This window comes from Acanthochromis polyacanthus, chromosome 8, assembly GCF_021347895.1.
Source record: "Acanthochromis polyacanthus isolate Apoly-LR-REF ecotype Palm Island chromosome 8, KAUST_Apoly_ChrSc, whole genome shotgun sequence".
Lineage (NCBI taxonomy): Eukaryota > Metazoa > Chordata > Actinopteri > Pomacentridae > Acanthochromis > Acanthochromis polyacanthus.
The window spans coordinates 38,374,478-38,518,656 of NC_067120.1; the positions used below are offsets into that span (position 1 = coordinate 38,374,478).

At 38.4% G+C, this 144,179-nt stretch overlaps 7 protein-coding genes and 1 long non-coding RNA gene across 25 annotated transcripts in view; 3 read left to right on the plus strand and 5 right to left on the minus strand.

The window, feature by feature from the left end:
- Nucleotides 1–1,565: 1,565 nt before the first annotated feature.
- prmt7 (protein arginine methyltransferase 7) lies at nt 1,566–13,818 on the minus strand. 2 transcript variants are annotated; one of them, XM_022220131.2, is made up of 17 exons: nt 13,545–13,816; nt 11,744–11,780; nt 10,855–11,004; nt 10,503–10,611; nt 9,604–9,716; nt 9,283–9,512; nt 8,381–8,561; nt 8,149–8,276; nt 6,911–7,049; nt 6,739–6,822; nt 6,609–6,656; nt 5,299–5,388; nt 4,874–5,035; nt 4,638–4,712; nt 3,601–3,761; nt 3,236–3,332; nt 1,566–2,309 (listed from the first exon to the last, which is right to left on the minus strand). In XM_022220131.2, the coding sequence occupies exons 1-17, from the start codon at nt 13,634–13,636 to the stop codon at nt 2,151–2,153; spliced, it is 2,055 nt and encodes a 684-aa protein (XP_022075823.1). In that variant the 5' UTR covers nt 13,637–13,816; the 3' UTR covers nt 1,566–2,150. The 2 variants fall into 2 exon arrangements, with proteins under 2 accessions (XP_022075823.1, XP_051807780.1); XM_051951820.1 differs by lacking the exons at nt 1,566–2,309; nt 3,236–3,332 and having other exon boundaries at nt 3,611–3,761; nt 4,625–4,712; nt 13,545–13,818.
- Nucleotides 13,819–16,731: 2,913 nt separating this feature from the next.
- exoc3l1 (exocyst complex component 3-like 1) lies at nt 16,732–47,079 on the minus strand. The gene is made up of 17 exons (XM_051951819.1): nt 45,592–47,079; nt 38,703–38,894; nt 36,150–36,236; nt 30,069–30,244; nt 28,652–28,871; nt 27,352–27,564; nt 25,529–25,722; nt 24,493–24,711; nt 24,213–24,283; nt 23,363–23,480; nt 23,066–23,191; nt 22,638–22,738; nt 22,037–22,153; nt 21,649–21,919; nt 20,058–20,213; nt 18,743–18,876; nt 16,732–17,537 (listed from the first exon to the last, which is right to left on the minus strand). Exons 3-17 carry the CDS (start codon nt 36,190–36,192, stop codon nt 17,351–17,353), a joined length of 2,346 nt encoding a protein of 781 aa, XP_051807779.1. The 5' UTR covers nt 36,193–36,236; nt 38,703–38,894; nt 45,592–47,079; the 3' UTR covers nt 16,732–17,350.
- A 116-nt stretch (nt 47,080–47,195) lies between these two features.
- Nucleotides 47,196–78,780, minus strand: si:dkey-30c15.10 (uncharacterized protein LOC559353 homolog). Its single transcript, XM_022219546.2, has 23 exons — nt 78,644–78,780; nt 77,084–77,183; nt 76,821–76,988; nt 75,979–76,071; nt 74,681–74,865; nt 72,828–72,920; nt 68,147–68,225; nt 63,529–63,860; nt 62,425–62,519; nt 60,488–60,617; nt 60,239–60,374; nt 58,414–58,602; nt 58,088–58,214; nt 57,379–57,427; nt 57,030–57,083; nt 56,415–56,447; nt 56,310–56,331; nt 56,089–56,192; nt 55,163–55,216; nt 54,558–54,644; nt 52,388–52,495; nt 50,915–51,057; nt 47,196–48,868 (listed from the first exon to the last, which is right to left on the minus strand). Exons 2-23 carry the CDS (start codon nt 77,175–77,177, stop codon nt 48,718–48,720), a joined length of 2,526 nt encoding a protein of 841 aa, XP_022075238.2. The 5' UTR covers nt 77,178–77,183; nt 78,644–78,780; the 3' UTR covers nt 47,196–48,717.
- An 18,292-nt stretch (nt 78,781–97,072) lies between these two features.
- LOC110946909 (C-C motif chemokine 3-like 1) lies at nt 97,073–99,249 on the plus strand. The gene is made up of 3 exons (XM_022188398.2): nt 97,073–97,546; nt 98,843–98,966; nt 99,051–99,249. The coding sequence occupies exons 1-3, from the start codon at nt 97,486–97,488 to the stop codon at nt 99,154–99,156; spliced, it is 291 nt and encodes a 96-aa protein (XP_022044090.1). The 5' UTR covers nt 97,073–97,485; the 3' UTR covers nt 99,157–99,249.
- Nucleotides 99,250–101,611: 2,362 nt separating this feature from the next.
- The window catches only part of LOC110951151 (carbohydrate sulfotransferase 8-like), a 118,365-nt gene continuing 75,797 nt past the window's right edge, over nt 101,612–144,179 (plus strand). For 2 of the 12 annotated variants that reach the window (XR_007943681.1, XR_007943676.1), the window contains exons 1-2: nt 101,615–102,321; nt 102,416–102,510. The gene's annotated coding sequence lies outside the window, so the exon portion shown is untranslated. Of the gene's footprint in view, nt 102,322–102,415; nt 102,511–102,603; nt 102,671–132,086; nt 133,025–144,179 lie in introns of those variants that run through there. The other 10 variants (XR_007943677.1, XR_007943678.1, XR_007943679.1 and 7 more) reach the window with 10 other exon arrangements.
- LOC110972391 (carbohydrate sulfotransferase 8-like) lies at nt 109,141–110,418 on the minus strand. Its single transcript, XM_022222775.2, has one exon. It carries the CDS (start codon nt 110,122–110,124, stop codon nt 109,141–109,143), a length of 984 nt encoding a protein of 327 aa, XP_022078467.2. The 5' UTR covers nt 110,125–110,418.
- LOC127535047 (uncharacterized) lies at nt 133,573–137,428 on the minus strand. Its single transcript, XR_007943689.1, has 3 exons — nt 137,080–137,428; nt 135,445–135,652; nt 133,573–133,863 (listed from the first exon to the last, which is right to left on the minus strand). It is a non-coding gene; the product is annotated as an uncharacterized LOC127535047 (long non-coding RNA).
- LOC127535044 (uncharacterized) overlaps nt 142,521–144,179 on the plus strand; it is an 11,495-nt gene continuing 9,836 nt past the window's right edge. For all 6 annotated transcript variants that reach the window (XM_051951802.1, XM_051951805.1, XM_051951806.1 and 3 more), the window contains exon 1: nt 142,521–142,698. The gene's annotated coding sequence lies outside the window, so the exon portion shown is untranslated. The remainder of the gene's footprint in view (nt 142,699–144,179) is intronic.

A 144,179-nucleotide genomic window follows, 5' to 3' on the forward strand; every position in this document is an offset into this window, starting at 1 on the left:
CGAGTTTATACTTTTTTTTATCTGATCTGTAGCTCAGTAAGTTAGGCATTTACTTATGGAACTGCAGGTTGATGGTTCAAGACCAGACCCTTCTTAAATTTTCTGAAAAACTTAGACAAAGAAAAAAAAATTCCAGTGGTGGGTCTTGATCCTGCTACCTTCCACTTGGTGGTCTCTCTTCTTACCCCCTGAGCTAAAGCTGGGGAACATAATCTGCACTCACTCAGATACTTATTCTTCTTTTTTTATTTTTGCACATTTATCATCTATTTCTGGTCATTTTCAAGTTTGTTTTTTTTAAACTTGAGTCTTGACTCGACCATTTTTCTCAGGAGGTTGGACTTCAGCCTTTGTGCTGGAGGGTTGAACCCTCAGTTCCAAGACTTTCCAAAGCCTCCAGACCTCCCAAGTCCTCAGGACCTGAGCTTTCACACAGTCTGAGGGCTGAAATGTTCTCAGTCTCACAGTAGATCTCTGTTAGTTTGAACCTTCAGACAGTTTGAGGGCTGAGGTTTTAAAAGTTTCTCAGTACTTCTGTGTTTGAACTTTGTGGTTAACAGAAGCCTTAAAACTTGTGACCATGAGTCTTGATTTCACATTTAGACCATCCATCTGAGTTCTTCTCAGACCTTCACCTGTGGGTTCTTTAGAAATCCTGAACAAACTTTGATTCTCTTCACTGAACAGTAAAGTTTGTGGAGATCAGAAGGTAACATTAGTTTGATCGATGCCTTCAACTACTAGTAGACTTTATCTGGAAAGCAGTTTTCTGAAATGAGCTCTGAGTAAATCTGTCCACAGTCAAACCAAGAACACAGAAAGAGGAAATGTTTGAAGAAACAACTTGATGTTTTCATTTCAGACTAGAAAACGCTTTAAGACCTTTCTCTGTTTTTGCTCTTTTTGATTATTTTATCGTCTCTTCTGTTTAATTTGATCTTCTAAAGTGTAACTGGTGTCTTTTCAAATGTTTTGTCTTTAGTTTGATTCTTCTTAAATGTTTAGTTTTGCTCTTTTCTCACCTTTTATTCTTTTCTAACGTCTGATTTGATTTTGAAATGTTTTGTCTTTTTAATGTTTGTTTTTTCAAATATTTTATCAGCTTGTTTGAAAAATTTCCTTTTCTTTCTCAATGTTGAATTTTTAAATTAAATCTTTAAGGTTTTTCTTTTTAAATGTTTCAATATTTAATATTCTTCTGTTTCATTGTATTTTTTCATCATTAATAATTATTTCATCTTTAATGTTTAAAAAGTATTTCATTTCATAATTACATGTTTTGTATCTCCTGTTTAATGATCTAATTAAATATTTTGTCTGTTTAATGTAATTTAATATTTATTCAATATTTAATTTTCTTTTTAAAAGTTTTATTGTATTAAATGCTTTTTTCCTTTGCTTTTTTTTTGTAGTTTATTTCTTTAATCTTTTTTTTCTGTCAAGATTTTAACTCCAACCTTAAAAATGAAACAAACCCTTAAATCACAATAAAAATATTTTTGTTGTTCCCACTAAAATGAATCTGGATTCGCCCCTGAATAATTACTCATTATTGTCATTTTGGATCATTTTTAATCATTTTAGAACATCTTTATTTCATTTTCAGACACAATACCAACTTGGTTTGGAAATTCAGCACTTTTTGTTTCATTTTCAGGAATGAATAAATAAAAAATGTGCGTCTCCTGGATCCATTCAATCGTTCTGTCTGTTTCCTCACCAAGCTTCTTGACCTTTAGAGTTTTATTTCTAGAGACTTTGAATCCTACATACGTCTTTCTAGGTAAAACATTTTTACTTAATTCACCAAACCAGGTCTGGAAACATTTGAAATCCTGAAAATTCAACAAAAATATTTCACAGAATTTAGGTTTTAGGTCCCAAATATGTGAACAAAATCTGAGAACTTATTTCCTGAATTCTCCATCTCAAGGTTTTAGTAACTTCTCTGCCTTCATTGTACAGATTAAAGGAGCCAAAACACTGTGTATTAAAGCAAAACCTGCAATTTCCCTTCAGTTTTCACCCCAAAAACAACAGATTTCACATGAATAATGTTCAGTCTGATGACAGCGTCAGCTCCGTTCTGGAGGTTCATTTCTGTAAATCCGTTCAGTATAAAAGCTAAAAGGTGAAACTCAGCCGTCAGATCACTGAGGCGTGACCTTAAAGTCCATCTTAATGTCTCCTAAACCGGGTTCGAAGGTGAAGCTGTAAGAAACCGCAGATCTGCCGTCATCTGAACTCTCCACCGGCGTCCTGAGGAAATAAACTCCCTGTTTCCTGTGTCGGCTCCAGACACAGTCGCCCTGCAGGAGGATGGAGAACAAGCACAGGTTGAAGATTTCACCCTGTAGTTCAGCTGGAGGTGCTAATCGTGTTCATCTATAAGCTCAATAACGTCATAAAACAATGATTCTCAGCGTATTAGCCCCACGGAAAACACCGATTTATATTTCAGAACTTGTTTACTGTTCTGTGAATCATCCTACGACCCCTCAGATTGATCTGCTGTCCCTTCAGAGGCCCCCAAACCACCGGTTGGGCACCACTAGACTAAAGTAGCTCCACCTCCAGCAGCTACTGAGCTTCTTACACATTTAAAAGTCTATTAATGAGCCAATAAAGGGCCTTTCAACCGGTCCTGACTTTAATTTTCTGCAGAATTCAGGTCTTTGACTTGTAATTTATCTTTTTTTCATTCTGGTGTTGGAAGTGTTTTCACTATGATGACATTTGAGGCATCATTTGTTTCTCTTCAGCTTATAAAATCTAAATATGTTTGGTTTAAGTCTAAAATCGCCAAAGCTCCCAATAAAGCCTGTTTTTGTCTGTTTTACGGGAATATTTCAGTGCTCTTCACTATTAGGTGACAGGAACGGATTTATCTTTCCCAAAATACCATCTAGATGGATTTACAACCAGAAAACTGAAAAAAAATATAGAATTTCTAGAAAAAGTGGCTGAGTCAAAGATAAAGAATGCCAATAAATAAATCTTGGTTTTGAAGAGACTTGTCATAAACTTGTGTCGTTTTTTATGAATGATCACTGCACTAGATCATTAAGATGACATCAGTGTACTAAACACTCTGCTGGGATTTGTTTCTAGTTTATATTAAGTCAAAATTCTAAAAAATATCCTTATAAATATTTGCAGTTTATGATTTAAAAAAGTTTTAAGTAAATCAGAGGCAGCTGAGTGATCAGGATGGAATAAACCAAAGAGGACTGACCTGCTCACTGATTGGTCCAGTCAGACCGGCACTGACGGTGATGTCATCAGTCAGGTGGTACTCCATCCACAAGGCGACGCCATGGCAACGACCAGCCCTGAAACACACTGCTGTTACTGACCCGACAACTGAATGTAAAAACCTCTGAAGACACAAACAGCCTCTACCTGAAAACTGTTTATTATCAATCACCATCTACAGACTGCTGATTGGAGATCAATAATGGAAGATATTGGAAAAACTTCACACATAAAAGAGCTGGTTTCTCTTCTACTTTTGTCTGATCCTTTAAATTGTCCACACCAGTGGTTCTTACAGGAGATAAAACACAGATTAAATGGTGATTATTGATTAACTGTCTCCACCTGATGAATGGTAGCGATCCCTGGCTGCTGATTGGCTGCTGAGGGACGCTCTGGGTGAAGTCGAAGGTCATGACTGATTCGGACTGAGTCAAGGCCCGGCAGGGATACTCCCACAGAGGATGAGGTTCCGCCTCACGGGACTCACGGAAATCCAGAGACTTCTGCGGAGACACCGGAGATCGATGATCAATAAACCAATAATCAGAGTTTTATGGATGATTTGCTCTTATACAATATTTTATAATGCACAAACTAGCGATGGTATGGATTAATTGACTGATTGCCATTGATAAATAACCGATTAACCAATTTGTCAGAAGAAGAAGAAGGTCACGCATGTTAGATATCGTATCATAGATCAGATGTAGTTCCTGGTTGTTCCACCAGGTGGAGCCTCTTCCTGTTTAATACTGTAGAGACCAGAGGCGGCGTCACCCAGACTACAGTTCATGTTAAAGCAGAGAGCATTGTGGGAGTTTAGCAGCAACGGGCACCATGACGAAGACTTCTGTGGAGGTTAATGACCTCCGACCAGAACTAACTTTCACGAGGACGGCATTACTACAGCCAATTAGCTAATAATACAACTGAGCCGAACTTGTGGAAACGTGCTAATGTCACACAAATGAGGCTGAAAATAGTTCAATCCACATCTGGATCCAAGGCTACTGAATTGATCCAGTGAAGGGATGCAAAATATGCACAAAATGACTCAAAATGACCAAATTTTGATGCAAAATTAACACAAAAAGATGCAAAACAACCAAAACTGTTAAACAAAATGACCAAAAAGTGGCGAAAATTACAACAAAATGATTACAACAATCCAAATGAACAAAAGTGATTAAACATGTTTAACTTGTTTAATCCATTGCGAGGGTCATAAGAGACTCGTAGATGTTACACTAAGAGATGTCCATTTTTGATCATGAATTTTAATTGTCTCCATGATTAAAATATGACAAAGCAGGCGTCATTGGGTGTACAAACTGACCCATGACAAAACCACAAATGATTTTCAAACCTTTGAGTTTTACCTGGACCATTTCGTCCATGGGAGTGACGTCGAAGCCTTCACAGGTTCCACACGGAGCTCTGATCCTCCACAAATCCTGACAAACACCAAAAAAAAAAAAACACACAAAAACAACACAGGTTCATTTTTAAGGTTTTTTCTGAGCAAAATCTGGCAAAAGAAATTTCTCTGGGCTTTATCTGGTCCTATTCTAGATGTCACGGAGGCAGGTAAAGCTCGTCTAGAACATTTTTTCACCTGGAACTCCACGGCCACCACGTGCAGGGAGGCAGATCCAGGCAGGATGGAGGCGTCGGGTCGCAGGAGTCCGGACAGAGCAGAGCGACAGAACCAGAAGAAGAGGGAATGCCACGGCAACAGACTGGTGCTGAAGTAGGGTTCTCCGACCAGAACCGAGATCTGGAGTTACACGTTAGTTAAGTTTGGTTAGAAGACGCACAAAAAGACGAGAATGGATCCAGCAGAGGATAGACTTTAAATCACTGGGGCTTCAAAATGGGAAAAAAAAGGTGCAAAATGTTCAATCCAGACTGGTGTTATGTCTCCATAAAGTCCCTGTAAGCTGGAGCTTCATTTCTGGAGATACTACAGGATTAATTTAGTCATATATTAAAATCATAGAGCTTGTATCAAAGCGTTTGGCTAAACTTTAGCAGACCAACCTGTTGTCCTCCCAGATCACTGCTGGTCAGCTGGTCAGGTCTGATCTCCAGCAGCTCCACTCCTCCTTTTATCGAGTTCACGTCCAACACCTGAACACAAACAGGATTCATCAGAGTTCAGCATTCCTCTGCTCATATACAGAAATACTCGAGTTTAGATGTTGTATTCTTACACAGAAACACTCTTTGAGGACCAAAGAAACTAGTGGGTTAGAAAGGCATAGCTTGGAAAATCCAAACTGAATCTCCATGTAATCTCCTATCTCCATGTTAGGAGATACAGGAGAATCAGTTTGGCATTGTGCGAATTGAATCGCGTTTCCCTCCCGGGAAAGTTTGGCACGGGAGGCGGGAGTGAATGCTGCGTCATCTTCAGCGCCTGGATTACCCATAAAACACCTGCGCACCTCCCGTAACCAAACACAAACATTCAAGATGGCGACCGCAACACATCGATCTTTTACCATCGCTCTTTCTTCTGTTTTGAATGAGCTGGATTTGACCTTAAAACCACAGCAAGAAGTAGCCGCTAATCGTTCAGAAGGAGTCTTTCGTTCCGTAGCCTTTTCAAAAATAAGTGTTGTACTTGAGAGTACCCCATGTATTCGCAGATTTTTGTGACAAAAACAGCAGTAATCATTCACTGTGACGCTTTCTCGGCTGCATGCCATTGTTGTTTGGACTACATGGACTTCAAGGTCGATTTGTTTGTGCGTCACATCCGTGTTACGCTGATTGGTTCTTTCTCGTTCAAGCTGCATTTGTTAGCCCCTCCTTTTTGAAATCGTCTCCTATCATCACAATGCCAGACTGCCTTTACTTGTATTTATATTAATACATAAATAAAGTCAGTCTGGATTTTCCAGGCAAGGAAAGGCAGGTTATCTTTTAAAGAAACTACTAAAATTACACCATTTATCAGAGCTAGAAACTGTGAAAACAAAAGAAAGTGTCAAATGTGTAACTTTGTGGTGGTTTTCTACTAAAATACAGTCTTTGGTCGACATTTCACCAACTTTTGAGGCTCGAACATCAGTAGAATCTGACCAGACAAGGTTCCAGTTTTTTACTATTTTGACACAAAATCGTCCAAAATTACTCAATCTTTTTCTTAAATATGATTAAAAAAAACGTCCAAATTAACTCAATGTTGTCCAAAATAACAACAGCAATGAATAATTACTGGACCTGAAAAATGGAAACAAAAAGTTTTAGCACTTCAAACTTTTCCACAGAGCTGCATCTAAAACTGCAAAAACACCACAGAGCGTCTAAACAACGAGGTGAAGCATCGAGTGTTTGTACTTTACCTGTTCGATCACCTGTCTGGACATCCTGGAGTTTTCTAAAGAGAACACCTGAGCAGAAACAAACGTCCAGTCAGTAAATCAGAGTTTATTCAGGAAGCTCCAGTTCATCATCATCATCATGTTTAATCACCTTTTTAGCTCCCAGCATGTGGGCCAAAACAGGAAGTATGCTTCCATCACTGACAGACAGGCAGACGCTGTCGTCTCTCAGCACCTGGATCCACACATTATACCGCATTTACTACTACGTTTATATTTATACTACAATATCTTTTACTACACTCTTATTTAAACACACTTACTCTCTTCAGAGCGCTGACGTAGCTCTCTGTCCTCCGTCTGTCGTTCAGTTCTCCAAATCGAGGTCGAGTCCAGACCAGGTGAGCCTGACAGGTGCAGGAGGGCCGAGGGGGCGGAGCTTCAGTCTGAGGGATCTGCTGGCTGGAAACAGAAAAGATTATTAAACAGAAAATCTATGAAATCTGACAGAATCTCCACAGAATCAGACGACCCTGAATCTAAAGACACACATGTGGGAACATTTCCAGTAATTTTGGACAATTTTCATGCCATTATAAACTATTTTTTGACTAGTTTTGAACAGTTTCTGAGTAATTTCCAACAATTTTAAAATATTCTTGGACAACTTTAACGTTATTGTCAAATCAAAGTCATTTTTGTTCCATTTGGAACAATTTTTAAAGTAATTTTGGACAAACATTGAAAAAATTTGGATGATTTTTGCATAATTTTGAACATTTTTCATAACATTTTGAGCAGTTTCTGATGAATAAAAACATTTAAACTCAATCACAGCAGATTATTTTTATAACTAAAGACAAAAATCTGCACATTTTGTGTCATTCTAAATTTTTTGGTCATTTTGTACACTTTTCTCAGTAATTTCAAACTTTTTAAAATGATGTTATTGTCAAATCACAGTAATTCTGGATAATTTTGTGTAATTTTTGACAACTTTTGTGAACAATTTTTAAGTCATTTTGACAAATATTGAAAAACCTGGGATACTTTTTGTGTAATTTTTGACATTTTGATCAGTTTCTTGTCATTATATACAACTTTTTTCTGAATCCTTTCCAACAATTTTTAAATAATTTTGGACAACTGTGATGTTCTTGTCAAATCAAAGTAATTTGGGACCCGTTCTGTATAATTTCTGACAACTTTTGCGCCACTTTGACATTTGTCAGTTTGGTAAGTTCTGAAAAATACTGGACAATTTGAGTCATTTTGACCATTTTTTGTGTCACTCTGAACCGTTTTTAGTCATTCTGAACTATTTCTGAACAAATTAAGACCATTTTTTTCTCTAGAACCAACTGTGAGCATCAGTATTATGGGATGTATCGTAGCTTGACTTCTAGTTCAAAACATTTCAGGCAAATTAGAGACGGTTGAGCTGAAATTTGTCTGAAGATTTGATGATTTCAGAGTCCAGCTGCTGTTCTTCCTGAAGCTCCTCAGATTAAAGTGATGCCTGGGTTCTGTTGCGTGTTGACTTTTACACGCGTGTTTGTACCCGAGCGGCTGCAGACTGAACCACAGACTGTAGTCGTCGTGACAGACGGTCAGTCGCAGCTGGTCGCCTTCGTTCACGCTGCTCTCAGCCGGCAGGAAGTAGACGCTCTGCATCCAGTGATCCCTCCACTAAACAGGAAACATCATCAGAACCTTCAGAAGCTCCGCCTGCTTTGTATTCAGAGTGAAACTAAACATGATCTGGATGTTCCTCCGGTCTCTGAGGATCTCACCGGAGCCGTCTTGGGTTCTGGGTACGTCCAGCTGGGAGCCATGCTGCACACGATGCTTCCTGCAGGATCCATGTCCAGATCCCACCAGGACAGAACCACCTGAGCCCGACCCCCGGACCGAGCAGAGAACTGGGAGGAGTGGGACTGGAAGGAGCTGCTGACGGCTCTGCTGAAGTCCACGCTGAGGAGGAGGAACAAGAAAAAGAAGATGGATGTTAGAACAGACAGAACCAGGACCAGAACCAGAACCTACCTGAACATGGACTAAAGTGGACCCTAAAACCTGAACATGGACTAAACTGGACCCTAAAACCTGAACATGGACTAAAGTGGACCCTAAAACCTGAACATGGACTAAACTGGACCCTAAAACCTGAACATGGACTAAAGTGGCCCCCCCTCCTACCTGAACATGGACTAAACTGGACCCTAAAACCTGAACATGGACTAAAGTGGCCCCCCCTCCTACCTGAACATGGACTAAACTGGACCCTAAAACCTGAACATGGACTAAACTGGACCCTAAAACCTGAACATGGACTAAAGTGGACCCTAAAACCTGAACATGGACTAAAGTGGCCCCCCCTCCTACCTGAACATGGACTAAAGTGGACCCTAAAACCTGAACATGGACTAAAGTGGCCCCCCCTCCTACCTGAACATGGACTAAACTGGACCCTAAAACCTGAACATGGACTAAAGTGGACCCTAAAACCTGAACATGGACTAAAGTGGACCCTAAAACCTGAACATGGACTAAACTGGACCCTAAAACCTGAACATGGACTAAAGTGGACCCTAAAACCTGAACATGGACTAAAGTGGCCCCCCCTCCTACCTGAACATGGACTAAACTGGACCCTAAAACCTGAACATGGACTACAGTGGGCCCCCCCTCCTACCTGAACATGTGCAGAACGGGTCCCAGCGGGGTGAAGCTGCTCGGGTCCACCTGGCTCAGCTGGATGTCGCAGACAGAATGAGCTCCGGCGCATCGACCCACGGCCGGCGGCGCCGCCAGCACAGACCCGTCCACCTCCAGAGGCTGCAGCTGAGACCAGCTCCACAGCAGCTCCGACTCCACCAGCTGGGCGAAGACCGAGGCCCGGTGAGGAACCGCCTCACAGCCCTCCTGGACCAGAACGTTCAGCAGCGATCATCAGTCAGTCAGAAGGATGCGGGTGAATTTAACGTCTCTGCAGGACTAAAGTCTAAACTCTGACCTGGACCAGGTTCTGGTGGGCGTGTTCATAGCTGGGTAAAGCTCCTTCACCGATCAGCTCCGTGTCAAACAGCTCCGTGATCAAGATGTTGGCCTTCTCCTGCATGTCTCCGTCTGCAGCACAAAACAGAAACAGAATAACATCCATCATATGTTCACCGCTTAACCCTCATCAAGGTCACGGGGGGTGGAGTCTGTCCCAGCTGACTGAGGGTGAAGGAAGGGACACCTGGACAGGTAACAGTCTGTCACACAGACAGACATTCACACCTACAGACACTTTAGAATCACCAGTTAACCTCAGCATGTTTATGGACTGTGGGAGGAAGCTGGAGAACCTGGAGAAAAGCCACGTATGTACAGAAGAACACGTGAACTCCATGCAGAAAGATCCCAGGAAGGGCGGGACAAGAACCACGGATCTTCTAGCTGCAAGGAGACAGAACTATCCACCACTTCACCGTGCAGCCCAACAGAACAAAATAACAATGAAAAACTCTAAAATAAAAGCTGAAAAATTTAGGAGCAAAAACCAAATTAGTTTCTGAAATTTAAGTGAAAAAAATCAAACATTTAAGAGCAAAAAACATGAAGTTGGAAATTTACCTGAAAAACACAAATATGAGATTAAAATAGAAAATTTCTCAAGCAAAAGTTACAAATCAAAGATTAAAAAATATATTGAATAATTTATGAGACCTTAGTGAGTCAGAATTCTAAATAAATTCTTCATTTATTTGTTCACATTAAACACGCTGAGACTCAGTCGATCTGAGGGACTTTAAGTTTGTAAATGTGGTCAGAGAAAAAAGTTTACATTTATTTAGTTCAGAGATTTGTAAAGTAAAACAGACAAAAATGCTCCTCATCTTTTTGAGAGCAACAGTTTTATTCTCTGACCTGGACCAACGGTGACGTCCGTCGAATGTTTGTTGATGATTTTAATTTTATCAGAAAATCCGTTTTTCTTCACGATGCTCTGAGCAGCTTCAGCCATCGGACGGAAAACCTGCAAAACACAGAATAAAGGAAGTAAACCGGGTCTTTAGCACGACAGAATAAACTTTGTTCAAATGTGTATCAATCAAACTTTATTTATATAAACTTTGCATACAATTAAAATGTGACACAAAGGGCTTTACAACAAATAAAAACATTAAAGTAAAAACAAGAAAAACCCTCCCACCCTTCATATGTACATAAACACACACTGACTGTACTTCAGTGGAATAAACTTTATTTAAATCTGCACCTCGACAGCGTAGCAGAAATCGGCCCCGGCGGTGGCGGCCATCATGGACAGAAGTCCGGTTCCTGTTCCGATGTCGAGGACGACGACTTTCTGACCTCGAGCTTTAACTCTGCTGACGGCGGAACGGATTCCTTCGTAATATTTCTGATTCTAGAAGAGGAAAAAACATCTGTTTGCATCTAACAAACACTCAGTCATTAACAGCTTTATCAGTCAATTTGTATCTCAGAATTTGAACCAAAAATTTCAACTGTGTTTTATATTTGTGACTTGGAAAGTCAAAGTTTGGACTTTTTAGTCCATAATTTAGACTTCAAAGCTCATTATTTTGATGTTTTAAGTCTAAATTCTGACATCGTCTCATAATTCTCACTCAGAAAGTCAAAGTTCTGACTTAAAGACGTCATTTTGACGTGTTAAGTTTTTGCTGCGTTTTCTAACTTCCACTTAAAAAGTCAAAGTCGTGCCTTTTTTCTCTTAACTTATTTATCTCCTAATTCTGACCTAAAAAAGTCAAAAATTTAAATGTGTTTTATAGTTAAAAACTTAGTCAAAGATTTGAATTTTAAAATTGTGATTTCCAGAGTCAAAGTTTAGCTCAGATGTTTCACTCTTCAGGCCATCATTCTGACATATTAGGTTAAACTTTTGACTTTGTTTTATAACTTTCATTTATTAATTTAAAGTTTTGACATATTTTATTACAAAAATTTGACTTTGTAATCAGAATTTTCACTTTTGTTTGCTTAATTTAAAAAGCTAGTCGTGTAGGATGCAGGAACATCACGATCTTCATTTTCTTTCCTCTCAAACTGAACATATATGTGATACTGATCGATTATTATCAAGAACAGAAATAATTCCAAGTCCAGAGTGAAGAAGTTCTCACCCTGTCGTGGTCATGCAGCATGTCGGCGTAACAGGACCTGAAACACAAACACATGAAGAAATACGTGAATGGGAGAGATTTGTTTGTTTGTTTCTACAGTTTAGTTGTAGCCCAGCCGCGCTAGACAACCCAATTCTCTGTCAGGGAGGGTCTAGTTACCCTCCATAAGGCTCGAGGCTGGATTCTCCTAAAACTGACCGGACCAATCACCATGAAGTGTAGAGTCAGAAGGCGGGCGTAACAAAGTGACAACAGAGGCGTGACGATTCTGACAGAAACAACCGGCGCACAATAAACAGTTATCTTTGGACTCGGCTTTGGCCACAGCCCTTAAAGATTTGAAGCTAAAATTCAACTTGAAAGATAAACAAAGGACGGCACTGAAGTGTTTCATTGAGAAGAAAGACGTATTTGGACTTATGCCGACGGGATATGGCAAATCCTTAATATACCAGTTGGCTCCGCTGGTTGGGAAGCTAATGGGACTTAGCCACAATCCGCCGGTGCTCTAGGAACTACGTCAGCCTATTCGTTGTGCTGATTGGTTGTATACCTACCCAATTGCTGCAGAGTGATTTGATAGACAACCTTTTAGCCCGCCTCCCTCCCTGTCGAGCGGTCCTAGACCCTTGTGCCTTCAGACCTGGGTCTAGCGCGGCTAGGCTAGTTTAGTTCAGGACTTTAACACAACACTGACTCACGGTAAAATCAAACACAACAACAGATTAAAACTACTAAAAACTAGAAAAGCACTCGGAAAGCGCATACCTCCACCATGCCGTGTGTCTGTTTGTTTGTCTGTCCGTGTGTGTGTGTGTGTGTGTGTGTGTGTGTGTGTGTGTGTGTGTGTGTGTGTGTGTGTTTGTGTGTGTGTGTGTCTGTTTGTCTGTTAACAGCATAACTCAAAAAGTCATGGACGGATTTTCACCAAATTTTTACAGGATGTCCGGAAGAGCACAAGTAACAATCGATTAGATTTTGGAGGTGATCCGGATCACCATCTGGATCCAGGATTTTTTTGAAGGTCTCTCAATTGGACAGAGGTAACTATCCAAAAAGACGCTTTAACACATAAATGACCAAAGAGAAATTAATGTCTGAAACCATTTTACACCTTCAACCGTCTCACACAGAAAAATCACAAATCCAACAAATAAAACATAATAATAATTTTAGTTCTTTTATCTCAGAATTTGGACTCATTGAGTCTAAATTCTGACTGTATCTGATGATGTCAACATCACCAGTAAAAACTTTTTACATTTAAAATTCTTTTTAATTGTGATTTTATCTCATAATTCTAACGCAGTAAGTTTGGAGCTCAGAATTTTTACTTTTTATGTGATAATTTATTAAATAACTTTACATCTTTACTAAATTTATTTTGGTCAGTGAAAGCTTTGACTGCACGTTTCACAATTTTGACTTTTTTTTCTGAAAACTTTGAAGCTCACAATTGTTACGTCTTGTGTCACTATTAAGAATTAATAAATCAAAATCTCACTATGAAACTGTTATCAATAATAATCAACTCTTCATGTTTATTTTTGGATAAATTGTCAGAAATGTGGAACATTCAGAAGAAAATTTCCTCAGAGTCTCTGTGATTCTAAACTTTTCTTCTTCCAAATCTGACAGCAGTTAAAAACACTGATTAGACTTAAATAAACCCCAAAGCAGCATCACTAATAAACCAGCATCATTACTAAACCCTCCTGGACCTACCTGACCATTTCCTGGAGGACCTACCCGGCTATCTATCTCCTGGAGGACCCACCCGGCTATCTCATGGAGGACCTACCTAGCTATCTCCTGGTGGAAGTCGTACTCTTCTTCCTCCACCCAGTCCAGAGATCCGGTGCTCGGATTCGCTCTGCCGCAGAATGTCCTCATCTCGGCTGCAGCCACAGCGACGCTCCGCTGAAGAGAACCGCAGAAAAAAAACTAAACAAAACCCGCTGCTTTTACCGGAAAAATAACAATATTCTCCCCAGAAACAGCGGACAAAAACAGCTTCACAGAAACAGCGTTGCTCCGAAGGAAGCCGCCATCTTGCCAGTGACGTCAAACTCACAAACTCCGGGTCACATGACCGGACTCGTGGTCGATTTCTATAAACTTTGTGTATTTTTGTCTTTATTAGATAAATAAATAAATAAATAAAATGGACATAAATTTAAAAAAGACATTAAACAGACAAGGGGGCATAAAAATGACTATAAAATAAAAAATGAAAAAAGTATAAATAATAAAAATAATGTCAATAAATAAGTGTTTGGGTATTTGGGGGAAAATGCCACAATAAACAAAATCTGACTTTTTTAGGATAACTTTTTAAATAAATACATATTATAAAATAAAAATGAATTTGTATTATATTAAGTTAAATTCAAACAATCAAAATATTATTCTAATACATATATATATATAAATTATTTAAATAACTACTAGTAGCAATAATATACATTTTTTTATTTATATTTAATAATGAATACATTAACTTATTTAATTAATGTATAAAATTTATATATAATATTTTTGTTTTTTTAAAGAATGTATTTATTTGACTCCATGAAAGTAGATTTTTAAAAATTATCAAGTTTTCTTATATCAACAATATAAAATTCTTTAAAAACTGACAAACACAATTTATCAAGTGAATGTTTCTGTTTCTTATTTCTAATTTATTTATTTAATTCATATTTAAAACCTTTCACGCTGTACAAAACATCTACCACATTAGGTTTTCTAATTATAACAGCAACTGTATAAAATGCGATAAAATCTGGAGTTTTTTCATAAAAAACAACACAAGTTTATTTCATAACGAATTTATTTCAGTATTTATGGAACAGAGTTTACGTTGTGCTTTAGAGGGCAAAACAAGAAAAAACATCATGTTAAAGGAAGAATCATAAATACAATAAATATATTTTAGAAAATCAAAAAAACATTCAGTATAAACAGCAAAATTAAAAAGAGGAAAACATTGAATAAAATAAGTGAAGATTTGAGATTTAAATGTTTTTGAGGAATGAATTAGCAGCCAAAGGTCTCCTGAATATTCACCGTCCAGAAGAACCTCAAAGAAAAAAAACCGTTTAGTTCAAAATGTTGTGAATCTGATTGAATCTGTTTATTGGAATTTAATATCACTTTTATTTTATTATGCCATTTTATTAACTTTTTTCAACACTCTGGGCTTCCTCGGACATCAGTTCAAAGATGTTATAGTTTTTCTTTTTTTTTAAATTTCCCTGTAGATAAACAATAACTCTGGGACTGTGTATAACATAAACATTGTATTATGGACACAAACTGATTTTTCTTTTTAAATCCAACTTTATTCGACACAGTTTTATCCATTTAGTCCACTAATTTATTATAAAATCTGTCAGAAAATCTAATTAGAGGTGGAAAACTCCCTTAAAAAAAAAACTGTAAAGGGGGTAAAAAGCTAGACAAAGCACATTAACTCTGATATATTTGGTCCATGCAGGTAGTTTATGGGTTATTTAGTGAAATTTTGAGATATTAGCCTCTAAAAACTCAGAGTTAAACAAAGAGTTCTTTAAATAAAAACAGAAAATTGACACTTTAAAGCGACATTATGTAGTTTCTAAACAGAAAAATAATTACTTCCTAAAAATGACCAAATAGTCTGTTTATTCGTCTTTTACTGCTGTTAAATTAAATTTCAGTCTTCATCATTAACAAAAATCCCATCACATTCACTGTACATAAGCTCATTTTAAAGCTGCATCACTCTGTTCGGTGATAAAAATATTAACTGAACTGGGGTGTGAAATTAAATTGGACATTCAGCTGGAAAAACCAAAACAAGAAGCAAATAAATATGAATAAACGTCAATAAATCTGTTCAGAAATTACAGGAAAAAAACAAAGTTGCCTGAGATTTATCACATTTTTAAGTTTTCTTCGTCACAAACAGGAGCTGCTGATAGATAATTCAGATGCTTTTATTGTGAAAAACTAGAGGCCAGAAATTGTTCTTAAAGGAGCAGCAGCGTTTATCTGGAGCTGACTTTAAAACTGAATATTTTCTTGGTGATTTTAATTAATATAAATGCTCCCAAACAGGCATCTGAGCCCTCTTTTAAATAAATTAAAAAAAATCAACAAAATAAAAACATTTATCAGAGCCAGAAACTATAAACGTGCTTTGTTTTTAGATTTTCAGCTTTTTGTGGGTCTTAGAATGATTCATGTGCGATGAACTGTTCTATCTGGAAAGACAATAAAATCTATTTAATTAAAATCACTTCATTCTACATGTTCTCATTCAAAAATTCACCAAAATTTAAGCGTTTACGCAAATCAGATTCAGTGAAAAACAAAAAATGTTCCTCCTCCTGATGCAACCGAGAAGTCAGGAATGACTCAGCTGTGACTAACAGCCACATGACAAAAAATCAGAGCGTTTTCAGGTTGCAGCATGGCTCAGAAACAGTGAACAGAGGAGCAAGTTGTTGAAGATACATTCAGCATGGTGAAACATCTTTCTACAGATGATGAAATGCAGCTTAAAACTCGTCCAAAATGATTTAAATTCACCTTAATTACTGAAATCTTGTTTCAAATGACAAATGTCCAGATATTTTCAGATACTTTAAAGTAAGTTGGGAGCATTTTTGAGTTATTTTTGAACAATTCGTGACTCATTTTGGACATTTTTTGCGACTTTGGACCAATTTTCACTCACTTTGTATAAGAACTAATAGTTTCAGACTAAAAATTAAAGCTACTGGATGAATAAAATAAAGTCAGCATGGCTCAGAAACAGTGAAGAGAGGAGCAAGTCGTTGAAGATACATTCAGCATGGAGAAACATCTTCCTACTGATAGTAGAAGCTGTAAAAATGTAAATAGTTGATTATCTACAGCATGTGGAGCCTCCATTTTCCCCCAAATAACACCGGTGGACCAAAGAAATTCAATATTTTAGTGTTTTTAACTTTATCATGCTGAAAAAAAACACATTTCTGAGTTCATTCTGTTTCCATAGAGCTGCAGGTCTTTAAATGATGAGAGAAAGGAACCTACAGTGAGTAAAAATGAGACAGAAACACCCAGAAACTGCAAGAAATGACAAAATTGACTAGAAAATGTGCTAATTTGTGATATTATCTTTTATAATCTGTTTGGAAATTGATTTAATTTTTTTACCCAGATGGTTAACAGAGTGTTTAAAGGCTTCAGAACAGCTGGAAGATAAAATACAAAAAAAGAAGATTAAATACCTGAAATGTGTCAAATTCACTTTTGAGGTGAGAGGGAAATACTTTCAGAAGCTCTAGAGGGGCTTAAATGTCCAAAATTAGGGGAAATGTGACAAAAATTAAACTTTTTGAGGTTTAAAGGGTTAAATAAAATCACTTTAGTTTTAGAGATGTGATGAATTTCTGTTTTTTTTTTGCTGTTTAAATCTGTTAAGATGGAGGAAAAAAATGATAATTTAAAGCAATAAAGAACCTCAGACCTGAACCAGCAAGTCACTGGCCTCTGGTGAACAGAGATCAATCAATAAACCTATCGATGGCTGGATCAATAACCTGAGCAGAAGCCTGACGTCTACAGTGAACGGCTCTAAGCACACTTGGCGGTGGGCAGGCAGAAGGCCATGGTGGACGGAGGAACCAGGATGTCGCTGAAGATGGGTCGGTACCCGGCCGGCAGAGGGGGGGCGCTCTGCTCCAGGAGGTCCAGGACCGACCCTCGGACGTCTCTGGAGACGTCTCCACGGACGTCCAGCAGGACCGAGACGTGTTCCTCACTGAGAAGACACATCAGTCATAAAACACCAAACACAAACACTCAGACTGTTAATCTGCAATAGTTTTCTGCTTTTAGGCTTTAATTTTTAGACATTATTCAGGTTTTTGTTCTTTTAAATTCTCCACTTATTATTTAGGATTTTTTTTTAAAACTTTAGTCTTAGTAAATATTCAAGTTTCTTACGTTTTCTCTGATTTTTTTTTTCTTTAATCACAGAGAATAATAAATGTGTTTTTGTTTTGCTCTTAAATTTTCTATTTTAGACATTTTTCACTTAAATCTCAGTAAATATTTATGTTTTTTTTGTTCTTATCAAATAATTAAATAAGATATTATATCCCATGTTTATACATTTTATATCAGAATGTCTGTTTTTGAAAATGCAGGGATTTTTTTTTTACATTATTTTCTTAAAATTAACATTTATTTTATTATTTTATTGTCTGGTTTTATATCATATTATTTGTATTTTTATTTTACACTACCACTGTTTCATTTCATGTTATTTCTACATCAGTTTTAATTTCAGTGGTTTTATTGAATAATTTCACTTTTATTTCATATTGTTTTTTTATTTTGACTTCATATGTTCACATTTATTTAATTATGCAGCTTTCTATTTCATAATGTCACTTTATTAATTCATAATGCCCCTTTACATTCCACATTCTTGTTTTTTATTTAGTTTTATTGTATATTACATTTATTTAATCATATACCTTTTGTTTCATAATGCCATTTATTTCATGTCACGTTTTACTTCATAACAGCATGTTGATATCTCAGTTTATTTCCTAATCTAACTAATGTAATTTTATCTGATAAAGCTCTTTAAAATGCCCCTTTAAGGACATTTTAGTTCATAGCATCACTTTTTATTTCACATCACTGACATGATAACTTGATTTAATTTAATAAAATCCCAGTTTATAATAATTTAATTTTAAAATTGACTATTTTAATTATTTTTATTGTGTTTTTAGAACATAATTCTAATTAAATGATGTGTATTAATTGCCTGAGACTCCAACAAACAGACGTCAGACCACGCTCATATTATCACGTTATTCTGCAGATGGAGCAGCCGCTTCTCCTGTTAGCTTAAACCAAACATGTCATGAGTGAACGGTGTTTTATTTTTACACACAGAACAGCCACTTGTGTTACATTAAACCACTAAAGGCAGCAAACAGGTGTGGTTACCTGATGTCAGGATATTTTGCTGCCAGTCCGGACACCTCCAGCGTCAACATGTTTGGGTCTTTGAGTCGGATGAAGTCGGCGATGACGGGAAGCAAAGCCAAAGGATTCACCTCAGGAACCGAACCTTCAGCTTCCTGTCAGACAGAAAACTGATTTTAAATCAGGCAGAAACCAGAAGTTCTGGCTGGAGCTGGGAGTTTATAGCCTAGACGCGCTAGACCCAGCTCTGAAGACACAAGGGTCTAGGAACTCTCAACAGGGAGGGAGGCGGGCTAAAAGGTTGTCTATCAAATCACTCTGCAGCAATTGGGTAGGTATACAACCAATCAGCACAACGAATAGGCTGACGTAGTTCCTAGAGCACCAGAAATCGGAAGATGCGGTAGTTCGGTGAAGCCTTATTTATACAGTCAATGGGTGAAGCTCAAGTATATTACAGACATGTTAACAGAAAGATTATTCAGAGTCGGTGCTAATGGAGCTCCACGACTGTTGTCGTTTTTGTTGTCGACCCTGGCAGAGAATTAAATTCGTTGCTGTGGGTTGTCTAGCGCGGCTAGGCTAGGGAGTTTATAGACTGTAGGAGAATTAGACACTCAGACTCTCCACTAAAAAACAAAACATACGGAAAATATTGTGGCGTAAAAACGTCAAATTATTTCCTAACGTACAATATAGAGTTTCACTTATGAAAATATTAAAGAAACTCCTGATATTTCGTGAAATGATTGAAGATAAAATAATTTAAATGAGATAATCTCATGCATTTAATGCCAGCTACTTTTATATTTCACTTTACTTCATAACAGATTATTTTTTAAAATATTCTATAAAACTGTTGTATTTTGTCACGTGATGATCTCAACATATATATAATTTATTTCTAATGCCATATTTTTTTACAATGCCACTTTATTATTTCTAATTGTCATTTTTTAAATTTAATACTAGAATTTTTATTCCATAATGCCACTTTTTAAATTGTATATATGCAATTTATATTTTTCTTCAAAACAAAATATTTTAAATTCTTTAATGTCACATTTTCATTTTTAAAAGCCACATTTTCAAAATTATGTCACATCATTATTTATAGTTTTCCTTTATTTTATAGTATTTTTATGTCTTCCTGTTACTTTTTTATGAAAAACTTTGAGGCTCTGTGGTTTTAAATTAGTTGAAATTTTACTGTAAAATCAGCTTTCAGAGCTTCGAACAGCAAAATCTGTAGGAAAACACCACGATACTATGAAGTGATTTAATGAACTTTAGTGGATGATTCCAGTTAACATTATTTTCTCCTCCACATCCTCACCAGACTGTGGAAGATTTCCCTGAACAGCTGGTCGTCCTGTAATATCTGCTGAGCCAGCTGCTTCCTCTCGTCGGCGCTGCGACACACCAACCTTTTCTGCATCAGAGCTCGAACGTATTCGACCACCGTGAGCCACTGAGCTTCTTCCTGCAGACGCTGGAGAGCAAAAAATACAAGAACGAAGCAAATCAACAATATTATAATTGACTATGGTTGAGTCAATACAGATTCTAATGATAGTTCCTGATTTTGAAGTTTTATTTTCAATGTGCGGCTGTTTTTGAAGTCACAGAGGCTGAAAACACTCAGATCACACATCACTGAATGGATTTGATCACGTTTGCTACGATAAAAAAAGCTGTCTTAGTTTGATTTAACCTTCTGGCCTGACGTCATTAGACGCCACAGAAGTCTTTGTCGTGGTGCCCCTTTACCAGCTAAACTCCCACAATGATCTCAGCTTACCAACATGAAACTGCACATTTTATCTGGTCTGTAGTCATAAACAGTAAGGGCTCCACCTGGTGGAACAAACACACACTACACTACACATTTGATCCAGGATGCCAGGGATACAGATCAGGAATTATTTTCTTAATTAATAGAATTGTCCATTAATTATCAATGAACTAATAACACAAATTCAACATTTGTCCTGTGTCAATATTGCTGTTTTTGTCAATAAACGCTTGATTTTGGCTGCAAATGTGGCAGTAATACATAAACTACTGGTCACTTCCATTTTGTTTTCAGTAATAATTACTGGTTGGAGGGCATTAAACGCAACAGAAGCCTTTGTCATGGTGCCCCTTTGATAGCTGAACTCCCACAATGCTCTCAGCTTACCAACATGAAACTGCCATTTAAATCTGGTCTTTACAGTATTAAATAGTAAGAGGCTCCACCTGGTGGACCAACTAGGAACTACAGCTGATCTACAATATAGCATTTACTGACATGCACGACCTTCTTCTTCGGCCTATTTGGTTAATATATTGGAGCAGATGTTCCTGATTAAATAAATTCAACCTACTAGGAATGTTGCATCTACTGTATTCTTTGTTTACATCTCGTATCACGCACGTGTCAGAATAAAATTGCTTAAGTTGCATCAGGACGCATCATTTAAAACATAATAATGTTGGCTGGAGGTCATTAACCTCCACAGAAGTCTTTGTCATGGTGCCTGTTGCTGCTAAACTCCCACAATGCTCTCTGCTTTAACATGAACTGTAGTCTGAGTGACGCCTCCTCTGGTCTCTACAGTATTACACAGGAAGCGGCTCCACCTGGTGGAACAACCAGGAACTACAGCTGATCATACATTATGGTTTATTATCTCAGACAATGGTTTCAGTTTAGAACTCAGTATAAATTAACTATTAAATAACTGAGATTCAACAGGGGAATCAAACAACTTGATGTCCCTAAAGATTAGCTGAACAATAATTTACATAGCTTTTAGATAAATATTCACTCTGAGAAATCTTCATATCTTTGCTGCCAACATTTACAAACTCTCACCAGGTTTCATCAACCACTGACTCGGTACAGAATGTCAGAACCTGGTCCTACAGAGCGATCCTGGTACCTGTCGACATGGCAGTCGGACTCTCCCGTACAGCTCCAGGTGATGCTCCAGAACCCGGCAGAGTTTGGGTGTTGGGTCTCCCTGGACCAGCCAGGGTCGGGTCAGCAGGCCGGGCAGGAAAGGCTGGAGCTCCAGCAGCAGCTGATCCATGACCAGGCGACAGGCCCGACGAACCGCCCGGTCCAGAGCCGCCAGAGGGTTGGGAGGAGTTCTGGAGAACCGACCGGCCGACCGGGACGACTGCTGCTGCTGGAGGCTCTCTGTGGACTTTCTGGACCAAAACAAGAGACACTGAGCTTCTGTAAACCTGCTAAATAAGCTGATCTCAGTCAGTGAGGAGTTAAACAGTCTGAATCCTTTAAAGAACCAGAACTCCTCCAGAACCTACTTGAGGATGATGCAGTTGCTGATGGAGGCCAGCAGATAGTGGAGGTAGAACTTGCTTTTGCTGTTGTTCGGATCCCTGCGATGCTCCTTCCCAAAGTCCACCAGAGCTTCCCGAAACCTGGAGGCCAAAGGAAGAAAATTATTATTTATTGAGCTTATTGTGCATACAAGTTCCTTGCTTGTGTTGTATCTACTCTCAGACGTACGTCGCTTTGGATAAAAGCGTCTGCCAAATGAAATTGCAGAATTGTTGCATTCTGGCTCAATAAAGCTTGACGTTTGTCATCTTATTCTTAAATGTATGAATCTTAAATGTTTTTCCCTTTAATCTCAGAGATTATTCATGTTTTCTGCTTTTAAATTTGTGAGGTTTTAATGCACATAAAGTCACAATATGGTAGTACGGCTGATTAAAAAGCGAGCGTGCAAAAGAAGAACAGAAGAGGACCCAGGATAGATCCTTGTGGAACTCTGCAGTTACAAAAAGTCGACAAAAACTGTAACTCAGCTTTCACTGGGCGGCTTTTCATGTCTGGATGTGGAGATAAACAGATGGTAAATCATGTGAGAATCCAGCAGAAACCCAGCAGGCAAACACTCACCTGTTCAGGAGGTTTTCCATCTCGTACAATCCCATCTGGATCGTCTGATCTCTCAGAGACGCGCCAATCATCAGGGCCACCCGGGCATTCTCCTCTAGCATCTAAAATAGACAGAAAATAAAACATTTTACTGCTGGAAAATCCACTGAAAGCAGGGAGTGTTTCATGCTGATGAAATTAAATAATGTCATTAAAACTGTGTTTCCGGGGAGTGAACAGGAGGATTACTGTGATTATATTCTAATTTAATGAGATTTGTGGCTTTTAGAATGAATCTACAGAATCTTTCATCCTGGCAGCTTTTATATTTACAGTATGACAAAACTTCTACCTTTTTAACAGGTTTCAGCTGCAATATTTGTCATTAAAGTTTGGAAAATCCACACACTGTTTGTGTATGTATTGTGTTACTTGTGCAGATTGTGGACCTGTGTGATGATGGTCGGCAGGCTGGTTTGGTAGAAACCTTCGTGGTCGGTATCCGGCTCCTGATCTCGCTGCCAGTCCTGCAGCTCCACCTGCAGAGCTTTATGCATCCATTCAGACACACTTTTCTGCAGCGGCAATGACAGAAACACAAATATTTTACACTTTTCTCCACAGTTTTAACTTGTACATGCAGAAATATTCTAATATCTTCTTTCTTTAGTTACAAAAGCTGCACACTAAAGCTGGAAAACTTCCCAAACTGTGCAGAATTTTTGTTAAATTTAGTGTTAACTCACCCGAACGCTCTGGACGTATTTGTTCTGCAGAAGCTCGAGTCCTTCGCTGGAGATTAAAGGTCCCAGATCTTCTCTCTCCATCTCAGCCACCAGCTCTGGGTGACCCATCATGTCTGGGCTGCAAAAACAACGTAGCTCTCAGATTTGTAGATATCTTCTCCTCAAAGTGACATTAAACCTTTATCTACACAGAGATTCAAACATCTGCTCGCTTTTAGCAACGTCAGGACGTTAAATCATCGCTGTAATGCAGCGTCTTTGACGTTTTCTGTGATTTCTGGTCAATAACAGCTTCTATCTTCTCAGATTATTTCATTTTAATGGATTTCAAAGGAAACAACAAAAGACAGAAAGTTTTATTTTTGCTTCTTATGATCCTCAGGAGTCCTTTCGCCCAAATCTGCAGCTTGTAGCTGAATTTTTGATAACAATTTTCTAACAAATAGTAAATGTTTCTCATTTGATGGTAATAAAGGTGAAAAAGTGGAAAATATTGGAGAGAAAATGTGCATTAAAGCTAATCAGCAGCTTTTAAAGTGAAACTAAAATGAGATTTCCCATTTTTTTTATTTAAAATGAAGAAAATTCATGTGCAAACACAAATCTGGAGTCATGCATTTATTCTGGTCAAAAAATGACATTAATCTCAATGCAAATGCAGCTTTACAATACAGAAATGGTTTAAAAAGACAAAAAAAAAGCATACATATTTTTAGAGATTGAAGCAGAAACTCACAGATTCAGGGGCAAAAACATGAATATTCTCTGAGTGAAAAGTGATTTAATGATTTATTTGCCTTTCTATCTAAAAAGAGTTTTCTAATCCAGACTCTGCAGGTGTGAAACTCACCTGTTGTAAATGTGCAGCACCCAGTTAAGAACAGCAAAGATTTCTCCACTTTCCAGATCCCAGCTGCTCACCTGGATCATAAATATCACTTAGACGTGAATAACGAGGCGGTTATCAGTTAAAAAAGTCGATTAAAATCTTAATTAATCTACAAACACCACTTGATGACCGATACAGAGCGAATGACTGCTGATTAAAACTCTTCAAACACCATATTTAGGGCAGATAGCTCTAAATACATGAGCAGAAAATGATATAATGAGCTCTAGTGTTTGTTTACCTGAGCCAGGTGTGTGTGCAGACAGCGGTGACTGGCCCTCAGGTAGGCTCCGGTCAGGTGATAATGTGGAGGAACACAGTGCTCCAGCAGGTGGCGCACCGTCGCCAGGTCGGCCATGATGCCGTGCTGCAGCGCCGACAGGTGACCGGCCAGACCTGGACCTCTGGTGTGAAGGTAGGAGACGCTCCGGAACCGAGCCGACACCGCCTCCTCCAGGACCTGAGGACCAGGAACGCTTTAACCCTTAAAAAGCCGGGACCGAGAATACTCGTTTCCGCTTACTTGTACACACAGCCGAACCCGAACATTCTCGGCTCAACACGTGTGACTTGTTATGATTGCTAATTAACATAAAATATGCACACACCGTCGACCAATGGTAAGATATAAACATTGACCCCAAATTTTCTTATTTCAAACGATAAAGCCGTATGAGCCGTTATAATGAAGCCGCAATTACGAAGCTTTTATCGGGGCCGTGGACCGTAATAACACGGCCGAAATTCACAATGGCGAACATCTACGACAATGCCACCTCGCAAGACTTGATCGATATTTTTATGGATTAGCTGGTTTTAGTCTATGTACTTCTCCAGAAATATGGCTGTACATGCAAATATATATAAAATAACATTGCCTTGTAAGGGTTAATCTCAGGAATCATTCAAGTTTTATGAAACTTTTGGTGGTATTTCTGTCAGACTGTAGTATTTTAAACTTCTAGATTTGTAGTTTCTAGCCCTTTTCATGTTGATAACATGATCTTTTTCAGTAAACCTAAAAAATTTCCTCCATTTATCCACAAAGAAAAGCCAATTTAAGCAGAGTTTAACCCTCTAAAAATCGATAAGATGTTGTTGTCCCCGCCCCTTTCAGGAAGAAAACTCTCTCTGGCTTTAACTGCAGATTGTCATCAGGATTTCGTATCATCAAAATATCCTTTGGTTTTATTTTACAGAATTTGAGATGGACTAACCAACTCTAGTTCTGTTCCTTCAGTACCATCTGTTGAATCTGTGCTTTCAGAGGTTCTGACCTGGAAGAAACTGGTCCTCCAGCATCGAGGCCGTCCAGGAGGCAGCGGCCGTCCGTTGGTTCCGGATCTCTCCTCCAGCAGAACTCGGTCCAGAGCTTCTTCTCGCTCCACGATCCTGACGGCCGAAACAAACGGCGTCGGGTTCTGACGGGCCAAAGCCAGAGAGCTGCTGACCACGGCCCACAGCTCCTTGGCTGCAGGGATGGAGGAGGATTAGAGGAGAAACGCTGGTTTATTTATTGGATATTTGTGGAAGCGTGTATTCACTTTAATTTCAGAGAGTGTTCATGTTTTTTCCTCTGAAATTTGTCAGTTCTTATCATAGACATTTTTTATGTTAATTTTAAGGAATATTAATTATTTTTGCTTTTAAATTGTTGCTTTTTTTCTTGGAGATTTTTCACTTTAATCTCAGTAAATGTTAATGGCTGTTGCTCATAAATTTTGGAGCTTTTACCTCAAATTTTCCATGACAATCTCTGATAATTTTCCATTTTTTTTGCCACATAAATTTGTGTGTGTGTGGGGGGGTTCCTTAGAAATTTTTCACTTTCTCAGTAAACATTCATGATTGTTGTTTTCCACTGTGTTAGCGGTTCCATCAGAAAATTAACCAAATCTAAGGTTAGAGTTGTGATATTTCATCAAAAACACTTTCAAAAGTTGGCCAAGAAAAATGAATCTTCAAAAATCAGATTCTCAGAGAATATTGACGTTTGTTGCTCCTAAATTTGTCAGTTTTTACTTTAATTGAACTCCATGTAAATATCAGAAAATATTCATGTTTTTTTTTCTCAGAAATTTTTCACTTTAATCTGAGTAAATATTCATGATTGCTGCTCATGAATTTGTGAGTTTTCCCCTCAGGTTTTTTTTACTTTATCTTAGGCATTACCCTAAATATTCATGATTTTTGATCTTAAATGTGTGAATTTGTAACTTGCTTTTATCTCAGAGAATATTCATGTAATTTTTCTTACATTTGTAAATTTTATTTTTGACATTTTTCACTTTAAGGATCATTAATTCCAAATTTTATGATTTTTTTCTCTCCAAATTTTTTTGCTCTAATCTCATATATTCTTTTTTTTGCCCTTTAATTTAATTATTTTAAAATAAACGTTCCATTTTATTCGCTACACATGTATGTTTTTGCTTGTAAATTTGTGTTTTTTGTTAGAAGCTTTGATCTCAGAGAATATTCATGTTTATTTGCTCTTAAATTTGTGAATTTTCTCACTTAAATCTCAATAAATATTTTTTTTCTTAATAATAATGGATTAGATTTATATAGTGCTTTTCAAGGCACTCAAAGCGCTTCACAATGGATCCATTATTCATTCACTCACACATTCTCACTCTGGTGGTGGTAAGCTACATTTGTAGCCACAGCTGCCCTGGGGCAGACTGATGGAAGCGGGGCTGCCTACGGCCCCTCCGACCACCACCAACATTCACACGCATTCATACACCAGTGTGAGAACAGCACTGGAGGCAAGGAGGGTAAAGTGTCTTGCCCAAGGACACAACAGCACATGACTAGGACAGAGCGGGAATCAAACCGCCAACCCTTCAATCATTAGACGACCCGCTCTACCACCTGAGCGACGGCCGCCCCATTGGTGAATTTATATCTGAGATATTTTCCATTTTAATCTCAGACAACATTCATGTTTGTTGCTTCCAAGTTTGTGTTTTTATCTCAAAATATTCACTTTAATCTTAGAGAACATTCATGTTTTTGCTCTTAAATTTGTCATTTAGAATTAAAAGTGTCTTAGTTAAACTGATATCACTGATTAAACCATAAAGTCCGTCCTCACCCAGAGCGTCCACCAGCTGTCCGACTCCAGAGAAGTATTTGTCGACCAGCTGCTGATCTTCTGGACTCAGTTTGCTTCCCGTGGAGCTGGCGGCTCCGTGAAGCTGCCACAGGATGTCGTCCTGCCAGTGCTCCAGGTCCATGAGGCGGGCGTGGGCCTCCAGCAGCCGCCGGGACTCCACCAGACGCTGCGTCTCCAGAACCAGGCTACGAACTGAGGAGGGAGTTTAATTACTGTTATGATAACTGTTTGAGGTTAAAGAGTTACAGAAGGAAGCTTCTACTTGAGTTTCCTGCAGATTTAAAAAGCCTTTTTCTTTCCAATTTTAGCAAATACTGAAAGTCTCACAGGTCTCTACAGTGTGTTCTCGGTTTTACAGCAAACATGTTTATTTTTTCCCCAACTGTTTTTCATGGGATTTTTGGGTCAAAAAAACAATGAGCTGCAACTGTCCCCGCCCCTTTCAGAAAGAAAACTACGTTTTTAACAAGACTGTTTTCAGGATATCACATCATCAAAATATCCTTATATTTTTTAATTTATCTATCTATCGAAAAAAGCCAAAATTAAAGCCACTTTAACCCTCTGAAAACCAATGAGCAGCTGTTGTCCTGCCCACTTCAGGAAGAAAACTCTCTCTGGTTTACACCACAGACTCTCACTGGGATAACTTATCATCAAAATATTGCTTTATTTTTAATTTACTCAAAAATATTATTCTTTAAAGCCACTTAAACCCTGTGAAAACCAATGAGTTGCAGCTGTCCCCGCCCACTTCAGGAAGAAAACTCTCTGTTTTTAACTACAGATCACAAACACGTTAATGCTTTTGACACCCAACAATAACTGCTTGTGTTTTTCCTTTTTACTATGGTGTGTGGTTTTAATTATTTTATCAGATTGTATCGTTTAATTCAGGTTTAATTTTAATATCTGAACAAAAACACTTGTTTTGATGAATTCATTAATATTTAAAGATTTGTAAGACCACTATCATCCAGGAAAAGACCTGAAATGAAAATAAATCATAATTAGTCTGATATTAAAGTTGCTAAAAAGCTCCATAACTCCAGTTCTACAACATAATTAAAGCAATGAAATCAAATTTTGTTCATAGCGATGAATTCAACCTCAGTCTAATTAATGAATTAATTGTAAAACATTGTCAACATGCGCACTTATGGTAGAACATAAGATGACGCTATGATCACAAAAAGAGGTTTTAAATACATTTTTCCCCATAAGAACCCATTTTAACCCTCAGAAGCTGCTGTAACTCCTTAAATAAAGGTAAACTGACCTGAGTAGAGTCTGGGCAGGTTGCTGACGGCGGCCACCAGCTGTCGGTGTTGGACTGAAACTTCCCTCAGCCTCTCCAGAGATTTCAGTCCCTCCAAGTTCTGGTCCGACTCCAGTCCTGCTTTCTTCAAGGCCTGAGAGACCTGGTTGAGTTCGGACCGAGCCTCCCGGAGCTGCTCCAGACCCCAGCCGACCCCCTCCAGGTAGGACTGGACCATGGACTGGAGGGAAACCATCACAGGACTGATCAGCACCACTTCATGAGCTGGTTTACTAAAAACTGACAAACCATTATCCCCATGTCTGTGTGTGATTTTACTTACTTTATGTTCTACATGAACCAAGTATTTTTACACCAGCTGAGAAAGCTTTAAAGCCAAAAAGTCTCTGTAGGATCTACAGTACGACTAAAACGTTGTTGATGCATCAAAATAACTGGATTTGATGCATTATTTTCATTTTCGATGAACCCGTTGATTGTTTTCTGGATTATTTTGTTAGTTCTTTGGTTTGTAAAATCTCAGAAAATGGTAGAAAAGCGTCGATCACAGTTTCTGAATATAACGTCCTCGTGTGTCTGGTTTGTCAACATCTCAAAAAGATGAAAGAAAACTACACAATACTAAGATTTAATGAGATGGAATCTGAGAATTTTTACTTTTTTTGCAACTGAAAAACCAAATTCTGAGACTTTTCAGCTGAACTGCAGGCAGTGTTTCCACAGAGCAGAGAGAAGACGAGCATAAAACTAAATAAAAATGTAGTAAAATAGCGGGAGAAGGTACCATCCTTTAGTAATTCTATAATAGTTCTGATCAACATGCTGATATGAAAGTTTACCCAGAATGCATGTTTTAAAGTTTTCTCCATCTTCAGATAGAATTATTCAAATACTGTTGACTGTTACTTAAAAACGTGTTCCAAATGACATAAAAGTGATCCAAAAATCACATTAAACCTGGCTCAATATCGTCTAAAACAACATGTAAATCATCCAAAATTACTTAAAAATGGTTAAAAATGACTAAAAAAAAATTGTCCAAGTCTGTAAAACCTTCTTCAAATTTTGCAAAATTATCCAAAATTACCCAAATGTGTACAAAAATAGTCAGTTTGTTCAAGTGGACTCAACGTATGTTCAAAATTGTCAGAAAATGAAAGACAAATTGTCTAAAATTATTTTAATTTTGCTGAAACGGTTCTGACCAACATGCTGATGTGAAAGTTTACCCAGAATGCACTTTTCCCAAGCTTCCTCTGATGAATTATTATAAAACAGAAACATTGTTGCTCTTTTGATTTCAGTAGATTTAGTTTTTTTATTCATTTCCGTTTGTTCTCCTGCACACTCCACTACTTTTCCTGTACTTGGATCTTTTCCACCGATCCTGGATAAGTTGTGATTCTGCCGTTTTCACCTTCAGTCTGGTGTGGATCGACGTCGTCCTCTGACTCTCCCTCTTCCGGTACTGGCTCAGCCTCTCCAGATGTTCGGGTCGACAGAAAACACCCGACGCCCACTTCAGGGCGGCGCCTCGGGCCAGACGCTCGGCTCGCTCCACCTCCGGCCAAACGTCCGCCGCCGGTACTGGACCTGAGAGGAAGAAAACATTCAATAAGAGGCAGAAAATCACCTCATTTCACTGTAAATAATAAAGAAATTTGACATAATGCTGCTGGTACTGGACCGGAGAGGAAGAAAACAATAAATAAGAGGCAGAAAATCAGCTTCTGAAGCAGAGGAAGAGGGAATCTGAAAGTTTTATCATCCAAATCAAGATGAAGCATTTTTTCCTGCATAGAAGAATTTTTCAGGAAGCATCAAAGAAAACTCACGGGGACCAAAATGAGACCAAAGAATTGAAAGTATTTAAAAAAAACAACAACCAGCTTTGTCATTTACTTGGGCACAACAGACTAACTTAGCCTAAAATGATCAGAAATAACAGGAAAATGCATTAAAACGCTGCAGTTTGGCATAAATTATTATTATTTATACTCACTTTTCTCTGTTAAACATTGCTTTAATTATTTGATCTTTTCTTACTTGTCCTATTTTTAATTTTAGGTTCCACATTAAATAAGGTCTAATGTCAATATTTAATTTTTCTTTCATCAGTACTGGAGTATTCTTTAAAGCCACTTTAACAATCGAAACCCCAAAAGCGACCAGCGGGTATGAAATCCATGTTCATTTTTGATTTATTTATTTTTTTAAATCATCAAAATTACAGCATTTATAAGTTGACGGCTCCCTGTGTGCAGATCAGTTTGTTGTGAGCAGGAAAACTTCTGTTAGGTTCATTAAAATCCAGTCAAAGTGACATTTTTCACCACATTTGTTTGTTTTTTTTGTTGTTGCTTTGGGTCATGCTTTTATTTTGAAAAATGCTGCAGCAGCTTCACGTTTATCAGAAAACTCGACGTTATTCTGAGTTTTATTTTAATCCTGATGAGACCAAACAAAACATGGAATAAAACTTTAAGTGGAAAACAGCAGCGGAGGTTCGTTAGATTAGATTTTGGAGGAATTTGTGTTCTACAACCAGCTCAGAAATGCTGCAATTATCCCAAATTTTCCACCAAATTAACTTTAACTTCATCAGGGGCGTCATTATTCCTGTCACCACAGCAGCTCAGACTCCCACAAACATTTATAGAAATAAAACCCAAAGATTGGTTCCCAGCTGGGAGGTTCAACTGTCAGGAATGATTCACGACTTCCATCTTAAATCTGGTTCTCATTTACGGGAAAAGTACATTCTCACTTATATTTTCCTGTAATTTTACACAGAAAAAGTGAAAAAAAAAACATTATATTTAGTCAAGATAAAAAAATGATGGAGAACTTTTCAGAAAATATGAAATAATTACAACATACTGAGCTCATAATTATGAGATAATTGGATAGGAATTGGCAGCAGAGCTTTAGCTCCTTGAGGATTTAATTTGATGGATAAATGTGATTTGAGAGGTTTGTTATAGTTTAAACTTGTAGCACCATTAGTGAACAACCTGGTCTTTATTTCAAATGTTTTCACACTATAAAGGAGGAGATTTCCAGCTTCAAAAACAACAGAAAATCTATTTTAGTGTCCAAACTGGAGTCAAAACTCCACTGCTTTGACTTAAACTCCCTGAAATTCTTATTATCTTTGACTTCTGCTCCAAATAAACTCTTATTCTGCTTCCTTAGAATCATAAATTTAAAAAATAATAAGAGAATGATCAGCTTTTTAGGTTATTTTCATTGCATCCAATGATCCACAGCAAAAAGGAAGCACTAACGGCTAATTCTGCACATTTACTTTTACAAAATGCAGGAAAATACGGATTGAAACGATGTCGTAGCTCGTAAAGTGGTCACTTAACAGATGTCAACAATATATTTCCTGTTTCTGGTCAACATCGAAGCACCAAAATGATAAAAGCTAAGGATTTATTTTTAAATATGTGTTTTTGGAACCAGCTTTGTTAACTAGGGTTCCACTTTCTCAAGAATAAAAGACAAATTGTTCATGAAAAGGTCAGAAATAACCAGAAAATTATAGATGTATTTCAAATAAGGTGACAGATTAATCGGTTAACGGGGATTGATCATGTTTGCCATTTACTGAAGGGGAGAAAAGAAGACAAAAAAATAAAATAAAATCATTTTAAGGCATGAGGTAAAGGTAGAAAAAACTAAAACTAAACTAAAATAAAATAAAATAAAATAATATTAGGGTATGAAGTGGGAGTGGCAATATATAAAAATGAAGTAAAATTAAAAAAATAAAATAAAATAAATAAAGAATATTACGGTATTAAGCCAAGGTAGAACAGATTTAAAAAATTAAAATAAAATTATGTTATAAAGTGAAGGTAGAATAAATAAAAATTAAATTTAAAAAAATTAAATATTAGGGCGTGAAGTGAAGGTAGAATAAAATAAAAAATAAAAATAAAATAATATTAGGGTATGAAGTGGGAGTGGCAAAATATAAAAATGAAATAAAATAAAAGAATATTAGGGTATAAAGCTAAGGAAGAATACATTTAAAAAATAAAATACAATAAAATAATATGTTATAAAGTAAAGGTAGAATAAATAAAACATTAAATTAATTAAAAATTAAATATTAGGGCATGAAGTGAAGGTAGAATAAAATAAAGCGAAATAAAACAAAATAAATAAATATATAATATAGAAAAAAAAATCTGCAGAATATCTGAGAGTTCAGTGTCCCGTTACACCGCTCCTTTTCACATCTGGATTCTTGACAAACTTCCAATTGTGTGATTTATATATAAACAAACATCTAAAGGTATCAATAAATCAGATGGAACTGAAGAAGCTTCTTGGATTAAAGTTAAAACTCTCTTAAAGAAGCAAAAACAAGTGGAGCCTCCTTTAACAGAAACATTTAGGATTAACTGAGGTGATGATGAACGACCACAACACACAACAAATCACAATTATGCAACACAGAAGTCATAAATTACAACATGAAACCTCTAAATTTCTAAACAGCAGCAGTACTGATTTAGCTGAACAAGTGTCTGCTGTCAGCAGGTAAAACAGGAAGTGATGTCATGTGTCGGTCAGCAGCCTCCGGCTGAATTAGGTCTTAATTGGGTTTAACTGGATAACGTTCTGGTCGGTGACTCAGCAGAAAGAAATGTGCTGCGTCAGGACGAGTTTAAAGCTCTGAGATCAGGATAGAGGACGGAGAGGACAGGAAAAGTTCAGTCTGGAGGTATTTCAGAATTTAAAAAAAAAACAGAGCAGCTTCTGTTTACCAGCAGGTCATAAGACCGACCGACCGTCAGCAGGACAACAAACACAACCCCCACTATACTGTCTGTGCACACTCAGTTTGTGTCTCTGTGTATTTTTGTGGTCATTTTGTGTATTTTTTTGGTCATTTTGTGTCTATGTATAGTCAATTTGTGTGTCTTTATGGCAATTTTGTGTATTTTTGTGGTCATTTCATGCATTTTTGCGGTCAATTTGTGTATTTTCAAAGTCAATTTGGGTTTTTTACAGTCAATTTGTGTCACTTTCTGGTCATTTTGTGTATTTTTGTGGTCATTTTGTGTCTCTTTATGGCAATTTTGTGTATTTTTTTGTGGTCGTTTTATGCATTTTTAGAGTCAATTTGTGTATTTTTACAGTCAATTTGTGTCTCTATGGTTATTTTATGCATTTTTGTGGTCATTTTATGTAATTTCACAGACAATTTGTTTTTTTTTTACAGTCATTTGTGTCACTTTTCTGGTCATTTTGTGTATTTTTGTGGTCATTTTATGCATTTTTGCGGTCATTTTATGCATTTTTGCAGTCAATTTGTGCATCTTTATGATCATTTTGTCTATTTTTATGATATTTTGTATATTCTTTTTATTAATTTGTATGTTTTAATAGTCATTTAGTGTATTTTCTGGTCATTTTGTGTCCCTTTTTAGTCAAATTGTGTCTCTATGGTCATTTTGTGTATTTCTGTGGTCATTTAGTCTATTTTTTATGGTAGCTGTGTGTATTTTAATAGTCGATTTGAGTATTTTGTTGTGTATTTAATATTTATTTTTAGATTTGCCTCTAAACATGAATAAAGTGAAACAAACGAATCAAGCGTCACGTCATCTCAAAGTCAAAAAATGATCGCTGTGACCCTTACGGGGCTCCGTAGTTTAAAGCAGCTGCAGTTTATTTATCAATTATTCTGCCGATTTTCTTGTAAATCGAACACAAATCTGCGGCAGTTCAAAGTAACTTCTTGAAACGACCCAAAACTCAAAGATATTTCACAAACTGTCAAAATAAATGATTAAAACGTTACAAATTCTCACAGCTGAGAAGCTAAAACCAGCAAATTCTTGACATTTTTGCTTGAAAACAACAAATAGCTGCATCTACTGTTAATACTGATTACATTTAATTATATTGTCATTGGTTGTAGAATCTCCAATCTGAAGTCAGAATATTTCAGCTCCTAACCTTCATGGAATTCTGAAACGCTGCTCTGGCCTCCAAAACAACAACACACTGATTTCTTCATTCTTCTCGGGGCAGAAACTATTTCAGATTGCTTATATTTAAAGTTTGCTGATCTCTTTGGGGAGCAGCGGTGGAGAAAATCCAACAACGAGGTCCTCTTTAAGTTACACAACGTGACATTCATCTGGTTATTTTTCCTAAATTTGATTCTTTAAGGGGTCAAATAATGGAAACGTGCACATTTATACATAACTGAAGCAAGTTTATAGGAGAAAATTTCCATTATTTTGGATCTTTCACTCCAAAATAATGGATATTTCTGCTGGAGCAAGCTGAAGTTTAGTATAAATGTGCAAATTTACCCAACTAGAGCGACCCAATCTGCTGATAAAGAGCATGAGGTTGGACCAAAAGCTCCAGAAAGGAAGCATTTTCTCATTTTTTTGACATTTTAAACCACCAGAGGACTTTAACTGATGGATTTTTCAGTGCTTTTCTGGTCTGATGTTCAAAGTCTGTTGCTCTTTTTGGTGAAAAAATCTCACCATGAGGTTCTTTGAGCAGCTGGAATGGAGCTTTTAGTTACACAACATGATCTTCATATGGGTATTTTTCCAAGATTTACCTCTTTAAAGGCTCACAATATAGGAATTTGGACATAACTCCATGGAGCTGCTCCAGTTAAGTACATATGTCCAAATATCAGCAAATGTCTGCAGTTTTTCTCCAATTTTCTATTGATTAAGAGGACAAGATTGAATCAAAAGCTCCAGGCTGCTAAACAGAAGCATTTTCTCATCTTTTGGCATCTGAGCTCACCAGAGGACTTTAACTGATGGATTTTGAAGTGTTTTTCTGCTCAAAAGGAGGATCCTTGTGCTGATATTCAAAGTGTGCTGCTCTGTTTGGTGAGAAAATGCCACCATGAGGTCCTTTAAGCAGCTGGACTGGAGCTTTTAGATACACAAAGCGATCCTCATGTTGGAATTTTTCCAAAGCTGACATCTCTAAAGGCTCAAATAATGCAAATTTGCACAGATAACTCCAAGGAGCTGCTCCAGTTAAGTACATATGTGCAAATATCTCCAAATTTTCTCCAATCTTCTGCTGATTAAGAGGACAAGATTGGATAAAAAGCTCCAGTAGAGCTACGAAATGGAAGGATTCTCTCATGTTTTGCCATCTGAGCCCACCAGAGGACTTTAACTAATGGATCTGAAGTGTTTTTCTGGTCATAGGGAGGATCCTCCATCATGCTGAGGGAGGATGAAGCCGCCTGACAGATGTTCGATATGTAATCAAAGGCTCCGGATCAATAACTCTGCCTTCACCTGGTTCCTTTCATTCATTTCAGAGCAGCTCCACGCTCGGCTTTTAAAGAGTTTGTAGGAGAAGAAGTGGGTGTCGGTTGTTCAGCAGAGTTGTCAACAGGCAGGCAGGCCGTGCACGTGTGTGTGCATGTGTGCATGTATGTGTGTGTGTGTGTGTGTGTGTGTGTGTGTGTGTGTGCGCGCATTACCTTCTGGTTTGTCACCACCATTCTTCTGATCCCCAGCTGACATTGAAGTTCAGGATTCGGCCCACGAGAGTCCTGTTCCCCGAGAGGCTGCTAAGGGAGTCCAGAGGAGAGGAGGGTGAGGAGAGGTGAGCCGGAGGTGAGGAAGAAGAAGAAGAAGGAGAAGAAAGGGTGGAGGAGAGAGGGCACAGATCCATTCTAGTGATCCCCCTTTCCCCTCACATACACTCTCTCTCCTGGACACATCCTCCACCGAGAGGCCGGCAGGAAAGGGAGGGAAGCTGGAGGGGGGAGGAGAGGCGAGAGGATAACGCTGGAGGAAGGGGGAGGAAGGGGGAGGGAGATGTGGTGCGTTCAGGAGCCGCCAGAGAGGATGGTAAATCTTGCTAGAGGCAGAAAATCAACAAAAACAACCGAAACGTAACATTCAGTTCGTCCAGAATTACTCAACTGAAATGAAAATGAAACGTGTTTGAAAGTGACTAAAAAGTGTCCACACTCACTTTAAAATTGTCCAAACTAACCCAGAAAGTTCCCAAAATACCTCCCACTTATGAAAATTGTCTTGAAAGCTTCACAAGACGAGAATTAATTTGCCGAAAATACTCAAAACTGATCCAAAATGGGGCTGCTCAGTGGCGTAGTGGTTAGCACTTTCGCCTTGCAGCAAGAAGATCCCTGGTTCGAATCCCGGGGTGGGCCTGGGATCTTTCTGCGTGGAGTTTGCATGTTCTCCCTGAGCATGCGTGGGTTTTCTCCGGGTACTCCGGCTTCCTCCCACAGTCCAAAAATATGCTGAGGTTAATTGGTTACTCTAAATTGCCCGTAGGTGAGAATGTGAGTGTGATTGTGTGTCTGTATATGTAGCCCTGCGACAGACTGGCGACCTGTCCTGGGTGTCCCCTGCCTTCGCCCGAGTCAGCTGGGATAGGCTCCAGCTCCCCCCGCGACCCTAATGAGGATAAAGCGGTGTATAGAGGATGGATGGATGGATGATCCAAAATGTCTCAAAATGGAAAAAAATGGTCCAAAAATGTGACTAAAAATAACATAAAACTATTCAAAAAACATCAAAAATGATCAGTCAAATTAAAAACCAGCACTGAGCATCAGTACTATGGGATGTATCCTAGTGTGAACAGTTTAATGTCAACGACACAGAGTCATAAAAACAATCATTACTACCCTGAATGTGTTTCTGTTTTCTGATAATTCACCAGAGAAAACTCCAAAAAAGTGCATTCTGGGTAAACTTTCATATCAGCATGTCGGTAGGTGGTTGATCAGATAAAGCTCTAGCAAAATAAAAACTCATTGTTGACTAATTTTATTTTGGAAGGATTTTTGTCTGATTTTGAACAAATGCTGGATCCACTTGGGTAATTTTAGGTAATTTTGTGTCATTTCAAGTAGTTTTTTTGGTTGTTTTTAAATACTTTTAAACAATTTTCTTTGATTCTGGATGGATTTTCATCTGATTTTGAACAAATGTTGAATCCACTTGAACAAAGTTTGACATTTGTAGAAAATTGGGTCATTTTGGATCATTTCAAGTTTTTAAAGGCTTTTGGACAGTTTTTTTTTTTTTACTTGTTTTTAACCATTTTTAAGTAATTTTGGACAGTTTGCACGATATTTTGGACAATATTGAGACATTCTGCACAAGTTTTAATGTGATTTTGGACAAGCTTCATGTCATTTGGAACAAGTGTTTAAGAAACTGTCAAGAGTTTTTGAATAATTCTGTCTAAAGACGGAGAGAGCTTTTAAAAAACTGTATTCTAGGTACATTTTCAAGGCTCTGTGTGGTAGGTGGTTGGTCAGAACAAGTTATAGCAAAATAAAAACAAATTTTAGACAAATTTTCTCTCATTTTGGACGGATTTTCCGATGATTTTGAACAAATGTTGAGTCCACTTGGACACATTTGGGTAATTTTGAACAGTTTTTAAGTCATTCTTGGCTTTTTAATACCATTTTCGATGCATTTCTGTAAAAAGTCCATTTCTCTTGTTTAAAATAATTTTTAAAATGGTTCAAAAAGACTCAGTTCGTCCAAAATAACTCAACGGAAATGAAAAAGACAAAAGCTTGACCTAAATGCATTTCAAAGTGTCTAACAAAAGCACGAGACATGAATTCACAAACAAGTAATACAGCAACAAAAATGAGACAAAATGACAAAAATAAGACACAAACCTAGAAAAAACAGATACAAAAGGACAAAAAGTAGACAAAAAACAACATAAATGAGACACAAAACATGCAAAAATGAGAAAATGACCAAAACAAGACACAAACCTAGACACAGACAGACAAAAAGCAGACACAAAGCAACAAAAACGACATGCAAAACATGCAAAAATGAGACAACACAACAAATGCCACACAAAACTAAGATGACAAGAAAGACCGAGCGGAAAGTCAAAGCTACTAATTAAAAAAAATAAACTTCTGTCATTATAACTGTGTCATAATGACTTCTTTCAGGGTTCAGGACTTGAGAAATGAGCCCACAGTGAAGAAAAAATGCTCAGAAACTGCTTAAACACTAACCTCAGTTTTTCTGTCTGGCACTTCCAGAACGTCCCGCAGGCCCTGAAGGCAGCATGGAGCCGGTACGAGGGGAGGGGACCAGGAAAGGAGTCCAGATAGTGGCATGAGGGGGTGAGGGAAGGGGAGTGGACCCGGTGTTCCCCCTTCAGACCTCCTGGGAGCCTCGGAGTGGCTCGTAGAGGAAACCAGTTACTGGAAGAAGCAATGCATAATGCATCAATGATTATCCAGCAGATAATGGAGTCCATCAGACCTGGAGGCTCTCTGCAGGTGTCTACAGGGTCTGAGTGCTTCTCATAACTTCACTGTTACTGTTGACGGTGAACTAAATGTGTTATAATGCTCCAGGTCATCTCTTTGTAGAGGTTTAGTGTCTGTTCAACATCGTTCTGTTTATCTCTTAATGCTTATAGTAAAAAACATCTTTGCTTTCATTCATCACATTAAAATGTTTGTGGTGGTTGTGTGTCTCTTTGGATCTGTTTGTATCTTTTTGTTGCCGTTTTGTGTGTCTTTGTAGTTGTTTTGGGTCGTTTTATTGATGTTTTGTGTGTCTATGTAGTAGTTTTGGGTCTTTTTATTGATGTTTTGTGTCTTTTTTGAGCTGTTTTGTGTCACTTTGTAGCCGTTTTGTGTCTTTTTGTAGTAGTTTTGGGTCTTTTTATTGATGTTTTGTGTCTGTAGTTGTTTTAGGGTCATTGTATTGATGTTTTGTGTCTTTTTGTAGATGTTTTGTGTCTCATTGTAGCCGTTTTGCGTCTCTTTGTAGCCGTTTTGCGTCTCTTTGTAGCTGTATTGTGTCTTTTTGTAGTAGTTTTGGGTCTTTTTATTGATGTTTTGTGTCTGTAGTTGTTTTGGGTCATTTTATTGATGTTTTGTGTCTCTTTGTAGCCGTTTTGTGTCTCTTTGTAGCCGGTTTGTGTCTCTTTGTAGTAGTTTTGGGTCTTTTTATTGATGTTTTGTGTCTTTTTGTAGCTGTTTTATCTCTTTGTAAGTGTTTTGTGTCTTTTTGTAGTAGTTTTGTATCTTGTAGTCAATCGGTATCTTTGTAGTTTTATCTCTATTTTTTTGTGTCTCTTTGTAGTAGTATTGTATCTTGCTGTAGCCAATATGTGTCTTTTTGTAGTAGTTTTGGGTCTTTTTATTGCTGTTTTGTTTCTTTTTGTAGTTGTTTTATCTCTTTGGAGCTGTTTTGTGTCTCTTTGTAGTTGTATTGTATCTTGCTGTAGCCAATCTGTGTCTGTTTGTAGTTGCTCTGGGTCTTTTTATTAATGTTTTTTCTCTTTGCAGTTGTTTTGTGTCTCTTTGTAGTTGTTCTGTCTGTAGTTGTAGCCAATATGTGTATCTTTGGAGCTGCTTTACATCTCTTTGTAGCCATTTTGTGTCTCTTTGTAGCCAATATGCATGTCTTTGTACTTTTTTTGACTTTTAACTGTCATTTGTGTCTCGTTGCAGCTGCCGTGTGTTTCTTGTTCAGCTTCTCTGTAGTAGCTTTGCAGTTATTCTGCATCATTTTGCATCTATTAGCCTTCAGCTAGTGGAGTCCATGATGTCCAGTCTTTCATTTGAAGTCTCCAGGTGTCTCAGATGATCCAAGTTCTTCTCATAACTTCACTCTTATTGTTGACGGTGAACAAATGTGTTAAAATGTTCCAGCGAAACAAACAACAGCGTGACGGTCTGCAGCTGTCCGAGCGACTACCACCGCTGGGGGAAGTTTGTTTATTTGTGGACCAGTCGAGTCCTCTGACCCCGCCGCCCTGTTTACGCCTCCGAGCTTCCCGAAACCTCTTCAAATCACAGCGAGCGGCGTGCCAAGCGTCCCTGCAGCCGGAGCCAGCACAAACACAGCGCAGGGAACAACGTGGGTCAGACGTCTTTTCAGATTTCCTCATGCAGTGTAGCGTTTCTGCGTGGGCGATCCGTGTGCCGAATAACAAACTGAGACACTTCCAGAGACAAAATGATGAAAGAGAAAAGTGGTGCAACTGCAAGGACGGATTATGAAACAACAGGCCTCAGCGCTGAAAGAGACGCATAACCAAAGCAAACCATGCAGCTGTACAGTTTGTAGATGTTCGGTGTTTCCAGTGGTGTCGTCTCTTTGTAGTTGTTCTGTGAATCTCCCCGGTTATGTTGCATCTTTTACCATGTACCTGTATTTATTTATCGCATCTGTTTGTTTTATAGTTGTCTTTTTGTAGTTGTTTGTGTCTGCAGTCATTTTTTGTCTCTTTGTGGTTGTTTTATCTGTTGTGGTTTTGTGTCTCTGTAGTTTTTTTGGGTCTCTTTGAAGTAATTTTGTGTCTCTGTACTTAATTTGTATCTCTGTAGCCGTTTTGTGTCTTTTTGCAGTTGCTTTCCGTCTCTTTGCAGTAATTTTGTGTCTCTTTGTAGTTGTTTTGTGTCTCTTTGTAGTAGCTTTGTCTTTTTGTACATCTTTGCAGCTATTCTGTGTTTGTCTCCAGTTGTTTTGTGTCTGTTTGTAGCAGTGTTGTTTCTTTGCAGTTGTTTTGCATGTCTTTGTAGCTGTGTATGTCTCTTTGGAGTTGTTTTTTGTGTTTTTTGTAGGTGTTTTATGTCTGTTTGCATTTGTTTTGTCGCTCTGCAGCTGTTCTGTTTCTCTGTAGTTTTGTCTCTTTGTAGTCATTGTGTGTCTCTTTGCAGGTGTACAGCACCTCGTTGAAGACAGTTCTTATATACTCGTATTCATTTCTCACCCCTTTAAAGTTATTTTACATCTATTTATAGTAGTTTTTGAATAAGTTTGCAGTTGTTTTATGTCTCTTTCTAACTGTTTTTGGGATTTATAATTTTAACTACTAAACTGAATGAAATCATTTATTGGTGATTTGTTACGAATCATTATGTTATCCCTATATGATTAATTCCTTATTAATACTTACATAACTCACTTCCTTTGATTGAGCACATTGACATACTTAAACATTAACCACTGTGAAATTAGTTTAACACAGACACACTGCACTGAATGCACTATAACAGAGTTGAATTGACCTCAGGATGGGTAAGAGGGTCGCAAACATTACGTCACACTATGTGAACTGTGGTAAAATTAAGTTGAACAGCTGGGTCAAACAGACGGCAAATGCATGCCAGCTTACACTCAAGACACATCTGAGGCACTGACATGCATTCCAGACACACACTCCATGACACGCTTGGTGCACATACATAGACCGGATGCTCACCGAAGGCCGCACTTGTTTCAAGAACATTATGTGGACAAACATGGAGTGAGAATAACTGGAGACGTGCATCACCTCCATTAATGAGAACATAATCATTAGATCCATCAAACCCATGACAAGTAAGTTCCTGCACATGACTATGCCTTATACAAGCATACCTATGGATCTGTCACAGTTGTAGGGAGGATATCCCCTCTTCCTACAGGGAGTCAGGAGTTGGTGATGATTGGAAGGATTGTTTGGTGGGGGAGGTGTACCAGGCTGTCAACCAACGAGAGAGCGCCAAGCCTAAACCCCAACACTTCTCCATCAGTTTTTGACCAATGAGATCGTTGCACATTCCGTAAATATGCACTGCAAACTGCATCCATTACTGGAAGACACCCTGGTCCTCTAATCAGTGATGGTCCTTGATCAAGCTGCTTGTTGCAGAATAAACAACTTAAACTGAGAGAAGTTGTTTGTCTTTGATCTCCAATAAACGAACACGCTTGACGTAGCAATTCGGTCTCTTTGTAGTTACCTGTGTCTTATTGCAGCGGCTATGAGTTTCTTTGTCGTCACTTTAAGCTTCTTCATCGTCAGTTTGAGTCTCTTTGTAGTCTGTCTGCATCATTATTTCAGTTTGCATCTAATTGTGGTTGTATTGTGTCATTCACTTTCTGTTTATGGTCATTGTGCGACTCGTTCTGTGTCTATTTCTGGTCATTTGTGTTCCTTTCAGTCTCTTTCTAGTCATTTACCGTCTCTTCATGATCGTTCTGTGACTAAGTTTGCGACTTCCTGTTTGGAGCCAATTTGTCTGTCCATGAATCTATGAACGGAGAAATTCCGTCACCTCTTGGAGGATGTTTTTGTGTCTCTTCACGGTCATTTTCTGACTCATTTCGTGTCTCCATGGTAACGCTTCCTGCTTGTACTTCCAGTCTTTTTGTGTCTGTGTATTAATATAGTGTCTCTTTGTAGCTGCTTTATTTATGGTTATCTTATTTTGTGTCTGTTTGTAGTCAGTATGTGTGTCTTTCTTATTTACTTGTGTCTCTATGCAGTTGCTTTGTGACGTTTGTGTGTCTCTCTATCGTTTAGTGTCTTTTTCAGTTTTCCTTTGCGTTAGCAACCAATTCATTTTTCACCTCACTGAGGATGTTCTGTGCCTCTCTGCACTCACTTTGTGCCTCTTTTGTTTGTCTTCCTTGCATTACCTTGGAGTTTTGGGTTCTTATGTGGTAATATTGGATTTCTTTGTAATCATTTTGCATCTCTTTTTGGCTGTTTAGCATCGAATCACGATTATTTTGTGTGTCTTGAGAGTATTTTCCTTCAGCAGCCGATTCACACACCCTTGTACTCATTTTTCATCTCTTTCAGGATGTTTTGTTTTTCTTCTGTGTCATTTATTGCAGTTTTTGTGTTTCTTACTGCAGATAAACTCCACTGCCCTCTCCTGAACCACTGAACCTGGACCCAGTAGGCCCGTACAGTAATCCATCAACGTGCAACCGATATAAGTGCTGAACAACAGGGAGCCACATTTTATGTCACAGCTATTTACTTTTTCTCAGGTTTCACCCTCCACTTACGCCCAGCATCTCAAAACATAATGAATTAGTGGTGATGTACACTAATTTAATCTGCAGTTTGTTTGGCATGGCATCTTTTCTCTGCAGCTTTCTTCCCCAGAACTGAGACTTTCCCATCATACAAGAAGATTACGCGAGTTGTGGCGGTAACTTTCTCCATGATGCATCTTTCTAAATGCCGATATACTCAGAAAAAAACAAAAGTGTTGCTCTCATTAACCTGGAATTCTGTTGATTTTATCAGCAGTGCAGCTTTGGAGGGACTTTTGGTTTACATGTAGAGTTAATGGGCCTTGATTAAATGAGTTTTTAATGTTCATTCAGCTGGAAAAACAAAGATTTGTAAATGAGAACAGCTGTATCATGGATTGTGCATTCAACGATTGAACAGACTGCAGCACTGGTAAGAGTAGAAGCTTTAATATTGGCTGGTTTAGCCTCTCAGGTCCTGGTAAATCACTCTGAATTTTACAGAATATTGGAGTTTTAAATCCGTTAAGCATTAGCAAAGCGGCCAGAGATGACGAGAGGAGCAGAACATCCAAGAAAAGTTTCTGATGCTCTGTTTATGAAACTAACTTCGAGTCTAAAACCAAAACAGCTGAAAACAAACCATTTTGTGGCTTGGATGAGAAAACCGAGGATGAACCAAAACATGCGCTGAAAGATGCTAAAGTGCTCCTTAGAGCTGAAAGAAACTGCTCTTGGTTGCTAACCGAGTATAGTATTTTGGCTTTTTTATCGACTGCAGGAACTTTCTGGCTGTTTCAGGGCAGTCCAAATGTTCTGCATGTTCTAACCATAAGAACCATCCGTTAGAACTTCCTTTGGGATTGTAGTCATGGCAGAAAAAAGTACCTACTCCAGGGTGGTTGCTTCTGAGGGAAAACCCAATTTTTCTCCTCTGTTGCATCGCCATCATCAACATGAAATTTAACAACAAATGCTCCTTTTTAAAAAAAAAAAAAAATCAGTTTTGTGTCATGTTTCAAGGCCTCTTAAAAGTTCCTTGAATGTACCGCCTGAGCTACAGTCCCTCTTCTAGGTGTTTTACGTCTTCTTGTGTGTGTCTCTGGTTTTGTTGTCTCTTTGATTGGATTGTAGTTTGTCTCTTTGTAGTTGTTTTATCTGGTTGCAGTTGTTTTGTTGTAGTTCTTTTTGTCTCTTTCCACTCATGTGTTTCTGTAGTTTTGTCTATGAGTTTTTTGCACCTCTTTGTAGTTGTTTTGTGTCTTCTAGGTGTTTTTTGTGCGTCTCTGTAATTGTTTTGTTGATCATTCTTTGGTGTCTCGTACCTTTTTACCCCCAATCTCTTTGAAGTTATTTTATAGCCTAGCCGCGCTAGACCCAGCTCTGAAGACGCAAGGGTCTAGTTACCCTTGGCAGGGAGGGAGGTGGGCTAAAAGGTTGTCTTTCAAACCATTCTGCAGCAATTGGGTAGGTATACAACCAATCAGCGCAACGAATAGGCTGACGTAGTTCCTAGAGCGCCGGAAAACAGAGGATGGGGTAGTTCGGTGAAGCCTTATTTATACAGTCAATGGGTGAAGCTCAAGTATATTACAGACATGTTAACAGAAATCTTTAAGGGCTGTGGCCAAAGCCGAGTTGAAAGATAACTGTTTATTGTGCGCAGCCATCTTCTTGTCTATCCTTGTTTCTATGGTTGTTTCTGGTTGTTTCTGTCAGAATCGTCGCGCCTCTGTCGTCAGTTACGCCCGCCTTCTGACTCTACACTTCATGGTGATTCGTCGGCCAGTTTTAGGAGCATCCAACCTCGAGGCTTACCGAGGGTAACTAGACCCACCCTGGCAGAGAATTAAATCCGTTGCCATGGGTTGTCTAGCGCGGCTAGTTATTTTGTGTATCTTTGTAGTTATTTTTGAATTTTGCTGTAGTTGTTTTGTGACTCTTTGCAGTCTATTATCTTTCTTTGTTACCGTTTTGTCTCCCATTGCAGTTGATTTGTATTCTACTGAAGGTTTTTTGTGACTCACTGCAGTTGTTTTGTGTACTTTACAGTTCTTTAACCTGTTAAAAACAATCTAACAAATGACATCCACACTCTTCATTCCCTCTATTCTCAGTCGTACTAACCGGCCGGTCTCCTCGGGTTCGCCTCTTGCTTGTTGCCAACAGGAGCAGCTTCCTCCTTGGCCATGTAGGGAGTCGGGTTTAAGGGAACCAGGATGTTGGTTGGAGTGTATTTCTGTCAGGGTGGAACCACATCGATAAGGACAACAAGGCCGCCGACCCGCTGGTCTTCAGTCTCGTCACTCTGACAGCCAGGACCACTGCAGTCGAGTGTTTCCTCCTCCGGCTGCTGCAGAGCTACAAACGTCAACTGCACTCACAAACGTCAACAACTTATAAAATAAAGACAAAAAGAAGACATAAATAGAGGATATTTCCTTCAGGTTTTGGTTTGAGCCATGGTGAGATTCTGCAGTTATCGATCCCAGTGCATGCTGTGATAACTCAGGTATCTGTTAATAAGAAATGATCCAGAGAATCGTCCTTCCTTCTGTACAGCTCCAAGCATTTTAAAATCCATCATCAGATCATCACTTGTGATCAACAACATGGGAGCAAATTAACTGCTTGAAGTTGTTGTTTTTCTGCCCAAACACTTCTACAATTCTAACACCAATTCCAGGTTTTTTTACAACTTTTGTCAGCAGTGTGACAGCCCTCCACTTGGACACCAGGTGAGCCTGTTCAGGAGCTGAGGGTCATTTGCTGATTGAGCCACACCTGGGATCAAGTGGCTCAGACTGCATAAAAGCTCCCTCACTTCTCGCATCTGGCCCTCTCTGACAGGAGCTGCTTCCTTCTGGAGCTCCAGCAGCCTGGTTCTGGTTCGGTTTATAGTCTTTAGTGCACCTTGTTGGCTTGGTTGCAGCTTTAGAGCCGAGTTGTAACAGCAGTAAAAAATCCACACAATCCTACTTTTGCTAGGATTTCACTTCTTTGACCAGAATCCGAAAAAAAAGTGACTTAGCTGGGACTTTAGGGCTGAACTGCAGGCAGTGTATAATCAAAGAAATTCTATTTTATTCCTCATTTATCTCTTTTTTTTAAAATTTCTGAGTTCTCTCTCCTTCAATCTGTTTCCATAGAGGTGCAGGATTTTATATTGCAATGAAAAATGAACCCACAAAGAAGGAAAAATAATGCGGCAGGAGCAGAAAACCGGCTTGGAATTCAGACGATTAATATCCACACATCTGCAGAAACCACCGGGTGTCCGTTTGCATTAACTTCACTATAACTAAAGCCTTGGTCGGTACCAGCGCCATCCAGCTGCTGACACAGCTGTGGGGGCGTCCCGACAGCAGAACCAAGCGCTCCCCAACCCTCCCCTCTCCTCGCCGTTGTCATCACCTTGAGCTCCGTAACACCCAGCAGCGCCTCCACCCAGCGGAGCTATGGGGACGATCAGGAAGTCTAATTCTAGACCATTTCCTGCATGACATTCCTGACCTGAGCTGCCTTCCTGTCGGACGCTCTCCGGCTCCGTACGTATAGAACGGCTCCGGCTGCATTCTTTCACCCACAGGAGATGAAATAAACAAGCATTTAAACCCATTAAACGGTCCCCTGACTCGTTTTTGTAACAGGAAGCAACTAGCGCCGTCAAATTAGACGCATTCTCACTTTGAATCTCCAAAATCCCCCCATCTCTGTTTGGTCCAATTGAGCCGTTTTTGAAGCATTTCTTTTATTGGTACCTTCCATTAAGTGCATAGAATGAGAGTTCACATCGACAACATTCAAAAAGCGACAGGACTGATAGGTGGAAGTACATGGAAAAGGACAGAACATCACACAGAACAAACCACATTCACTGTAGCAGCGCAACCACAACACTACAGTCCCTCCCATATTCCTTCCTCCACCGGTTCTCCCATTCAAAATGAAAAATACACACTTACATGTGTAAATATTTTAGATTATATCTGTGCAGTAGCAACAACCGTGTGCCTAAGAGGTTAAAGAGGGCTTCAACTAATCCTAATTTCTATCGCTGATAAGTCAAATGAACATTTTCTGGGTTAACAGATCAATTAGTTGGTGTGTAAAATGTCTTGTTTTGTCCAAATATATTCAGTTCAGCCGAAAATATTCACTTTTAAGAAGATTTTTTTTCCTTTTAACTACTCAAATGAATCTCCAGCTACTCTGATAATCAATTAATTGGTTTAAATTTGGCAATTAATCGATTTTTAGAAGCAAGAGGGCAAAAATCCAGACATTTAAGCTGCAGGTTTTCTCTTAAAGCACCAAGTGTCATCCTGTCACATTTTAAAGAAATTGATAAATATGTGGAATTTCAGTGCCGATAATATTAATTTTACAAATGCAAAAAAGACAATATCGATCTTTTTTTGACTGCTAATCTCATTTTTCTGAATAAACATCTCATATTTAGACAGACTTTGCCTTCTCTACAGTAAAAAATGCATTAATTTGTAAAATTATTCTATTATCAGATGTAATTTCAAGCTGAAACTCCATTATTGGAACAATAACAGCCTTTAAATTTGTTCTTTTAATAATCTATAACATATCTGCCACCTAACAGCCCAAAGATTTTGGTTTAATGCACCAAAATCTGCACAAACGTCCACCTAGAATGGCTCAAAAACGTAACATTTGACCAAACACAAGCAGATGCTGTAATCTCCCATTCAATCACCGGCTTCCACATTTTAATAATTCAGTGTTTCCTGTCGTTTCATATACGCTCCCGTCCTAGATTAGTTCATTAGAGTTAAAGACGTCCTTCGATATTTATTAGTGTTTCTCTATAAATGTGTTTATCCTTCCAGTTTTAAATGATATACAAAAATACAATCTACATATACGTGCGAATTATTTCACGCTACAACAGTAGTTTCCTGTTAGCTACTGAAAGTGACCAAAAATACGTTGCCTACGAAGGCAAAAGCAGCTGATTGCCAAAGAAAAAAAACAAAATAAAAACAGATTTTAACCAAAAAACAAACAAAAAACCCAAACATATTCAAATGGCAACTGGTAAATAAAAGAAAAAAAACAACAACACGGATTGGATTCAGGTTAAAATAAAAAGAGAAATCAAAATTCCCAGAAATAAACCAACGTGACGTGTTTGTCTGGCTGAATGTAGCTCTGAGATGAAGAACCTGAACCCTGATTTCAGCTCGTCCACCTCCAGGAGGCCTTCATGGTTCTAAGAAATCACAGAATGCTCTCCCTGAGGCTGCTGCTGCTGTTCAGCTGCTGACTTCCTGTTTGGGTTCGGTTCCACGTGTGAAAGTCCAGAAGAGACTGGTTCAGCTTCTCCATCCAGTCCAGCCTCTCCTGCTTGGTGTCGGCTGAAAACCAACACCTGAAACGAGAAACGGCCTAAATCAGGTTGAGTGCTATAAACAGAGAATAATCAACCTTTTTCGCAGTTTCATGACCTCATAAGTTTTTGTGAGTGATTACAATCGACTACAGCTGGTGACTGGTTTTACATCAACATGAGCTGAGAGGATCCATGAAGAAGGAATTTCTTCCTCTAGAAGCAGAACCTTAATCCTTTAAGCTTCAGTCAATTCCAGCCGTTTTCAGTACAAAAAAATCGCTAATATTCTATTTTTAAATAAATAAATTACGAAAAATACGGGGAATATTGGACGGGCATCGCGAGGTGCATTTCCTTGAAAATGACCAATTTGTGGATTTTATACCGACTTCAGGACATGTTTTGGACAAAATAGTTTACTGGCTTGTGTCGTCTGGATGTAAAAGGTTGGATTATGGCCGTTTTTTGTGGAATCTTTTTTTCTGTGTGTAATAATAAACCCGGAAATGTGAGTCGCGCTGTGTGCGTTGAAGCCGTGTATAGAGAACAGATGGATGGATATTCGTTTTTGTCGGACAAATGTGTTTTTCTCACCCGCTGTGGTAATCGTATCTGAAAGTGGTTTATACCGGCGGATTCATGAGAATCTAAGCTTTCCATCGGCGTATAGTGTTTGTATAATCGTGTTTGCAGCCGTCGGACATTCTTGAAATTCCTATGCAAATTAGTAGGTGTACCGCCGGCGGTACACTGAAGCTTAAGGGGTTAAAGCTCCACTCAAGTCTGCTGCTGATCACATGGACAAAGAAAATACTTTCTGGAGGAAATTTCTGTGGTCAGATGGAAGAAAAACTGAAGGTGAGGCCTTTAGCCCCAAGAACACCAAACCTACCATCAAGCATGGAGGTGGCAGTATCATGCTCTGGGGCTTTCTAGAAGAGCTTCTGGACTGGTTTCAGACTGTTTTGGGCAGGTCTTTGGTTTTACCTCAAGAACACCAAACCTACCATCAAGCATGGTGGTGGCAGTATCATGCTCTGTGGAACTGGAGCTTTACACAAAGTAAATGGAATAATGAAGGAGGAGGATCACCTCCACATTCTTCAGGAAAACCTAAAACCATCAGCAGAAGGTTGATCTGGGGCACAGTTAGATGTTTCAACCAGACAATGAGTCCAAACAGACATCAGACGTGGTAAAGAAATGGTTCCATCAGGCTGGAATGAAGGTTATAGTCTGGTCTCCCCAAAGTCCTGACTTAAACCATCAAGAACCCGAAGAAACAAGTTAAATTTAGACAAATTTAGTTGAACTGAACCAATTCTGCCCAGAGGACCAATAATAACTTTATAAAAGAACTTCATGATTGTTTTCTGTGACAGGTTTGTGTGTTCCAATGCTTCCGTCATAGAAAATTAAGACTTATAGGAGTCACTGGAAACTCAAGACTGACATTAAATACATGGACTTTACATGAGCATGTAGACTTTTGTTCACGACTTTATTGGGTGTGTTCCAAGGCAAACACTACTGTACCATCTAGTCTCCCAGATAAAGTTTTAGGGTGATTCCATCTTAAATCATCACATTTTACAAACACTTAGTGATGTCATGAGAGGCGTTTCCCACCAACTGTCACAACTGAAACTGTCACAACTGAAACTGTGACGTCACCGTTTGGGTGCAGCCCGAAGAGCAACACGCCTCATTCAGAGCGTGAACACAGAGACAGTTATATTTAAACAAGTCATCAAGATGAAGGAGTAAACTGGCATGAATGTGAAACAGACAGAGGTTTTTCACAGCAGAGAAGGTTTCATAACAGAGGCTCAGTTCTATTAAATGTTGTAAGCACAATACAAGCATCCTGGAAAACTAAATGGAATGCAGTTATTTTTAGTATTATCTATTAGTCAAGAGCTTTTTCTGCTCTGACAAACCAAGATATCTTTGCTGTGATGAAGATATGTGAATGACACATTAAAAACCAAACTGAAGCTCCCAGTTATAACTCAAAGACTTGTAGTCTTCTCGTCATCTACTCCCAAACTTCTCAGTTTTCAGGGAGTTTTCGGTTAAACTCACTTGGCCAGAGATTCCTGGTTGTCGTCCTGCTGCGTGACGCTGCTCACCAGCTCGAAGGTGAAAGGCCGAGCACAAGCATCTCTCTTTACCGGACGAATGCACCGACTGGGAGAACCGGACAAGGAGATGCTGCCTTCCGCTTCCTGGGAGTTTAAAACACAAGAAGATGAGGAAAAAAAAATCAAGGAAAATGTATTCATGCTGGAGCTGCAACTAACAAATATCGGTCTTGATTAATCAATTAATTGTTTGTAAGTCAGCGTTTCCCAAAGCCCAAGATGTCAAATGTTTCGTCGGCAACCCAAAGATATTCAGTTGTCTGTCACAGAGGGAAGAAAAAACTGAAAATTGTACATTCTACATGGCTGAATTTAGACCTTTAAACCCATTAATCTATTCTCACAACAGTTGGCGACTAATTTAATAGTTGATGACAAATTTAATTGATTCTCTGGCGCAGTTGATGGATTTTTGTTCTGAACACATTAAGGGTCCATTTGGCTGAATATCAGATACAGTTTTCAGCGTTTTATCGATTATTTGTAGGGCTTGACACTGCAAACAGAAAGGCTGTCAAAGCACCTTTATGTACAAGTAAAAATGTCTCGTGGTTGCTTTATTTTGCTGCAGGTTTAGAAGCTGCAATCTGAGAATTTTCTTGAAAACCACTGAAGATAAAATTCAACCCTCATGCAACCACATTTTGTCCTCTTCAGGTTTGATTTAGTTGATAATTTTGGTTGTGGATGTACGTAAACTACCGTTCAAAAGTTTGGGGTCACCTAGAAATGTCCTTATTTATGAACAAAAAGATAACATCACATTAAATGAATAAGTCCAGTGTAGACATAGTTAATGTAGTAAATGACTGTTCTAGCTGAAAACGGCTGATTTTTAATGGAATATCTCCATAGGGGTACAGAGGAACATTTCCAGCAACCATCACTCCTGTGTTCTAATGCTACATTGTGTTAGCTAATGGTGCTGAAAGACTCACTGATGATTAGAAAACCCTTGTGTGAATTGTCTGGGTGACCCTAAACTTTTGAACAGTAGTGTATTTTGGGTTGAATTCTGACATTTAATTTCTGCTCCCATATTGCATCAAATTTACACTGTGCACAAAAAACCAAAAGCTACTATCAGGACCTTAAAGGCAAAAATGTCCACACTGAAACCCATTAAAGCTACTAGCTGTGATCCCCTGTCCATGTAATTAGGCTTTAAGACAGATTGAAGCTACTTTTACCTGCAGTCTGAATGCAGCTTTAGGCTAATGATATGCTAATGGTAAAGCGTCAGTCGTGTCCGTGTTCGGTAAACATAGTCGCTGATCTTCTGTATGGAACTGAGTCCTGACAGATTAGAAAGTAATATACAGTAAAAGCAGCAATGGCCGTGTTGTTTTCAGATGTCCGTTTGTGCACCATTAAGGAAGTTCAATCAAGATTTCAGACTTCAATCCGTCCGAACCTTGGTTTCTCTGTCGTTGGGGTGGTTCCAGTAGAACATGCTGCAGCCCTCCAGGACAAAATACCGGCGATGCCAAACCCCGTATCCACTGATCAACTCAAACATCGTCTGGAAACAAAAACACAAAGAGAAGTGAATTTTATGGCACCAAAAACACACAAAACCCCCAGCTGTTTCACTCTATAAGCACTAAAGGCTATTTTAAAGGTAATACCTGTATTTCCAAGCTCTAATATTGGTCATTATCACCAGGCGTGCTGTATTTGGTTTATTTTTTCAGACCAGTCTATAAGCAATACTGATCTTCCACTCTTTGACGAGACGCATTCTTTATATTTGATGCCATATCATCGAATAAAAATATAAAATAAAATGCCGGAAGTGGAGATAAAGACAGAACTTTATTAATCCAAAAGGGAATTTTTTATCCCAGACATTGCTTAAAAACAAACTATATGAGAAGAAAATAAAAGAAAATAAGTAAGTCAGGGAAAATAAAATGTGAGGAGAGATCGTATGGATTCTGGTAATGTCCCCTTCATGATGTTGGGATACTGTAGGACTTTTAAATTGACCTCATATAGAAATAAATGCAATCATTTTATTTACTGAAGTGTTTAAAGCTTAAAGTTAAAGTTCTTGCAGATGTGATAAACCACCAGTGATGTGAATTCAGACACCAACTGGCTCCACGTGTTAATATCTGTTTCATTCATTTTTTATGTGTAGAATTTAAAAACAGGAGTCACAATTGTGTGTTATTTTAACCCTTGTGTCATCCTGCGGGTCCAAATTGATCCATTTTAAAGTTTGTAAAGGTGGGGGAAAAAAAAAAAAAATATATATATATAAATATATATATATATATATATATATATAAATTCCCCCCCACACACACACACACAGTGAAACTTCTGATGTTCACATTTTCGGGAAATTTTTAAACATTTTTTTTGTGTGGAAAAAAAGAAATGTTAAAAATGTTTCCAAATTTCTCTGGATTTTGGTTGATTTTTATGCGAATCTTCTTAAAGAAAATATTAGAAGTTTTACTGATATTTTTACTCATTTTTTGAAAATATTTACAATAATTTTCTTGCCAAATTTGAGGGATTTTTTTCAAAATAAAACTTTTGAGGAAACTTAAGGAATTATTGGAATTTTTTGATATTTTTTTCCAGACAAGGAAACAAGATTTTTTGCCGCCCATAAATGAAAACAGGAGGGTTTAGATACTGAGAATTTTCTGATGCCGATAAACACTATAAAAAAATACTACTGTGTTATCCGATCTCACATCATCAGAGGCGTTCTACTCAACCTTTTATGATTTGTTGTAACTTTGTGTATTTTAAACTGTAGATATCTGAAAGCTTAGACTGATATATCCAGTATTTTTTACGGTACTTTTTCGCTTTAAAAATGACGTCAATCCACACTGATGTTTACAAAGTTTTTCTGAAAATGACAAACGTGGCTAACTTTTAAAAAATATTGTTTAAATGAATAAATAAAACCACTAATCCACACAGAGTTCTACTTCAATTAGTCTATCCAGCAACATGTTTGTTTTTGTGGCACAACTTGTCATTCCAGTTCAATTAAAGTTCAATAAAAAGAACATTTTTAAAATTTTCTGACAAAGTATTTCACATTTAACAGTATTCTATGTTTAGCTTTATATTATTGTGACATGCAGCTGCATATGGTTCAGAAGTTTCAACTCAGCCAGAATCGCACATTATTTGATCTACTCGTCTAATATTACAGATTCTCAATCAATGATGAGAAAAAAAATGAAAATTTCTGGTTTTTATCTTTAATAGTTCCTGAGATATTGTTGTGGAAACAGACTCAAATATTTAATGTACAAAAATATCTGCTAAAAGTGGATCAATGGGCAATTTTCTAAAAATATCCCAGAAAGTATTTGATCTATGAAGCTAAAATGTCACAAATATCAATACTTTATGTTCAGATGATGATCGAGCAGAAAATGTTGTAAACATTTGACATTTTGGCCCCCAGAAAACGATCTTTTAGTGTGAAATCGACCAAACCATTTGGCAAATTCCAGTTCAGTAAGACTCTAAGTCACAGATCTGGTTAAGAATCTGTTTTCATGTAGGTGGAGAGTTGTGTAAACATTAAAAAAAGCAGCATCACTGACCAGGAAGCCTTGGTGCTGGACGTTAGAGTGGCTGCTGCTGTCCAGTTTCAGGTAGATGTTGCCCTCTAGAGGAGACAGAAAAGGCACCTGTAGCCAAAAAAGGAGGAGACGAAACGCTGTTAAACCAAAGCGATGGAGAAAAGACACGAAAAAGAAAAGCTCATTTAGTTTTTACAAGAATTTCACATTCCAAACATGCTCAGCTATGAAAAATCTACCCAAAGATTTTAAGTTTAATTTACATTTCTAACCATGGAGGTAAACACAGAAGATAGGAGTAAAAACACTTATATTTAGAGGTGAAATTAAGCTTATTTGCTGCTATTTTCCTCCTAGAAATCATGCAACCCACAACTTAATAATGCAAGAATGTAACAGAGAAACGTCAGAATTTGATCACACATCGACTAATGTGTAATTATCTCCTTTACTACTGGTTAATGGGTTTAAACTGATGAGATTAGATGAGAAAGAGGGAATTAATTCACTACAAAACAAACAGATTGAGCTGGTGTTTAATTTGAGGGACTGAAACGATGAGGCAGAGTTAGTGTTTTTGCAGAAAAGAAGGAAGAAACGCTGAGAGGTGGTGAAAACAGTGAAACCTTTTCCTGAAATTCATCTCCCAGCAGCCTCCTGATTTTGCCTTCAAGCTTCATCTGAGTGGAGGAAGCAGGACAAGGAAAGGGAGGGAGACAGACAGGTCATATCACCGGTGAGCCCAGAACATGTGATAGGATAAATAAAAAGTAGAAAAAGGATGAACAGTGGTGTCTGTACTGCAGATTCTTCTGTGGTCGCTCAGTGAAATGAACAAAAAAGATGCCAAACCCAGTGAAAGTGATAAAAAAAAAAAAAGACTTTGAGAATCTACATTCATGAGAGCAAACTGTATTTATGAAACATTACACTGTAGTTGCCAAAGAAATTAATTCTAAAGTAACACAAAAATCTAATTTTTGCAGCAAATTATATCATTGCAATCATGACTTTTTCTCCTTTTCTTTCAGTTTGAACAAAATGCAGCGACACGATTTTGCTGCACAATTCTCATTTTCCACAACAAATCAACAAAAAACAAAGCTTACTCTGATTTTAGGGAGCTCGGGATGATTGAAAATATTCCAAAAGTTACCAGAGAAACCGGGATTTTGACGTAGGAGACACATTTGTAGATTTTTTTTTAGAGCAGGAATGATGTTGGTTTTATCGTTTCTGCATCAACATCGGACTCTTTTTTAAAATTATTTCCCTTTTACCTGTTAAGTGTCTCATCTTTGTGTGCCCAGAAAAGTACTAAAAGAGTATTATTATCATTTTTCCATAGACAGGAGTAATTTGTGGTGTTTTATTGTGTGTCCAGCAGGTGGTTTTGTGTCCGTTTCCACTAAATCAGCAGCAGTTTGGTTCATTTTTCATTGGTTTTATTCTTCTTGAGGTTTATTTTGTGTCTCTTTTTTGTCCATCTTTGCTTGTGTTTTGTGGCTCTCTTGGTATTTGTTGGATTGCGATTCGATTTACCACGACTTACCTTATCCAGAGGGAACTTGCTGTGTCCCAGCGAGGCCAGAGTGATCTTATGGGAGCCGACCAGACAGAAGCTACTGGAACGACGAGTGTTGAGAGGATGAGCAGCTGCAGGACGAACAGACAGAATGAAAACTGATCAACATAAAATTATCAGTCATAAATACAGATGACCGTTGTGACAGATAAGCCCTCCTGGAGTCGTGGCTGAGTTGAGTAACTTACCTGTCAGAGTGTTACTGGATCTCTGAAACAAAAAACGTTTACAGACATGAGAAAAGCACAAACTACAGTAAAACACGTGTGCAGAAAATTAAAGTAGATACTCACAGTGATTGTACTCAGGAGCTTTCTTGGTGTGACCTGAACGTGTGAAGATACCACAAAATAATTAATATTAAAAAAAAAAAAGTATTTATATGGCAACTTTTAGAAAAGCAGAGTTTATGAAACACATCGACAGAAAAGCCAAAAACTGAGAATATTCAGCAAGAAATTAAAGCAACAGAAAACCAGTCAGGTTAAAACAGAAAGAAAACAAGATCAAAGGAGCAAAATGCAGGAAAAAAAAACGCAAAATACACAATTTCAATGAGTAAATTCACACAACAAAGGCAAATAATGCAAATGAAGAAACATAAAAGCACCAAAAATGCCAAAGCACATTAACGAAAAGAAAAAAATATGGACATGCACGACAAAAAAAGATGAAAAGAAAATAGTTGTAGACCGTCAAATTGAAGTGAGGCTATCGGTCAGAGCTCCTTCATTCATTTGACTGATTTTTGTTTCTTTTTAAAGGTTTTTACCTTTACAACAAACTGTCTTACTTTAAAACCCAACAACTCTATGACTTGTCTGTTGTATTCTGCCACCTTGTGAAGGACTTAGAAAAGTGTCCTTTAAAGAACTTATCATTATTTGTGAGAAAAATCCCCTACTTACCCTTGATTTGGTGGCAGCTCTGTCCATGGTGCAGTTGCTGCTTGAGGTGTGCGACTAGTCCGGACAAAAACAAGCTCAGAAAAATCATTAGACAACTTTTTGATCAATTGGTAAAACAAATAAAGTAAGAAAAGGGGCCAGGAGCATAAAATAAGCTGCTCAGCAGCAGAGTTTTAACCTTTAAACAGCAACCTCTTAATAAAGTGAGTTGTAGGTTGGACACAAATATCCAACTATTCAGTCGTTGTGTTAGTATCCGAATATTAATTGTAAGATCCAAATATCTGGAATATATACACACACACACACACACATATATATATATATATTTTTTTTTTTTTCCACTCACCAGACTGTAGACTTCCACATCAATCTCAAAGGATGCGTGAATATCCTTCCTGAAAAAGCAAAAAGATGAAGCAATGCATTAATATATTCTGCATATTCCCGCTTAAATAATCACTCAACCCTTGTGTCGTCCTGCCGGTCAAGACTGACCCACTTTAAAGTTTGAAAACATTGAAAAAAAAATTATTTTCACAGTGAAACTTTTTATGTCCACTTTTTCAACATTTTTTTGGAAATTTCTGAACATTTTTTGGTGGAAAAAAGAAACGTTAAAAATGTTTAAGAACATTCACATAAAAATCAATCAAAATCCAACAAATTTTGCTGGATTTTGGTCTAAAAGAAAATAGAAGTTATATTGATATATACTGTATGTGGAATCACTTTAGATATTTTTAGGATTTTTTTTTGAAGATTTACACTCATTTTTTGAAAATATTTACAAGAATTTTCTTGCCACATTTAGGGGATTTTTAACAAAAAAATTTTTAAAGGAATTATTTGAATTTTCTTCCTGAAGGTTTTGCAAATTTTCAGAAATTTGGAGATTTGTTTTGCTGAATTTTTGGATTTTTTTTCAGACAAGGAAACAGTATTTTTTGGTGCCTGTAAATGAGGACAACAGGAGGGTTAATACAGTCACTATCAGGGACAAAAATTCAGTTTAAGAGCCTCAACAAGAAACGTAAATCTGATGAAATGCAGCGTACAGAGTGACAGACGTCGGGAAGGAGATGGTGTCTCCGTTCTGAGCGTCGGCTGCTGTGGCCAGAGGTGTGGCGACGATGTTGCAGGGTCCGTAGCGAATCAGGACGAAGAAGTAGTGACTGGGACGACCTAAATGGAAAGAAACCAGTCCTTTTAGGGAATCAGAATCACCTTTACCGGCTTTAAAAGCTTCAAAGATTGAACACATACAAGTTATTTTACTCCAAACAAAAATGTCAGTGCATTTCAACGTGGGCAACATAAACATTTGTGCAAACAAATAGCTGAATTTTGAAATAAAACATTGTTCGAGTTGTGCAAATTCTACCTGCACGGCCGTGTGAGGAGCAGACAAATTCCACCTTAAGAGGCAGCTGGATGTTGGTGATGCTGACGGTTCCTCTGCAGGGCTGCTGGGTAACGTAGTCTTTGTCCTCTGCTGCCGTCTCTCCAGACTCTGAGCTCCTCTCCTCCCTCAGTCTGGTCACTTCTGCCAGCAAAGCAGAGCGTTTCTCACCTGAAACAGATGAATAAATTACAGAAGAAAGTCAAGAAAGATACTTTGAATACAACTATTAGGGTCTCAGTCTTCATATGTAATACAGTCGGGTAAAGTAGTATTTAATTAGGGATTGATCGCTGTCTGAAGTCACTCTGCGATGTCCCGCCTTCAGCTCTGATGTCACAAGTCACAGCCAATCACAGAAAGCGACTGTTTACACAGAGAGACAGAAGCACATATTAAGAGTGAGGCAGCTGTGTGAATTCATTTGTTGATGCAGCTTAAACTTACTTTGCTAACAGCGCTAGGCTACTGTATTACTAAAGGTTAGCTCTCTGCTGTAACTGCTGATTTTTTTAAACGTCCTGTATTAACAAATGATGATTTGATTTATTAAGGGTTTAGAGGAGTTGTGAGTCATGTCAGAGTCACAGGTTGTTCGTTTCTGGTTGCTTCTAGTCTAAAGAGGTCTAGATTTACTAAATATGAGGCGCCAGAAGACGTAAACAGAGGGCAGTGGCCAGGCTGGGTATAATATTTCATTTTTATCTCATATTCAGATGCAGAATTTCAGTTTCAGGTGTAATATTTCATTCTCATCTCATTTGAAGGGGAATATTTAATTTGCAATTTATTTTTAGGTTTAATATTTTATTTTCATCTAATTTTGAGGTGAAATATTTCATTTTCAGGTGTAATATTTCATTTTCATTAAATTTTTAAATGCAAAATTTCTTTTCCATCTAATTTTTTTTTAGGTACATTTCATTTTCATCTACTTTTCATGCACAATATTAATTTTTCATCTCATTTTTAGGTGAGGCATTTCATTTTTAGGAATAAAATTTAATTTTCATGTCCTTTTCAGGTACAACATTTCATTGTCGTGGTACAATATTTCATTTTCAGGTGCAATGTCTTATTTTAAGGTGGAATATTCCATGCTCCTCTTGTTTCAAGGGGAATATTTAATTTTCATCTCATTTTGAGGTGAAATAATTCATTTTTATCTATTTTTCAAATGCAGCATTTATTTTCTATCTCATTTCAGGTGCATTATTTCATCTCATCTCGTTTTTAGGTGAAATATTTCATCTTAATCTCAATTTAGGTGAAATATTTCGTTTTCATCTCATTTTTAGGCGAAATATTTCATTATCTCATTTTTAGGCGAAATATTTCATTATCTCATTTTTAGGTGAAATATTTTGTCTTCATCTCATTTTTTAGGTGAAATATTTCATTTTCATCTCATTTCAGGTGAAATATTTCATTTTCATCTAATTTCTAGGTGAAATATTTTGTCTTCATCTCTTTTTAGGGTGAAATATTTCGTCTTAATCTCATTTTTAGATGAACCGTTTCATTTTCATGTCATTTTGCAGGTGTAATATTTCATTTTCATCCAATTCTAAATGTTAAATATTTTACTTTCATCAATTTTTTTGTCTTATTGTCATTTTTGGTTGATTCTAGTCTAAAGAGTTCTGGTTTTACTGAGTATGAGGCAACTTGATGGCAAAAGACAGAGTTGAGTAAGCTGTGTGACCTTTCTATTCTAGAAAACATCATGATGTTGAGGTATGTTCTCTGACGCCACTGTGAACATGAATTCCCACACAAGCGGCTGTAAATCCAGCATTGTACCTACAGGAGACCAGCAGCAGCTTCTCAGCTTCAGCCTCCTCCAGAGAACCTCGTCCATGTTCCTCGTCAGTGCAGCAGTTCAGAGCCTGAAGGGTCTGATTGATCACAGTCTGTAGTTTGGTTGCTTCTTCATTATGAGCCTGGATGAAGACAGAAAAACAATCATTCTCAACACCACTAACCTCCAGCAAAAGTATCTCCTTCTGGCCTAACAGAGTTTCATCTTATGGTATGAAGAAACTGAGCTACTCACTGCGATCTTCTCCTTGGTGTTGACGGACGGTTGAGGGTTGGACGCCTCCTGAGCTCGTCTCTGGACTCCAGGAGTGACGCTCTGGATGGTCGGCATCTTACTGCGTCTTTGTGTGCGGTAGGCGTCAATGCTGTGGACGAAAAGACAGCACGTTGTAGGATTTAAACTGAAACTGACGTGTTTTACAAAATAATGTTTTCATACAGTTCATAGTTTTATACATATGTAACTATGTTTATTGCCTACTTGTGTATTTTTAAATTTAGTAGTTGTACATTTCCCTTCCACATTTGCTCAACATGTATTAACGCAGCTCAAACATCCGTAGATTACGTTTTCAGTGACGGTCAGAAGTGTAAAGGCTTAAGATTTTTAATTTGTCATTTTTTGATGGTTACAACAGTATTGACTAAATGTAGGATGTGGGTATAAACCTATAGTTGGTTGCTCATTTCAACAATATTTCATTTTCATCTCATTTTTATTGAATTTTTCCAGGTGCAATATTCAGGGATGGGATCAGCAAGTTCTGATTGTGTGTGTGATGTGTGCGGCGGCGGCGGCGCAGCGACTTCCAATTGCTGAGCCGTTTACAATCAAACGACAGCTCGTTAACGTCGTTACCATCTCGCGGGAGTATCAGCGACAATAAAGTGTTCAAACTTGAAATGAAATCCGCGGAAAATTCCCATCCCTGAATATTGTATTTTTAGGTGTAATATTTCACTTTCATCACATTTTTGGTTGCAATTTTAATTATCCCCTTTTTCAGGGACAATATTTCATTTTCAGATGCAATATTTCATTTTCGTCTAATTTTTAGGTGAAAAATTTAATTTTGTCTACTTTTTCAGGTGAAACATTTCATTTTCATGTGTAATATTTCTTTCTCAGTGGCAAAATTTTGTTTCCATCTCATCTCCAGGTGCAATATTTAATTTTCAGGTGCAATAGTTCATTTTCGTCTAATTCTTAGGTGAAAAATTTTATTTTGTCTACTTTTTCAGGTGAAACATTTCATTTTCATGTGTAATATTTCTTTCTCAGTGGCAAAATTTTGTTTCCATCTCATCTCCAGGTGCAATATTTAATTTTCAGGTGCAATAGTTCATTTTCGTCTAATTCTTAGGTGAAAAATTTTATTTTGTCTACTTTTTCAGGTGAAACATTTCATTTTCATGTGTAATATTTCTTTCTCAGTGGCAAAATTTTGTTTCCATCTCATCTCCAGGTGCAATATTTAATTTTCAGGTGCAAGAGTTCATTTTCAGCCAGTTTTAAAGGTGAAATATTTTATTTTCATCTAATTTTCCAGTGCAATATTTCATTTTTATCTCCTTTTTCATTGCAATATTTCATTTTCATGTGAAATATTTCATTTTCAGAAGCAGCATTTCATTTTCGTCAAATTTTCAGCTGAAATACTTAATTTTCATGTGTAACATTTAATTTATTTTCAATTTCAGTTGCAGTATTTTAATTTCATCTTATCTTTGTGTGCAATATTTAATTATTAGGTACAATATTTCATTTTCATTTCATTTTCAGATGCCATATGTCATTTTTAATTGCAATATTTTATTTTCAGGTACTGTAGGTCATTTTCAGGTGCAGTATTTCGTGCATCATTTCAGTCGATTATCTCCTATTCTTCCATTATTTTTGTGTTATCGTTTTCAAACATTTGCAGTTTCTGAGTTTTGTCAGTGGGTTGTTTAGTGTCAGTTCTTGTCTTCTTGCATTAAAATGTTTCACTAAAACAATTTACTCTTTTGAGGAAATGTTAAAGCCGCATCTTTGCTGTGATTAATTTAACAAAACACAAACAAACCGAAGCTGTTTTTTTCCACCTACAGCAGGACAATGATGAGATACAACCAGACCTTATGTTCTGCACAACAAATTCAATCAGATTTATTAAAATCAGGACTTGTCACCTGTACAGAGGAGCAGATTCAGCAGGAGGGGTGCTGGTTTCTTCTGGAGTCAGGAGTAAAGATGGAGGGTTGGACTCCTGAGTCGCTGCCAGTCGCTGTTGGTCGAACACAAACAGATGTTAGGAAATGTCTTCGTTACAGGGGATTCGTTTATCTTTTTTGGACATTGGACACTCAGATCTAAACAATAATATCATTACTTGCAATCAATAATTTGACGATTACGGAGGATTTCATTTCATATGGAATATGCAATATTTCAAATTTTTATTTCTTAGGAGAAATATTTCGGTTTAATTTCTAACATTTCATTTTCATTTTTATTTAAATTTAGATCATGTGAGTTAATATTTCAGTTTTATGTAGAACTAGGTCAACACAATGCACAACATTTCTCATTTCCATCTACTTCTCTGGTGCAATATTTATTTATTTTCATCTCATTTTTCAGGTGCAATATTTTGTTTTAAGGTACAATATTTCATTTTCTTGATTTTTTTAGGTGAAATAATTAAGTTTCATCTCGTTTTCTGGTGAAATATTAAATTTTAAGGTATAATATTTCATTTTCATGTAATTTTCAGGTGAAATGTTTCATTTTTATCTCCTTCAGCTGCAATATTTTATTTTTAGGTGCAATATTTCATTTTCATCTAATTTTTGGTGCAATATTTCATGTTTAGGTGCATTACATTTCCTTTTCAGTTCATTTTTAGGTGTAATATTTCATTTTCATCTACTTTTTGGGATCAATATTTCATTTCTTTATCAGGTGCAATACTAATTTTAACCTGTGGCATTAGTCATTACCTCAGTATAATTGCCAGCATAACTTTTAACAGTTCTGTTCTATTTATTTTAGTTTACTTATTTTATTTCAGTACTGTAACATACTCACGTACTATTACTTTTCTACTTTTTTAAGCGCTGCATTTCTTATGTTGTCATTTTGCTTTTTCTGAGCAACATCCAGCACAAGACTCTCTTCTCTTTCTTACATGTTAGCAGACAACATACATTCAGAAATTCATTTTCCAAGTTCAGAAGTCAGAATATTTCCCAAAAAACTCCATCATACTTACATAGTATATGAATAAATCTTACCAGAGGGGTGACCACAGCCTCCACAGACTTGCTGAGAGGTGAGAGGATTCCACTTGTAGGGAAACTGAGCAGCTCGTCTCCGTTGTTTTCAGTCTTTTTGCCTTCATCGCCCTCTTTGGCTTCTCCTTCTTCTTCACTCTTCTCCTTCTCCGACTCGGTGTCCATCTTGTCTTTGTCCAGAGAACCAGTGCCGATGCCGCTGTCTCGGTCCTCGACGTCGTCTTCGTCCCGTCTCTCCTCCTCCATCATGTCGGCGTACTCCAGAACCTCCTCAAACATCTGGTCGATGATGTCGGCGGTGTTGGTGTCGTCATGGGAGCTCAGTTCAGCGTCTGGGAAACAAAAATGTTGCATCATATCAGCAACTTTGACGCCAATTTTAAAAGCGTGTGGATGGCTTGTGACAAGTTGTTAAAGAAACTAGAGTGTTTTAGCGCCATTTCCTGTTAAATACATGCAACTAGGTGCTTGAACCGATATGGTGTTTTCACAACTTCTTCCAACACTCCTGGACATTCCAGCCTTTGCTTTTCCTCTGATCTTAGTGTAAATCCAGTGATTCGTGTTTCACCAACAAACCAGCACGATATTTAGTTTCTGCATTGTCGAGGAAATGTGATGCAAAATGTTCTTCTGCTTGACAAAAAAGTTCACATTTTCCATCACCAATCTACAAGAAAAGTCTGATTTAATTTGTTCCAGTTTAATCTTCCTTGGATAAACTGATTTTTTTTAAAGACAAAGTTTGTTGGCTGTGTGCGCCACACATGCAGGAAAGAAACCCTAAGAAAGAAAGTAAGAGTCATTCCATGCCAATGCAACATAACACAATTAAAGCCACCAAATGTGAAATTAAAACCACTGAAAGCAACAAAAAAAATGTGTAATCATCATAAAATCAATAAATGAATATAACATTTTAAACTTTTTAATATGATTTCAACGGATAAGAAGACATTCCTTTTAAAATGTTTCAAAAAATTCAAAACATTTTCATATGTAATATTTTCTTTTCATCACATTTCTAGGTGCAATATTTCATTTTCATCTCAGTTTTAGGAGCAACACTTCATTTTTAAGTCACTGTTCAGGTGTAATATTTAATTCTAATTTAATTGTTCCAGATGCAATGTTTTACTTTAAGGTATAATATTTCATCTTCATCTCATTTTCAGGTGCAATATTTCATTTCTATATCATTTTTAGGTGAAATATTTCATTTTCATCTCAGTTTTAGGTGAAATATTTCATGTTCATCTCACTTTTAGGTGCAGTGTTTCATTATTAAAGTCATTGTTCACGTGCAATATTTCATTTTCGTCTAATTTTAAAAGGTGAAATATTTCATTTCATCTCATTTTCAGGTGCAATATTTCATTTTCATCTAATTTCAAAAAGGTGAAATATTTCATTTCATCTCATTTTCAGGTGCAATATTTCATTTTCATCTAATTTCAAAAAGGTGAAATATTTAATTTTCATCTCAATATTCCAGGTGCAATATTTCACTTTAAGGTGCAATATTTCACTTTCATCGCATTTTAAAAGTGAAACATTTCATTTCCATCTCATTTTTGGTGCAATGTTTCATTTTAAGATATAATATTTCATTTTTAATCTCATTTTCAGTTTCAATATTTCATTCCAATTTAATTTTTCCAGATGTAATGTTTCATTTTAAGGTATAATATTTCATTTTCAGGTTCAATATTTCATTTTCATCTCATTTCTTAAAACCACTACACTCCTATTCTTCTGATGTGAACAGTGTTTGGCGACAGGCTGCATCTTGTAATTGGTGAGTTGTGAAGGGAGAGAGAATGCGTGCAAACTGCTGCTTCAAATCCCAACAAAAGAAGAAGTACTGCAGTTATTTCCAACACCGTGCAGCCCTACAGCTAACACCCGTTGTGCTCCACCTGTCCTGAAGTGTCCTCGTCCATCCAGGTGTGCCTCCACCTGATCTCACCTGACAGACTGGACTCCACCCTGGACTCCGTGGAAGTATTGATCTCTGACAATGATGAGTCGTTGATCAGTTCAGGCTCCAGGATGAAGGTGACTTTCTTTGAGGTTTCTCCTCCCGCTGCTTTGTGAGTTTTTTCTTCTTCTTCAACACTCTGCTTTTCCTTCTCCAGGTGAGCTGACACCTGGATCTCTGCTGAACTCTGAGCTCCGTCTTTTCCACTAACGTCTGATGATTCGGGCCGAGTTTGAGCTACATCTTCAGTGTTTCCTTCTCGGTCTGGATTCTGTGGAGATTTCACACTATTTGAGCCTGACTCTGGATCCATATCTTCTCCGATGCGGACTGTCTGGCTCTCCTTTGACTGTTTAAATGTACTACCGTCCTTCTCCTCTGGTGTTATCATAAAAACATCATCATCTTCTGGCAGTATTCCCTCAGAACCTCCTCCACCGGACTCCGTGTTACTCTGATTTTCATCTAAAGCAGATTCGTCGTCTTCTGGTTTAGATTTCTCGTCTTGCTGCATTTCAGAAAATCCAGGAACAACATTTTCTTCCTCTTGACCTTCAGTCTCGGACGCTTCGCCTCGAGGATATCTCCACATCTTCAACTCCTCGTCCGTGGAAGGCTCGATCTCCTCCTCGCCGTACGACAAACTGTCCATCTTTTCGTCTTCATCGAAAGTGAAATCCTCGGAGATTCCCCGTTCGGTTGCTTTGGCTTCCTTCATGTTCAACTCGTCCTGAAAAGTCGACTGCAGGAAGCTCCGCTCGTCGACCGTGGGCAGCTCCGACAGGTTCTGATCCTCGCAGAAAGGAGCTTTGGAGAAACTCTGATCGTCGCTAAAAGAGAGCGTCAGTACAGTTTGTGTCTCCGGCTGTTGGGAAACCAGCCGCTCTTCTTTTTCATCCTCTTTCTTTTTATCGTCATCATGAGCTTCATGTTCCTTCCCTTCGTTAGATGCTTCAAGCTGTGCAGAAGCTTCAGATGAACTGGGTTTGCTTTCGCCTGCTGAAAAAAATGAGTCTTACATCTTAAAATTAGACACCATCAGGGGTCAAATCACCAAATAATCCCAGCTCATATCAGGGATTTGTGGGGAAAAAATCACGTGGAAACTATGATTAAATTTATAGAACCTCGCAAAATCATACATCTGTTGCTTTCCTCCAAATACTCAAAAAAAGCAGAATTTATGGAAGAGCTTTTGTATTGAATTGCATTTAATTTCATAGATGTTCCTAATAAAGTGGCGAGCATCACACATAGACAGAAATAAAATAAAATAATGAGTAACGTAGCATCTTTTAAATGTTTAAATATCTGCACTGAATATCCCTAAACTTTAACTATACAGCATTTTTGCTTCACGTCAAGTTTAAAAACAGATTTGTACATAAAAACCAATGCAGGGTGAGATGGTAAAAAGATAGAACTCATTAACATTTCTACATTCTTTACATGGGACATTTTGCATTTCATATTTTTCTTATTGTTTATTTTTTATTTTGTGCAGATTTTTGCTTATTTAATCTGTAATTATGGTGGTGGGAACTGGACTCTTTCTGCTGTAGCAAATTAATAATAACATTAAAAAAGTATTTCTATTTGTTCTATAAAATAAATAAAAGACCTATAAAATACCTTTCCGAGGACAAGACAGTAAAAAGATTTAATAAATAAGATACAAGACACTTCAAGAGGAATCAAAGTTGTTCTTGGAACAACAAACAATCAAAATACCTTAAAAAAACATATGTTTTTCAGCTCTGACACTATAAATAGCGTCTAGATGTGATAAAATTACATTAATTTTCTACACAGAGTCAACATTTGGCTGCAAAAAAGTGAAAACTGAAGACTCTTCATTTGAGTAGAAACATATGCATTGTTTATTTAATTATTCTTCAATAACTGCAATTTATTTTTAGGATTTCGTGGATATTCAGTGGAAATTTCATCCCAATCCAGTTTAAAACAAGCTATTCATGAGGCTTTATTTATTAAAACATACTTTAAAAACCTAAAACTATCAAAGCACTTTGAATTCAACTTCAGGATTTTGCATGAATTTAATTATTTTTCCCCCCGCAATAGAATCCACAAGAGATTTGGCGAGTTATTTATAGAAATTAATCAATATAGAGCGTCAGCAGTTTTTGAAATGTGCATTTTAAGAAATGTTATGTTGAAAAAAAATGACAGAAAATCCAAAGATTGAACTGTAGAAAAGATCTGGACATAAATTCTCCGACCTACTCTCAGTATCGATCTGATATCAGTGCATGTTTTTCCTTCAAAATGAAAGTTCATTTTTGTTCATTTATTCATTCGGGACAAATTTTAATTAGATTTTTTTTTTAAAAAGTTTGTAAAAATGAGTCACAGGGAACCAAATCTACCGTGGATCAGTCAGATTTCATGACTAATCAATCAGTTTATTGTAAATCTGATTGGTTCATGACTGTTCAGTAGATTATTATGAATAAAAAAATAGATTTTAATAGAAATAGAATCAGAATTTAGTCTGTGTATGATGTATGTTCAGGTCATTCTTACTCTTGATTGTTTTCAACTGTCTTGATTCTGTCTTCTGTGAAAGAAACTTCAGGAACATTTTTAAAGTTTAAAGGACGTTTAAAGTCTCACCTGTCGTATTTACAGAAGGTTTCTCCACACCTGATGCTTCAGTAAAACTCCCGTCTTCCATCTCAGCTTCATCGTTAACCTGCAGAAAAATCAGAACCTAGATTTAAAAACAAGACGTTGATTATCACAATAAGTAGGTTTTAAAAACTACTGCTTGTGAGTTTACGTGCTTTATTCAGTCGTTACAACTTCTCATGACTTCAGTTTGTTCTGAATCCCTTCATAGATTTTCTGTTTTAAGTGTTGAATGGTTTTCAAAACATTAACTTATTGCAGGACTCCAGTCTAAAACACAGAATTCTTCCCGTGTGTTTTTTTAAGGATCTGTTCATAGAGTTGCTGCTTCCACTGGGTCCTCATAGAAAGTATCACAATATCAGGGAGGTGGATGCTTCCAGTTAGTCGTTTTGAAACAGACAGATTTTTGTCAACAACCTTAAATACTGCTTTAAATGAGCTAAGATGATGTTAAAGTTTTTTATTATTTGTTTTATTCTACAGAATAAAATTTAAAAAGTGACTGACATGCAGCAAAATGCAGCATCTTTTTGGCAGCAGAGGGAGACAGAGAGAAGGTTTTCCTCTTTCTCACATCCAGATCTAGAACATACACCCCCTGTCAAAAGTTTTAGGACGCTTTCTTATTCATTTGAAAGAGAAAGCGTCCTAAACCTTTTGACAGGGGGTGTATCTTTAAAATATAGTTTAATTTCATCTTCAGTGTTGGTATTTTTAGCCAAAAATGGCAAGCAGACCGAGATTGCCTAAATTTTGAGGCATAAATATAACAAAAACAACTATTTAAAGACGGTAAATAAGTTTTTTCCCAGTAATGTGGACTGTTCTGGAGATAAAAGCTGCATTTTTTAAGTCAAGGAAAGTATATATTTGGGTTTAAAACGATAAGCAAATTAATTCTAACTTCCTAAAATAAGATGACATTACTTGTAAAAAATATTTAGCTATGATGCTTGTTTCATTTTAGAGTGTTAAATATTAAATATGCTGGTAGGATGAGGGTTAAGAGAAACTAAAAGCAGAAAAATGGAATCTATCTGAAAGCAAATACTTTAAAACAAAACAGGAATAAAAAAAAAAGTAAATGCATAAAAAAACATCTGAAATTTAAAAAAACATTCAGCACAATACAGCCAATGTGAGAAAAACATTTAGAAATAAATAAAAATAACACAAGAAATAAAAATGATGCGCAAACTAATTCTAACTTTCTATAAGTAAAAATAAACAATAAATAAATATTAAACAATAAGCAATTTAATGGTAACTTTCCATAATAATATTAAATAAAACATATTGTAAATAAATGCAATAAATAATAAAATAAGCAAATTAATTGTAACTTTCTATAACAATAATAACAATAAAAACAAATAAATAAATACAATAATAAATGATAAGCAAATTAATTGCAACTTTTTAATCATAATAAACAAAAATAAACTATAAAATACAAAAAATAATAAAATTATGAGCTGATAATAAATTAATAATGATAATAATAATAATAATAGTATTTTTTCAGGTGACACATTTTAAAACCCACGCTGTTTTGAAAAGAAATTAGTTAATATTTTGCCATGAGGTTAGTTTTTTATAGTTTTTTCTTTATCGAGTCCATTTAGTCAGTAGTCCTGAATATTAAATATGTTGGTAGAATGAGGGTTGAGAACAAAGCAAACACTTTAGAATAACATTTAAATTAAAAAAACACATAAAAAACACCTGAAACTTAAAAAAAACCCATTGAGAACAATACAGCCACTGTGAGAATAAAGTGAGTTAACCAGAAGGCGGAACAGAAAATCCCCTGAAGTGAAGCTAAAAGCACGGAGACGATGACGACAGACAAGTTAAAGAAAACACGACACAGTAAATAGCACCACTGTGTTCTCTGTGAACTTCCCAAAAACCACCACACAGTTTAAAAAAATAAACAAACGTGACATATCTAAGAAGTGAACGTCATTCCTCTAAAACTACTCTGCCTCAGTGATTGGGCTTCATTTAGATATTTCTCTTAAGATGTGATTCATTCTTATCACCTCCTGAGTGTAAAAAAACCCCCAAAAGTGCCAGACTGTAGATTATCTCTTCAGATCTCTGACTCACATCCCAGGGCCGCACGGGAGGCCACTGAACCCTCATTTTAGACACAGGAACCCAGGAGAAGGAGGAAGATGATGATGAAGGACTAGCAGGGGTCCATCTCTGACAATGTTCACAGAATTTTTAAAAACATCTCAAACTAGCAGAAAGAACATCCAGCTGGAAATAAGAAACTGAATCCACAAAAAGCAAGTCAAAATGTGAAGAATAAAAGTCAAACATCCCATTTCTGGATCTTTAACTGCAAAAGTAATAAAGAAAATAAATAAAAATGGAGCCCATTTTCATTTTTAAGTCACTTTTTATACTTTTAAAGAAACTGTAATGTTTGCATTATTCCCCTCGAGCTCTTTGTCACTGATAATATCATACATGAGGTGATAAAGTGCGTGAACTTGGAGGAAAATAGTGCTAAAATGTCAACAAAATGGATGTTGACATTCTTCTTACGCAATTATCAAAATCTGTTATAGAATGGAAAATAAACACATTTCAAACATGAACTCATTTTTGTTTGGACAAAAATATAATCTAAAAAAATGCAAATGATTCATCTGAACCAAAATGACAAAAACGGCACAAAAACACACCGATGACCCACATATGGAAGAGTTTAGAGCACAATCACTGGAGCATTTAAGGGTTAAAGTGAAGAAATTATGCTAAAACCGTGAATTTATAAAGGAAGTTGTCTGGATACACGTTTTAAATTTCTACATTCTGATCCTAAAACTGCTTAATGCTTTCATTTTTGGATAAAATGGAATTCCTTTCAGGCTTTTTAAATCAGGAATTTAGCTTCATTTCTGATTTAAGTGATAAAAATAAAATAAAATACTTAGAAAATTTGGAGCAACACCTATTGACATTTGCAAAACTAATAAACAATCCTATTTATCACTGAATAGTCGTATGACATAGTCTATTTATTTAGCAACAGACAAACTATGAAAGCTAAAAGCTTGTTCTCATTTACATATTCACAAAAAACAACTTCCTTCTAACTGATTATTCAGGGTTTTTCCTTCCTCATTGGGGGTGACTGCACAGAACAGTCCATGCAAAGTAAATGTGTGTCTTATTCGAAAGAAATCGATGCTTTATTATTATTATTATTATTATTAATTCTAGTGATTTAATGAACAATAATCTCAAAATCCAAATTAGGGCTGCAACTAACGATTATTTTAATAACCGATTAATCGGCCGATTATTTTTTCGATTAATCAATGAATCGGATAAAAAAAAACATTTTTAATTTCCGCCTCTTTATTCAGAAATCAAAGACTTGGAATGACAGAGTAAATAAGATGATTGTAGTGAAGCCTTTGTCTTCAACCATCAGAGGCCTCATGTCAGTGACGGTCATGCTGAGGATGCTCTCAGTCAGACAGCTGCTTGCTGTGGTGGACATGATGTCTTTCTATCATGAAGCCTATCAATGCAGTTCATCCTGCCTCACTCCAGCACAGACCAGTGTCTTCACTCAGACTGTCAGAAAATTAAAACTTGAGGCTTAATCTTCAAATTATTACCACTATAATGTACAAGTTACGTTTATTTGTAATGCATATTCAAACCATGCTTTAGCTGATGAAAGTGAAATAAAAAGCATCTCTCACAGTCACATATGCCCCGTCTCTGTCATTAATCAGTTAATAAGCTAACCCTAGCATCAGACAAGCTACCAGAGAGACTGATGTGACGTTTCCTCACTTTAAAACGGAACAAATGTAGGATGATGCAGTGACTTAAGGTGCGTGTCCACTGGATGCGACACATCGCATGTGGCATGCTGGTCCGGTTGGTGTGTTTCCAGCTGCGATCCGGTGTGTTTACCTGCAGCTCATTTGCATAAAGTAGACTCTTCAACTGTCCTTAAACATCTAAACTAGCTGTCGGTGAACTAAAACCAGGACAGGTTCAGCTGCTGCACAGATTATTTCTCGCCTCAAATGCTTTAGAAATACTTTTCCCTTTAGTGTTTTCAAAATAATAGAGAAAGTTTGCGGCCCAGAAGCTGTCTTTATCAGACTCATCTACCGGACCGTCAAGCTGAAAGCGCGGTCACGTGACCACGTAGTGGCCCGCTCACATCACTGTGATTTTCAGATGCGTGCATTCGCATGTAGTGAACACGCAGCATGTCTTTGTTTTGTGAAGCGTGAAATGCTCCCATACTTTAGAGGACTTCCGTCAAACTGTTTTCTCCGTGCTGGTCATGTTTCATTTGTTGAATTTACTTTCCTTTGAAAATACCTCCTCTGCTCTGCAGGTGAAGCAGACGGCTCCGTGACATGGCGAGTGACGCATGAATCGCGCGACACAACAAATCGATAATGCAATTCGTTGCCAACACTTTTAATAATCGATTATTATCGATTCGTTGTTGCAGCCCTAATCCAAATTGACAAAATTGGTTAAAAACTGAATTCCTATTCATATTTCTTACTTCTTTTCATGCTTGTGTTTGTGAAATCTCTTTCCAAACATTAGTATTTGCAGATCAAACCGTGTTTTCATAAACTTAAATGTCTGAACATCTCAAACCCACCTGAGCTAAGGAGGAATCGGAGCTGCTCCTCTTCAGCCAGGCGTTCTCACTGATGGGCTGGAACTGCAGCTGACTCAGCTCCTGCTCCCGCTCCTGATTTCACATATAAACATTTAAATTGTTTAAATCGATTTGTAATTAATCATTTGAGCATAAATCAGTCCTGTACTTGCTTCATTTTACACATATCCTCTTCTCAAATATTTATTCTTACGTCAGTGTAACTGATAGAAAGTCTATTTTAGAAAAACATCAGTGATAAAAGATTAACAGAAGCCACTAAAGAATGCTGCTATATATCAGATAAATGATCCACTGCAGGTGTGTAAATTATTGATTTATATTGTTTTTGTTTGTTTCTTTAGCCGTCAGCATAACAACAACATTTAGCATTCATATAGTGCCTGTTAAAAACAGATTATGCAAAGAGCTTTACAGACAAGATAAAAACAGGATATTTAGGAAGATAATGTAGCAACAGAAGGTCAAACAGAAAGAAAAAAGACCAGAGAAGCAAAATCTGAGAAATTGAGTTGAGCGTGGTAAAAGATTTACCAAAAATATATTTCAAAAACAATACTACTAGTGCTGGGCAACGATTACATTTTTTAATCACCATAAATCGCATTGTTAGGCATAAAATTAAATAATGAATTTAAAAATAGCAGATTCTGTACATTCATTTTTAAAGTGCTGCTGCATGAACAAAAATACAGCAACATTTGGTTTGCACTTTAAATAAAATGCTTTTTAACAGCAGTGTTCCCTTCACACAGCAGCAGTTAAACATTAATAATGTACTCAAATCTAACCAGAGCTACTTGTCACTGCAAGGGCATTAACGTTTATCTGGGATGGGATCAGCAAGTTCTGATTCCAGCGGAAAGTAGTTGTTGGGGGGGGGGGGATATGTGTGCGGCGGCGCAGCGACTTCCAATCGCTGGGCCGTTTACAATCTACCAAAATGCTGCAAAATTCGCTGGATTTTGGTTGATTTTTTTCCCGAATGTTCTTAAAGACACATTTTTTAACATTTTTTTAAAACCAAAAAATGTTTAAAAAATTTCCCAAAAATGTGGACATCAGAAGTTTTCACTGTGAAAACATAGATTTTTCCCCATATTTTCAAACTTTAAAACGAGTCAATCTGGCCTGCAGGACATAATAATAATTATTATTATTATTTTACTTTTGTTGTTCTTATTAATACACTAAATAAAAATATGCATTTTACAAGTCAATCTGAATAAATATAAATAAAATTAAAACCTAAATGAGTAAATAAATTAAGGGTAAGGGATTAAAATAACAAGACAAATTAAATAAAATAGACGACATTGATTATTTTTTCTTTAGCTGTTAGTATAATAATTATTATTATTATTGTTTTGTTGTTGTTATTATGATAGTAAATAAAAGCACGTATTTTATCATTAAAATAAAAAATAAAATTAATACGTAAATAAACGAAGGGTAAAAGAGAATAAAGCAACTAATAAAAATAAATTAAATAAAACAAGCGACATCTTGTGAAAGCTAGTCTGGAAAAAAAGGTTTTAAGAAGTATTTAAGCAGCATTCATTTTTTTCCTTTAGCTGTCAGTGTAATAATAATGTTAATAATAATTATTATTGTTGTTATCATATTAAATAAAAGTATGTACTTTATAATTAAATATAAATAAAATGAATATCAAAATAAGTAAATATATTGAGGGTGAAAGAGAGTAAAACAACAAATTAAATGAAATAAAATAGGCGACGTCACACAAAAGCAAGTCCATAAAACAGGGTTTTAGGAAATATTTCAGCAGCACTGATTAATTTCTGTGATAGAATCTAACAAAAACCAACCTGGCGAATGCGAGACGCCTGCTTGGAGCTCGGCGTCGTCGTTCCCTGGAGCTGCTGCTGGATTTCGGATACAAAGTTGGAGCGGGTTCGTGCACAGGTGTTGGCGGGGCTCAGCGAGGGGGCGTGGCTAACCTGGGGGACCGGGGCCTTGAAGCGCTCCATTCGCTGACTGAACTCTCCTTCACCTGGAGGAGAAAAACATTTGTAGTTATCACAATATCAATTCTGTAGTCGCTGTGAACTTTTTTAGGTAAAGATTTAACAGCTAAGTGTAGAAAAGGTTGAGGTCATGTGGTAGTTTAATGTTTACTGGCATTGAAATCAAATAAAATCTATTAAAATAATAAAATAATCATCAGTCATAGTCAAAAAATATGATAAAATCCAAATAAAATCAAGAAAATATGAAAGATAAAATAGGAAAAAAAATACAGAATTATAAAATGGAATAAAATAGCTTAAAATAATAAATCATCATCAGTCAGAGACAAAAAATGCATAATAAAAAGGAAATTAGATAAAATAGCTGAAAATAATAAAACATCATCAGTTTAAGACAAATTTTTTTTAAATGAAATATAAAATAGATTAAAATAATAAATCATCATCAGTCAGATCAAAAAAACATGATGCTAAAACAAAATAAACTAAAATTGCATAAAATAATTAAATGATCAGCAAAGACAAAAAATGTAATTAAAAAGAAATAGAACTAAATAAATTAAAACAGCTTAAAAATTTCAAAGATAATTTTAAAAAAAAAGAAATAAGTAAATAAATTAAAATAGCTTAAAATAATCATCAAAAACAAAAAAACATAACCTAAAAAATAAATAAAATAAAACAGATTAAAATGATAAATTCTAAACAGTCAGACAAAAAATGTAATGATAAAGCAAAATATATTAAAATAGCTGAAAAATAATCAAAGACAAAAAAGTATAATAAAAAGAAATTAAATAAAATTGATAAAAATAATAAACCATCAGTCAAAGACAAAAAACGTATAATTATAAAATGAAATAAAATAGATTAAAATAATAAATCATCAGCAGTCAGACAAAAAAAACATAATTATAAAATTAAATATAATAGATTAAAATGACAGTCAAAGACAAAAAAATAGATAATTACAAAATGAAATGAAATAAAACAGATTAAAATAATAAATCATCTGCAGTCAAAGACAAAAAACAGAATAAAAAAAGAAATAAAATAGATTAAAATTATAGACAGACGCTGTTTGTGATTTTTAGTAAAGTCACACTGAATTCACCACAGACTCGTGATGTTCCTACCGAGGAGATGCTCTCTGAGGCCCTTGCTGTGGAAGCTGACTGAAGGACTGTCACTGCCTGGATCTGACAAGCATCGCTGAGTCAGAGGAGCTCCTAAAAAATGCAAAAACTGTTTTTAATCTACAGCATTCACCGAGCAGAAACCATGTAACTCCAGCTCCACAGACTGCTCAACAGTTTTTATCTTTCAGGTGGATAATCCAGCTTCTGATCTCTGAAGACGTGTCACCACCAAAACTCCCAGAAACATAAACAGAACATATTCAGATAAATTAAAAGTAGTAAATTAAAACCCACAAAATGTTTTCCACCATAAAAAACTAGCAAATGTTGACTTTAAAGGGACGAAATCAGCCAATATTTGCTTAATTTAATATTAATAATAAAATAATATTAATATACTCCCATAATTGATAAATTGTCAAAATGTTTTGAAATTAATTTCCTGTATTTAATTTTTTAATTACTACTTATTTCATGTGCAGATAGATGGTTGTTTTCTGTGCAACTGGGAAACAACAACTATTTGAATATTAATGGCAAATATTTGGGTTGTTTGTGAGTTAATTTGCTGCCATTCAAGTGCAGAAATGTCCAAAAAGAATCAGGTAAGCTAAACTAACAAAAACCGTTTTTATAAGATGTAAAAATGAATAAATAAATCAATAAATGCACCGTCACTTTTAATGCTCTGTAATAAATAGTGAAGGTTACAGTGTTCAGATTTTATGATTGAAGTATGTGGATGTAGTCTGTAGATAAAACTCTGCTGAGCTGTGGCGTGTTACAGTGAACAGTGTTTCTATTCCCACTGATTAAAAACTTTCTTCAACTACAGTTACCGTCTCTTCTCTGGGTGAGCTGCTGGACTCGAGACCGGACCGAGGGAACCATCGGTGTGTCTGGTTTCATCTCCAGCTCAGCCAGACGTCCAGAAGAGGACGGTTTGGGACTACGGTTCTCCTGACCGGAGGCTTCCAGACGCCGACGTTTTTGGCCGTCATTCGTCTCTGAAACATCAAAAATAAGACACAAAGCATGAATGTGAGTAACAGAAGAGTGCTGTAAATATGTGACCATTCTGTATTTATGCAGACAAACAAACCTGTTGCAGAGAAGATGTTCTCTTCTGTATCTGACAGAGGTTCTCTCTGTCTTTTCATACCGGCATTGCCACCGTTTTCCCCGTCAGCTTCCATCCTTAGCTGAAAGCACAGAAACGTTACAGACCGCAAGAAAAGCCAAGCTAAGCTAAAGAGTACAAAGAAGAGTAAATTCATGTTAGTTAATAACAGCTTTTCCCTGTCTCAGCAGTACAGACATTTCCAGTTAGTTTGCTGAGGGAAGTTAAATGCCGTTATTTTTTTCAATTATTCTAGCTTTAGCAATACTGACAACTAACTTGCAAAGTCTCTTTCTTACCTATGAACCTTCATACACTGTCAGCTGGGTTTTAGGAGTGTTTAAGTGGGTGCTTGACGCCATATTTAGGACTATAACAATTATTTTTGTTTTCATTTAATCTGTTGATTATTTCTGTACTGAGTAGTTCTTTGCTCTATAAAATGTTGGAAAATTATTAAAAGCATCAATCTGTGTTTCCCAAAAGTCAAGATGACGTCCTCAAATATCTTGTTTTGTCCACAATCCCAACATTTTCAATTTATTGTCACAGAAGCCTAAAGAAATAAGAAAATACGTACCTCTGAGAGGCTTCAATCAGAGAATTTAGACTTTTTTTCCATTAAAAAAAGTACTCAGACTGAATTGAGGATTACCGATTAATCCTTGCAGCTATATTGTAATATCGTTAACAAATACTTTGCTTACTAATTGGTTTTAACACATTTTAGCTTTCCTAATACTGACAAAGTAACTCAGGTAGACGAGGAAGGTAAATCTGTCTGTATGGTGTATAATATTCTATTGTCTTAATCATAATATTACAATTTGTTAGGTAAATTTGTAATCTTACTTCTCTACAGGAAGAAATTTGGGTCAATCTCTGTTGCTTTAAGTGTGTTATATAAACAAGTATAATGTAACTTGAAAAACGGGTAGCTTACATCAGCTGAATTTACCTTGTTATATAAATATAAATTAGTATGCTTTAATTTCTCTCTACTTTTGTTCAGATTTGCCACAAAGATCAGACAGAAATGCGAATTAGCATGAAGATTACATCAAAAATCATTGTATAACTTAAAATAAAAAGTCATTAAAATACCTGATGCTGGACTACTAAAGTTTTGCACAGACACTGAGATTAAACATAAACGTTTTAACAGTGTAGTACATTAAATAAAACATGACAACGCCCACTTTAAGAGTCTTCAGTTAGCTTAACTCGTTTCAAATTAAAAACAGTCACAGCTAGCTACTTGTGCTAGCTAGTTAGCTAGATTATTCTTGTTAGCACAGGAACGAACCAGTTGTCGCTGGTTAAATTTACTAAAGTTTCTCTTTCTTAAGATTGATAAACTGCCATTTTACTGCTGCACAAGGAAGGTAACGTTAACAACACCTATTTTGAGATAACTCTGGCTAGCTCTTTCCAAGCTAACCTACCTTAACGTGCGCCAGTGTAGCGCTAGCCTAGCTTACAGTTAGCCTTACAAGCTAACGTTAGCAACAGCAAACCGCCGTGTCAGCTCCAGTTTCTTACCTGAGAAGGTGTCGCAGCGGTAAAACCAGTCGAAACTAACTGACAGAAAACAAGAAAACAGGCTTCTTGTTGTTTCGGTCTCCTCCTCCAACTTTGAATTTCAGCGGGTCTTCTGACGTTAAGCGGAAGTACCGTAAATGTCCCGGAAGAGATCAGTTCGGTTACCGTAATCTTCCCGCTAACCTGCGCACGGGGAATGCTGAAATCTGATCCAGATCTGTAAGTGAGGCTGCTTTACCGTAATATAAAAAACATACACGCAAATCAAATTGCTTGCACAGCTCTCCCATAAATAACGACAAAAATGTGTATTTTGAGCTTGAGTTGAGCAGATTTTTTGGCGTGAGGGCTGAATATGATCCATAGGTTGACTGCAATGTCAGTTTATTCCGATATTTACTTACACGTGCTCTGCTTTTCAGTGGCAAATGTGGAGAGACCCTAAAACTACTTTTAACCAGCAACTTTCTTCAAATTAATACTATCTGAATTTCATTTTGAAGGTTCAGGTCATGGTAATCTTATAATCTTTGAGGGGCAACTAAAACCACACAATGGATTATAAAATAAAATAAATAAAATAAAAATAAATTAACACCATATAATCATAATCAGTCATTAACAAAAAAAACATCATGAAAAAATAAAATAAAATTTAAAAAAATGATTAAATAATTAGATCATCATTAGTCATAAGAAAAATATAATAATGAAATAAAATAAATAAAATAAAACTAATTAAGATAATAAAATCATCATTAATCATAGACAAAAAATATAAAGATAAAAATACATTCAAATAACAAAATCAACACCAGTCATAGACAAAAAAAAAACGAGATGACAAAATGAAATAAATTGAAATGGCTTAAAATAATAAAATGATCAGCAGTCAAAGACAAAAAATTACTAAAAAAGAAATGAAATAAATTAGATTAAAATAAGAAATCATGGTTAGTTGTAGACAAAAATAAGACAAAATAATATAATAAAATAGATTAGAATAATATAATCACCATCAGTCATAGACAATATAATATGGCAATAAAATAAATAAAACAAATTTAAATAATAAAATCATCATCGGTCGTAGACATAAATTTGAATTTAAAATATAATAAAATACATTAAAATAATGAAATCACTATCAGTCATAGACAAGGCCAGGTGATGTTTGCAAAGAACTGGTTCTCAAACATTTTTACCTGGTAAAATGAAGACAAAATAAATAATAACTAAATAAAATGTGATGATAAAATAGAATAAATTAAAATGAAGTAAAATATAAAGATTTATATGTTTAGATAAGTGTATATGGTTTCTCACACTCCTTTTATTAAATGTCAACATTAATTTAAATATTTTTTGCAAAGTCTCGTATTAGTTTATTTATTTATTTAGTTTGTTTTTCATGTCAGTGGTTAAACTGCAACTCATGCTTCGAACTGATGGAGACGGATGCATGATAAGGTCTAAGTAGGTCACGGCTGCATTTCTAACAGCAGCTCAGATAACATCATCTTCTGCATCTTCTGCACCGTTGAGATTTGCATGAAGAGGAACTGAGTCATGAATGGCAGAATACTGTAATTTACCTTGTGGGTGTGCTGTTTGTATTTAAAACACACTGCCCACCGATTCAAGGTGTTTTTTTCAACCGTGAACTTTACCTTTTAATGTCAGAAAAACACAGAATACAAATATCACACATTCGTTACAATCACACTTGATCCTACACATTCTAAATATACAATAAGCAGTTAGACCTGCTAGAACAATCACTTTTAAAGGGTTTAAAATTTTTGTAGATAGGACGTAATTCGAATTTAAATTTTCAGACATTAGAAAATGCAATGAGTCCTAATAATAAGTGAAAATATATTATATATAAGTTTTTTTTAAAATAAAAAAGCCTTTAAAAGTGGAAAAACACAAACAGGAACATCTAACCTACCATTAAATCCAGTCAGAACAGAGTTTGGTCTGTCAGTAGTCACATCTTGCATTTAAAAATTCACTAAACAGACTTTGGCAGGTTAGATGTATAACAGGGTCGATTATACATTAATATATGTGTGTGTATATGGAATACAGTATATTGTACTTTAGTTATTGTGATAATTACACAAAATCTGTGTCTGTGGATTTGTTTTTGTTTCAGTTAATGCCTGACTAGTTGAGCCTCCTTGTCAGTTAGTGGAACTTTGGTTCGGTTTGTATTACTCCAGCCACATTCTATGTAACACTGCCCTCTATAAGTGGCGTTTTCGCACCGATTTTCTCCCCTTTTGTCATGAATCTCTGTGGGAGAGGTAAGCGGTTTTGTTGTCCGGTGAAATTCTTGTTCTAGCAAGCTAAAACTTGTCACAGATGCTTACTTTGTTATCATTTGATCTGTGTAGGGGCATGTGTTGTGGCGATCACTGACAGGAGGATTTTCTGTTAATATTTTCATGTCAGGTATGTCATTTTCTGTTTGAAAAACTTAACGTTGCCCTTTTGTCATGAATCTCTGTGGGAGAGGGGCATGTGTTGTGGCGATCACTGACAGGAGGATTTTCTGTTAATATTTTCATGTCAGGATCCGGAAAATAAATGGAGACTGCCTCCAAAAAGATGCACGCCTCAGTCTTTCATAACACAACACAGAGACAGAAACAAACCGGTCACAGATGTACAGTAAAAAATGGTGCTAGTTAGCCAAATACACAGATTTTTGTTGTCGGTTAAATTTACTGAAGTTTCTGTTTCCTTACATCGATAAACTGTCATTTTACAACTACACAAGGAAGCTAAAGTTAACAACACAGTTCTTTAAGTTAACTCTTGCTAGCTCTTTCCAAGCTAACCTACGAACTCGCCGAGCTTAAAGTTAGCCTTACAAGCTAACGTTAGCACCACCAAACCGTTTTGCTTTGTTTTTAAGTGGAAAAACACAAACTGGAAGGTCTAACCTACAAATAAATCCCGTCTGAATAGAGTTTGGTCAGTCAATAACTACGTGTTGCATTTAAAAATCCACGAAACAGACTTTGGCAGTTTAGACTGAAGAAAAAAATGGTGCACTTTGTGCTTGAAGACTTTCTTTGGAATAAATTAAATATATCTCTAACATAAATATATAAACATTAGCGATGTTAAACCGAGATAAAGCAGCTCTCAAAGGAATTTTTTTCGACTGTTTCTACATTCAGTTAGCTTAACTCTTTTCAAATGAAAAACAGTCACAGCTAGCTATGTGTGCTAGCTAGTTAGCCAACTACACAGATTATTATTGATAGCACAAGAGAAAACCAGCAGTTGTTGGTTAAATTTACTAAAGTTTCCCTTTCCTTACATTGATAAACTGTCATTTTTAACAACTACAAAATGAAGTTAATGTTTACACAGTCCTTTAAGTTAACTCCAGTTAGCTTTTTTCAAGCTGACCTTGCAATTTAGCGCTGGCCTAGCTTAAAGTTAGCCTTACAAGCTAACGTGAGCAGCTTCAAACCGTTTTTTTTTTAAGTGCAAAAGCATGGACTAGAACGTCTAACCTACAAATATATCCATTCAGAATACAGTTTGATCAATCAGTAACTATTCTTTGCATTTAAAAATCAACTAAACAGACATTGGCAGTTAGAGCAAAAAATGGTGCAATTTGTGCTTTGACAGTGTCCGTGCAATACTTTTAACATAAATACATAAACATTAGAGGCGTTCAACCAAGACAAAGCAGCTCTCAAAGGAAGATTATTTTCTACTGTGTGTAAGTTAGATGCATTAGGGTTTTGACTCACCGTTTAAATGCTGTAATTTTTGTGTAATTTACAGTTTGGATGCGGCAGAAGAGTAAAAATGTTAATATTTTAGTTTGTCAGTTTTCATTCTGATTATTGAATTTCTAAATTCTTCTAAGTCTCTCTGATGCATAAAAGTAAATAAAACTCGTTTCTCTGTTCAGGTGGAAATTTGATAAATAGTGTCAAGCCAGCATCTCATTTTGTATTACAGATTCATATTTCCAGGTAATGTTAAATTAATTCAGCACAAACCAGTAAAACTGTAAGACAGAACAAAGTTAATCTGCGTTATCTGGAGTATGTTAATAAAATATTTGATCTGTGTGTAATTTTTGTCCACATCATTAGATTAATTGGTAATTTATCAGAAATTTGCCCCGCTGTAGATTAATATGTAAGCTCCTCCATCCAACACCTGAACAGTTTTCATGTAGTAAGTTTAATTTATTATGAAGTTGTTGATCATTTTTGCTTCATTTTTTCTGCATTCAAGTGATTAATACAGAGGAAAAAGTCCAATAATTAATACTATCATGTTGCAGCTGGAAATAACTTTCATTATCATGACATCAGACAATAAATTTAATTTTAAAAATTTAATAAATGTATTATTTTTAAACAACCACAGTTGTTCAGACTGTTTTATTTTATTATAAGACAGTCAGCAACATAAATAAAGTCAAAAAAAATTGGATAAAACTTGCAAAAAAAGATAAAATACATATAAAATAGAAAAAAGAAAAGTGTGACAGAACAGGAGATGATATTTTAAAATTAAATAAATGAAAAATAGTCAGTATGTAATGTTAGAAAATTCCCAGAAACACAAGTGACCATATAAATTAAAACCAAATGTTTTAAAAAAAATGTAAAAATCAGATGATTTTTCCTTAAATGATAATAAAATAATTATTAATATTACTGCTACTACTACTAATAATAATTATTATTATTATTATTTGTAGTAGTAGTAGTAGTATTCTTATAATAATAATAATAATAATAATAACAATAATAATAATAATAATTATTATTATTATTATCTTTATTAGGGTCCGAGCACCGAGGGTGCGAAGGACAGGCGGTGCCAGGGCACCGACTGTCCAAGGCACCAGCGGTGCCAAGGACCCTATTGAAACCCTAGGGTTTATTATTATTATTATTTTTTTTTTTTTTTTTTTTTTTTTTTTTCTCCCGTAAAGTAAATTGGCTTTTTGGCGGCCTTATCATACTCCAAAACGCGTGAAATTTGGCATGCACATCAGGACTGGCGAAAAATTTGATATTTTATGGGAGTTGCGCATGTGCGTGGCAAAATGGCTCTATAGCGCCACCTGCAAACGTACATGCACCAGACCTTTCTGATGAAAAGTTATCAAAAACTCAACCAGAAGCCAAAAGGTGTGGCCATGGCGGAGCCTCAAACAACTGATCCTTCGCCATGAAACAGGAAGTGGTGTCTAATTCTTCTCAACATGCTCCAATCTGCCTGAAACTTTACAAGTATGATGACAGTCCTGTCCTGATGTCATCCACATAGGGATATTCATTGACAGTCATAGCGCCACCTTGTGGTTTCAGGAAATAGACATCTTTTACACTTTCATGCCCTATTGTTACCCGGTTGATCATATTCACTTCAAATGCAGTGACAACAGCCTAAACACATTGATGATGCATCCCAGTGAAAATGGTGACTTGTCATCAAAGGGCGTGTCTGTGGCGGCCAAACCAATTTCCATGTTTCGCCATGAAAATTTAACGATTCATATCTCAGCTGAACAACATCCTATCTGCCTCAGACTTCACATGCTGGATGCCAGGTCCAGTCTGAACACATCCACACTCATAAATTTTGAAAAAGTCATAGCGCCACCTGTTGGTAATAGTAAGTTTAAGGCCTTATATTTTCAGGTACAATGGCCCCAAACTTGGTGATATCATGCTGGAAATTGGTCAGTCGAGTCTTCACCTCTTGACAATCACACACTGTGAAGGGTGTGACATTTCATGTAACGCTGTTGCCGTAGCAACCAAATATCGCCATGAAAAACAAAGCCCTTTCTGACAGGTTAGGAATACTCCAATGCTCACAAAAATTACCACACACATCACCATTGACCCAAGGAACAACACTGTATGCATCTCGGCACTGCACATGCTATAGCGCCCCCTACAGTATTTTTAACAAACAGCCCCCCCAGCACGTTTCACCTACATCCATGAAATTTGGGAGGCTTATAGAGCACATCAGGACGCACAAAAAAGCCTCTTGGAGCCATGTCCTAAACCCAACAGGAAGTCGGCCATCTTGGATTAATTGTGAGATTTTTGATGATTTTTCTCATTTTTGAGAGTTAATACCTCTTAGGGGATAATTCCAGGAGACCTGAAATTTTGTCAGTCCACACAGCAGGACTTGGTTTGGAAAAGTTATCAAAAGTTTAACCAGAAGCCAAATGGCGTGGCCATGGCGACCATTAGAGTTTTGATGCTTCGCCATGAAACAACAACTGCTGTATAACTCTCCTCTGCATGCTCCAATCTGCCTCAAACTTTCCATGTGTGATCACAATCCAATCCTGATCACATCTACAGGCCAACAGACACTCTCAGTTGCAGCGCCACCTGTTGGAGGGACAATAAATGCTGTATAACTGGCCTCTACATGATCAAATCAGCCTGAAACTTTTCATGAGTGATCAGAGTCCAGCCCTCATCACATCCACTGTTTGAAATACACTCTGAGTTACAGCGCCACCTGGTGGTGGATGGGCAGGAAATGCTGTATAACTAGTCTGAACATGCTCCAATCTGGCTGAAATTTTACGTGTGATTAAACTCTGGTCCAGATGTGATTCAGAGGCCAGCACACACTCTCAGTCACAGCGCCACCTGGTGGACGTGCGTGGATTCACGACCAGCGTGGATGCGAGGACCCGTCCATCGGTGCTTGCAGCTTTAATTAGGGTCCGAGCACCGAGGGTGCGAAGGACAGGCGGTGCCAGGGCACCGACTGTCCAAGGCACCAGCGGTGCCAAGGACCCTATTGAAACCCTAGGGTTTATTATTATTATTAGGGTCCGAGCACCGAGGGTGCGAAGGACAGGCGGTGCCAGGGCACCGACTGTCCAAGGCACCAGCGGTGCCAAGGACCCTATTGAAACCCTAGGGTTTATTATTATTATTATTATTATTATTATTATTATTATTATTATTATTTTTTTTTTCTCCCGTAAAGTAATTGGCTTTTTGGCGGCCTTATCATACTCCAAAACGCGTGAAATTTGGCATGCACATCAGGACTGGCGAAAAATTTGATATTTTATGGGAGTTGCGCATGTGCGTGGCAAAATGGCTCTATAGCGCCACCTGCAAAGTTGAAAAAGTAGTCATTAGGCCAACTGCCACAATGTTTCATGTACAGCTACAATATTTGGTGGGCATATGCAGAACATCTGGACACACCAAAAAGTCAATTACAGCCACGCCCTAAACCCAACAGGAAGTCGGCCATCTTCAATTTGCTGTAAATTTTTCAAACTTAATCGCTCCTCGGGAAATGACTTGCCTTTTTGGCGGCCTTATCATGAACCAAAACGCGTGAAATTTGGCGTGCACATCAGGACTGGCGAAAAATTTGATATTTTATGGGAGTTGCGCATATGTGTGGAAAAATGGCTCTATAGCGCCACCTGCAAAATTGAAAAAGTGGTCATTAGGCCAACTTCCACAATGTTTTATTTACAGCTACAATATTTGGTGGGCATATGCACCACATCAGGACACACCAAAAAGTCAATCACAGCCACACCCTAAACCCAACAGGAAGTCGGCCATCTTGAATTTGCTGTACATTTGTCAAAATTTATAGCTCCTAGTGGATAAGTCTGAGAGAACTGAAATTTGGCCAGTACATGCACCAGACCTTTCTGATGAAAAGTTATCAAAACTCAACCAGAAGCCAAAAGGTGTGGCCATGGCGGAGCCTCAAACAACTGATCCTTCGCCATGAAACAGGAAGTGGTGTCTAATTCTTCTCAACATGCTCCAATCTGCCTGAAACTTTACATGTATGATGACAGTCCTGCCCTGATGTCATCCACATAGGGATATTCATTGACAGTCATAGCGCCACCTTGTGGTTTCAGGAAATAGACATCTTTTACACTTTCATGCCGTATTGTTACCCGGTTGATCATATTCACTTCAAATGCAGTGACAACAGCCTAAACACATTGATGATGCATCCCAGTGAAAATGGTGACTTGTCATCAAAGGGCGTGTCTGTGGCGGCCAAACCAATTTCGATGTTTCGCCATGAAATTTAACGATTCATATCTCAGCTGAACAACATCCTATCTGCCTCAGACTTCACATGCTGGATACCAGGTCCAGTCTGAACACATCCACACTCATAAATTTTGGAAAAGTCATAGCGCCACCTGTTGGTAATAGTAAGTTTAAGGCCTTATATTTTCAGGTACAATGGCCCCAAACTTGGTGATATCATGCTGGAAATTGGTCAGTCGAGTCTTCACCTCTTGACAATCACACACTGTGAAGGGTGTGACATTTCATGTAACGCTGTTGCCGTAGCAACCAAATATCGCCATGAAAAACAAAGCCCTTTCTGATAGGTTAGGAATACTCCAATGCTCACAAAAATTACCACACACATCACCATTGACCCAAGGAACAACACTGTATGCATCTCGGCACTGCACATGCTATAGCGCCCCCTACAGTATTTTTAACAAACAGCCCCCCCAGCACGTTTCACCTACATCCATGAAATTTGGGAGGCTTATAGAGCACATCAGGACGCACAAAAAAGCCTCTTGGAGCCATGTCCTAAACCCAACAGGAAGTCGGCCATCTTGGATTAATTGTGAGATTTTTGATGATTTTTCTCATTTTTGAGAGTTAATACCTCCTAGGGGATAATTCCAGGAGACCTGAAATTTTGTCAGTCCACACAGCAGGACTTGGTTTGGAAAAGTTATCAAAAGTTTAACCAGAAGCCAAATGGCGTGGCCATGGCGACCATCAGCGTTTTGATGCTTCGCCATGAAACATCAACTGCTGTATAACTCTCCTCTGCATGCTCCAATCTGCCTCAAACTTTCCATGTGTGATCACAATCCAATCCTGATCACATCTACAGGCCAACAGACACTCTCAGTCGCAGCGCCACCTGATGGAGGGACAATAAATGCTGTATAACTGGCCTCTACATGATCAAATCAGCCTGAAACTTTTCATGAGTGATCAGAGTCCAACCCTCATCACATCCACTGTGTGAAATACACTCTGAGTTACAGCGCCACCTGGTGGTGGATGGGCAGGAAATGCTGTATAACTGCTCTGAACATGCTACAGTCTGGCTGAAATTTTAAATGTATGATTGGACTCTGGTCCAGATGCGATTCAGAGGCCGACATACACTCTCAGTCACAGCGCCACCTGGTGGACGTGCGTGGATTCACGACCAGCATGGATGCGAGGACCCGTCCATCGCTGCTTGCAGCTTTAATTATTTTTTTTTTTTTCTCCCGTAAAGTAAATTGGCTTTTTGGCGGCCTTATCATACTCAAAAACGCGTGAAATTTGGCATGCACATCAGGACTGGCGAAAAATTTGATATTTTATGGGAGTTGCGCATGTGCGTGGCAAAATGGCTCTATAGCGCCACCTGCAAACTTGAAAAAGTAGTCATTAGGCCAACTGCCACAATGTTTCATGTACAGCTACAATATTTGGTGGGCATATGCAGAACATCTGGACACACCAAAAAGTCAATTACAGCCACGCCCTAAACCCAACAGGAAGTCGGCCACCTTCAATTTGCTGTAAATTTTTCAAACTTAATCGCTCCTCGGGAAATGACTTGCCTTTTTGGCGGCCTTATCATGAACCAAAACGCGTGAAATTTGGCGTGCACATCAGGACTGGCGAAAAATTTGATATTTTATGGGAGTTGCGCATATGTGTGAAAAAATGGCTCTATAGCGCCACCTGCAAAATTGAAACAGTGGTCATTAGGCCAACTTCCACAATGTTTTATTTACAGCTACAATATTTGGTGGGCATATGCACCACATCAGGACACACCAAAAAGTCAATCACAGCCACACCCTAAACCCAACAGGAAGTCGGCCATCTTCAATTTGCTGTACATTTGTCAAAATTTATAGCTCCTAGTGGATAAGTCTGAGAGAACTGAAATTTGGCCAGTACATGCACCAGACCTTTCTGATGAAAAGTTATCAAAAACTCAACCAGAAGCCAAAAGGTGTGGCCATGGCGGAGCCTCAAACAACTGATCCTTCGCCATGAAACAGGAAGTGGTGTCTAATTCTTCTCAACATGCTCCAATCTGCCTGAAACTTTACATGTATGATGACAGTCCTGTCCTGATGTCATCCACATAGGGATATTCATTGACAGTCATAGCGCCACCTTGTGGTTTCAGGAAATAGACATCTTTTACACTTTCATGCCCTATTGTTACCCAGTTGATCATATTCACTTCAAATGCAGTGACAACAGCCTAAACACATTGATGATGCATCCCAGTGAAAATGGTGACTTGTCATCAAAGGGCGTGTCTGTGGCGGCCAAACCAATTTCGATGTTTCGCCATGAAAATTTAACGATTCATATCTCAGCTGAACAACATCCTATCTGCCTCAGACTTCACATGCTGGATACCAGGTCCAGTCTGAACACATCCACACTCATAAATTTTGAAAAAGTCATAGCGCCACCTGTTGGTAATAGTAAGTTTAAGGCCTTATATTTTCAGGTACAATGGCCCCAAACTTGGTGATATCATGCTGGAAATTGGTCAGTCGAGTCTTCACCTCTTGACAATCACACACTGTGAAGGGTGTGACATTTCATGCAACGCTGTTGCCGTAGCAACCAAATATCGCCATGAAAAACAAAGCCCTTTCCGACAGGTTAGGAATACTCCAATGCTCACAAAAATTACCACACACATCACCATTGACCCAAGGAACAACACTGTATGCATCTCGGCACTGCACATGCTATAGCGCCCCCTACAGTATTTTTAACAAACAGCCCCCCCAGCACGTTTCACCTACATCCATGAAATTTGGGAGGCTTATAGAGCACATCAGGACGCACAAAAAAGCCTCTTGGAGCCATGTCCTAAACCCAACAGGAAGTCGGCCATCTTGGATTAATTGTGAGATTTTTGATGATTTTTCTCATTTTTGAGAGTTAATACCTCCTAGGGGATAATTCCAGGAGACCTGAAATTTTGTCAGTCCACACAGCAGGACTTGGTTTGGAAAAGTTATCAAAAGTTTAACCAGAAGCCAAATGGCGTGGCCATGGCGACCATCAGCGTTTTGATGCTTCGCCATGAAACATCAACTGCTGTATAACTCTCCTCTGCATGCTCCAATCTGCCTCAAACTTTCCATGTGTGATCACAATCCAATCCTGATCACATCTACAGGCCAACAGACACTCTCAGTCGCAGCGCCACCTGATGGAGGGACAGTAAATGCTGTATAACTGGCCTCTACATGATCAAATCAGCCTGAAACTTTTCATGAGTGATCAGAGTCCAACCCTCATCACATCCACTGTGTGAAATACACTCTGAGTTACAGCGCCACCTGGTGGATAGACAGGAAATGCTCTATAACTGCTCTGAACATGCTACAGTCTGGCTGAAATTTTAAATGTATGATTGGACTCTGGTCCAGATGCGATTCAGAGGCCGACATACACTCTCAGTCACAGCGCCACCTGGTGGACGTGCGTGGATTCACGACCAGCGTGGATGCGAGGACCCGTCCATCGCTGCTTGCAGCTTTAATTATTATTATTATTTCATCTGTAGAGAGCTGGTTGGTTTTTGTGCAATAATAACAACCTGTAACTGTGAATAACCATAAAATAGTTTTTATTTATTTTTATTTTTTAAAGAAAGTGCATATGGGTTGTTTGTTCGTTCATTTGTTGCCATTTAAGTGCAGAAATGTCCAAAAAATAATAATTTTAAAAGGGAATGAACAGCATAATAGGGAAATTCCTTAAAATAATACTGAAAGACTGGGTTTAAAAAAAATCAATCAATAAATAAATAAATCAATAAATTCCAAGTGAATTCACCATTTTTTTGAAATTAACATAAATATTAGAAAATAAATAAACATTAAAAGACAGACTAGGATTTTCCATGTCACATTTACATTGTGAGTCAGTTAATTTGCTGCAGAAACGTTGTCGACTATATAATTGTGAGACCAAACCATCTTCCTACTGATGTAAAAGTGTCACTGAGGTGTGAAATGAGCTCAGCGTTTCCAGTCAGCGGGTTGAGGTTAATTAACAGCGAACAACGTCTGCTGTTGTCTGTGGTGAAGAAGCAGATTTTTATCTCAGTAACAGATCTTCGATGTCACATCCTCCACAGAAGATTCAAATGTTTCCTCATGTCGAAAAGATGGTGAGCGGAGGAAGGAAAAACTGACATCTCAGAGATGTTAGTTCCACGATGGACATGGCTTAAATGGATTCACAGCAAACAGAAGAAGAAGAAGGTCATCCTCCTCCTGACCTCCAGCATCATGAAGACTTTGTGTTTGACTCAACTCTTTTGTTGATGTAGAAAGTTGTGTTAGTCTTTCTTAGTTTCATGGCCTTTTAACTTCTCCTGAGCGATTACGATTGACTACTGCTCTTGATTCCTCTGAGCTGATCTAAATAGAACCCAACAGATCCACTCATTAGACTCAGACTCATATCCATATGAAAAGGCAGGAACCAAAGTTTCTATCCATTTGTAAAGACCATTTACGTAAATCAAGTCTTGAGTTTCATGAATTTTGGTTCTGTCATAAGTGTATTAAAGGTGTTCTGGGTCAAAAATACATATACAGTAACTTGAATTATCAGTTCTGCTGAAGTAGAAAGTTGTGTTAATCAGATATTCTTAGTTTCATGCCCTCTTAACTTCTCCAGAATGATTCCAATTGATTACAGTCCCTGACAAAAGTCTTGTCGCATAAGGATATAGTAACCTTAAATGGCATATAACTTTATTTCTAATCAATCAGTTCTCACAAAAAATGGTTCATTTTAATGTCAAGGGCTTTCACATTAATAACTGGGTGCAAATTGAACCCGTCATAAAGTGTCCAGATGTTCATGTGTTGGTAAAGCCCATGACTGTCACGCCCCTCTTGCTCCAACGAGCCGGCTCATCAGTGCAATGACGAGCGGCTGTGCTCCCAGCACAGCCGGCATGAGTTTCCAATCAGTGCGGCATATAAGCCCGACTCCCCTCACAACTCACCGCTGGTTCATTGCTCCATTATCCATGCCCCCCAACGCACTCCGCCTCATCCTGCACGTCGTTCCCCGTACTCAGTCCTTTCCTTGGATAACTCTGCCCGTTCCTTGTCACCTTCTCCCTCCCTTCATCGGCTCTGTCTGTCCTGCCCCTCTGCCGCCCGTCTGACACTGGACTATCTGTGAGTTCCCTTTCCCCGTAATTTAGTTAGCTTTTATGTTAGTTTATCTCGGCCTTCGGGTCCTCCCTTGGTTTAGTTAGTTTATTTTCTTCTCCCCTTGTTTCCCTCCTCCGTTAGTAAGAGTTTTTTCTGTCCATATATCCTTATTGTTTCATTAAATGATTATTAAATTCACCCATCTGTCTGTGCCTGCTGCTTGGGTTCACACGCCAGTTTCGTGACAAAGACATCTGTTTTTGCAAGGACAAAAGTCTTGTCATGTCTATAAATGATTCAACCAATCACAGATTAGAAGTTCACCTGTGACAAATACTGTAACTGACACATTCCCAGGTGTGTATAAAAACAAACCCAAGACACAAGACCTTCATATGAAGCCCAACCTGACCCCGACAGCATGCCAAAGATCCAACCACAGACCAAAGTGCTGATCATCAAGACCCTGAAGACCAAGTCTGCTGCTGAGGTGGCAGACAGCTTTAATTTATCCAGATGTCAAGTAGAGAGGATAAGAAAAAGATCTGAAGAAACTGGTGACGTTTCTGATAAGCCCAGGTCAGGCTGACACCTGTTAGAGAAGAGCATTTGTTTCTTCAACAGTCCAGGGCCAGCCCTTTTTCAACTGGAACAGATTTACACGTGAACTGGTTGCCAGAAACCCCTGTATCTACAAGAACAGTTTGTCAAATTCTCTCACGCGTGTTCTCCACAGTCAAATTAGTGCAAAGAAACCAGCATTAAACAGAAGACAACAAAAAAGTGTGTTGCATTTGTCAAGGTCCACAGCTTGCAGGAAGGATGGACAATGAAAAGTGGCAGAAGGTTGATTTTTCTGATGAATCATCCATTGAACTGCATCCCAATCAATGCAAATCCTGCAGAAGTCGCACTGACCCAAGATTCACCAAGAAAACAGTCAAGTTTTTGTGAAATAAGCAAATCATTGACTTGAACCAGTCAGAAAGTCACTTCAAAGCAGCTTCAGATCCACAATCATCTGTTTGTCAGAATAAAGTTCATGGTCCAGTTGTGTTACTGCCACCATCAGGAAGAAAACACAAACTATCACCTGCTGCTGAGAGACCATTGGTCAGGATGGTCAAGAGTCAACCAAGAATCATCAGAAAGCAGGTCTGAATGAATGAGAAGCTGCTGGAACACAGCTGTCAGTGTCCACAGGGTTTTACATCAACATGAGCTGAGAGGGTCCATGAAGAAGGAAGTTCTTCCTCTAGAAGCAGAATCTTAAAGCTCCACTCAAGTCTGCTGCTGATCACATGGACAAAGAAAAGACCTTTTGGAGGAAAGTTCTGTGGTCAGATGGAAGAAAAACTGAATGTGAGGCCTTTAACCCCAAGAACACCAAACCTACCATCAAGCATGGAGGTGGCAGTATCATGCTCTGGGGCTTTCGAGAAGTGCTTCTGGACTGGTTTCAGACTGGATGTTGGACTGGTTGTGGACTTTCTCTGGACTGGTTTATGTTTTGTTTCAGTCTTGGTTCTCCTGGTTTTGGATATGATTTAAAGTTGGTTTAGGATTTATTTCACTCTGGATCTGGTCCTGGATGAGGACTAGATTCAGACTGTCTTGGGCAGGGTTTTGGTTTTTTTTATAGGAGTAGTTTACAATTGGCTTTGTCATGATTTTGCACTGGTATTAGACTTTTTTAGGACTGGTTTCAGACTATCTTCAGCGGGTCTTCTTCAGCCCTAAGAGCATCAAATCTACCACCAAGCACAGTGGTGACAGTATTATGACATTGATATTTTATCACTGATAGATCGATGCAGATCAGTAAGTGATGATCAGGGGGATGCTGCTACAATAAGTGTCTTAAATGGGACGCAGAAGTGAAACCAGCTGTGATAAAGATCTTTACTCCGCTCAGATTCTCACAAAGGAAGAACTGAGTCATGATGAAGTAGGTTACACTGGAGACAGAAAGTCTCACCTTCTATTTTTAGGTTTTTATTTATGATTCCTTGTCATTTTCTGTGTGTCGGTGTTTGTTAGAAGCACCAAAGCACTTTTGGTGTAAAAAAAATCTTTAAAAACAGTAAAAATCTGACAGAAAAAAAAATTAACAAATGGTAGCATTCAAAACTGTAAAAACCTGTGAAACTATAAGCAAATATTAGTAAAATATTGACATTTTTGGCATATTTAATCCGGAACAAATAGTGTAATTTTACAGTCAAATGTTGAAAGTAATGGAGGAACTGGATGTGGAAAAAGTTATGTTATTTACATTTTTTAATCCTTGCTATACTAAGAAAAAAATTCATATAACAGCAGGTATCTGTAAAATGAGGTCATTTTGGCAAAGTTACATATAGTAAGAATAGTAAAATTTTACAGTCAAGTATTGTAAAAAAAATATATATATTACCTGTAAAAATACAGATTATTGATTGAAGACATTATTTATAGTTTTAGTCTGTTTGTGGACCTGTCAATTTTCTTACCTTCTTAATGGGTTTGGGATCATCAGTTGTGTTGTGCAGAAGTCAGGTTGGTCCACAACTGACAGCCCTGTTTGACAACTGTTAGAATCCATATTATGGTAAGAACCAGTCAGCTAAGAGAAACAACAGTCCATCATTACTATAAGAACTGAAGGTCAGTCAGTCTGGAAAATTTAAAGATCTTTGAGTGAATCCTCAAGGAACCATCTAGGAACAACCCAGGAACCTACGAAGAACCATCTAGGAACTACCCAGGAACCATCTCGGAACTACCCAGGAACCAACAAGGAAGTCCATCATTGCTTTAACATGTGAAAGTCAGTCCATCAGGAACATTTGAAGAACTTTCAATCAATCAATCAATCAACCTTTATTGTCATTGCACACTTTCATATACAATGAAATTTCATTTGAGCTGTCCTGCCAATGGCAGCTCGGGCTGCAGCACCATTGGGAGCGCGCCTGTCTTGAGGAAAAAGAAAAACATACATCTGTATCGGAGTATGGGTTAATGGCAGAGGGTAAAATGAAAAAAAAAAAAGGTTCATTATATCAAATGTAGCCTCCAAGTCGGGAGATTCAATTTGAGAAGGGAACCTGAAAAAAACAAACCCGCAATGGTCAAAGCATGACGTTAGACAAGGTCAGATGGGATAAGGATACGGGGTGATGGACGGGTGGTTCCTCACAGCGGTCAGTCTTCTATGCAGCTGCTGCACCATAAGGTGGCGCGCTGTGGACAGGATTGTTACCCACTGTGCATCGCAGTGGAAAGCTTTGCGGAGGCAGCCTTGGAGGGGGGAAAAGGGTACGTGTCTGCGAATGTGAGTAAGTGTCCGTGTATGACCATCTAGGAACTACCCAGGACCCTACGAACCACCTAGAAACCACCTAGAAAGTAGCTAGGAACTATCTAGGAACTACCCAGGAACCAACAATGACTGATTGCATCCCCAAGTGCAGTCGCAAAAACCATCAGGTGCTACGACCATGAGGACCGCCCCAGAAAAGGAAGACCAAGAGTCTCCTCTGCTGCTTAGGAGAATTTCATCTGAGTCTCCAGCCTCAGAAATGGCAAGTTAACAGCAGCTAAGATTAAAGCCCAGATAAATGCCACACAGAGTTCTAATAGCAGACACATCTCTACATCAACTGTGCAGAGGAGGGGCGCCTGTATAGCTCAACGGGTTAAGCAGGTGAACCATGTATAGGGGCTGGTTGCCGACGCAGTGACCCGGGTTCGATTCCTGCTTGCGGCCCTTTGCTGCATGTCTTTCCCCCATTTCCTGTCTCTCTCTCACTTTGTCAGTCCAATAAAGGCCATAAAAATAATATTTGAACTGTTCAGAGGAGACTGAACCAATCAGGCCTTTATGGGCAAATAGCTGCTAAGAAACCACTACTAAGGAAAAGCAACAAGCAGAAGAGATTTGTTTGTACCTGAAAACACAAGGAATGGAGATTAGATCAGTGGAAATCTGTGCTTTAGTCTGATGAGTCCAAATTTGAGATCTTTGGTTCCACCGAGGTAGAAAAGGTGAACGGATGGTCTCTCCGGATGGTCTCCTTGAAGCATGGAGGAGGAGGTGTGATGGTGTAGGGGTACTTTTCTGGTGACACTGTTGGGGATTTATTCTAAACTGAAGGAACACTGAACCAGCATGGCTACCACAGCATCCTGCAGCGACATGACATCCCATCTTGTCTGCGTTTAGCTGGACCATCATTTATTCTTCAACAGGACAATGACCCCAAACACACCTCCAGGCTGTGGAAGGACTATTTGACCAAGAAGAAGAGTGATGGAGATGACCTGACCTCCACAGTCACCTGATCTAAACCCAGTCCAGATGTTTGGGATGAGATGGACCACAGAGTGAAGACAAAAGAGGCAACAAGTGCTCAGCATCTCTAGGAGCTCCTTCAAGACTGTTGGAGAACCATTTCAGGTTCTACCTCATGGAGCTCATGGACAGAACGCCAAGAGTGTTCAAAGCAGCAATCAAAGCAAAGAGTGGCTATTTTAAAGAATCTAAAATATGATACATGTTTTGACTTATTTCACACTTTTTGTTTACTACATAATTGCTGATGTGTTCATTCATAGTTTTGATGCCTTCAGTGAGAATCTACAATGTAAATAGTCCAGAAAATAAAGATTAAATGAAAAGGTGTGTCCAAACTTTTGACTGCTAGTGTATACAGACAACTCGATCAGGACAACAGGAGGGCAAAAAACAATGGTGTTTATTGTCTTTGAGTAATCGGCACTGAGCCCTGAACAGCAATATTTCTGGTGTAGGTACTTTTTTCTCCCCAAAAATGGCCCTGAACAAGCTCCTACAGTGGTAGTTCTTGTTGCTTGGAGGTTTTAGGACGCCCTAGAATAGCAGAGCATGGCTTATTCACTACTATCGACCGCTATTAGTGAGCTATAACTTAAGATTACAGACATTAGCCATTGTCACTGAAGAATCTAAAATATAAAGCATGTTTTGACTTACTTCACATTTTTTTGTTTACTTCATAATTCCATATGTGTTCATTAATAGTTCTGATGCCTTCAGTGAGAATTAACAACATAAAAAAAGGAAAACCATTCACTGAGAAGCTGTGTCCAAACTTTTTACTGGTAATGTATTGAAATTTGAATAATATTTGGACAGTAAAATGGAATTTATTTTTGAATCACAAAATCTAAACTCTTCTGTGAGAACGCTGAGTACTAAGCATGTCTAAAAACCTATTTCTGATTGGAATTTAAAGTTTTTTTTCTGTTGTTTGTGTTCTTCTGCTTTCCGCTGACCGAGATGCAGACGAGATAAAATCTGAGAAAGTCGTTCTGCTTTCTGTTTGGGACGGGCTTAATCTCTGAGCTCATCTGTGGTCGACTCTTTTCCTTCTCGTCGCTCAGAGTCAGTGTGCAGTGGAACATGAGGAGGTGGTAGGGGATTTTACGGAGGCGTCGTCCTTACGATGGACAGGATATAAATGGACTCACATCAGCATCACATCAGCATCACAGCAGACTGAACAAGAAGAAGAAGATCATCCTCCAGACCTCCAGCATCATGAAGACTTTGTGTTTGACTCTGCTGCTGCTCTCAGTCTGGTGCTGCTGCGATGCCATGCGTGAGTTTCTTCCTCATTTATCTGAAGGAAATGCGTGTTTTTAGACTTTTCTGTAGATTTGAAGTCAGCTTTCTGTGTGTTTGCATGAAAAATATCTTTATTTTAACTTTAGAAAAAGAATTTTGAGTAAAGTTTCCCTTAAATGTTTGTAAAAACTGAAGAAAAATCAACTGTAAAATACAAATTATTGTGGACATTATTTAATATTTCAGCCAGTTTAAAAAAAGTTTTACATTTACATAATTTTCTATGTTTAAAGGCTAACATACTTTTGTTTCTGAGATTTTACCAGACATAGTTTTAGCTGTAATTTAACAAAACAATTGTGAAATAAGAGTAAATGATTTAAAAAAAAATCCAATTAAAAGCAATTTGATAGTTTGAAAGATTTCCATTTTTTACAGTGAAGCTTAGACAGAATATAAAATATATATGTGAAAATATATGTAGAAACTAAACTACTTCTACTACTAAAATTAAACAGTACATTGCTGTGATTATAAACTATAATAATAAATATAATCAATATTTAATTCAAGGTAAATCCTTACATTTTAAAGGTGGACATACTTTTTTAACATTAAAAATCCATTAAATATATTTGCTTTTGTACAACTTTTTTTTTCATGATTTTACTGTAATAACAGCAGAATGTTTGTCAAATAAAAAAATTTACAGATTTAACAGCAGAATATGTCAAATGTTAATAACATTTTAAATGTTAATAGATCCTAAAATTGTGAAAACAATTGTGAAGATATCAGCAAATATCAACAGAATAATCATATTTATAGTGTATTTAAGTAATAATTAAATGATTGAAGTATAAACAATGTAAAAATAGTGTAATTTTAATATCAAATGTTGTAAATAAACGATTTGTAAAAATGCAAATTATTGATCATTTTTCAGTCATTCTACTACAAAAATGTTCTTTGAAATTACCACAAATACCTATAAAATATCTATATTTTTGGTTTAATTTAATGTGCAGTCGTCACCCTAAAAGAATAAACTACTAGATTTTTAATGTGGACATTATTTATTGTTCTGGCCTGTTTTCTTTCCAGTCAACACGTAAATTAATACTTTTTTTGTGATTTTACTGTAATAAAAACAGAAAATCTGTAAAATAGCAGTAAATAATTTTTAAAAATGCAGTTTTAACAGTAGAATATTGCAAATAGAAACCAAAAACTGGCCTTTCCTGCAGAAATAGTCCTGATTATTGGCATTATGTGGTTATTCTAACATGTTATAGCTTCTCTCTCACTTCCTGCTTTATTTTCCTCACAGTTGATGGGGTGAGGCTCAATACAGCTCCTGGAAACTGCTGCTTCAACTTCTATACTCGACCTTTACGTGCAAACGTGTCCAACGTCATCAAGACCCACAGCTCCTGCCTCAGACCGGCCTTCATGTGAGTGTCGTACTGCTTTTAATGGACTTCTTCACAGAAATCTGTTTATTTTCTCAACAAACTGAATAAATGTTGTTTCTGCAGAGTCCAGACGGTTAGAGGGAAACAGATCTGCTACAGTCAGACGTTCCAGTGGGCTCTGGACCAATACCAGAAGATCAACACCCCTGAAGGCAGCGGCGGACGCTGAACACCTGCTGTTTAATCCTGTCATACATGAACGTCTGGTTTTACAGACTGAAAGACTTGTTTTACATATTTAATAAAACAGAATTGATCTTAATTGCTGATTATGTGTATTTTCTGAGTGAAGTGTTTGTTGAGTTGGGTCTGAAAAAAGAAAACAATCCAGTATTTTGCTTCCCTCATAGATTTATTAAAGGTCTTCTAGATCAAAATGTACACATAGCAATTTAAAATGCTTTTGTTGGGTTTCTATCTATACTCTAATATTGTAAAGTCTTGTGTCCGTAAAAGACTTCTTTTAGGAAAATGCACCAAATATTTTTTTTAAATTGAACTGAAAGCATGTTCAATGATTTGCATTAATCTCTTAAAAAAAAGACAAAAACGTTTTCACTTTAAGGACTACTAAGGAATACTGGGTGGAGGTTGATTGGAAAATGTTCCATTCCATTCCATTCTCTATACACCGCTTTATCCTCATTAGGGTCATGGGGGGTGCTGGAGTCTATCCCAGCTGACTCGGGTGAAGGCAGGGGACACCCTGGACAGGTCACCAGTCTGTCACAGGGCTACATATACAGACACACAATCACACTCACATTCACACCTACAGACAATTTAGAGTAACCAATTAACCTCAGTATATTTTTGGACTGTGTGAGGAAGCCGGAGTACCCGGAGAAAACCCACACATGCACAGGGAGAACATGCAAACTCCATGCAGAAAGATCCCAGGCCAGGATTTGAACCGGGGATCTTCTTGCTGCAAGGCGAAAGTTCTAACCACTACATCACTGTGCAGCCCCTTGGAAAAGGTTAATTCTATTAATTTAAGTCTAAAACAAACATTTAATTTTAAAATAAAATGTAAAAATATGACAAAATTTAATGCAAACGACACACAAAGAAGTAGAATGAGCCAAATTTGATGCAAAACAACTCTCAAAAAACGATTACATTTACATGAAAACAGCCAGAAAAAGGCACAAAACAACCAAAAAATAACCCAAAAAAAGGCCTAAAATTACCAAAATATGATGCTAAACAACCCAGAAACAAGCAAAACTTGATGCAAACGACCAGAAAACTTCTACAACGACCCGACTGAATAAACGCTTTTCTTACGACCTCTTCCTCTGGCTCTAGATAGAGACAGTCCTTCCTTCCCTCCTTCTTTCCTTCCTCTATCCCTCTCTCAGGTGAGCATGGAGTTGATGCCAATCTAATCACCGAGAATTGAGGAGCGAGCAGGTGGGAGCAATCGAGACAACTACCTCCTGTCCCATAATGGCAGGCTCTTTGAACAGTCCCAGTCAGTAAAGATGTCCTATTCAGTCCAGCTCCTCTCCTCCTGTTGTCTTCTGACCTCAGTGATGGCAGCTGAAGCATCATGAAGCACTGAGGATTTCCATACAACTGTGCTGAAGAAGATTCAATACTTCAAGGGTTTGGGGACATCTGGTGGACAGCTGAAGCCATAGCAGCCTCTCAAGAGCAGGATACTGTTTCAGTCCTGTGAGCAATAACACTCTGTGTGTTTTGTTAATTTATACTAAACATTGATTAAATAATCATGACACATTAAAATATATGATACTTGTTAGACACTTAGAAGTACAACTAAGTTCTTTGTTCTTTGATGCACAAAATGGGTCAATAGATACCCGTATCGTACTGAACATGGGTCACTTTGAGAGTTCATGTTCAGTACAACATAGGTATCTTTTGACCCATTTTGTGCATCAATGGGTTAACAAAGAACTTAGTTGGACTTCTAATTGTCTAACAAGTATCACATAGCATATGATTTGCTCATTTATGTATATAAATGTATCGTTCTCATTAATGATTAATCAGCAGGATAGTTAATGAAAAATTTTGGTTAACTACTGGACTTTCTCTGGAAATGTTGCAGTTTTTTTTCCCCTCAAAGTAGTAATATTATTTTCCAGTGTTTGAATATTTAAATTAGGTAATTTGTTTTAAGGGAATCATTTATATTTTTAACTAGGGCTGGGTCTTTAACACATTAATTTTGATTAATTAATTACAGCAAAAATAAAGTGTTAAAAATAATAACTTCAACAACAAAGATATCTGTCTTTTAATAACTTACTTACAATTTTTTGTTTATAAAAATACAGAAATAAAAATGTATATTCCTATTAAAAGAACCATCAGACAATCATCACGGGCTACCGGCAGCTCCGTGTGTGTCAGCGCGCAAATCATCCTCTCGTCAACGATGAGAAACTACCAGTGTTGCCAACTTAGCAACTTTCTCGCTAAATCTAGCGACTTTTCAAAGCTCCTAGTGACTTTTTTTTGTCAAAAGCGACTATCGACAAATCTAGTGACTTTTTCTGCCATTTTGGAGACTCTGATAGGAAAACTCGGCTCATTCTGCAGTTACTGTTTTCAACAAGCAGCAGGTGCTGCTGTGAGCTTCTCCCCCTCCCAGAGCACTATGGAGTTATATTTGTGTCACAATCCTGAGCGCACAGTGTGAAATTTTGAGCACAGAAAAAAATTTTGAGCAAAGAAAAACTTAATCTGAGAAAACAAAAATCTATTCTGCACTCAAAAAATATGTTTTTATATTTGCAACTATCCACATACACACACAATCTTAATGTTTTTCACTCGGTTTTTCACTCTGCTCTCCTGTGGATCTCTGCTCTACGTCCTCGCTACGTCTCTCTCGCTCTCGCTCAACATCTGCTCTCTGCACACGCTCAAATCTGCCTTCACGCTCGCCCAGCTCTGCACGGCGTTACAAATGTTCCACAATTCCAGCCAATCACAGACTTCTGATTTTATCTGTAGATCATTCGACTAAATGACTGTCAAGTTTGTCTGCAGTGAGCCACCGTACTTGTGTATCTGATGTTTGTTGCAGCTCAGCCAATCATAACACACTATGTTATGCGCGGTCCGAGGTTGTCATGTGACCAAGATGTCGTCTCTGGATGCTATGCTGTTGTTTATGAGTTAGCTAATAAAGTGGAACGTTTTGCAACAATGTGTGATCCTTGACTCACACAAAGGAACAAGTTTCAACACTATCCAATCGGGTCCCTGTTTCGGCCGCCTCTCGGAAGCGCTGTTAAAAACGATCGCTAAATCAACTGGAGTTTTGCGATATACGCTGGACTACGACAGATTTTCGGTGAGTCTTGTTTTATTATTGAATTACATTAAATAAAGCACTATTTTGTTTAGTGTGTTAAAGTACAAGTGTAATGTTTAAATCCACATTTCAGAGCCACTGGACCCTCGTTTAATTAGCCAAGATTAGCAAAGCTGGACCATGTCCTCGGATCCTGAACGACAACACAACGGTGCACCACATCCACATGTAAGTAGTTGGTTTTGCAAAAGGTAGTGTCTACAGATACGGACCCGTACCCGTAGCCTGTGGGCTACTGATACAACACTTTCCATTTGCCAGACAGATACGGACCCGTACGCGAGTCTCGCGAGTCAAGAAGCTGCTAACCACTGCAAACTGTTGAAAGGTAAGCAAAGGTTAAGGTTAGGGTTAGTGTTAGGGTCAGGTTTAGGGTCCGTACCTGTCGTACCGATGCTACGGGTCCGTACCGCTAGCGTCCACCGGGAGTCACGTGACCAGATCTCGCATGTCTGATTGGCAAATGGCAAGTGCCGTATCCGCAGTCCACAGGCTACGGGTACGGGTCCATACCTCTAGCAACAACCTTTGCAAAAATATTTTGTCATGTAAGCTTGCATGAAAGTCTGTGTGTCTGTTTCATTGATTTGTATATTTCTATTCGCTTGCTAAGTGACGCTAGATTTGTTGGCTGCTAGCTCAATCAGTAGCTCTCACCGCAACAATTAATTCACAAACCTGACAAACATACAAACTTATAGAACTGATACACTATCTAAGAATAATGCTTTTGTTTTTACGTGTAATATTCAACTGTGATCTTCTCACAGCTCACTAAAATAGGATGTGTTGTTTGACGAAGCTACTCTGTGCAAGGCCCTCTGTCCCTTGTCCACATTGACACAAATCATAAACTCATAAGGTAAATAAGCTTGCTCAGACTATTTCACACAAAGTAAACAGTAAGAGGAATGTCATTAAAAATACTTCAGTGAAGTTTATCTTGTTTGTTACTTGGGAATACATTATGGAGCCCCTAATTTAAACATGTCCCCCAAACATCTTTTAATAGAATATTTGCATTCAAAAAAGGTTGTTGCAATTTAGAACAGTCTGCAATTAGCTGACACGACTCACACATGAGCAGCCTTATTGAAATAGTACTCCCCATCTTGAACAGGTACAACACTGTGGTCTTTGGTGGAGTGGATGGCTACTCAAGGAAGGTCATTTTTTACTCTTAAATTTATATGACTGTATGTGTGAAGTTTTGCAGCTATAAATCAGAGTAATTTGATCCTCATGTATATATCAGATACTTGGACATGGCTGACTTAGCTTTATGAACAGCCGTTTAAAACTGTAGGTACTTTTATCATAATCTTCAACCAAAGGGTACAGATCATTGGTGATGGCTTTGGAATAATAAATACAGCCAAGTACACAGAGATCAGTATGCCAGCCTTTCAACTTGGTTTTGAGTATTTGTTTTAGCCAGTTGCTTTCAGTATGAAATGAATGATAATTATAACGTAATCAAACATTTAATATCTCATCTGGATACATTTTTACATACAAGTAATCTGAAGAGCAACATTGTCTTTTTGTAAGTGCCCTGTATATGATCATTGAGACGAGTGAAGCAGAGCTGGTCACACTTTCACCATTTCTACCATTTCTAGCAGAAAGCACATGCTGAACTCCAAGAGAGTGGGGCTCCTCAACTGCAGCACTGTGATGTTTAAAATATAAGAAATAAAACATGTTACAAACAATTTGAACTTAAGGAATTTCAATTTAAATAATCATGTAGTAATCATGTAATCATCTTATAGCCTGGTTGTTATCATCCTGGAAGAGACAACCCTATCATGATAAGTGTGAGCACTCAGAACTACTTTGTTCTGATTTGCTGTGACGCTTGCTTCTGGTGTGTTGGATAGCTATATGTTATTGCCATTTAATTTTTGGTTATATAGAAACAAATTGTTAATAAAGTAACCATGTTCGGGGTGGGATTAAATAAGTTCTGTCTTCTTCCCACTCCCTTTCGAACATGTATGATTTGTAAATTTATGTGATGCCTTGTTTTAGCTGCGGTTTTATTTTGTATAAGCTGCATCGGCTGTCTGTTAATTTCATGTTCGAAATAAGTAAATTAAAAAAAATTGGACAAGTGGCATAACAGCATAACAGACCTACTGGATACCTCAACTGTACTGATTATTAGTTACTTGCCTGCAGTCCTGTATAGCATAGTACCTGATATTTCAAGCTCCTGGCAAAAATCTTGCATGAAGTTTATAATCTTTCAGTTGTCTCCTGAGATGTCCCCTTTTCACTGAGCTGTGGTCGGCAGTTCATCATTATGAAATCAGCATCTGACTAAAAAGAATAAGTGAATATACAATTGGTGTTAAAATTCATATACATATATAACAAAGAACAAAATCCAGAACAGGGCGATTGTCTGCAAGAACACGGTGAGTAAAACTGTTATGAATAATGCTTACTTTGATGATCTTCCCAAGAACAAAGAGTGTGTAAAGCTTCAGGGTTTGCAGCCCTCTGACTGAGCAGACCATACAGTTCCATGCCCTTTCTCACTTGCTGAAGCATTGGAATCAGTCTGTGGTAGAGTGCAAGACAATAGCACTATGAAAGAAAGAACACAAAAAGAAAAAATATTTAAATGACAGTTGTTGTTTCTTACCGAATGGTGTTTTGTTTATTATCCAGCTTGATCTGGCTTGTGTATCCACAGTTTATAACTTCATCAGCCAGCAACATCAGAGACTGTGCATCAGCCACATATTCAACCTGAAAGTGTTCACTGTTAAGCGAAAAATGTAGAAAGTGAAAGTATGCATAGCTCAGAGTACTGCAGATTTACAAAACAGCCACTTTAATAAACACTATGTTTTGTCATTTCCATCACAATGAAACACAAACAATTTTTCTCACCTCTTCATCACTCTCATCAGAAAGTGATTTTCCTTTGCATGTCTTAATGTGTATTGCAAGCATCTGCAGAGGCATCACTTCATTACACTGGTAACATGTCTTTTTTGGCATCTTTGAAAAGTGCTGCGAGTCAGGAGGCAGAGGAGAGGTGTCTAATGTCTCCTGTAGTGGCACTATGTAAATAGTGGCTTTACCCCCTCCTGACTGAGCTCTCTGAGTTTTTACAGAATAACTCTCTGCTCCTGGTGGAATTACAGTGAGCTTCTGTCGACCACTGCCACATTTATTGTAAGAAACACAAACATATTCTAATTAAAAATACACCCATTTATCGTCAACGAGCCATCTCTAATGCTTACAACTAAATGCCTGTGCAGCATTAGCCCTTATGTACAACTAAAATAAATTACAACTACAGGAGTGGGATGTGATACAAAAATACACAATCCTGGCCTTACAAACCTGTTGCCTTATGCAAGAGCCATCCCCCATAAAGATCTTCCATTTTTGGGAATATTTCAGCCAGGACCTTTGAAATCTGACAACAAAGAAAAGAAAGAGAGAAATAAAACACTACAATATAGACGTTAACATGTAATTTGGGTTAAAAGTGTTGCCCAATGACCACCTTAAACACGGAAAGTCAAAACTCTGAACTGACTACCTCTGCATGGTCACTGTGGTCAGGCAGCGACACCGTCTGTCTTCCCATGCCAGCTTGAAGGAGTTCAAGCTCCTCAACTGGCAAAGGTGTGTAAGGTGTGTTTTTTGGAAGCAGATAAAAAATTGAGAGTGATGGTCTTGCTGGTTGTTCTAGGAGGCTGCTTGGTGGAAGTTAAACACCTCTTTTTACCTCGACTGAAGTTTGATCTGAAGTATCCTGGAAAAGCTCTGTACAGGACATATATATGTATGCATTTATAAATAATATAAATAGTCACATATTAGATAAAATTTGATTTTTTTCAGACTCTCTCAGTTCTTATTATATATGAATTTAAATGTCTCCGTTAAACACATCCACAAACCAAATGAGAACATCAAATTCACAATATTATGAATAAAAACCTATGATTGAGTAAACATGCAAACCTTGCCATCTCTTGCTGTACAGTTACATTTCTAGGCTCTGGCTGTCTGGTCTCTGTAGGGCTTGGTGAACTAGTTGTGGCCATGGTGTTAACCAACAAAGTTATTAGATTTCTGGCTGCTAACTCAACCCCACTTTGACCCTAAATCAATACCAAATGTAAAGTTAATATGTTCTGTCAAAACACAAAGTATTTAACACTTTGAAATCAAACACTAATGTCCAACAAAGTTTTCATTAGCTATTAGGTTAGCTTAAGCTCTACAGCTTTGACTCCTGCTAGTAAATCAGCTTTAATCTGAAAGGTTGGTTAATAGAAAGTTTAATCAAAAGCACAACTAATAAAAAATTTAAAAACCCAAAAATCTTAACTAACCTGACATGGTGGCGGAGTATTTGGGTTGTCATTATTTGGATCTGTCATGCTGTTTAGCTAGCACATCTGCTAAATCCCTCGTTTTGTTGCGGAAGCAGGACTGACTTTCTGCAAAACCGTACCAAAACATTACACCTATATTTAACACACTAAACAAAATAGTGCTTTATTTAACGTAATTCAATAATAAAACAATACTCACCGAAAATCTGTCGTAGTCCAGCGTATATCGCAAAACTCCAGTTGATTTAGCGATCGTTTTTAACAGCGCTTCCGAGAGGCGGCCGAAACAGGGACCCGATTGGATAGAATCAGAAGTCTGTGATTGGCTGGAATTGTGGCACATTTGTAACGCCGTGCAGAGTTGAGCGAGCGTGAAGGCAGATTTGAGCGTGTGCACAGAGCAGATGTTGAGCGAGAGCGAGAGAGACGTAGCGAGGACATAGAGCAGAGATCCACAGGAGAGCAGAGTGAAAAACCGAGTGAAAAACATTAAGATTGTGTGTGTATGTGGATAGTTGCAAATATAAAAATATATTTTTTGAGTGCAGAATAGATTTTTGCTCAGATTAAGTTTTTCTTTGCTCAAAATTTTTTCCTGTGCTCAAAATTTCACACTGTGCGCTCAGGATTGTGACACAAATATAACGCCATACTTCAGTGGCTAACTCTGACCAGCAGAGGGCACGTTCGCTACACAGTAGAGTGGTGATAACAAAATCTCGCGTGTTTCCTGACGTGAACGAGATCACGAAATCACGAAATCAGCCGTTGCTGAAGTGGACGTGTCGCAAAGTAGGCGTGTCGCAAAGTGACGCGTCACTTTGCGACACGCCTACTTTGCGACACGCCTCTCTCTTGCAGCCTGCAGACAGATACTGTTGTTAACCCTTGCCACCAGAAAAACGCTCTGGAGCGTTTTCTTGTTGTGCCTCTGTAATCAAAACAAAGCAGGAAAATGAAGCGTCGAGGAGTCTCCCTTTAAACGTGTGCTGAAAGTGCAGATTTTGAACTTTCTATCAGTTATTGAATCATTTTGATCGGCCAAGTAAGACCAGAGATATGATCAATAATTAACGCCACATTTTTTACCGAACTTCACCGGAGCTATTTCCAGCGTCTTTTATGCACAGCGAAACTTTGAACTTTGGACTCAGCGGAGAGTCCTCTCTGCTGAAAGCATCTGGCGAGAAACACAGACCTTTGGAGTTATGCTTGGTGTAGGAAGGAAAATGTGGACCAGATTTTCACAAACCTGGAGTTCTCTGGAGTAAAAACGCGAACTGGATTTCCCCAAAGGTGACTGAGAAACTTGGAGCTGAGTGACAGAGACGCTCTGACGGGAAGCGGCCGCACAGACACGCCCACAGACACGCCCACAGTCTCTGTGTTCATAGTAAGAGAGTGGAATGTTCTAGAAATACACAGAGGAGAGATGGCCAAAGTGCGGATTTGGAACTTTCTATCATTTTTTTTTTTTTTTTTAGTCAGGTGATAGTTATAACTCTTTGGGAGAGCAGCACGTCCTTCACTGGCTTTGGCCACAGATCACTCTCTGCTAGACACCAAAGATGCACAGAAAATGAAGATTTTGTTTCAGATGAAGTATACTACTACTACTACTACCACTAATAATAAAAAATAATAATAACAATAATTATAATAAAATAAAATAATAATAATAATAAAACAATAACAATAATAATAACATTCATAATAAACATATTCTAGCAATGGAGAACACCAGGACTCTGGATTCTCCCTGTGGTCCTTAAGCCTGTTTCTATTGCTTTTGTCATTGTATAGATTGTGGTGGACAGAAAAAGCTTTTTGGAATGGTACAAATTCATTTATGTAAAATTTTATTGTGACTCCTCATGATTTTGTAAACAGTTGTGCAAAAACGCCTAAAACAATTTCTGCATTTTAGTGCAAACAGTGGTATATAACTGTGTTAACTGCTAAATTTGTACATTATTTTATGACAAACAATTTATATTTACATTATAAGTTCTGAAAAAGATTCATTACTCATGTTTATGGTGTCCACAGCAAAAAAATCTAACTTTTTTCTACTCGGACTTTGTATTTTTTCTGCTATTTTAGGTCAAGTGTGTCCACACATTATATCAAAATGACTAAATAATTATAGAATCACACAGGTGAGGTTGTGCTGAATAAAAGATACCAAGCAAAGCAAGATCAACAGCTTTTAAGGTGAAATATAGAGGTAAAATCAGAATTTGTCAAAAACGGACCTAAAACCCCCCAGGGCCCTAAGGGTTAATGAACCTTAACTAGTCCATCAGGCTCCATGTTGGGAAGCAGAACAAAAACAACCGTCTATAAACTGTGGACAGGAACCATTGAGCTGCTCTTCCTCCACCTTCATCATCATCATTCACCTGAGAACAGGTGAGCTCAGGTGTCAGTGCAGGTCCTGGAAGGGTTTGGGGTAGTTGAACAACAGGTAGTCCATATTGTAGAACTCGAAGGCTCTCTGCCGCTCGGTGGCATTCAGCTGGGAGAAGTACTCCTGGGTGATTCTGGAGGAAGTTCTTTCTTCCAGCGGGTTCCGGTCTTTGAAGTCAGGGTAGGTGAGGTTAGCCGGAGCACCGATGCTGCGCAGCAGGAAGTTAGCCTCCTCCTCCATTACCTCAAACCTTCCGATGAAGTCGTAGTGCAGCAGACAGGGGTTGCACAGCTTGCTGACGGACTGCCAGTGGATGTCCATCCCCACCGGCCTCCGAACATCCACCAGGTACTGGATGAACTCCCTGAAGGTAACGCCGTCACCAGAGCGCAGCGCCTTGAGCGTGGCATTCACTCGGTACCTGGAAATGATGGCACGCCCAAAGCTGGAGTGATAATACGATTCCGGATTCTCAAACTTGTCCCGGAAGGCTGACACCAGTCGCTCCAAGGGCTCCCTGACGAACAGCACCTTGGTGTAGGAGCGCAGCCGCTGGGCGATGCCATCGGGGTCGTAGCTGTTCAGCCGCCGCAGGTGGTTGGCTTTATGTGCCGCATTGTGAGGAATGTCCCGGATGGAGGAGGTGGTGGCGCCACTCAGAACCATCAGAACCCTCTTCCAGTTGGAGCAGCCAACTTTGGGCACTTCACAGTACAGCAGCCATGACCGGTCCTCCACGTAGATCCGAGACACCTGCCGCTTGGACACCGGCTGCTGGCTCACGTCCGCCTGGTACTTAGAGCACACCTCTGCCAGCAGGCGGCGCCGCGACTCCTGCGTCCTCGCCATCCTCTGGTGCAAGACCGCCTCCTCTCCACCAGTGGGGGTGCTAGACGCCGACACGCTCTTATGCAGCTTCCGGTGGCATTTGGTGACCGGCGACCGGGAACCCAGAAATCCAACTGGAGACAAGAACTGTCCTGTGGGGACCACTTCCATCCGTTCTACTACATCCTGTAACACAAACACACAGCAGACTCACAGCAGACACGTAACAGACTCACAACCAACAGTCTGTTGTGTGTTTATTTTGTGTTTATTGTGACTAGAACACTAGCAGACTGGGTAATTTCATAAAATCCTGTGAAACCAGGATCAGTCGTTGGTTCTGGGACAAAACAATCTAAGAAATATTTTCTTATTTCCAGGTTCTCACGGTTCTAACTTAGTGTTGCACTGCATGAAAGGGGGGATTTTCAACAATTAATGGCACTGAAAATTTCCGTGGAATTTCAAATTAATGGCAATAAACAGCAGTTTTGAGGAAGCACAAAAAACTACTGAGAATTGTCAGGAATTGAGATGGACGGCTGATCTCCAAGGGGGGGAACTTTCCAGTTTCACTGAAAATGCTGTGAGCTATACAACTGCAAATCAGACTGATGGGTGTGTGTCTGTGGTGGAAGGGTTGGTGGGTGTGGAGGGTGTAAGGTAGGGGGTTGACTTTTCACACTTGAACTGGTTTTTAGAGAAAAAGGACCCTACACAAACAAAACTATAAAACTATACAGTATATACTTTATTTGAATCAGGGTTCATACAGCTTTTATAAAAGTAAAATCAAAGCGCATCACAGGCACTTAACACTGTCAAAATCCTACATCTCAAACTCCATGCAGAGCAGCATGACTACAGTCACCTTTTCTCTTGTGTTGCTTAACTGTACAGTGGATGTGTTTACCACACATCTGCCAGCAATGCCCTCAACAGGTATTTGAACATTAACATTTTGATAACTGAAGTGGGATTTTATTAACTCAATCATGCCAGATGGAATAGCCTTCACAATAGTAACAAATTCTCTGTATTTGACTGGAAAGGCTTTAGCCTTTAGGAAGTTTTCATAGCTATAAAGACTTCCATTATCATCAAATTAGGATGTCACAAAGATTATGTCCCTCCAAATCCAGCTCTCATTATATACACTTTTGTTTTTAATAGTAATTTGCCCATTGTGCTAAAGTATTTCTTTATGTGGAGAAAAGTTGTGAACATAACACAATTTCCAAGAAAGTAATGCCTGCTGATAATACTTTGAGAGTTTCAGTGGCAATTTAGAAACTGAGAAGTTGCAGCTCATTAGAAATTTTAAGCCTCCTACTTTTTTAAATACATTGTGTGGAATAAAATTCCAGAGTGATTCTGGTAGGTCCAAACATTTTTTAAGCCATGTAAATTTGAAGGTAGAATTTAAGTGAAAAAACTTTTAAATTTCTAAACCTCCTTATGCTGCCTGGAGAAGTCTTTTTTTTTTTTTTGACTGTGGCCACACAAAGCAGGCCTGGAGAAGTCTGCTACTTTCAGAAATGCTGCGTCACTGACGTCATCACGTTAGAGTTGCTCGTCCAATCACACGCGTCGTCTCGCAAGAACCGCGCGATAAACGAACGGACAAAGAAGCGGTCTTTGTTACGTGAGTTTCTACAATGGTGGCCCGGTATCGCCAGTCTCACTACAGGCTCCTCGTAATGAACAGTAGTGATGGTGAGATGAAGCTTCATGAAGCATTGAGGCTTTCCATCCAATTGGTTCACCCATCACTCGAAGCTTCATGGTGCGTCATTTGCTCTATTGCGCCATCAAGTGGACAAATATAGTAAAACAGGCAGAGTACCTATAATGACACACTGGCTTTGCTATGTGAAGCTTTGAATTGTGTTGAAATGATAATGCCAATAAACAAGTAACATACTTAATATAGTGTCTGTCTTTCCTGATAGCAGAGATAGAGGGGGGAAATGGAAAAAAAATGGGGAGAGATTTGATATTTGTAGTTTGACTGTTTGATTGGGGTCAGGTTCTGGTTTTCTGTAAAATGTTAAAATACTTTTAATTGTAATATGGGCGACATAAATAAAATGTGCTTGTGCTACTTTTTGTTTTGTGACTCTGCTTGTGGTACCAGTGAAAAACAAAAGCAGGGACAGCATTGTATTTGTTTATATTAAAAAAATACATATTTTTTTCCACAATGCTGGGATTTAGGTGGTTTTTTGGACAATATTCCTCCAGCTCCTTGGAACACAAACCGACACTTCAACTTTTGAAATACTAAAGAAAAAAAAAAAAAAAAAAAAAAATTTGAACAAGCGCTGTGCAGTGTTGTCACAGATACTCATATTAAACTTCAATTGTTATATGCCACTTTATTAGGTGAAATCAGGTCAAAGTATTCCCAGAAAGGGGAGAATCTTCTCTTTTGGTCTTCTTCTATGGAGAAAAAGAATCTCAAACCGATTGCAGGCAAAGATACAGCAGACAAAAATCCAACAAATGTGAACTGGGAATCCATTGCGTTTCGCTGCCCCTTGAACCAGTCAAGCACTACGACCAGCTCACGAGGCTTTGAATGTCATAATTTTTGGCTCCTCCCCTAAATGAAGCAAGCCTCGATACGCGCTTCGTGGAAACGCCCACTCCATTACTCGACACAGGCTTCGAAGCCTCGGCACATCTTGTAACATCACTAATGAACAGCCTGGACATGACCGACTGGTTTCAGTCAGACCCGCGACAGACACTGAGAAGAAACTTTTGAGCGTTATCAGCGGGCTGTCTGCCAGAGAGCACCGCTGGAGGAGAAGCTGGAGGAGAAGCTGGAGCGGTGTCTGAGCTGCAGGAGAGGATGTCCGCCATGGAAGCCCAAATAAACACTTTCTCCAGCGCGAGGGCGGCGAGGAAATTCAGCGGAAAAGAGGAGAGCACAGTCCTAAAATTGTGGTAAGAATATATTCCATTTGTAGGATATTTTTTATTGAGTTTTGGTACAATTTTCTGAATTGGTAATGTTAAGCAGTGATATGTCGTCCTCCATCTTCTCCAAGCTAATAACGGCTTCATTTTACTCTTTTCCAGTCGCTTGTAAAACCCATTACTCTGCGCAGGAATTTCCGCTATAGTCAACCCGACAGAGAAGAAAGAGAGTAAGAGATATTAGTTTGATTCATTTGATTAGTTTCATTCATGGGAGTGTGTATTTTATATAAAATGTGGTTAGAATAGTATTGCTGGTCTCTATGATATTATTTTTCTGTTACATTAGTAAATGTTTTGATTTCTTGTACCGATTGTGTTCACAGCTGCTGGATGCCAGGAAGACGGTCCTTGCTCCAGACGAAGAGGAGTTCTGGAATGGCATCACAGCGGACATGATGTCGGATGAGGAGGACGGCAGTGTAGATGGCGTACATGGATGGATTGTGTGGCCTCCATCCTTCCGCAGCCAGGAGCTTTCCGACTTGTGTGTTGCCCTACAGGCCAGGTTGGAAGCTGATGGAAGGTACACAGCTCTTCATCAAAGACGTTTTTACAATGGACAGCCGTCTGAAAGACCGAAGCCGTTGAAATACGACAGGGCAGCAGCCAGGAAACATTTAATTCCAGTTGATGCCTGAGACCAGCCCGGAGTGACAGATCAACTATGTTTTAGTTTTTGTTTTGAAATGTATATATTTTTTGGAAACTTTGAACAATTCTATTTCATTTTTTTCATTTTATTTTTTTCGTATTTTCTTTTAAAGAACAGCTTATTTTAATTTTGATTTCGGATTACTGAAACTGTAGACTGTTCAATAAAGCGCTTGTTTTTCAACATGTCTCAAAATGTCATTTTTTAGCCCATTGGTTAACAACGACAAGTATGCAGGTTAACTAAGTAGACACTTTACATGGCCCATATTTATTAATGCCTTATTAAAATATTAATGATAATAAGCATTATTATTATTGTGTGTGAGGGGGGATGAGGAGGTGGGGGAATGAGGGGGAGGGGGTTCTGCATCTCACCTTCTCTGCAGTCCACTTGGAAGCCGCCAGCAGCTGCACACCTGAAACACAACAACAACATAACAACATTGGGTTAGTGTTGGAGAATGTGATGGAAACATGGAACCAACAAGAAGGATTCTGAAGTTATCTACTGGTGTGAGGACCTGATGGAACATGATGACACTTGAAGCACAACTACACACACACACACACACACACACACTGTGTATTCCTATCCTTGTGGGAACCTACCATTGACTCCCATTCATACCTAACCCCTCACCTTACCCTAACCCTAACCTTAACCAACACCAAAACAATGCCTAACCCTAAAGAAACTTTTTTGCACTTTTACTTTTTTCAGTAACAACAACATGGCCAAGAAAACACTGTTTCCCCCCGTGGGGACCTCATTTTTGGTCCCACCGTGACGCGAGTCCCCACCGATATAGCGTGGAGTCAGGTCAAAGTCCCCACCAAGTCCCCACCGGTATAGATACACACACACACAGACACAGACACAGACACACACAGTTTTGTAGTTCTGGTCTTTTATAGGGCTGCACAGCGGGTAGTGGTTAGCACTTTCGCCTTGCAGAAAGAAGATCCCCGATTCAAATCCCGGCCTGTTCCTGGGATCTTTCTGCATGGAGTTTGCATGTTCTCTCTGTGCATGCGTGGGTTTTCTCCGGGTACTCCGGCTTCCTCCCACAGTCCAAAAACATGCTGAGGTTAATTGGTTACTCTATATTGTCCGTAGGTATGAATGTGAGTGTGATTGTGTGTCTGTATATGTAGCCCTGTGACAGACTGGTGACCTGTCCAGGGTGTCTCCTGCCTTCACCCGAGTCAGCTGAGATAGACTCCAGCACCCCCCATGACCCTAGTGAGGATAAAGCGGTGTATAGAGAATGAATGAATGGATGGATGGATGGTCTTTTTGTAGCCGTTAGATGAACACTGGAGGTTCATTTGTTTATTATTGTCAACATTTAGTTTCCTAATTTAATAATAACAATAACAATAATAACTAAAAAGGCACTCCGAGAGCGCGGACCTCCGCCATGCCATCTGTTTGTCTGTCTGTTTGTCTGTCTGTCTGTTAACAGCATAACTCAAGAAGTCATGGACGGATTTTCACCAAATTTTTACAGAATGTCCGGAAGAGCATCTCTCTCAATTGTACAGAGTCCTTCAAAAAAATGGTGATCTGGATCACCTCCAAAATCTAATCGATTGTTACTTTTGCTCTTCCGGACATTCTGTAAAAATTTGGTGAAAATCCGTCCATGACTTTTTGAGTTATGCTGTTAACAGACAGACAGACAAACTCCGATGATTACATAACCTCCTGGCGGAGGCAATAATATTTTTATCTGCAGATCAGGGTGGGCAGAAGGTCTGCTGAGATGCTAACTGTGTTCCTGTGGAGCTGAAATAAGTTCTCTAAGTTCTGCTGCTGGTTCTGTTCATGTGGAGGTCCAATTATTGATTCATCCAGCTGGTTTCTAATTAAATGTCTTGATAGCATCATGATTAGGGTGACCATATTGTGTTTCTCTGAAAACAGGACACACTTCCAGCTCGCGCGCAAAAACTTTTCAGTCCCCCCCCCCCCCCCCCCCCCCCCCACACACACACACATTTTTAGGGGTTTTCCATGGGTCAGGGGGCTTTCTGTGCTTCAAACTCAGTTAAACAGATATTCTGAATTCCCCAGAAAAGAACACTTTACCTGGATATACAGACAAATAGCCCAAAACACTCACAAACAGTTGCTTTATAAATAATATATTTATTAAATTAAAGCAATTCTCCTAAACAATATAATCAGTCACATACAAATATGGCATGCTCTGGTCTTTAATAGTTATTGACTCAAGTTGTGTAGGAACACAGGTATTCAGATGTTTAACAAAATAAGAAATAATCATCTCTCTTAAGTCTGACACTTACACCTTAGTTAGGAAAAGTGAGGTAGAGTACCATTCTTCAAAATAACCTCCCAATTATCAATTATGTAAATATAGAAATAATGCCTCAAATCAACAGTCCTTTTTTTCCTTCTTTTTCCTTTTCTTATTAGCTATAAGTCCCAGCTTTGGAGACTGTACATTCTGCCTCCCATTTGACACGACCTGGATGAAAACAGGGGTACTTTTTTCGCATTTCATCAGTGAAATGACATTTGCGTTTCGGCATTTTCTTTCGGTTCGAGTGTTCTCTCGCAGTGTGCCTACCTGCCTGTCAGCCTGCGATGAGTGAGTGAGTGTGGAGCGCCTCTGTACTGCTTTGTGAATGATTAATACACGTTCCGGGGTTCGGCTCAAACTCCGCCTCTCAGAGCGTGTTTCCAAAGGATCCATTTAACGTGATTGATAAATACACTGGTCTGTGACGCGCTCAAGCTAGGCAAGATCAAAAACCCAGACATTTGAAGGAGTTTATAAATGCTGGCCGGACAGCCTCTCAAAAGAGGACATGTCCGGGCAAAAGAGGACGTATGGTCACCCTAATCATGATGCTGCTTCACACCATCATGCTGCCACCACCATGCTTCACACCATGATGCTGCCTCCACCATGCTTCATACCATGATGCTGCCTCCACCATGCTTCACACCATGATGCTGCCTCCACCATGCTTCATACCATGATGCTGCCTCCACCATGCTTCATACCATGATGCTGCCTCCACCATGCTTCATACCATGATGCTGCCACCACCATGCTTCACGTTATGATGCTGCCACCACCATGCTTCATGTCATGATGCTGCCACCACCATGCTTCATACCATGATGCTGCCTCCACCATGCTTCATATCATGATGCTGCCTCCACCGTGCTTCATACCATGATGCTGCCTCCACCATGCTTCATACCATGATGCTGCCTCCACCATGCTTCATATCATGATGCTGCCTCCACCGTGCTTCATACCATGATGCTGCCTCCACCATGCTTCATACCATGATGCTGCCTCCACCATGCTTCATATCATGATGCTGCCTCCACCGTGCTTCATACCATGATGCTGCCTCCACCATGCTTCATACCATGATGCTGCCACCACCATGCTTCATGTCATGATGCTGCCACCACCATGCTTCACACCATGATGCTGCCTCCACCATGCTTCCCAGTGGGATCACGAGTGAACAGCCTTTTCAAATTCAGCTTGAACATTCACCTCATTGTCTTTAAAGCACTATTTGTTGCTTTTACCGCCAAAAGCTACAGTACTGAGAAGAATCTCGGCATTCATCCATCAGCTTTCCTCACCAAATTACTGATTTATGTGTAAACTTAAACCAGTGTTGGTGCAGCAGCCTTGTAGAGCTTCATAATACTAAACAGTAATCTTCTGTGTAGTTCCAGGCTCTCTGTATTTCTTCTCTTTTATATATTTATGGGAGAAGAATTACAGTCCTATTTATGTATTACTACATGATCAGCTGCAGTTATTACATTTTCTAAAGATTTTTTTAATGCTAGGCCATTAACATAATAACCAACCCTTATAACTTTATGACATTATTGGCCGTTACTAGGATATTGGTTGCCACAATTGTAATTAAGATGCTATGGTTGTTCTGAATGTCTGGTCTTACATTAGTGCTTAAAACACCGTAAAAATGGACGACAGCTGAAGTTACGTCAACCTGATTTACTTTATTTGTCCAACAGTTTCCTGGTGCTGATATTTTGATTTTATCATGACTTTTACGCGCTTTAAAAGAAAAAAAAGAAAACATCCCCTGAAATTTGCATCTGGATCCTGGATTTAACCTCCTGAACAGTTTTGGGCTTTTTTTTTTGTTTTTGTTGTTTTTTACTCCTGTCACATTTTTGGTCAATTTCTTGCACCTCAGTGGAAACAGCACAACAACAAAACTCAGGGATGCCTTCTGACACAGTTATAAAGCCGGAAATCACTGAAAAAGTAAATTTTATTCTTGCAAAACTGTAAATAAAAACTGTAATTTTTGCCACACTGGGGAAAAAAAAATGGAGATTCTTTTAACGACAGATGTTTCCATTTTTAATTTGTTTTCATATTGTCTCCAGCCAAAAAGTTCCTGAATTTCTGTTATGTGTTGACCTCAGGAGTGCAGAATTTTATGTTTTTTACAGAATCTGGGTGAAAACAAACACTTTATTTTTGGCACATTTTCAAAGTAAGACGAGGGATTTTGATGAAATCCCGATTTTAAGCTTAGATTGTGGTTAGTTTTCTCAGACTGAAAGGCGCTTTATGCATGATTAGTTGAAGAACTGGTTGAAAATCTGTGGGTATGTTCTGGTTATTCAGTTCCTGGCAACTAAATGGTGCAATTTTGGAGATTTACTTCAAAGATAACAACATTGTTTGATTCTTGGACTTACTTTTGAACGGGTTGTTGAAGTACTGCACGATGAGGATAAAAAAAATAACCGCCGACATCAACACCATCAAACTCTTCAAAACCCCTGAGGGAGACACAAAGACACACAACTATGTCAGAAATGTGTAACCTTCACCAGTGACACCAGTCAGACCAGTTTGAAGTGTCTTCCTCCTGCTGCTACATGATGCAGAAGAATTTAGAAATTGCTGGGCTGAAATCCTGACGTGATTCATCCTGAAACAAGCTGATAGAGGAAACTCAGCCACCAAACAGGTTCAACTTATAGAAGTTCTGTTATGGAAAATGTCTGAACAAAATGTACATCAGAGATAAGGGAAATCATGACATCTGTCAGGGCCCCCCTGCTCTCTGTCTGCCCCACCTGACAGCCCAGTACCTTTTCCCTCTCTCTCTCTCTCTCTCTCTCTCTCTCTCTCTATTTCAATTTTTCAATTTCAATAAGCTTTATTGGCACGATTGTATGTCAACAACATTGCCAAAGCAAATAACAATATTAACAATTATTTACGGCAATCAACAAAAACAGCAATAATAACAATATATATATATATATATATATATATATATATATATATATATATATAAATACACAGAAGAAACAACATCAACAATAGCAATAAAAAAAACAAGCACAAAAGATTCCTTTTTGGTCAGTCTGTCAGGTGTGGTGACAGTTGTTGTGCTTGTCCCTTAATCTGTGACACAGGCTGACATATTTAGCTGCTGCTAAGCTGCTGACTCTGTTCTCACCAAGGATGTGCTGCATTTTGGTTTGTTCAGGCAGAGAATCAAAGTCAGGAACATGCTGTTTTATTTTGGAGAAGAACTGGCCTCTGATCTGTTCGTATTTGGTACAGTGAATCAGGAAGTGTGTTTCTGTCTCCACTTGTCTGTGTGGACAGAGCTGACACAGTCTGTCCTCTGTGGGCAGCCAGGTCTGTCTGTGTCTCCCCGTCTCTATGGCCAAGCTGTGGTCACTGAGTCTGTACATGGTCAAAGTCTTTCTCAGTTTCTCATCAGTCACGGCGCTTAAATATTCTGCCACCGTGTACTGTCTGTTTAGAGCCAAATAACATTGACGTTTGCTTTGAGTTTTTGTTCTAGATGTCCAATAGTTAATGTATTGTTGTTTTTCTTTTTCTATAATCTGCTTTGTGCAGATTGTGTGAGAACTGTTCTGAGCTTGTCCTGTGCTGTTAGAGGAGCTGAGCCTCAGGATCAGCTGGCTGAGGGGGCTCCTCTCCATGCTCTCCTCCTGGCATTGAAGGGCTTTGTAGTGGTAGGAGTTGGGGTCACTTGTTTTAAGGTGCTTATAAAATTTGATGGCTCTTTTTTGAATTCTAATTAAGAGGGGGAATTGGCCTAGCTCCGCTCGGCAGCTGTTGTTGGGGGTATTTCTGTGCACTCTGAGGATGCTCTTGCAAATCTCTGTGTGCAGGATTTCAGTTGGGTGTTTGTCCCATTTTTCAAAATCTTGATTTGCAAGAGGACCCCACACCTCACTACCATACAGAATAATTGGGTCAATTATAGATTTGAATATCTTGAGCCAGATCCTAATGGGAATATTAATGTTTGAAGATTTCTTTATTGCATAGAAAGCCCTTCTTCCCTTCTCTCTGAGATCATCCACGGCCATATTAAATTTTCCTGTAGGTGTGATGTGTAGTCCTAAGTAGGTGTAGTTCTGGGTGTGTTCCACCTCTTGAGAGCCCAGGAAAAACCTGGTTTGGTTTCCCTGACCTCTGGGTATTTCTGGAATATCATGATTTTGGTTTTGTCCAGATTCACTGTCAGGGCCCAGGTCTGACAGAAGGTTTGCAGATGATCCAGTTGCTGTTGTAGTGCTTCTTTTGATGGAGCCAGCAATATGAGATCATCTGCAAACAGTAAGCATTTAACCTGTGTGTCAGACAGAGTGAGACCAGGAATGTCAGATTGTTCCAGTGATTTAGCTAATTCATCAATATAAATATTGAAGAGGGTGGGGCTGAGACTGCAGCCCTGTTTCACTCCTCGACTCTGAGGGAAGAAGTCTGTTTCCATGTTGTTCACTTTTACAGCACACTTCATATGTGTGTACATGGTTTTAATGATGTCATAGACCTTCCCTCCTACACCTTTTCTCTAATAGTTTTAGGAACAGACCATTGTGCAAAATTGAGTCAAATGCTTTTCTGAAATCTACAAAACAAGAGTAGATTTTCTTCTTGTTTTGGTGGACGTTTTGATTGATAAGGGTGTGAAGGGTGTAGATATGGTCTGTTGTTCTCTGTTTGGGTGTGAATCCAATCTGGCTTTTGCTCAGGACGTCATGTTCTCTGAGAAAGTCTTGCAGTCTGGTGTTTAAGATGCTGCAGAATACCTTTCCCAGGTTACTGCTGACACAGATGCCTCTGTAGTTGTTTGGGTGTAATTTGTTTCCACTTTTAAAGATTGTGGAGATGATTCCTTCACTCCAGAGGTCCGGGAAATGTCCAACACTCAGAATAAGATTGAACAATTTTAATATGGCCAGGTTAAATTTATGGTCATCAAATTTCAGCATTTCATTCAAAATGCCATCTGGACCGCTAGCTTTCCTTGGCTGCAGCGACTGGATTTTAGCCAGCAGCTCTGCTTCTGTAATTTGGTAGTCTAGCGGATTCTGATTATTTTTAAAAACTGCTTCTAGAATTTGTAGTTTATTGAGGAGATTATTTTGGGCTGAATTTAGAGGAACAGCAGTATACAGATTTTCAAAGTGATTTTTCCAGATGTCACCATTTTGAATTGGCAGTTCTTCTTTTTGTGGTTTGCTGAAAGAGTGCCATTTCTTCCAGAAATCGTTGGATTCAAGGGATTCCTCAATAATTTGTAATTGATGCCTCACATGTTGTTCTTTCTTAGTTCTGAGTGTTTTTCTGTATACTCTCAGTGTTTCCCAGTACCGGAGGCGGAGCTCAGGGTTGTCGGGCTGTCTGTGTTTTTGATTTGATGCATTTCTGAGAGTTTTTCTCGGTTGTTTACGTTCAGTGTCAAACCACTTATCATTGGTTAGGCCTTTTTTTCTGTGATGCGGGGTTTTTTTCAGATTGGCTAAGTCTGCCACATGGTCAAATCTGTTGTAGATGTCCTGTACGGCCTGTCTGAGGCTGTCCTCAGTGAGTGGATAAGAGGTGGAAAGAAAGCAGTCTAAATGGGATTGATAGACTGGGTTTTTGATTGCTGTCTGGTATTGGTTTTTACTTTTGTTTGTCCAATAGTAGGGCTGTTTTCTGTAGTTCAGATTGCAGGGTTGTACTGTGTGAGGGTGGTTTGCTGTGGCTTTAATGTAGAGGGTGATTTTACTATGGTCTGATAAGGGGGTTAAGAGGCTCATTGTAAATGCTCTCAGGTAGAAGGGGTCTAAGTCAGAGATGCTATAGTCTACTGTGCTGTTGCCAAGAGGAGATAAGATAAGATAAGATAAGATAGACTTTATTACTCTCACAAAGGAGAAATTTAACATTACAGGGCTCTTAGAAACAAAAAACAGAGGAGTGCAAAAGTCACGAAAGTGCAAGTACAAGATAATAAATATTGCACATAATAACAACTACACAGTAGTGTTATACAGTCTGATGGCAGTGGGGATGAAGGACCTGCGGTAGCGCTCCTTCTTGCACTGAGGGTGTCTGAGTCTTGTGCTAAAGGAGCTGCTCAGCTCCACTACAGTCCGGTGCAGTGGGTGGGAGCTGTTGTCCATGATGGATGAGAGCTTGGTCAACATCCTCCTCTCACCCACATCCATCACAGAGTCCAGTGGACAGCCCAGGACAGAGCTGGCCCTCTTGGTCAGCTTGTTCAGTCTCTTCATGTCCCGCTCTGTGCTGCCCGGGGCCCAGCAGACGACAGCGTAGAGGAAAGTAGAGGTTACCACAGTGTCATAGAAAGTCCTTAGTAGAGGTCTGCACACTCCGAAAGACCTCAGCCTCCTCAGAAGGTGGAGGCGACTCTGGCCCTTCTTGTACAGAGCATCAGTGTTGTGAGAGCTATGAGTGTAAAGACCAAAAGAGTCCCCTCGAATCCTACCGTTGACCATGTACAGACCCAGTGTTCGACAGAGTTGCAGCAGCTGTTGTCCACTTTTACTGACTGTTTTGTCAAAGTTGTTTCTATAGGGGAGTGAAGGAAGAGGGATGCTGATTTGACCAGGTATATGTTTGTCTCCCTGTGTGCTGATGACATCTGATTCTGTACCAGTCCTGGCATTTAGGTCTCCACAGATCAGTACACTTCCCTGGGCCTGGAAGTATCCGATCTCATCCTCAAGGATGGAGAAACTATCTTCATTAAAATATGGGGATTGTGATGGGGGGATATATGCAGCACACAGGAATACATCTTTATCTGTAGTAAGGACATCTTTTTTGATTTTGAGCCAGATTGAAAATTTGCTTTTTTTTGATAAATTGAATGTATTGCACAAGGTTTGCTTTATACCAGATCAGCATTCCTCCTGAATCTCTTCCTTGTGTTACTCCCTTTAGTTTGGTGGACGAAGACATTATCTCCAAGTAGCCTGAGGGACAACCAGAGGAGACATCTCCTCTACACCAAGTCTCCTGCAGTATAAACACATCTGCATTTCCCAACTCTCCAATAAAGTCTGAGGTCCTGCTCTTAAGGCCAAGAGCAGAAGATCTCAAACCCTGAACATTCAAACAGGAAATAATAAAAGATTTGGACATTGTATTCAAAACTCAATAGTTGAATTTGGTGATCAAAAATGAGAAAAACCACCTAGTCAAAGAGAATAATTTCAAAGTATTTGCACAACATATTGTAAAAAGTAATAATACGGTTGATAGTTCTGTCCACACAGACTCTAATGTGGTACCTGTCCAATCAGATGGGAGCAAAGTAGGCTGAGCATCTGCTGAATGTCCCTCAGCTCATGGTGTGGAGGGGGGGTTGGTTCTGCTGCTCTCCGGACCACCTGGGCATAAGTCAGTGGGCCAGGGTGTGGCTCTTGTCGCTGTGGTTGGGGTGGGGCCATGAGGGACAGGAGTGGCTGTGGATGGGCTTGAGGGGGGTTTCTTTGGTGGCCTCTTACTGGGACATGATGTGGATGGGGCTGAGGGTGGCCTTGTCTCAGCTGTGTTGGTCTGGATCTTGGTGTTCCGTGGGGGTTGTGGGCTGATGTGCTCTTCCTGCTGACCGTAGGTTGGTCTCTGTTGAGAGCGACGTTTTTCAGTGTCTGGGCGAAGATGGGGACTGTGTCTCTAAACAGATGGACGTGGTCGTAGAGACAGCTGATGTCCAGGGTGGAGTGATGGGCGAGGTGGACATTGGGTCTCTGTGCACAGTCTCTGGATATGCTGCTGTTGATCCTGTGGATGGTGTCAGGGTGGAAGTCTCTCCTTGGGAGCAGAGTGGATATAATCACTCTGCTGCTGGGGAAGGTGCTGGAGGCTTTCTCTATCACTCTGTTGAGTGACTCTGGCACCCTCTCCTGCTGGCTCCGCAAATCATTGGTGCCAGTGTGGATGATGATGTGGCTTGGGGATCCAAGCCGCTCCTCTGACAGCAGCTCCATAGCCTTGTAGGTGTTTGGACACCAGATTTTTGACACTTTGTGGGTGGGGAAAAGTTTCTTTTCATCGAGGAACTTTCCATTGGAATCAATGAGGAGGACAATGTTTGACTTTTTCCTCTGTTGTGCTGGTCTGGTCCTGGTCTCTGGGGTTGGAGATGTGGTGCTGGTTTGTGGATTGGATGTGGAGCTGGGGTTGTAGGTAGGTTGCTGCACTGGTGGCTCTTGGCTGTTTACAGAGTCTTGGGAGTGGTCTGGTCTTTCCTCTAGTACCTGTGTCTCTGCACCTCTATCCTGAGGCTGATGTGATGGAGAGGTGGGTGCTCTGCTGTGTTCCTCTCTCTCTCTTCGGAGCTCCTCTTCCTCCTTTGCCATAGAGGTGAGTGCTCTCCTGTGCTCCTCTCTCTCTCCCTGGAGCTCCTTCACCTCCTCTGTCAGCGCTGTCAGTGCTGCTAGATGTTGTTCTCTGTCTTGGTGCAGATCTTTGATCTCAGCTCTGAGCATGGTCAGCTCTCTCCAGCATCTGTCTCTGTCCTGCTTCAGTAAGTCCAGCTCTGTGCAGAGGTCAGGCTGAGCTGTGGTGGGCTGATATGACTGTTGGCTGATCAGCTCTCTCGGGTGTACTTGGTCTCTCTCCAAGTCTGTGAACTTCACCTTTAGGTTGGTGATGGTGAGGTGGAGCTGTGGGTCTTGGAGCTGTTCTGGGCTGGTGGGCTCCTTCTCTTCAGGGGGCTGCTCAGTAGTTTGGCTGCAGGTGTTATTTGGCAGGGTTTGGGAGATGTCAGTGGAGCTAGCTTTCTCCTGCTGGGCTCTTTCTTAATAAGAAGGAAGTCCGTCTCAAACTGTTTATGGTTCCCTTGAACCATGACGGTCCCATTCTTATAGAGGTTCACAGTCATGGTGGTATCCGAATCCTCTTTTATTTTTATTTTCCAGCCGTTGCAGATTCCCTCTTTTTTCACAGATGGTAGTGGGCACTGATGGCAGAGTGCCATGCTTGAGGCTGGTCTGTGAACAGGATTAGGTTGCTGATATCCCCGGTCTTGAACGAATCACTGAATAATGTCTCTGGCCTTTCTCTCAAGGTTTTTTGCTTGAAGTTTTTCCTGGCAGCCTCATTTGTTGCGTCTGAAGGATAAAGGAGAGGAATAGCCTCCGTATGCACTTTGGTGGATCTCTTCAATGATGACCGTTGCTAAGAGTCTTGTTTACAGTTGGCAGTTAGCAGTGGGCTTTGTTATGCTAGCTTGTATCCAGTAATCAATATTTTCTTTTCTTTTTCCTCCTTTTGAGTAAATCTTTCAACATTCACGTGTATTTGGGCTGGTTTCCTCCATTTTTTCTTCAAAAATAGTGGCTCATCTCATTTCTGAGCGACCAAAAGAGCAAAAAAAAAACTCAGGAGCTCATGATCGAGCTGGGCAGTTGGTCAGTCGGTCTCTCTCTCTCTCAGTTGGTCAGTTGGTGTCTCTCAGTCTATCACAGGGCTACATATCTCGCTCTCTCTCCCTGTCTCTCTCTCCTCCGCTGTGTCTGAGTGGAGGCAGCCTCGCCGCTGTCTCCACTCAGCAATCAGCATCCTCCCCAGATTCCGGGCAGCTGAGCGTCATCAGCTTGTCTGAAAGACTATTTAGTGGAGTGCTGAAAGTTATGAGGTGAGCTTGAACGCATCACCACGTGAACGGCACAGGGGTAAGATCCAGCGTGCTGCTCAGTGACTGACGCCAGGAGGAAAGCAGACACGGAGGACAGGCCAAAAGGACTTCTTTTTTCATTGTTTCCTTGCTTTGTGTGCGTTCATGATACCCAAGTAAGTTTAGTATTGCTTCTACCTGTTTTTAAGTTGTATTGGTATTAGAAAGTTTATTTGCTAACTTTTTTTTTAAATATTCTTTTTATTGCCAATTGTACATTGGATAGAATACATGTCTCTTACAAAGCAATCATAGTTTTATATGTTTTGTAATATACAAAAGTAAAATATGATGCAAAAAGAAAAAAAAGAACAAAAAAGAACAAAAAAACACAGCAGCAACATCAAACATAAATAGATTGGATATGACAGAATGGTGGATTTCTACACAGCTTGGGTTCTGTGGCAAAACAACAAGAAAAAAGTGTAAGCCTGAGCTGAAGTTTATAGAACAACGATGGTAGCAGAAAGTAAACAGAAGCTATGCGTCTGACAACAGATGAAATCAATACCATATGACAGGGAAAAGGACCTTTTTACAGCCAGCATCATGACAGAGTTATCCTGAGAAGACGTTCATATTGTAACATTGACCTCACTGGAATCCTTCAGGTACTTTAATACAGGCTCCCATACTTTATCAAAGATTGCCCGTCTGCCTGCATTTTTATATCTACATTTCTCCATGCACAGGGTTTCACTGAGCTCCCTCAGCCACATTTCAATTGAAGGTACTTTGTCTGACTTCCAGTTTCTTAAAATAAGTCTTTTAGCCAAAATGGCACCGAAACATAAAGACTGTTGTAAAGACTTTCTACTGTTAGAATAATGAGTTGAATCACCCGCTGATCCCAAAATGGCCACCAGGGGGCAGGGTTCACACAACCTTTTAAATGCCTTTGAGTAAAAACCGAATATTGAAGACCAGAATGAGTGGAGACTGGGGCACGTCCAGAGCTGATGAGTGAGTGTTCCATCCTGATTCTTGCATTTGTCACACAAGGCTGATACAGTAGGATACATCTTGTTAACTTTTATCTTTGAGTAGTGTAATCTATGTATTATTTTAAACTGAATTAATTTATGCCTAACATTAATTGAGCATCGATGAATATTTGAAAGACATGTGTCCCAGTATTCTGTGGAAAGAGGCACTCCCAGTTCTAGATTCCCACTCCAACCTTTGCTTTTCTGTGCTCGTTTCTATCTGGTTGAAGAGTATCTGGTAAAGACTTGATACTGCTCCTTTTTTTACCTGGCGTGATTTGAATTATTCTTTCAAGCGCGTGGTGTCGTGGGATGTCTGATAACGTTGATACATGGGCCTTTATAAAATTTCTGATCTGCAGATAGCGGAAGAAATACGAGGCTGGCAAGTTATACTTAGCTTTCAGTTGCTCAAAAGACATCAGATGCCCCCTCTGATATAAATCGCCCAAGGACCCCATTCCCTTCTCCCTCCATCGAGCAAACACTGGGTCTCCAGCAGAGGGCTTGAAAGCATGATTGTTACAAATCGGTGTATCACTGTACATATTTGGGGCCTTCAAATGTAATTTAATCTGATTCCAAATTTTTACCGAGTTGTGTATCGTAAAGTTACCTTTGTACAGTGATTTGCTAATTTTGATGGGGCTGTTCAATAGGGCTAGGAGAGAAGTCCCATCACATGCTGCTTTCTCTAAAGAAAGCCAGGCAGGGGATGGACTGGTTGTATCCTCAGTAAGGTTTGAGTTCCTCCAAAAAGCCAGAATATTTAGATGTGCTGCCCAATAGAAACATTTGAAGTTTGGTAGGCCGAAGCCTCCCTCCTGTTTTAATTTACAGAGATGTTTTTTGTTTATATGAGCTACTTTGTTTTGCCAGAGAAAAGGAGTCACTATTGAGTCCAGCCTCCTAAAGTATGCTTGTGGAATAAAGGATGGTATTGATTGGAAAATATATATAGGAAACGTGGGAGAACTACCATTTTAATAGCATTAATTCTCCCTACCAGTGATAGTGGGAGGGTCTTCCAGAATTCAATATTCTGCTTCAGTTGTTTCATCTTTAAATTCCAATTTTCCTCGAGTAGCAGGCCAGGTTTCCTGGTGACAGACACCCCTAGGTACGGGAACCTGTCCGTGGCGATTTTAAAGGGAACAGAATTCAGCGTGGTACTGTTATGGTTTAGATGTATCGGCATTAATTCACTTTTTTCCCAGTTAATTTGAAAGCCTGAAAGGGAGCCGAAATGATCAAATACCTCCATGATTGATGAGATTGACTCTTTTGGGTTAGACACATACAATAATATGTCATCCGCGTAAAGCGACATGTGGTGTTTTTGCCCTTTAATAGAGACAGGTGATATCCTGGGGTGCTGACGTATTTTTGTAGCTAGTGTTTCTACGATCAAATCAAAAAGGTAGGGGGAGGTGGGATCCCCCTGTTTAGTTCCACGACACAGTGGGAATTCAGAGGAGACATCCTGGTTTGTAATAACACTTGCAGTAGGATGAGCATATAAAATCCGTATCCAGTCTATAAATACCTTACCAAAGCCGAATGCATTTAAGGTCTCATACGTGTACGGCCACTCGACCTGGTCAAAGGCCTTTTGAGCATCAACTGATATTACCACTGTTTCTGTATTATGCCTAGTATACAGTATGTTGAATAGACACCTTAAGTTAAAATAAATATGCCTATTATGGATAAAACCCGTTTGATCAGGATGCACAATCGTATGAATATGTGTTTTTAAGCGGTTTGCCAGGATTTTGCTAATCAGTTTTGTTTCGTTTGGGATCAGTGACACTGGCCTATAGGATGAGGCTTCCAACGCATCTCTGTTCTTTTTTAAAATTAGTGAGATGTTTGCTCTATAAAGTGTTTGAGGTAACCTGCCCTTTGCTGCAGCATGCTTAATCATACGCAGCAGGAGCGGGGCTAATTCCTTATAGAAGCACTTATAAGGAACGCCCAGGCGTTTTGTTATTTGGAGATTCCTTAATTGCTTGTATAAGCTCTTCTATAGAAATTTCCTTATCAAGCAGAAAAGCTTCAGGGCTGAGTTGAGGCAGGTTTAGTTGGGAGAGAAATGATTTAATTCTGTCAGTATCATGATCACCACTTGACTTGTATAATTTCGAATAGAATTCCATAAAATGTGTATTTATTTCTTTAGGGTCTGTGAGAATAGTTCCCGAACCTGATCTTATTCTGTGTATAGCCTGCGAGGCTTGAATGTGCCTCAGTTGACGTGCTAATAATTTCTGGGGCTTGTCACCTATCTCGAATTGCATCTGTTTGATTCTATTTAACTGCTTATTGACCTGTGAGGATAAAATTATATTATATTCTTGTCTCAGGGAGATTATTGAATTCAGGGCGTTGGAGTCTGACGAGACTCGGTATGAATTTTCTAACTCAGTGATGGACTCATCCAATTCCACTAATCTTTTTTTTGACTGTTTTTTCCTATTTGCCATATAAGAAATGATGTTGCCTCTGAGCACTGCCTTGATAGCCTCCCATAATGTCGAGTCATCGACGTCTCCTGTCTCATTTGTAGCTATAATTTCTGGCAGCCTTTCTGACATATATTTTAAGAAGCTTTTATCTTTTAAGATGGTGTTATCAAATCTCCAAGAATAAGCGCTCTTACAGTGTTTAAATCTGATATCAAGGGACACTGGAGCATGGTCACTTACCAAAATATTATGGTAGTGCGAGGTTACAACGTTGGGAATCAATTTTGAGTCTAACAACATGAAGTCAATCCTCAAGTAGGAGTTATGTACTGGGGAAAAAAAAGAATAGGCCCTGGTGGCGGGGTTAAGCAGTCTCCAAATATCAACAAGATTTAGACTGTGCATTATGTTTTTTAGGAGCTCACTGGATTTATTATTTGCTGGTACCTTCTGCGACTGTTTATCTAAAGAGGTATCAATTATACAGTTGAAGTCGCCCCCCATTATAATGTTTGTGTCACTGATATCTGGAATCCTATTCAAAACTGTTTGAAAAAATGATGGATCATCGAAGTTTGGACCATAAATATTTATTAAGGTTACAGGAATACCATTGAGCGTTCCTGATACAATTAAGAATCTACCATTGGGGTCTCCGATTGTGTATCTGTGGTCAAATGATATGTTTTTCTTAATAATAATGGCTACTCCTCTGGCTCTTGCCCCGAAATTTGATTGGAATACCTGCGATCCCCAGCCCATGTGTAGTTTTTGTTTAGCTGTATTTTTAATGTGTGTCTCCTGTAGATAAATGACATCTGCATTTAAGCTTTTCAAATGTGCCAGTATCTTCCCTCTCTTAAGTGGATGATTTAAGCCTCTGACGTTCCAGCTCACAATTCTTGCAATATCACCATTATTTAAAGACATGATGATCAAACATATTTATGTAATAAACATAGATTACGCCCATTTGTGCTGTAAAGACTCCGCCATTGTAGTATCAGAACATCTGTGCTGCTGCATAACAACATGAACAAAAATAGAACCAAACCATAAAGAACAGTGTCCTCCGGGGTCTTCTGCCTCTCCTTCCCTCCCCTCTGAGAACGAACATCTCCTAGATCTAACCTGCTAGGCTCGTAACCGTCCATACTAACCCGTGTCCGTGCCTGCCCCCTCGTTGCCGTGAGAATATAAACAAACTGTCCATGTGCGTCGGGACACCGTAGCTGTAGTCAGACGTGGACTGTGCAGGGATCAGCCGTTCCCTGTGACTTTAGCTGGGGCATCTGTCTACCGTGGTATTTTGTTGTCATCTAGGAACCTCTCAGCATCCTTCGGGTTGTTGAATGAGCGTCTGTCTGAACCGACCAACACCACAAACGTCGCTGGGTATCTGAAGCTGCATCTCAGCTCCGCTGCTCTGCATCTGGCTCTGATGCTGTCGAATCGCTGCTGTTGCTTCATTACCGCTGGACCCAGGTCCGGAAAAATGTAAAGTCGTGCGCCCTCGTATTGTAGGGGAAACTTTTGTGAAGAAAGTCTCAGGATGTGCTTCTTGACTGGATCGTGATGGATCCGTGCAATTAATTGGCGAGGAGGACCGTCAGCTGCAGCTGCCCTGCCGCGGATCCTGTGCTCACGGTCAACTTTGACAGGTTTGTTGCCGAAGTTTTCTTCTCCCAGCAGCTTCGGGATGAGTTCAGCAACAAAGTCTGTGGGGTTACCTTTTTCCATTCCCTCTTTGACTCCAACTATGCGAATGTTTTGCCTCCTGGACCGTGAGACCAAGTCATCCAGTCTCTCGCCGAGTGATTGGGCTATGTCCTCCCATCTTTCGCACCTGTCTTCCAAGGCTTTGATTCGGGACTCGTGCTCGTTCAGTCCGCTCTCATTAGAAGTCACTCTCTCCTCGACATCTGCCATTGTTTGTTTCAAGTCCACGAGAGATATTTGGAGTTTGTCAAACCTTGTGTCGACATTCTGACTCAGCCGGGTGATGGCAGACATGATGTCTGTAGGAGTTGGCATCTCACTCGGCGGCGTATTGTCTGTGTGCTCCGAGCTAGCTTCCATGTGGCTGCCGCTAGCGATAGCCTTACTGTTAGCGTCGTCGGCTTGTTGCTGTCTTTCGGTTCCTTTTTTGTTAGTTTTGACCATCGTTCAGTTAAGCGTCTCCGACTGTTGCTATCCAGCTTTTTAACAGTTCTCCTCTTTAAATTGTGTTTTTAAATTGTCAAACTTGTATGAGGGAGCGGAGCCTCGCTCAAACACGTCTATCTCATCTCGCGCCCCTCTTATTTGCTAACTTGAGTCAAGTTTCGTTGTTGGCCATGTGACCAATTAAGCAATTCCAATGCTCTAGACTCCATTTGTGTGCAATTTTAACCATGTGGATGCATAGTTGTGCACTATTTTATGTTTATACTGTGATTTAAGTGTTGTATATGCACGTTGTGCACATTTATTATGTTGTTGATAGGTTGTCTGCACTATTAATATGCTACAGCCTTATGTGCACATATTAGAGCAGGATATTAAAGGGTAACTGCTGTAGGTAGATTTATTGCATTAATATTGATACATTTAGATTGCTTCTGAGGTGTCATTGTGAATAATGAACATAGACATAACATTTTTGTTTGTTACTTTATTTAATTGTTATTCTACATCATACTAATTATACATATATTTGTTTTCTCTCTGTTTTAGACCACACCCACACACATACACTACTACACACACGACTGTAAGGTGCCCGATGATTACCTGCTGCCCCAAATAAAGTGTTGGAAGGATTCTCTGGCCGGAATCTTCTGTAGTGCTCCTACCCTAAAACGAACCACTAATCCATACTTTACAAGCTGATTGCCACTCCTGCCATAAAAGACTGGTTCCTGCATCCACACCCTGCCAGATCGTAAACTCTGCTTGAGCAGTCAGTTTCCCTCTCACCACTCTATAATTATTGAAAATAATTTGTTACTAATTCCTGCCTGTCTTCTCTCCTGTTTAGCTCAACCCAGTTGCCCGGACCCCTCCCTGCTCTGTCAGATTCTTCTGTGTGTTTTTCCGGATTACCTGCTCTGTTCCCTGTCTGCTCTGTCGGACCCTCCTGCTGCTCTGCACCATAGATATACTAGATGCCTCGCCGGCCAATGAGCGATGCGTCAGTGCGCCGCCATCTTGGAACGGGAGCAAGCAGGAGTAAACAAACCAGCGATAACTGTGTTTATCACAGACCAATTGCCAAAAAGCTCAAAATGCCACAGTCTTGTGCGGCCTGGGGCTCCACAATACAACGCAACCCAAACACAAGGGCACATGGAATCACATTCCACAAGTATGTCCTTTCCATTGAACTTTTCACAGACTTCACCAGATATTGTAGCAGAAACCCATGGTATGAAACCAAGACGTTGTCAGTCTGTCACTTCTTGATGTGGCTATGTCTTTGGAGAAGTGCACACAGAGATGGCAAATTGGGTTTCAGAAATAAACTCATACTGAACTTAGAAAAGGATATATTGTTTTTGATGAGCAGTTAATGAAATCAATATTATATCTAGCTTTTTTTCATGCAGGCATGGAACACAAGTAAATTGAAGAATTTAGGAATGGTTCCAACTTTGTGCCAGCTATGTGCTGTTATTGTTGTTCCCTTTTTTCTCAGAGTGAGGAAAATCTATGCCTGTGAGTACTGAATTACTTACCGTTTGTGTTATTGAATTGAGCAAGTACGATGCTGTTGAGTTTGATCTTGTACTATTTTCCGCGACCGCAATGCTAACCGTTAGCATGTCAATAGGTTTTCCCATAGGAATTAGCATCAAGCTAGCGGACTTTGTTTATACGCGTATTTTCGTGTATGTCGTTACTTATTGTATTTTTCTTGTCTATTCAGTTTTACCGTAATTCGTGTGGAGATAATAAAGCGTGACCTGAACCCACAAAGCATTGTCATTGTATGAAGACTGTTAACTATCTGCCAACTTGACAAGACGTTAGGGAGGGCAGAATGCTGAAAAAACCAGCATGGACCAGCATGGCTAATACCAGCAAGACCAGCATAGTTCATTCCAGCAAGACCAGCATAAGTTGTGTTTTGGTGCTGGTATTGCTGGACCAGCATAGGTTGTGTTTTGGTGCTGGTCTTGCTGGACCAGCATATTGCTGGACCAGCATAAGTTGTGTTTTGGTGCTGGTCTTGCTGGACCAGCATATTGCTGGACCAGCATAAGTTGTGTTTTGGTGCTGGTCTTGCTGGACCAGCATAAGTTGTGTTTTGGTGCTGGTCTTGCTGGACCAGCATAAGTTGTGTTTTGGTGCTGGTCTTGCTGGACCAGCATGAAATCAGCATCAATGCCTGCATCCATCCTGTGATACAGATGATGTTAAAATCGGCAATAGACCAAGATCAAAATGTGGAGAAAAAAAAAATTCAAGGGAACAATTATCTATATTCTAAAAGAAGAATCAAGTTAAATTAGTTCGACAGGCTTTAATATAAACAAAAAAATAGTGGAACAATTATTAATTAACAATTATGACAAATATTTTAAATTTTGGAAAATGATATCAATGTATAAGACAAACAAGTGAACATTGAAAAATTAATTTAAACATTCAAAAAGTTGAAATACATGCACAACACAATTCATTCATTCATTCACTCTTCTTCAAACGATTTATATCCATGATTTTTTCAGTTATATAGCGTCCGACTTTCCCAAATCTGGACTGCAGCTCTGCGTCCTCCAGCTTCTTGGCCTTCAGCCAATCCCTGAAGCAGCCTGAAATTCCAAAAGGCAAACCTTTACTGATTGACACAATCAAAGCCAGCATGTCATGTTCAAGTGTAGTTATAATCCCATTGGGATCAATAAGAAGAGATGAAAATCTTTACAAGTATCAAAATAAGTTCATTTAGACCATTTTGCAAGGGTGTTCAGGGCTGAATTTTGGGTCATTCCATCTCAAGTGATACAGGGCGCGCCTTCACCGTCTTGGATTTTGATTTTAAAAAAAAATGTACACAAGTTGACACTTGGCCCAACTGGACCTGTGCAAAATCTCAGCTCAGTAGCTGACAGAGTTCCCAAGAAACAGCCCTCTCTGTGGTTGATCTGAAACACCAAAAACCAGACCGGTCTCTTCTTAAGAGGGGCTTTACTCAGTTGTTATATGCTTTGTGGAGCTGAAAATCACTGTGAAGGCGTCTTTTTAACCAAGGATTTCAAAAATCAAGTAATTTTTTACTCAAATTCACGTAAGTAATTTTACACATTTTTTTATGTCCAATTCAGATAATCAGATATTTAACCATCGTGCCAGTCGCTGATCCTCTTTGTTTTGGTCTCATTTGAAAGAGCATTTCCGAGAGTCTCTGTGATCAAAATATCTTTTTGGAGACTAATTAGCTTCTTGGTCAAATGCCATTTTGAAGGTGATCAAAAACAAATTTGGGTCATTCCATGTCATTCAAAAAATTCAAAAAGAAGCCTTCATAGCTCCACAAAGCATATAACAATGTAAAGGCCGCCTCAAGAAGGGACCGGTCTTGTTTTTGGTGTTACAGATCAACCACAGAGAGGCTGTTTCTGGGGAACTATGATAGCTACTGAGCTTAAATTTTGCACAGGTCCAGTTGGGCCAAGTGTCAACTTGTAAAACATTTTTCATCAAATTTCGAGACGGTGAGGGCGCACCCTATATCACTTGAGATGGAATGACCCTTTTACATAAAACATAATTATTGACACGACATCTTAATATGCTAAATGATAATGGGAATGTGATGCGTTCTAACGGAAATGAACAGTTCTTAACCCAAAGTGATGGAGTCAATGAAAAAAAAGCACAGCATGGAGATTTTGCAAGAATCACTTTGTCTTGGCCACTTCCTGGCTATTTCGACAACAACTGCCCAAAATCATATCACAAAAATGGTGAAGTTGTCAGTCAAGTTGTCAGACAATCTGAGAGGTAAAGTTCATCGATAGAGATGAATGGGCAAAAATACCAATGGAGACGTACAAGAAGCTGGTCTGCAATATAGAAAAGTTTACATGCTGTAATAGCACATAAATAGTGAGTTTTCTTTTTTTTGAGAAGGTGCCAATAATTGTGAAAATTAAACCTTCTGTTTCATTTTCACAATGAAACAAAAGGTTTTATTTTGATTTATTTTTTCCATCAATGACACTTCTTGGATATTCACTTAACACCTTCAGGAACATACCTGTGTTGTTTCCAGTCAAATAGAACATTGCTGGTTTAATTACATCACATTTAAGAGAAATTTTGTCAGGGGTGTCGATTATTGCGTGTTCGACTATATTTATGAAAAATGATGAACAAAAACACCCTTGTACCTTTTAAAATCTGGAGCTTCGCTGGTGACAAAGGAGGCTTTGTGGTCTTTGTTGTTGGGCAGACCTTGCCTGTTAGGCTTCTTTCAGCCAAGATTTTGGTGCCCCATACTGCCACCGCCAATTCTTTGACAAACCGGGAGTCTCTCTGGTTTGACTGTATTTTGGACCAAGCATCCGACTTTAGAAATACATCTCCGCCCAAATGAATCTGAAATAACAAAAACACTGTTAGAATTTAGTTTAAAAGCAAGGAGAAACTTGGTCTTGGCCACTCCTTCAAAAATCACACTGCCAAATTGTAACTATACGGTTGGCAGGCAGAAACAATGTTTTGCCGTGGTTTAGCCAGAGCCTGACTCGGTAACACTTTCGATTACGGCCCGCGTTATTACAGTATAATGATAGGGTAATAAAAATGTACTTACACATGCAAGTATAGGTCACTTACTGTGTAACAAACTCTGTAACAACAGATGCATTTTAACTGTAGCTTGTTTAAAAATTACAATCCAGTGCATTTAATTTGTTAGCATATCTGTGTCATGTGTCATACTTTTTGTAAACTTAGCATCTCAGAATAGAGAGATTTTACTGTGAGTAGATTAAAAGAGAAAGAAAATCATTTCTTACACTGTTCCTGTGGCTTATTGGACAGGTGTGCATTGGGGTAACCCTTTAGATCAGAGGTGGGCAAACTTTTTGACTTAAGGGCCGCATTTGATTTTTGTAATCGTTGATGGGGCCACATTGATCATGATTTGAAATATGTTAACCAAGCAAATTTCTTTTACAGGGCAGCCCTGGGGGTGGGGGTCTAGGCGAGTGCATGTTTTAGTGAATGGGGAAAATTACCAATAGAGATTGACAGAAGCTGCTGCTGCAAAAGCAAACTAAAGGGTTTTCTGTGAATTATAGCGAAAGTGCCAATAATTATGGATATGCCACTTTTTGTTCAAATTTAGAAGTCAACATTTATCAGGGGTACCAATAATTACACATTCAACTGTGCAGAGACATATATATTGTATGTTATACATTATATACAGTGGGGTGAAAAAGTATCTGAACCCTTTGAACTTTTCGACCTTTTGCCATATTTCAGACATAAAGATAAAAAAAAAAAAATGTTTTTTTATTTTTTTTATTTTTATTTTTATTTTTGTGGGGAATCAGCACCAAGTTTGACACAGTTGTTGAGTGGAACGGAATTTATTGAATATTCCAAACTTTTTTAACAAATAAAAAACTGAAAAGAATGGTGTGCAAAAGTAAATGATCTCCTTTACTTTCAGTGTAGCCAACTCTCTCCAGAGGTTTCATGATCCTGATGACTTTATAGAGTCCATCTGAGTGTAATCCAACCTCAGAACAAATGTTGTCGACACTAAAAGTAAGGGGTTCATTTACTTTCGCAAAACCCTCTTCTCAGTTTTTATTTGTTAAAAAAGTTGGGAATATCCAATAAATTCTGTTCTACTTTACATTTGTGTCCCACTTGGTGCTGATTCCTCACAAAAAAAAAAAAAAAAAAAAATCAAATTTAATATCTCTATGTTTAAAGCCCAGAATATGTCAAAAAGTTCAAAGGGTTCAGATACTTTTCCACCCCACTGAAAGTACTTTTCATAAATATACCTGGTCATCCTGGCAGTTTTGGGTCACTTTGTCGCCTTCTTCCTCCAAGTGTCTCACTGAGTCAACTGCAAGGAATTAAAGTGCCATATTTAATTCCCTCATAGGTAAATTTGGTATAAAGAAAATGTTGGCAGTGTCTATTACTTTTACAGCTATGGACTATAGAGGGTATGCGAATGCTTAAAAATAAACAAAAAAGGAGTGGCAAAAAGGAGTGGCATAGGAAAATTGAATGGAGATTTTTGAAAAATACCACGGAATTCTGAGATAAAATGCCAACTGCCAGCTGTTGCTATGGTTATGACATCATTCGCATAACCTCTATGCACGGAATGTGCATCTTTTAAAATCAAGCTTTTCAGGATCTCATCTATTTCCTGTCTCCATCAAAATAAAATTATAAAACCAGTTATGTATTCCAAATTTAGTCTGCAACACAATCACACTAAGCAGCGTAGGGCCTGGTCAGTGGGCGGATGGGAGACCTCTGGTGAAACTAGGAAGCCCCGCCCCCTTGTGGACTCACCACCCACAGAGGTGAAAATATGGTGCAATGAGAATTGGGTAGAAAGATCTCTACCCCCGCAATCCGGAAACGGATAAAAGCGGAAGAAAATGGATGGATGGATTTGACTTCCTGTCCTATTTAAATGGCTGCAACAGGAAGTAAACCACCCAGTTAAATTTAAAGCGTTCCCATGGCAACACAGTTAGCGCATAAGGTCTATTGAAAGGCTGTGAACTACACTGGCATAATGGGAAAAAAAAAGCCATTTCCTTAAATGACTTTACCAATGACCGGGTGTTTGGTCTCAGCAAAAAGCTTCTGCTGCAACTTTATATTCAGCTCCCTCAATGTTCGATTTTCATCTTCAATTTCTCTGCTCATCTTCACCTGTTTCTCAAACCTGTAACAATATCAATAAGACAACAAAATCATTAAGATACAGTCCCCTCCTAAAGTATTGGAACAGCAAAGTTAATGATTTTGTTTTTGTTGTATACCAAAGACTTATCAAAGACTTTGTTCATGTTTTTTACTTAGAAAAAAAGAGTCTATGCCAAAAATGGCCTAAAGAGGCACAACAAAACAACAATAAAAAAAAATTATATATATAATATATATATATATATATATATATGTATGTCAAAACCACTCTCGGACTCATCAGTGACCTTTCTGGGGCTGGTATTTACTGCTAAAAAACAAACAAACAAAGAAACACTTAGCATCTTTTATTTAGGGATGACAGCTTTTTTTGTTTTTCAGAATGGAGTTTTTCCTTCAAACTGGTATTTAAGGGTTAAACTTATGAAAATTAACCTACTTTTAAATCTATGAAAAGGGCTGGGGTGAAAGATAACATATCAACACAAACTTTGTTTTCAATATTTATTATTAAGACATGGCAGCCTCTGACAAAAAATGACGAATAGAGGCACCAAGTAAGTTTTTTTAAGGAGGGCCTGAGGGTTAAATCAACATCAAGTAAAAAACATTCAGTTAATTGCAGTAACTGCATTGAATCGATGACCCATTGACTTAACAAAGGCTGTTAAATTCTAGAATCATGCAAGCCCAAGTCATGACATTCCCTCCACCATGCTTAACAAACGAGCTTGTATGCTTTGGATCAAGAGCGGATCTTCTCTTTTGCCATATTTGGCCTTTTCATCACTTTGGGAAGGGAGGGAAAGGAACAGTATTTGTATAGTGCTTTCCATGTGACACAAGCCACCCAAAGCGCTTCACAGAGACAAGAGGAGGATCATTCACTCCATACTGGCTGGTGATAGCTATTTTGTGGCCACAGCTGCCCTGGGGCAGACACCGCTGCAACTACCTGCGCCAGAGACCTCCCACCACCAAGCAATCACTCACTCTCACTTTGGTTGAGGTTAATCTTGGTTTAGATTAATCTGGAATATTAACTTTATTGAATATTCATCTCTTCCTCTGAAAACCAAATGCCGTCAGTAAACATAAAATAAGAACATTACCTTGCTGTTTCAGTATTTTTGAGGGAGACTGTAGATGATGTAACTCATAATGGGAGAAACAGAAAGAATTCTGAAGTCATAAATCTATTTTTTCTGTCAATTTACTGAAAAATGTATCCACACTAATTGGGAGTGGCTTTATTATGCGACAAGACAATGACCCAAAACACACACAACAAAGGTCTTTATTTGAGGGAAAAAGTGGAAAGTCTTGAACTGGCCGAGTCAATAATCAAACTTTAACCCCATAAAGTATGAATTTAACCTCATCAAGAGGAGACTGAAGGGAGAAAAGCCTTGAAATAACATGACATGAACTGAAAGAGGTTACAGTAAAGGCATGGAACAGCAATTAAAATGTAGAATTGAACAGCCTTTGTGAAGTCAATGGGTTACAGGCTCAATGCAGTTACTGCAAGCAATGGTTATGCCTCTAAATATTAAACATTATTCGCTTACAGTTGATTTGATAATGTCTGTTCCAATACTTTCACACATTTGAAAATTGGGTGGGTTTTGAGAACAGGAGCTCTTTCTGGAGTGGTTTAAAAAGCTGACTTTCTGAACTTTTGTCCCATATCCATATTTTGATCTGAAACCCAAAAGTCTTTGGTAAACAACAAAAACAAAGGAATCAACCTTGCTGTTCCAATACTTTAGGAGAGGACTGTAGCAAAGAGTAGATTATAATACACATGTAATTACTGACCTAATTGAAAAAAAAAAAAAAACTTCAGTCAGTCATAGTTATCAGTCACTTTTTGGGACCAAAAGTTAACTTTAAACTTTTGGTCCCAAGTTGCCATGACTTTCATGTTGTTTTGAAGTGTAAATTCTAAATGCATTTACTTTTGTATTATTTTTAAAGACAGTTCCTTAAATGCGTTTTTTCCCCTGTACAACCTAAACCCAAACACTTGCTGTCTCTATATGCTTTTAATGTTCATGGCACTTAAAGAAGAATCTCCCACACACTGAGATTCTTCTTTAAGTTTTATGAGCATTACGCATGGCTACTCCAACGCACCTGTCTAAAAGGGATGTGCGAAGCCTTCATATAAAATGTTCATGGCACAACAGTCCAGTTGTTAAGTTTTTAGTAACATTTTCAATCTGTAAAAAAAGGTATGCATGCTCACATTTCTCGTGTTTTCTGTAGCTGGAGTTCCACTTCCATGTATTTTTTTTTGTAAAATTTATGCCTGGAATCAGCTCTTTCAAAAATCTTCTGGGGCACCACACCGTCGTCACCGTCATCATCCTCATCGTCGTCCTCATAATCCTCTTCAATGTCCCCGTTCGTCTTTACTTTCTTGGTGTGGCATAAAGCCGCTTCTCTCTTTCTTTTCTTTCCCTCCTTCAGTATGGCCAAAAGATTTTGTCTTTTGGCCTCTTCCCCCGCTTTTTTCTGGCTCGTCTACAAAAGGAGACAAAAATAACCTGTCAATTTTTAAGCATAGAAATGTAACTAAACTTTGACAAAATAAGTTGATCAGATGACATACTGTATGTGATACATATGAAGTACAGCAAGCAACTTCATGAAAAAACAAGTACAATTTAAAAAACAGACTACTAATAAGTGGAATAAAATTCATTAATTAACTCAAGGAAAATCATTATTTCTTATATTTGGAGACAAAGTAATTTATACAGTCTATATTTATGTCTTTTGTCCTAGTATAGACCTAGTTTATACTTATTTGGTCCTTTTTTAAATGGGGTCGTTTCCAGTGGTGGAAAAAGTACAAAATATTTGTACTCAAGTAAAAGTACAAGTACATTGCTAAAAAACTACTCAATTACAAGTACAAGTACTGGTTCTAAAATGTACTTAAGTAAAAGTACAAATTACTCAAGGAAAAAATGTAATTAGTTACTAGTTACTTTTTCAGCGGAGAAAATACAGAAACGTCTCTCGAACATCTTTTCAGGTTCAAATGTAAAAATCAGCTCGACCTCAGAGACCTCGACTCTCGACACAATCTTCCTACTCTGCTTATGGCGCCAAAATCTGTGTAAATCAGCTGACAGACACGTCACACCAACACCACATGACTCTTCTGAGGAAGTCCACAGGCTGTGGATGAAACATGTCAAGGTATGAAAACACTCAAAGGTCTGAAGATAAGAAAATACCTGTACATGCATCTAATCCAGCAGACCTAAAGAACTTAATCGGACTATTGTGCAGACTGTTTTAGCTGAAGTCTCCACATTGCTCCTGCTCCAGTGTGCGAAAATAGAATAGCCTACAACACCGTCAACTAGAAGACTCAATTTTTTTATTTATTTATTTATTTTTTTCAAGTATTCACTAGGTGGCAGTAATCCGAGATTCCAATCACTATTGACCTTATTCAGGAGACCACTTCCGGTTACATTGAAATCCTATCTATTCTCGTGCTTCTTTAAACGGAGCAACCTCGACTTTACCACTGTACAAATACTGCTTCAGTCCTCTTATAGTTCCTCATAGCTAGGGCTGGGCACAGTTAAACCATTCCTACTTGGAACTGACAGAAAAGATCTGGAAAGTCTTCTTTTGATGCCTTTGTTCATTTCCTGAGCAGCCGACCTCTCGTTCTTTATATCTCTATCCCTGTCTTTCTCTCTCTCATTTTTTTGCTCTCTCCTCTCGGTCTTGTATGAAATTAATGTGCAATAAAGTCAAAGCAGTACACAGTTTTTCTCATGCACTGGAAAACAGCGGAGGATAAACATAACTTTGCCAAACCAGGACTAAACCTGGACTAAACGAGGACTGAACCTGGACTAAACCAGCTCCTGGACTATACCTTGACTTAATTTTGTAAAGAGAAGAGCAAACATTGATTAAATGAAAGACTTTAAATGTAGAGAAACAGCGCCCTGTCGATTAGCTACATATGCAAATGAGCCACATGCTTCTGCCGAGCCGCAAACTTTCCAAATCTTGTCACACATTGGAGCTAAAGTTTAGTAAACTTGATGAAATCAAACAACAACATAAAGAAGCCCTGATCCTCTCCTGCTTCCAAAGATAAAAACACCAGGTTCTCTTGTTATTACTGTCTTAATAGCCGATCCATTCACGCCAAGAAACAACACAAAATAGAAAAAAAATTGCCATACCTGACCTGTAGCCACTTTCTCATGTCATCTCCCAGTCTGTAATTATCTGTGGATGAGGAAAACTCCATCTACGATTGTTTTTTTTAAAGCTACTTTCGTTTCTTCCCACATAACTTCTCCATTGGTTAACACTGCCATCAAGGCTTACAGGAAGCGGGTTACACCACGCCGGAAGTCCCGCCTATCGAAAATGGGCGGGGCTGAATAAGGTCAATTGAACAGATGAAGAAGAAGGACAGATCGAGAGTTGCATTTGAAGTAGCTAGCTATGTTTTGGATTACCCAAGGGATTTAAACAGCTGAGAAAAAAAAAACCAAAACACTAGTTTTCCACCAGAAAAACTAACGACAGTTTTGAAACTTCACTTGTTTTTGCCGTGCATCTTGGGTCTCCGTCGTTCGCGGTGGTGGTGACGGGCTTGAATCCTTCAAGCGAGGGACCCGCACGCGCTTGCCTCCACGAATTTCCTCCTCAATCTTCTCTCTGGAATCTAAAGACAGAAGGTAAGCGTTTTTGTTGTCATTTCTGTTGTGTTGTTGTTTTTGGGGTAATACCACTTGTGTCCATAGGGCTCTTTAGTAGTAAGTGTGGTCTGAACCGTTGCTTTTAACACGAATTCTATGGATGAATATGAACTTTAGTGTAAACTTGAGTAATGACAAAACGTGTTCAAGATTTAAAACTGTGTGTGTAACCGGTAAAAGATATGAACACAAGTAGCCTACTATTACACCGTACGTACTAGCTTGCGGTTTTGTGGCCGTTTTACTAACGTTAGAACAATCTAGAAGCTAACGTTAGCTTAATTTAGGCTAGCCTAAGCCCGCTGCGTCAAGCAATCAATCTTTATTTCAGGCAAATTCAAAATAAAAACAAAGGAACAAAAAATGAATCATATTACAACCTTATTGTGCCTGAAAAGGAGAAAACTTATTTTATCCCATCCTGATCTCTTTCAAATACATCACAGCTTCTTTCTATTACATTACATTAACGTTACATTAACGTTAAGCACGTCTTCTTTGTACCTCCTTCTCTTGTTGGTCTCTTTGTTTAGTGTAAATATAGTTTTTTTTAGTCAAATAGTCCAATTTAAAAGCAGTTGAAGCAAGTGAGTCTTGAAAATTGAGTGTCTAAGTTAACCGTGGAATCAACTTACCGTTGACCATCAGTATCTGGCCCTTAAAAAAGTCCTCTTTCCACCGGACCCAGTAAATTTTTTCCGGGCTCTGTGGATCAAAATCTTTTATGTCGGTTGTCGGTACAATCTCCTTGCACCCGTCGTCCACATACCGCACGTAGGCAAACATTTTGAAATGTACTGGAGGAGAAAATATAAATTCAGCGCAGCCTGGTGTCGTTGCTTTCAGGGCTCCCGGGTGACGTTTTTAGAGTCGTGTGCAAAATCTAGACGCCGCACGAGCACCTGTCCCCAACAGCAAGAAGCGCTCGTGCGCCCCAACAGCAAGAAGCGCTCGTGCTCTATCCCTGTCCCAAAATGTCGGTATTTCGTTCTAAAATACTGACATACCGGTAAATATGAGAAGATGATATAATTAGTAGTTTGTAATGTGGTAACATGACAGCCAAAGAATGTAATTATGGCCACTTCCTGGACATTTCTGTGCAAAAACACTGCAAAAATGGTGAAGACATTTTTGCAAGACATGAACAATGTTTGCAGTGGAGACAGAGTCCTGACTTGAATCTGATATTTGAAGGAGCTAAAGATCAAAATACTAATGACGTACAAGAAGCTGGTCTGCAATTATAAAAAAGTTTTCTTAAAAAAAAAAAAGTTGTGATTTCACACACTTCTTGGACATTCTTAACATATTCTGGAAGATCTATGTTATTTACAGGCAAATGTAAAAATAACGCTTTCGTCAAATGGTATTTATATGTTTATGTGCAAGTTGTATGTGCTTGTGTTAGAAAAAAGGTCAAAAAAACTGAGAAGAGCAAAGAGAGCCAGTTCAAGTGG

Excerpts from the sequence above, each read along its gene's own strand:
- prmt7 (XM_022220131.2), bottom strand. The coding sequence starts at position 13,636 with ATGAGGACATTCTGCGGCAGAGCGAATCCGAGCACCGGATCTCTGGAC. Across the intron at positions 9,513-9,603 it reads CCCACCAGAACCTGGTCCAG|GAGGGCTGTGAGGCGGTTCC; the intron begins GTCAGAGTTTAG and ends GTTCTGGTCCAG. Across the intron at positions 4,713-4,873 it reads TGGTGGCCGTGGAGTTCCAG|GATTTGTGGAGGATCAGAGC; the intron begins GTGAAAAAATGT and ends GGTGTTTGTCAG.
- exoc3l1 (XM_051951819.1), bottom strand. The coding sequence starts at position 36,192 with ATGTCAGCTGGGGATCAGAAGAATGGTGGTGACAAACCAGAAG. Across the intron at positions 28,872-30,068 it reads CGATCCACACCAGACTGAAG|TCCATGGTCCAGTCCTACCT; the intron begins GTGAAAACGGCA and ends GTTTCCCTCCAG. Across the intron at positions 27,565-28,651 it reads CCTGCCCAGACTCTACTCAG|TTCGTAGCCTGGTTCTGGAG; the intron begins GTCAGTTTACCT and ends CTCCCTCCTCAG.
- si:dkey-30c15.10 (XM_022219546.2), bottom strand. The coding sequence starts at position 77,177 with ATGGAAGCTGACGGGGAAAACGGTGGCAATGCCGGTATGAAAAGACAG. Across the intron at positions 62,520-63,528 it reads AGGCTGTGGTCACCCCTCTG|CGACTGGCAGCGACTCAGGA; the intron begins GTAAGATTTATT and ends TTCGACCAACAG. Across the intron at positions 52,496-54,557 it reads TCCAGCACCAAGGCTTCCTG|ACGATGTTTGAGTTGATCAG; the intron begins GTCAGTGATGCT and ends TTTTGTTTCCAG.
- LOC110946909 (XM_022188398.2), top strand. The coding sequence starts at position 97,486 with ATGAAGACTTTGTGTTTGACTCTGCTGCTGCTCTCAGTCTGGTGCTGC. Across the intron at positions 97,547-98,842 it reads GTGCTGCTGCGATGCCATGC|TTGATGGGGTGAGGCTCAAT; the intron begins GTGAGTTTCTTC and ends TTTTCCTCACAG. Across the intron at positions 98,967-99,050 it reads TGCCTCAGACCGGCCTTCAT|AGTCCAGACGGTTAGAGGGA; the intron begins GTGAGTGTCGTA and ends TTGTTTCTGCAG.
- LOC110972391 (XM_022222775.2), bottom strand. The coding sequence starts at position 110,124 with ATGGAAGTGGTCCCCACAGGACAGTTCTTGTCTCCAGTTGGATTTCTG.